At 36.3% G+C, this 121,534-nt stretch overlaps 4 protein-coding genes and 2 long non-coding RNA genes across 9 annotated transcripts; 4 read left to right on the forward strand and 2 right to left on the reverse strand.

Moving 5' to 3' along the window:
* The first annotated feature begins 20,937 nt into the window (after positions 1-20,937).
* LOC126970652 (N-acetylglucosamine-6-phosphate deacetylase) lies at positions 20,938-25,564 on the forward strand. 2 transcript variants are annotated; one of them, XM_050816734.1, is made up of 6 exons: positions 20,938-21,402; positions 21,479-21,753; positions 22,625-22,843; positions 23,590-23,725; positions 24,156-24,332; positions 25,232-25,564. In XM_050816734.1, the coding sequence occupies exons 1-6, from the start codon at positions 21,198-21,200 to the stop codon at positions 25,411-25,413; spliced, it is 1,194 nt and encodes a 397-aa protein (XP_050672691.1). In that variant the 5' UTR covers positions 20,938-21,197; the 3' UTR covers positions 25,414-25,564. The 2 variants fall into 2 exon arrangements, with proteins under 2 accessions (XP_050672691.1, XP_050672692.1); XM_050816735.1 differs by having other exon boundaries at positions 20,958-21,402; positions 24,186-24,332.
* A 2,701-nt stretch (positions 25,565-28,265) lies between these two features.
* On the reverse strand, positions 28,266-33,093 carry LOC126970679 (signal recognition particle 9 kDa protein). Of its 2 annotated transcripts, none has more exons than XM_050816770.1 (2): positions 32,788-33,080; positions 28,266-28,371 (listed from the first exon to the last, which is right to left on the reverse strand). In XM_050816770.1, exons 1-2 carry the CDS (start codon positions 32,926-32,928, stop codon positions 28,276-28,278), a joined length of 237 nt encoding a protein of 78 aa, XP_050672727.1. In that variant the 5' UTR covers positions 32,929-33,080; the 3' UTR covers positions 28,266-28,275. The 2 variants fall into 2 exon arrangements, with proteins under 2 accessions (XP_050672727.1, XP_050672728.1); XM_050816771.1 differs by lacking the exon at positions 28,266-28,371 and adding an exon at positions 28,390-30,240 and having other exon boundaries at positions 32,788-33,093.
* Positions 33,094-44,408: 11,315 nt separating this feature from the next.
* Positions 44,409-46,276, forward strand: LOC126970684 (uncharacterized). The gene is made up of 3 exons (XR_007730680.1): positions 44,409-45,393; positions 45,508-46,066; positions 46,179-46,276. It is a non-coding gene; the product is annotated as an uncharacterized LOC126970684 (long non-coding RNA).
* Positions 46,277-48,003: 1,727 nt separating this feature from the next.
* LOC126970620 (brain tumor protein) lies at positions 48,004-67,078 on the forward strand. The gene is made up of 9 exons (XM_050816666.1): positions 48,004-48,274; positions 51,975-52,140; positions 52,231-52,375; positions 52,451-53,825; positions 54,562-54,842; positions 56,650-56,838; positions 59,153-59,321; positions 60,394-60,626; positions 61,035-67,078. The coding sequence occupies exons 2-9, from the start codon at positions 52,028-52,030 to the stop codon at positions 61,137-61,139; spliced, it is 2,610 nt and encodes an 869-aa protein (XP_050672623.1). The 5' UTR covers positions 48,004-48,274; positions 51,975-52,027; the 3' UTR covers positions 61,140-67,078.
* A 13,643-nt stretch (positions 67,079-80,721) lies between these two features.
* Positions 80,722-83,650, reverse strand: LOC126970685 (uncharacterized). Of its 2 annotated transcripts, none has more exons than XR_007730681.1 (5): positions 83,282-83,650; positions 82,657-82,862; positions 82,311-82,394; positions 81,724-81,820; positions 80,722-80,936 (listed from the first exon to the last, which is right to left on the reverse strand). It is a non-coding gene; the product is annotated as an uncharacterized LOC126970685 (long non-coding RNA). The 2 variants fall into 2 exon arrangements; XR_007730682.1 differs by having other exon boundaries at positions 82,546-82,862.
* A 12,002-nt stretch (positions 83,651-95,652) lies between these two features.
* Positions 95,653-120,799, forward strand: LOC126970729 (transcription factor SPT20 homolog). Its single transcript, XM_050816823.1, has 18 exons — positions 95,653-95,901; positions 96,001-96,249; positions 97,701-97,856; positions 100,183-100,422; positions 101,081-101,302; positions 103,802-103,954; positions 105,181-105,490; positions 107,367-107,506; positions 109,156-109,235; positions 110,004-110,064; positions 111,223-111,489; positions 113,636-113,785; positions 114,341-114,473; positions 115,735-115,955; positions 116,354-116,506; positions 117,482-117,707; positions 119,622-119,720; positions 120,714-120,799. Exons 1-18 carry the CDS (start codon positions 95,866-95,868, stop codon positions 120,797-120,799), a joined length of 2,982 nt encoding a protein of 993 aa, XP_050672780.1. The 5' UTR covers positions 95,653-95,865.
* The last annotated feature ends 735 nt before the right edge of the window (positions 120,800-121,534 follow it).

Here is a 121,534-nt window from a genome sequence, read left to right on the forward strand (position 1 = left end):
GGGCTCTAGAAAAAAACATATTCTCAATGTGGGCGGTGAGCAAAATAAGGTTGAGAAACTATGATTATTAGACAGACAGTCGCCTATTATTTGACTTACATTATAACAAAATTAGGAAGAAAGCATATAGAATGTTAGGGTTCATTTTAAGCCAAACTGTTGATTTCAAAAATCCTGAGACCATTGTACTATTATGTATAACGCTTTTGTTATATCTAATCTTGAGTATGCTTCGACTGCTTGGAATCCACAATATGCCATTCACGTGGATGTGTTAGAAAACATTCAGCAGAAGTTTTTAAAAATTTTAAATAAGCGATTTAGTTCCTTTAATGCCCGTAAATTAGTTTCTCTGGAGCTGCAAAGGGAACAAAAAGATCAAATATTTCTGTAAAAAATTGTAAATAATGATTCACCGTTCATGTCAAGCAAAATTACATACTACACTGGCCTGCAAAAGTAAGTATCACACTTTTCAAATTATTTTTTTTTCTTGACTATAGAAGGTAGAGATTTAAGATTAAAAACGTTTTGTTGCAAATTTTATAGGCTTTAATTCTTACAAACTAAAATTATAGATAAGTAACATTTTTAACTTAAAAAAGATAAAACAATGAAAATAGACATATTAATAGTATTACATGTTATTTAATTTTTAATAACTGGTATTGCCTCCTCGAGCTCTGATTACAGCTTCGAGCCGGTTTGGCATACTGAACACTAGGTTTCGGAGCCGATGTTGGGGAATATTCTCCCATTCTTCTACCAGGGCCTGCTTTAGTGTCCTGAGGGTAGTAGGTGGTGGTCTGCGATTTCTGACTAGCCTCCCAAGCTCATCCCAGGCGTGTTCAATCGGGTTGAGATCAGGACTTCTTGATGGCCAAGCCATCACGCTGATACCGACCTCCTGAATATACTCTTGTACGATATGAGCCGTGTGTGGCCGGGCATTATCATGCATCAGCATCGATCCATCACCCATATTTGCTAAAGACGGCCCTGCATACTCATTGAGAATCTCTTGAGCATATCTTTGTCCAGTGAGGGTGCCATTTTATATGGCTACTAGCTCTGTGCGACCTTCTGAAGATATGCCAGCCCATACATGTACACTGCCTCCACCGTATTGGACTCTTTCTGAGATGCAGGCTTGAAGGTATCGCTCACCAGGTCGCCTGTAAACACTTCGCCTTCCATCAGAAGTGTAAAGGGAGAATCGAGACTCATCTGCAAACAAAATTCTTGACTATTCTTCTTCATCCCACTGCATGTGTTCACGGGCGTATCGCAGTCTCGCTGCTCGATGCTGTCTCTCGAGTTTTGGGCCACTCGCTGGTCTTCAGGGTTTCAAATTTGCTTCATCAAGTCTTCTTCTCACTGTACTGTCACTAATGTAGTCCCTCCGGGTCTGAAGTAGCTGTTGCTGGACTTCAACTGCATTTTGGTGGCGATTTCTTAACACAGTGGAAATAATATAACGATCTTCTCGGGCACTGGTACACCTGGGTCTGCCATTACAAGGTCTCCTCAGATGGTGTCCAGTCTCTTCGTATCTTCACTTTACCTTCTGGACCGTTCGTACCGTCACACCCACCATTCTTGCAGTGCGACGCATACTGATGCCTAGTTCCAGAAAAGCCATGATCCTAGTACATTCTTCAACTGAAAGAGGCATGATAAATAAATGTTATGTGCTTTTTAGCTTAAATTTTTAAAACAAGACCCATCGATCTTGAAAAAAATTTAAAACAGAAAGAAAAATGTTGTATGCTGTTTGTTTTCCTAATAAATAAATAAAATAAAAATAAAATGTCTCTGTATGCTATTACCTACTGGTATTATACTCGTATATGCAAATGTAAATATGTGTGAACTTGATATTTCTATACCAATTGCTGTATTAACTAAAGTGTAAAATAAAAAACATTTCTACAAAAAATGCCAAATGGAAACATGTACATACTGTAAAAACAAGATAAATTTAAAGTGCAAATAAATTCGTACAATGACTTTTTCATTTCATTTTCATCAGAAGCTCCAATGTCAGTGCGTAAATAATATCTAGACTTTATTATTTGATGTTAGTACACGTTACTGAAATTATTGGTATTGCGTTGAAATCTATTGTATTTATCATTTATCATATGAGTCTGGGATTGTGTGTACCTATATTGTCATCTTACTACTTGAACCTTATCTCTCAAGGTGAAGAGGATTATTGGGTTTTTCAAGAATCCTCATCGGCACTGTATTGTAATGGACAGGGCTTATTAATCAGCCGAATATCCTGCTCGGCTCATCCCTTAATTTCATAAAAAAACTTTCTGTTACTTTAATGTTGTAATTCATATAATTTAAAAGCAGGAATTTTAACGTTTTTCCATGTAAAGTCAAATAATATTCCCAATGATAATTAAATGTATTATTTTTGAAGACTTTAATATATTTTGGAACCTTGAATTTCGTGTATAATTTTATGTCCAAAATTATCGGCTTTCGATTGAAACGCAAGAGGAACAGAGGTTTCGACAGCTTGCAGTAGGTACAGTACATATTTTTCTTATGTTACATCAGTCTGTCATTTTGTCAGGGGGTTTTTTGCCAGACGCTTGACAGGCGGGTTGGCGATCGCAGTAGACGGTGCGCTCTTAACGAAAGATGCTGCTGCCCATCCTCCGTTGTTTGTATCCAGTAGTCGCCTCTTACGACACCCACGGGACTAGATGGGTTTGTGCTGTTCTAGTGCGACAGCACACACACAATTCCACCGGAAAACGTTGGATGAGGGCAGCGCAGGACCGATCGTCGTGGAAATCTTTGGGGGAGGCCTTTGTCCAGCAGTGGACGTTTTCCGGATGATGATGATGATGATAATGTTACATCATATACATTTTAGAAGGAAAATAGGAGGTTGTGATATAATAGCAAAACTGTGTAACATAAACAATATCTTCAAACATGAACATTTTTGATTCCCAAGCTTTTTTATATAAAGTAATTATGTGTTAAACATAATTATAACATGGGTACTTATTGTATTTATATAAGAGGGTGCAAACGACCAAGGGGCTCACGTGATGAGGAGTGGTGGCTTAAAGGCCGGCAACATTCAAGAATAGAGCAGACGGGAGTATGCTAGGCCCCTAAGTGGTATCGATTTAGTAAAACAGGTTTAACAACCGGTAATTGATTCCACGAAGAGGCTGTGCGAGGTAAGGAATTTCTTGGAGTTGCAGAATACCAGACGTCAATGTGATGTGGGTGGGTAATTTTTAGCTTTTTAGCCAGTATGCGGATACAGGCTGCGGCAGTTAGAGGAATAATCTAGAATCGAGGGTATATGACAAAGGGAGACTTTTCAGCGGTGATCGCACAAACTTGTATTTTTTTAGGGTTGAATTGAAGTCAATTTTATCGAACCCATTCCGAGAATTTGGAAAGCGTAGTCCCGGTATCAGATACATATTTGCTCCGGTTCTAAGCGTAACCTATGCTGCATAGTTTTTTTAGCATATAATTGATATGCAGAAGAAACTGTATAGGGGATCAGCTTTGCATTTCCACATCATCCACCTCCGTGCTCCGATCGGCCAAAAAGCTCGCGACCCATGTGGACAACCTTTCGGAAAGACTTTAGGATGCCAGTATCGCTATAAGGGCATTGTGCCACACGCGATCGAAAGCCTTCGCTATGTCAAAACCCACCGCCAACGCCTCTCTCTTCGAGTCAACTGCTTGCACCCATTATATGCTGATTTATAATGCTGTTTTGAATAAAAATATATTAATTTTATATAAATATATTTTTATATATATAAATATAATAGTACCAACATTTGGTTAAGTCCAGCTTAGTTTAGTTTTATTTAAGTTTACTACTATACTACTTTTATTCTAAACTTAATGAATAGACGAAGCCTTAAAATCGACGTGAACTTTATTACAAAGTTGAAACACTATGAACTTCGCTTACGAGTTTGAACGTTTTGAAGCCTTGTAATACCTACCTACGGACCTGTTTTTCCTTGTTAACTATATTGCAACATTACCATTTTAACCAGCCTCGTGAAACTCTCTAAGAAAAAAAACGATTATATGAAACGTGCACTCATTGATAGATTGATAGATGACGGCTATAATCTTGTAAAAAAAGAAGATTGCCGAAATCCACTACGTTTTAAGTAACTGTTCGCTTTCAAACTTAGGAGGTTATACTTCGAGTTATGTATCGGGCGTCCGGAATTAAGTTTTTAAAAAGCACTTTATTTAACAATATTTAATGTTAATATAAATATTATTATAATGTTAATAATTCTTGATTCCAAATTGCAGTGGGGCCCCCATATTGAAGTATTGGCGAATAGGCTTAGTTCTGCAGCATATGCGGTTAAGAAAATTAGACGGTTAACTGACATAGATACGGCGAGATTAGTATACTTTAGTTATTTTCATAGTATTATGTCCTATGGTATATTGTTATGGGGCAGTGCGGCCGATATTAATACTATCTTTGTGCTGCAGAAGAGCGCTATTCGCGCGATTTATAACCTAGGTCCTAAAGTATCATTAAGATAAAAATTTAAAGAAATAAACATTTTGACTGTTGCTTCACAATACATTTTCGATAATGTTTTGTATGTTCATAAGCACATTGAGGAATTTTCTAGAAAGTGTGACATTCATAATGTTAACACGAGGAACAAACATGAACTTCTTATGCCTACTACTCGGTTGGATCGAGTTAGTAAGTCTTTTGTTGGGCGATGTATATGCTTCTACAATATAATCCCAGAAAATGTACAAAACAAATGTGTTACAAAATTTAAAAGAATTGTAAAAAAACATTTGTGTGGGAAAGGTTATTATAGCATAAACGATTTTCTTAATGATACCACGGACTGGGAATAAAGCGAACACCCTCATGCTCTTTAATTATAAATGTTTATTGTACGATATTACATTGTAATCCATATATTATATTTAAAAAAAAGCCCGCTGAGTTTCTTGCGCACATTCTTCTCAGGTCTGAGGCAGTCTCTTTTGAATGGGTGGTAGATTTTGACGTTCAATAAGTGATTTTAAATCCTATTTTGAATAAAAATATTTGAATTTGAATTTGAATTCGAATTTGTTACTCACAGATAAATTGGAACAAGACTGATTAAACAATATTATAATTAAACTAAACAAATTAAGAAAGTTCCTCCGTGACAGATATGTCTTGGGCTGTCTCCAGAAGGTGTTGCAGGTTGTCCAGATCTATATTTTCCAATTTTATATGATACTGTGCTACGTACATACATACAAACACACATACATGCAATCATAAACACATACATACACACTTACATACATTACACAAAACATCACCACACTCGCCGGCGAGTGTGCTCTTATCACCTTTTCATCTTTCATCTTCATTTTCATTCTCTCTCCTTCCCACAAGCACACAGCCGGTCTGAGGTTCGAGTCTCCTTAGGAGACGCCCCGCGACTGTTGTTGCGTAGTCTTTGCGGCCTCCACGGCCCACGTCCTACTTCGCTGTGAAAGCCAGGGCTGCTAACAGCACAGAGGAGGTTTTAGTCGGTATGGGGTGTCCGCTGACGCGGACACTCGAGTCCGACATACAATACGTAACAGTATCGTATTTAAAAAAAAAAAAAAAAAAACAAGTGCTACGTATTTGGATTTTGGAATAATAGTTAGGTTTGACGAGTTAGGGATGGAGTACATGTGGATGAGGTCATATATATTAGAATCCATGGAGCGGATTTCTAAGATAAAAGTCAAAGAATGTTCCGTACTATATGATTTTACTTTTATAGATTTTTCCAACTCATGAATCTTATTTAAACTTATATCTGCTACTGGCAAAAACTTATATTTTTTATGAATTATTGAATTTTCATTTAAAAGGTTATAATATGAACTTATAATACTAGGGTGCATTACTCCTAATTGCGCAAACGTCATTGCGTCTTCTAAAATTTCTAATCTATATAAAATAATTTGTAAGCTAAAATCTATATCTATGTAAGGTTAGTCATCCCTGACCAACAAGTTTATTTTCACTAGGTCTGGTCTGGCATCTTCTGGGTTTGAGGAAAATGCTGGTACTCCTCTTCAGTTTCCTGTACTACATGATATGGGTACTCACCTCACATTTATTACCATATAATACTGGTTGACCTTGAGTATAGAAAACGTTCTGAGCAGCATACTGGAGCGTATCCGGTTTATTCACGGACCGCATAGTAACATCGGAACTTATTTTAGGTGTTACCTGTCTTTGAGGTACATTAAATTGCCTAAAGTTCGCGCTGTTACTCTTCCTAAAATTACCTGAGTTTCTCTTAAAATTAGGTGTAGGGGGTACAGTCATATTTTGACCATTTACGAAATTTGAAGGCTGGTGGTGCAGAGGTTGCGTCCCTATAAAATTCCTTGATGGAATATCCCGCTGTTGCGAGACTCTAGGGGCATCCTTTTGCTTAAAATGGGAAGTAGGTGACCCGTTATAAAAAAGTTTACTGTGAGCGAGCCTAGCCTCTTCCTGCCTTGCTGCCATAATTGCTGACTCTAATGTTAACGGTTTACTTAGTCTAACTCCTAACAAAACATTGATGTCTAATTGATTGGTATATTGCTCTATTACACTCAGACGTCTACACTCAGACGACTAGGTGGAGGCCATGTATGAGGACATCTCAACAGCCATTCACACTCCGAAGAATTCCCACTTCAACGTTGTCATGGGAGACTTCAATGCAATACTGGGCAAACATAGCGGCGATGAGATGAGAGTGGGGAAATTTGGTTATGGAAATCGGAACGCCCGAGACCAGATGTTGGCTGACTTCATGGAGAAGGAGGATCTCTTTATGATGAACTTCTTCTTCATGAAGCTAGAACAACGCAAATAGACTTGGATCAGCCCCGATGGTGCCACTAAAAATGAGATCGACTTCATTATGTCGACCAAAAGACAAATATTCAATGATGTCTCCGTGATCAACTCAGTGAAAACTGGGAGGGATCACTGCATAGTAAGAGGCACATTGAATATCAGAATATCAAAACTGGAGTGGTCTCGACTGGTGAAGTCTACGCTCCGACCCGCACCCATCCAGATCCAAAACCCCGAAAACTTTCAACTCGAATTGCAAAACAGCTTCGAATGCCTCGGTGACTGCGTAGACAACAGGTTCATGGCAACTGTTTAAACGGCTGGGTCTAGTTCTTAAAGGCCATCCGTTCAATAAGAACCGGAAATATCCATTAACTCGCGATATACGCCGCCACAATACCCATTGTGTGAAAGCGGCCATAGAGCGTAACAAAGGCTCAAAAGAATTCGCACGAGATTTGTCTATCGGGCAGAGCCAACTGACAAAGCTGCCGGTGACGGCAGGGTCGTTTCGTCTAAACCCGAACTTTTGAGGGAGGTCGAGAAGTTTTATGGACAGTTATACACGACCGCACGGGCACCTGTTACCATCAAGGCTGAAGACCCAAGAGCCAAATTAACCCGACACTATACCGAAGATATCCCAGACGTCAGCCTGTACGAGATTAGTATGGCCCTAAGACAGCTTAAAAACAACAAGACGCGATGGAAATACAACTGAGCTGCTGAGAGCTGGTGGTACCCCTGTACTTAAGACCCTCCAAAAACTATTCGATTCCGTCATCCTCGAGGGCAAAACGCCGCAAGCATGACACAGAAGTATAGTGGTGATGATCTGCTTTTGAAGAACTATAGGCCTATATCACTTCTGAGCCATGTATATAAGCTTTTTTCTAGGGTTATCACGAATCGTCTCGTGCGCAGGCTCGACGACTTCCAGCCTCACGAACAAGCTGGATTCCGGAAAGGCTTTAGCACCATAGACCATATACATACGCTGCGGCAGGTTATACAGAAGACAGAGGAGTATAACCAGCCACTATGCTTGGCGTTCGTGGACTATGAGAAAGCCTTTGATTGGATCGAGACCTGGCCGGTGCTTCAGTCTCTCCAGAGGTGCCACATTGATTACCGATATATCCAAGCGTTGAAGTGTTTCTATAGAAACGCCACCATGTCAGTCCGTCTCCAGGATCAGATCTCGAAGCCTATCCGACTGCAGCGGGGAGTCAGACAAGGCGATTTTATATCGCCCAAGCTGTTCACCGCTGCGTTGGAAGATGTCTTTAAGCTTTTGAACTGGAACGGACTGGGCATCAACATCAACGGCGAATACATCACTCACCTTCGATTCGCAGACGATGTCGTAATCATTGCAGAGACCATGGAAGACTTAAGCCATATGCTCGATGGCCTCAATACAGCTTCCCAAGGAGTAGGGCTCAAAATGCATGTTCATTTTGAGCCCTACTCCTTGGGAAGCCCTACAAGACGAAGATCATGTCAAATGTCCATGTCGCACCTACTCCCATAACAATTGGGAACTGCACTCTCGAAATTTATGACGAGTACGCCTACCTCGGACAAACAATCCGGTTAGGCAGGTCAAATTTCGAGGAGGAGGTCAACTCGGATGGGCAGCGTTCGGGAAGCTCCGTAAAATCTTCTCGCCCCAAATACCGCAGTGTCTAAAGACGAAGGTTTTCAACCAGTGTGTGTTGCCAGTGATGACTTACGGTACACAGACGTGGTCGCTAACTATGGGCCTTATGAGTAAGCTCATGGTCGCTCAGAGGGCAATGGAGAGGGCTATGCTCGGAGTTTCCCTGCGAGATAGAATTAGAAATGAGGAGATCCGTAGGAGAACCAAAGTAACCGACATAGTCCAAACGATTGCGAAACTGAAGTGGCAGTGGGCAGGGCACATAGTTCGACGGACAGATGGCCATAGGGGCAGTAAAGTCCTCGAATGGCGACCACGTACCGGAAGACGCAGTGTTGGCAGGCCCCCCACAAGATGGATCGACGATCTGGTCAAGATCGCTGGAATACGTTGTGTGGTTGGTGTGGTGGTGCCAGCAGTGGACGTTTTCCGGCTGATGATGATGATGATGATGTAAGTGTGAAATTACAAAAATAAAAGTAAGAATTAATAAGTGGTTAACAATATAATACAAACTAAATAAATTCAGCTGATGGTAATTGATAAACCCTACCTGCCGCTCAGGATTCTTGAAAAACCAAAAATTCTGAGCGGCACTACAATTTCGCTCGTCACCTTGAGACATAAGATGTTAAGTCTCATTTGCCTCGTAATTTCACTAGCTACGGCACCCTTCAGACCATGTTTACACATTACTGCTTCACGGCAGAAATAGGCGCCGTTGTGGTACCCATAATCTAGCTGGCTTCCTGTGCAAAGGAGCCTCCCACTGGTGATCTATCAATCGTGGTCGTATTTTTTCTAAAAAAATTTTTTCTACATAACCTAATGTGTGTAATATATGACATATTTGAGGGACAAGGAGACAAGAGGCTGAGGCGGTACTATTTATAATATATATATATTTATATTTTTTATGGAAGAGGAGGACAAACAGTTACCTGATGATAAAGGATCGTCACAGCCTATGTTCTCGTGTAACACCATATAAAAAGTTACGATTTTGCAAATGTGAAATACTTTATTAATTTCATACTTTTCTTGTCCAACGGTCATGCGATCAGTGAGAAGTTGATTGATGACAATGTCATTATGACAAAACATACAGATATAGACAAAACCTGTCATAATGACATTTCAACCAGTGTTTCTACTTACGATTTAGGTTTACCCTAGTTTCAACGATGGCGACGGGTAACCTAGGAGAATCGTGTCAATGATTATTAGTGTTATAGAGTCCACGGTTTAATGGAAATTATAGTATTAAAATAATGTTAAATGAATAGGTTTTAAGCCACGTAGGATTTTCCATGTCCATCCTGTTTCTATGAATATACTGCTATTATTTTTAATCATTGTGCAGTTTTTTTTAATATTCGGTCAACAGAACATATTAATATGATTTTATCAAATAATATTTAGCCAGTGGTGTGGAAAAAGTTGGGGTTTTTTTGGTTTTCAGTCGATTTATTTCCTAGAATATGTAGTTATCCTTGCTTTTCCCTTTAAAAAGGGGGTTCAATTTACTGGTATCATTCGGTGAGTGTTTTAGTGACAGTGACGTTTCCGGGCTAATATGGCAGTTCCGCTTGTTTCGAAAAGATACATTACTTTCTATTCATATAACTTTTAAACCCCTGTTCGCATCTAATTTAAAATAAATATATGCGAAAAGAAACTATAATTTAAAAGAAAATCTTGCATGTATACCTGGTTCAGACGCATGATAGTGAGCAATATAGCCCATTTTCGGCATTGTCCTTTGCAATCTACAATTAAAAAAGTTTAAAATATTTGTTAAACAGAAGCTTTTAAAAAAAGCTTATTATACAATTAATAATTATATAACAGATATAAAAGTGCATGGGATTAAAGCAATGTAAATAATATTAAGGGCTGCATATTTTAATTTATAAGCAGTAAGTATGTATTATTCTATTATTTCTATATATTTCCTCCTAACTTCAAAGAGTGATCCGGTTATCCTATTTTGAGAAAAAACTACTTGAATTTGAATTTAGTAATATTTTAATAAACTTGTAATAACTTAAAAAGTACCTATGTACTTTTTGCAATAATATAAGTAATTATTTTGTCTTAGACATATAGACATAGACCTAGGACATATTTTTATTTCACATCACACAAATTAAATTACAAATACACCTAAAAGTAAAACATAACAATATCGCTTAAAGTAAAATAATATTTGTGAAAATAATTATATATTCAACAATACAATCAAGAATGATAGGAAAATATACACCGCTCAGCGTATGCTGTAGCGTTTGCTACAGCGCTGGTTTTCACCGTAGCCCATTACGAGACAAACTCACGCTGTGGTTTAGAAATGTTTGAAAAATTTTTATATACTTACAGCATAACACATACTTAAAACTGAAAACCTACCCTAATAACATATACGTAGAAAAACCAACATTGAAGAATAAAGAAAGAAAAAATTACCAATATAAAAGATACAAAATGTGCAAAAGTTGAAAACAAAATATGATACACAACAAAAAATACAAACGCTGCCATTACAATATAAATTTAAAATAAAATAAAGCCAGTTCAGAAAAAAAATATGTATCTATATATATATATATATATATATATATATATATATATATATATATATATAGTTATATCAATCCGTCAATTGTTGATCATGCGTGCTATATCCGGCCGGATCAACGATTTACTCCGTTGAAGTTTAGGAAACGCAACCGAAATGTTGATCCAATATACAAATCCACTCCGATAGTTGTTGATCCGATTCAAATGGGCCAATCAGAAGGCAGCAGGTCCTCCTACTGGACATACCTAAGGTATTGCAATACCACCTAATCATTAACTTTTCTTAATTTATAAAGTTTTTTGTTTATAGGTATTATATACAGGCTGTCCCAAAGTTATGGGACATGAAGGGAAAGTACCTTAAATATCGAAGATAGGCTATTTTACTGAAAAACACCCCTACTTTTATAATACCAATCGAAAGAATGGCCAAAAACTAATAACTCTTCTTGAGCATTTAATTAATTAATTTACAAATAATACCCACTTAATTGACTACTTTCTTTTAAAATACTATGTTACTTAAGAAGAGTTATTAGTTTTTGGCCATTCTTTCGATTGGCATGAGTGTGTTTTTTTTACATTTAAGTCGGTTCGAGAGTTCGTTCCCAGACGAGGCAAGTAATTTTTAGAAAATCTTTGAATGCAGAAGTACTAACTTTTAAAAATAACATAAAGTCTTCTTTCAGTAAATAGCCTATCTTCGATATTTAAGGTACTTTCCCTTCATGTCCCATAACTTTGGGACATCCTGTATATATGGTAAGGAAATTTGTTGACGACACGAGCTTGTCGCTTACCCCATGTTAAGCTTCGTGACACAGCTGCATGCATGCCAGCAGCTCAATATCATACAGAGTATGTGATATTGTATCTCACTCAGTACCCTGAGATATAAGATCTCAAGTCTTGAAGCCCCGTTATATGACTCCGCAAACAATGCCCTTCAACCCGGAACACCGTAGCGTTGATTAGCTACTGCTTGGCCGTTGATTAACTGACAAAGGTCTGGCCATTCCTCAGACTGGCCCTCGCAAGAGTCCTACCAATACCAGATATAGTTGTATATAAGGACAATTTCTAATTGTTATTATAAAGTTTAAGTAGTATGGATACATATATTAATTAAAGTGATAATTGAAAGGCAAAAAATGATCTTATCGCATTATATCGAAGTTGAGTTTGGATGACATGTAGAAAAAAACATTTGTTATCAATCATATGAGCTCAATACAATTACTATTAATATTAAGAGGAACTTGTTGTATCACACAGAATCTTCATTAAAATATATTTACTTTTTCTTATAAATATTGTTAACATACGTGTTAAGTTGCATCCAAGTCCTATTTTGAAGAATAGGTTCTTTATTTAAAACTTCCATACATTTGTTTTTGCCTGGATTGATCTTTTTATTTATGTATGATTGGAAATATTTTTTGACTAATTTTATCTCTTCATCCGACCACTTTCTATGACTGATTATTTTTCGTTTCTTAATTGGATTATCACTATCACTATCGCTTGAACTTTTGTTCGTCTAGTTTTACTTCGTTTCTGAATCTGTTTATCATATATCAATATCGCTTTCACTTGTACTACATGACTATTTTGTTTCCGTCATGCTTCCGTTTGGATTAATTTTAGGGTCTTTATTTTTAAGGATCTTGGTTGTACTGATTGTCTTGTTTTTTATCGTTTACTTCATTATAGTCTCCAATTTCTATTTCTTCCATGTTATTATTGACTGTAGTTTCTGGTGTTTTGATAGATATTTTGGGGTTTGTAAGTAAGGTGTTAGATTGATCGCTTTCTATTGCCGGATTTTTTGAAGATGGCGTCTCTTCCTCAAAGTTTTTAGTTTCTTGGTATGATTGAGATGTAATCGTTCCTATCCTGTGACCCTTCTTTTCCATTAATGTATTTTCATATTCTAAGAATTGAGATCCTACAACAGCTTTTTGGAGTACCTGCATAGGCAATCTATAATTTTGTGCATGAACTGATATATTATACCCTAGAAATTCTGCCAATATAACGATCTGCTCAGTATAACGATCATTTTGCAAAGAATGAAGTCTAATTCTTTAATACAATTCCTCTGCTCTACTGTTAAACTTTCCAAAACCTTTTCGGGCACTTCTTCATTCTTTCTATTGATGTAAAACGTAAGTTCAGCTTTAGCTACGTCATCTGATCGTTTTCGGTCCAACATTTTAATATGAGCTATTGTTACCATGCACAATAATGGATTTTTTGTCTAACGGTATTAATGTCACTGTCCAGCGGCATGACTTTTTCTTTGGTTAAGTGATTTCGTTTTCTACTTTTCTCAGCGTTTAACGAAATCTCCCACTCCCAATTCATTTCAATGAAATATTTGAAGTCATCTAGTTTTTTTTTTTATATGCTTCCTTATAAGCTGTGGATTCATTGTGCATAATAGACTGTGTGTATAGTATTTCAACACATCCCAAGACAGCGGGACGCATACGTGCGGGTATGCTTATAATTTTGACCATGCCTGTTTGTTCATTAAAGCCACACATTTCTTTTATGGCACTTACAAATGTTACATATTTTTCAGAATCAATCGCGTCAGTGAGATTTTCAATAGTTGTGTCTTTTTTCCGCAATAAAATTAAAACCGCGCGGGCGTCGACGGGTTCAAGGTCAAATGCCCTCGGATCAACGGTTAATTATATATATATATATAATTAACCGTATATATATATAAAAAAAATGTATATATATATACATTTTTTTTTAATATATAAATATATATATATTCAGTTTACCTAAGATAAATGAATTTAAAAAAATTGAACAGTGAACTGACATTATTAGTATTAGCCCGGTGAAATGTATTTTACCTCACTTATTATCCTGTGCGATGGAACAGCGACGGAACCTTTTTAAAATAATATCTGCATGATATCGACGAGCAGCAATCAGTTTGCAAATGGTACTAATTTAGATTTTGGTATTTTAGTATTTTGGATTGTAATAAATAGATGGGACTGTATTCACTGTTTATTAGGAAAAGAAAAACAGTCACTTAGAATTAAAACATATGTGTGGTGAAAAGTGGCTAGATAAAGGTTATTACGTAAAGATAACGAATGTGAGCATGAGATGGGAACCAGCTAGTAGCAGGGATGACAAAGGTGATATTAATAATATGCATAAAAACAAATCACTTGGCAGCGATCTCCTGCGTATGTTCGATTTATAGCTAGTCAGTGATAAAGTTATTCCTATTTTAGCTAAGTTACATCTGTAAATATTCATAAGTTCCCTGACAGACTTAAAGAATCTGAACGACCAATCAATAAAGGTGGCGACCGTAAAGTTATTTGTAATTACAGACCTACAGCTATTTTATCCAGTATTGATAAAATAATGGAAAACTAAACTGTAAATGAGTTTGCTAGCTACTCAATAAAAAATAATATTGTTAACTAATATCAATAGGGTTTTCAAAAAGGCAAAAGCACAAATAAATTACTGTCTAAATTTACGGCTGAGATAAATACAATGATAGATACAAACATAAATAGAGAGAAAAATTATAGTTGCAGTATTTTAAGATTTCAAGAAAACTTTTGATACTTTAGAAAGGGAAACGCTCTTGAATTTATTGGACGAGTGTGGTGTGCCACAGCCACTATACAACTGGTTCAGTGACGCTCCCACATCTCGGACATATCGTGTGATTCGCTCAGTGAGGAAATGAAGGTACAGCATGGAGTACTTCAGGGCTCGGGATGTGGGCCAGTATGCTATCTTATGTATGGTAATAGTTTATGTGGTGTACTACGCCATAACTGTTCTGCATACATGTTCGCGGATGTTCTATGTACACTTCGTGCTGGCACCGACCTCGCTGAGACGTCTCACTTGGTTAATCAGTTATCAAATGGTCAAGTTATCAACACGACGATGATATTATATCAAATGCAGATAAAACAAAACTTCTAGTTATTGTGTCGCCTTATCTTCGTTCTACCAGTTTACCGCCTTCCTAGTATGCACACAGTTTTACCTGATTTCATATTAATTTAAATAATTGCCTATGTAATCCTATAGAAAAAGTCAAATATGTAATTAGGTGTAAAAGTAGATACTAATTTCTACTGGTTCCATCATATTGACTATTTGTAGCAAATTAAGAATTCTACTTGGAAAATGTTACCATCATAGTTTTAGAATACCAGTTAGTACGCTAAAGAGCTAGTTTCCGTGGGTCGAATCCTTGATTATGCTCTTGATAGCTATGGGCTTATTTTTAAAACAAATATAGATATACTCGAATCACTTAAAATACGATTATTAAAATATATCGTCACTAAACAGGTTAAAAATAATTGGTAAAAAGAGGAAAAAAAATATTTAAAATATGTTAAGTATAATTGCTAGTAAGCTTAAAACATAAGTACTTATTCATGATCATCTTTTTAATCATCTCCATAATATATAAGTAAAGTTTTATTTTTTTTTATATTTCATTATTAAGCTTATTTACACTTACATTTTAATTTCTTTATTAATTAATCGGCAATTCATTCAATTTTCTGAAAAAAGAGACAAAGTAATATGTCGCACCGCTTCAACAAAATTATCGGTTTCTGATTGAAAGTCTTTATCAATGGTTTCTGTCCTAGCAGTGGATATAATTATTCTATCAATAGCAGATGAACAATTTTAAATCGAAATACTTTCCAGAGGCAATAGCCATCTGCGTCTGAAAAATCCGTATTTCCGTATGTATCAAGTTTATCTTATAGGTACTTGTTTAGCATCAAACTGTCTTGGCTTGGGGTTATAATATTAACCACAACTCGATCTTATATTACCAATAAGTGATTGTATTATGTGGTCCTGACTGATGTTTTCATGTAGGTAAGTTTTATGTTGGGTAATTACCGATTTCCACTATCCAGGCACCCAGACATCATTTTCGTTACCTATAAATACTCTGTGGATTTTCTTCTACTAAAACCAAATTGATGATCACAGAGTAGATCCTTTATTTCAAGATAAGTAGTGAGTCGGGAATTGACTACCTTTTCTAAGACTTTTGATACCATACTGAGTGACATTGGTGTATAGTTTGCACGCACTTATATGTTCGAATTACCATTGTTCGCTTGCATACTCAATTCAGAAAAGACTCTTGCTTCAGTGACGCAATATGATCCGAGTTTTTCTGAAGTACTACTGCTCCTATTTGGTTTATTCTTGATGCACTGTCAACTCGTAGATCGGTTAACCAGTATTTTATTTCAGTCTAGTCAGCTGCTGTCATGAAAAATTACATTTTTGTTGAGTTCCCCACTAAGTATTCAAAATAAATCCATTAATGTGTTGTGTATGTGGAAAAAATAATGATAAATTGACTTTTAGACTAAGAAAAAGAAAATCATTTATGTCTTTTTAGTTTTTCTAATATACTGATATACCGCAGGCTTAGGATTGGTTCTTACAAGCGCTATGGACTTGGCTTAAGTACCTACCCATCTTTTGTCACTGAAGTAACAATATATTTCTGTTTTATCATTGTTATTAAGCTTCATGAAATTATTTAACAAAATGTTTCTGTAGAAAATGTTATGCACTATTTTATATGAGTGGTATTGCCACGTTATGGGTAGCAATTTACCAGGCCTGTATCATTCCCCGTGTAGGTATCGAAATCGTAAGTACTTGCGGCGGCTACTACAGACTATGTAGGGACTCACGAGCGAGCAGTGAAGCACGCGCGAGTTTTGTTGTCACCTACTTCACAGATCCGACCGATATTTTAAAAATGGATAAACATAAATAAAGCAAAGCATATTAAAGGTCATTGCGATTTAAATTTAATTTTTTGGAAGCTTCCTAAAGACGTTGAAACAGTTAAATGTGATTATTATTATAATGAAATTACCATTCATAGGTACCTATTTATTCCCTATATACTCAGTAGGTTTGACTATGCCGTGGTCTTCCAACGCATACTTTACTATCTGCAACTAATGTAGGATTCACAACGAAAGAATATTGATCTAAAATTACGATTACATTCCTATTTTATAAGATGACCTTATTATCAGTAGGTACAGTTTTAGGTAATGAAGTCAACCCTAAGGACGTCAGAAGATGTAAGAGTCACGCGACAGAAAGAGACGCAACTTCTAGGTGAATAAAAATCTAGGTTAGTAGCGCTGTGCAATCTGAATTTCCCTTATTGTATGACTGCAAGAGTTCCCTGTTGCTTTAATTGATTTTGCGCTGTGAGACTTCCGTACTTGTACTATTATATATATTTTGGTTTTACGCCTATCTATCACTACAAAAAGGTATGAATCCGAGGATATACAACTACATACTGAAACTGTGTAAACGACATGGCATGGCATTTTATAATCTTGACTTACTTTATCTCAGCTATTGGCCTCTTTTAAAGGCCCATTTGTTCATTGGCGTTACACAGAGAATGTGGGATCTCTCTGTATCATGTACCGCAATTAGCAAGAGATTGCTCACGCTCAGAGAAGTTAGTTATCAGGTTAACACCATGAGCCCTTTTTTTCTAGAGGAGGAAAATACGTTCACGTATTAAGGCCCCGGAACGGGGCGTAATGTGTCGGACTCGAATGTCCGCGCAAGCGGACACCCCATACCGACTAAAAACCTCCTCTATGCTGTTGGCCCTGAAGGCTTTTACAGTGACATAGGACGTGGAGGCCGCAAAGACTACGCAACAACAGTCGCGGGGCGTCTCCTAAGTGTCATGTATGTGTTTAGGTTGTCTATGCGCCACGAATTAAAAAGTAATTATAGAAATATCAATCGTCCATGACAGTTGGAGAATAGACTTGTTTTTTGATTGTGCGTTGTTTGTTTTATTGTGGCTCCTGATCTAGAAATCCTGAAGGTGTACCTGAGGTCTACATACACAACAAACTGGCGATGAGTCGCGATTGAATCTAAAGTGGTTATCTTGTGCGAACAGAATTGGTGACAATGTCGGTTGGCAACATGGACGCGTTCGATCGGCACAAGGACAATTGGTCGACCTATATAGATAGACTGGAGCAGTACTTCGTGGTAAACGACGTGAAAGACGAACGAAAAGTACCGTTACTGATCACGGTGATGGGAGCTGAAAGCTATGATCTACTGGTGACACTATGTACCCCGACTAAACCATCACAGAAAACGTACTCAGAGTTAGTGACGCTCATGCGGGATCATCTGCAGCCTCGGCCGAGCGTGTTAGCAGAAAGATATAAGTTTCGGCAACGTAAACAATCGAAAGTCGAAAGTATAGCCGATTTCATAGCGGATTTGCAGAAATAAACTAGTTAATGCTTAATAAATGGTCCACTCGTACTAAGTAGATGATGATCATATGTGATCTTACCGAGGTAACTTTAGAGCTCGGCGAAACAGTACTTAAATTAATATTATACATAAGTATTAGTTAAGAAAGGGGTGTCATGTATGTGTTTAGGTTGTCTATGCGCCACGAATTAAAAAGTAATTATAGAAATGTCAATCGACCATGACAGTTGGAGAATAGACTTGTTTTTTGATTGTGCGTTGTTTGTTTTATTGTGGCTCCTGATCTAGAAATCCTGAAGGTGTACCTGAGGTCTACATACACAACACTAAGGAGACTCGAACCTCGGACCGGCTGTGTGCTTGTGGGAAGGAGAGAGAATGAAAATGAAGATGAAAAGATGAGAACACACACGCCGGCGAGTGTGGTGATGTTTTGTGGAATGTATGTGAGTGTGTATGTATGTGTTTATGAATGTATGTATGTATGTATGTATGTTTGTATGTACGTAAGTAGTGTAAATGTTTGTGTGCATGTATGTTTGTGGAGTGTGTTTGTGATTGTGTAAGCGGTGTATGTCAGTCCGTCAGTCAGTCCGTGTGTGAGTGTAAGTGGAGTGAAACGATTACAGGACGAGGACTAACGTCTCGTCGAGTATCAAAGAATGTGTGGTGTATCTAGATTGCGGGCCGCTGGCCATCGTCAGAGTGACGAGTGCCAGTGGTTTGCGGCGGTTGACCGCGCCTACGCCTGCGAATGCGGTGTGTGCGCGTCTGTGTCGGTGTTTGTTTGGGTGTCGCGTTCGCGATGGTTATGTGGTCGTCAGGGTCTACCGTGACGTGCCGGGGACGTCTTAGTGGGTTGAGACTATGGTGAAGCAGGGTGTACCCACATGCCTTCCTAACCAAGATGATGGTTAGGCACCTTGTCAAAGAAGCGTCGCGAGATCTCTTTAAAGTAATGAGCTATCGTCTGAAGCTCAAGATCGCGGTGAAGGTCCACGTTGGTCTGGGTGAGGATAGGATGCCCTCTACTCGATATCGAGCGATAAGGAGCGATCATTAAGATAGGCTCGTATGATACGCACGAGCCTGTCTGGCACTCCCAGTTGATACAGCTTGAATAATAAGCCGTTGTGCCATACCTTGTCGAAGGCCGTCGCGACATCGGAAAACACGGCTGCTGTGGTAGCGTGGAATTGACGCCGTATGAGAATGTACTCCGTGCATTGGTGAGCCTGCTAGGGACACGAGTGAATGGTTCTGAATCCGAACTGTATGTCGGGTATCAGGTTAAGCTCCGCGATGTAATGATTAAGACGCGCGAGAATTAATCTTTCGAAAAGCTTTCCGATCGACTTAATAAAACTAATAGGCCTATAGCTACTCGGATTAGCTTTAGGTTTATTGGGTTTTGGGATACCGATAACAATGGACTCCTTCCATTGTTCGGGGAACGCGCTATTAGACAATATAATATTAAAAATGGTAACCAATAAAGTAATAAGAGTCGGGAGCAGGACTTTAAGAACCCTATTGTTTATAGTATCGGGCCCCGGGGCCTTCTTGGAGTGAAGCTCCTTTATAATTAGGTTCACCTTTTCATAAGAGGTGGGTTTAATTACATCGCCTGAAGGGCTCAGAGCGGAGCGACGATCAACTTCGTCAACGTGTGTCGGGTCGGCTGATGCATTTGGAGAGCACTGACTCTCGAGACTGTCGGCGAGGCATTCCGCCTTCTCATCGTCATCGAGCGCCGGCTGCAGTCCCGGTCTATCCAAAGGAGGCATGACAGTGGGCGGCTCCTGTTTGAACGCGCGAGGCAGCTTCCAGAAGGCCACATGTGATGGCTTAAGGTTGCCGAGCAAGCGGTCCCAACGTTCGCCTCGGAGTTCCGCGATACGTTCCCGTACCCCCCCGCTGTAGGTAGCGGACTGCGGAGGTAGCGGTTATTCTCGACCGACGGATACCTTGTTTTCGTGGGCCTAGATTTAGGACGACGGGCCGGTGGTCTGATTCTAATTCGTGAAAAACTTCGATTGAATTTACATTGAGCGTTACGTTTTTAAGTAACGCAACACCGAGTATGTCGGGTCGATGCGCGACGATATCCGGATATCGTGTTGGTTCGTAGGGTGCTACTGAGGGACGGGGTATTACTGAAAAGTTCAGCGTGTCTGTGAGATAATCTAATAAAATTCCACCCGGTACTAATCATGTACGGGCCAACGCACGTACATTTGTTATTTCAGCACTTTTACGCCACATGCATTAACTTAGGTCATTAAGACAATCAGTTCGTCATCGGCAATCAATCACGCCGCGCGTAACTCATAAACATATCATTTAAGAATCTATCAGTTTATTTTATCTTTTTATCAATATATCATTTATCAACTATCAATATATCATTTTACAACTATCAAAGACTTTTACTTCTCTCGGACTTATCATTAATTAAAGGTGTAACTCAAACAAATCATATCTACGTAGTGTGGGTGCAGACACTTGACAGTTGACATTGAAAAAAATGATAAGTGTTAACAGCTGACTGTCAGATAGAGCTTTCATAATACATTCACAACAATATTTATAACAAGATCCATTCACCACTTATCAGTTATCACTATTTATATTTTATACATATTTCAGAAGCTTGTTAGTTGCTGCCAACAGTGGTTGTTTATACGTGTATCTTGTTGACTTGTTACAATTATTGAAATGAAATCTAAATCAGGGTTGACAAGATTCCATAACTGTTACATTCTTCGTAATAGTCAAATTATAAAAGAAGATTTATGGATAAGAGATGGGGTTATAATAGATCCAGAGGAAATATTTTATGAAGAACAAGTTGGTGCTGATGTGACTGTCAGATGTGATGACGTGATTATAGCCCCTGGTTTCATAGATATACAAATAAATGGTGTGTACCCAAACATTCTTAACTTAACTTTTATTAATTGTCAATATTCTGTGATAATATGATATTTATTTATCAGGTGGTTGGGGTGTTGATTTCTCGTATGACCAAGAAAATGTAAAGGGTGGTATTCAAAAAGTTGCAAAAGCATTGCTAGCTCATGGAGTTACTTCATTTTGCCCTACCATGGTAACATCAGACAAAGAAAAGTACAAAAAAATCTTACCTCAAATAATAAAAACTCAGGGAAACAAAGAAGGTGCAACAATCCTTGGTGTACACCTAGAAGGGCCCTTTATAAGTCTGGCAAAGAAAGGTGCACACACAGAGGAGCTTATAAGAAATCCAGATAAGGTGAGCTATATTCAATTTCAAATATTATTTAAAGAAGAATATACCCTTTTCTAATCATCAACAAATGTTAAACTTTGTTATAAGTTACCATGTTTAAGATATAATAAATGTCCTTTTATAAATAAAATAATAAAACTGTGTTATAGTAAATGTAATGTTAATTCTGTAATAGGTTAATATTAATATTTTTGTAAAGTGATCATCATAATCAACAACACCAATTTAGTATATTTGCGTTTTGACAACAAATAAACAAGCCAAATATTAATTATGAGTATAGTAAATCTATACATATTATTTCATTATTACTTTATTTTGAGAAATAGGCTAAGATATTATATTTTTAAATGTTATGAGTCCTGAGTGTTGGTGTTCAGAGCCTGGTAATGGTTATCAGAATTTATTATATATTTTGACACAGTTCATATCTGCCATTGACTATGCAGACATAATCTGATTTTCATTTTCACATGGAACAAGTTTATTATAAAGCAAATAGCTTTTGTTTCATATCAGCTACTTATCATTGACCCAATTCAATATAAGTAGGCAGTTTAATGACCTCTTATCAAAGAGAAGCTAATATATAAATAATATGCCTTGCATCAACATGGTTGACAATCATAAAAATATATATCTAGTCTTATATAAATATCTAGTCAGTGTTTTTTCTTCTTGTCCTTTTTGATTGAGGAAGTTTATACCTAATTTAAAATCTTATTTCAACTGTTTAATCCTGGACATCTTGTGTAATGTCATTTACCTAAAAGGAAGGGGAATAAACATGAATGTGTAGAATTACCACTTACATTTTAGCACTATTTCAAAAATAATTTCACATTGATCTCATAAGTGTTTTTAAATGTTGCAGGGCCTTGATACAATTGAAGAAATGTATGGATCTCTAGACAATACCATTATTGTGACTCTTGCCCCCGAATTACCGGGAGCCTTAAGTGCTATAAAAAGTCTATCAAATATGGGGATAAAAGTAGCACTTGGTCATACCTCAGCAAGCCTTGCTCAGAGTGAAGAAGGAGTTAAAAATGGTGCAAACCTAATAACTCATTTATTCAATGCTATGTTGCCAGTAAGTATATTGCAATGGGGCAATGCTGCCAACATAAATACAATATTTGTGCTGCCGAAAACGACTTTTCACATTATTTATAACCTAGGTGCTAAAGAATCATTAAGAACAAAATTTAAAGAAATATACATTTTAACTGTTGCATCTCAATATATTCTTCATAATAAGTGAATTTGCTTGAAACTGTCATATCCATATTGTTAACACCAGGAAAAGTACATAAACTTATTATGCCAGTAGGCATGAAAAGACTTACTAACTTGATTAGTAAGTCTTTTGTGGGGTGATGTATATGCTTTCCAACAAGATCCCAGAAAATGTTCAAAACAAATGTACCTATTACAAAATTCAAAAGAATTGTTAAAAACAGTTTGTGCGGCTTTCTTAATGATACCACAGATTGGGAATGGAGAGACCTCCCTCCCTCTACCCTCAGACTATTTTATAATATATTTATTGTATGATATGACACTGTAATTATATTTTTATGAAAAAGCCTACTGAGCTTCTTGCGCCCGTTCTTCTCTGGTCTGAGGCATACTTTATGGAATGGGTGGTAGTTTTTGACTTTCAATAAGTGATTTCATATCCTATTTTGAATAAAATGATTTAAATTTGAATTTTTCAAATCTGTAATAGGAAATTGGTCATTTTTAAAACCAATTGTTTTAATCAATATTATTGTTATAGTTATTTAACTTAAAAAATGAAGACAAGATATATTATTTTTAAAAAAAATATTTTAGTTTCATCATCGGGATCCTGGCCTAGTTGGATTGTTAACTTCAACTACCGAGAAACAAATTTACTATGGAATAATTTCAGATGGTATTCACACACATCCTGCTGCACTTAGAATAGCATGTAGAACAAACAGAGAAGGTATATTATTTTGTCCTATTTGAGTTCATACATAGATGGTAAAAAACATCTTTTAAACAGTGATTGAGATAGCACACAGCTATGGGAAACTCCAACATTCACTTTGACTACGACCTTTATGCTGCACCCAGTGAGAAAGTTGGAGGTCCACTTGCATACTCTCTAGAAGCCCAAATAATGGAAGTTTTGAGAGGAGAGCCTTGTGCCATATGCAATTGAAAGCCTTTGCTATATGCAGACTAACTGACCAATTATATGGCTGGACTTACTCCTTATAGAGTGCTAGAATTTGGGCCAACTTGAAACACTTACTCTATTGATGACCCCCTTCGAAGCTTATTTCCAGATACCCGAAATGGAAAAAAACTTAGGGACCCTATTTTTCGATACTACTAGACAAGTAATAAATGTATAAATTACATGTTATCAGGATTAATACTAGTCAGCGACGCATTTGCAGCAATGGGACTTCAAGATGGAAGTTACCGCATCGGGCCTCAACACGTCACTGTTGAAAACGGGCGCGCCTTCATTACGGGTACTAAGACCTTATGCGGCAGTACCTCTGCACTTGATGAATGTGTCAAAATATTCAAGGAAGCTACTGGTATGTTATTAGAGATTATGGGTAATATGAGTTTCATTGTGTGATTAAGGTGTTATTTTGACTATACTGGTATGCGCCAGAACCAGTATCAGTACCAGAGATATCTACACTAATATTATATTGATATTTTGTTATGTAAGTATATTGTAGGAACTTTTCGAAATTACCAGTTCTCAAAAACATTTTCACAAATTTTAGAATGGATCCAACAGAGCAGTTTGTGGTGAGAACTTTTGTATAGAAAAATGTCCGCCAATATTTCAACTTAATATGCTTGAAGTGATAGCCATATGGACGCTATTTTCCGCAACTCGACGTCTACTGTGCGCCTATTTTGCATAAAACACCCTGGCTTCAAGACCTTTTAAGTCCGATGCGAGTTCGTCACCTTCACACAGAACCTTTATATTACTGGGCTGTAGGTTCCCTCACATTATGAGCATCAACTAAACGTACTTATGAAAATTAAAATTAAAAACACATTGATACGTGGCGTGAATACAACCGGTGCTTTCCGGGCGAGAGGCAACGACACCAAACAAGATGTAAATACTACGTAATACGAGGCGGGACTGCCTCCGTGAAAATTGAATTAGTTTAATATGAAACTTGCAGTCATTTGACATAAGTTTGAAATAGTAGTAATTACAGTATGGCGATTAGCGACGAAGTATCATCCGGCTAAGTTTGAAAGCGAACAGTTGCATAAAAACGTGGCAGTATCGGCTATCTGATAGTCATCTGTCAATCTATCAATGACTGCACTTTTCATACAATGGAGTGAATCGCTTTTTTCTTAGAGAGTTTCGCTAGGCTAAACTACACTAGAATACTAAGTAGCATTTGCACCAACGAAGTTTTAGTAAAACATGAAATAATATGAAATACTGTTTTTGCAGATTGTTCTCTTGAATATGCATTGGAAGCAGCGTCGTTACATCCAGCAAAGGCATTGGGAATTGATTACAAGAAAGGGAAGCTCAATTTTGGTTATGATGCCGATTTCGTATTGCTTCACGCAAAATCTCTGGACGTTAAGTCCACTTGGATTGCTGGGGAATGCGTCTATCAAAGTTCTTAGGTTCCTAGACTTACCAGTTATACATTTTGTGATATATTCGAATTTTATACAAATCCTATTTTAAAGTTTAGGTTATACTTTGTTTTTACTTTCTTATTTTATATAGCACAAAGTGCACTTATATCTTTTTATTAAATATTTTTTATAGACAGTTTGGTTATTTTAAAGCGATGTCCCTTACTTCTGGGGTGGGATACCAATATTAATGGATAATGTTATAGGACGATTAGTTTATCGGTAAAAAGTGTTGGATCGTAATCTCCAGACACGCGAATTTGAATCCAGCATTGTTCATAAATTATAGCACAAATTATTTTTTATGAACATCAGCAACTCGCCGCGTTTGGCACTACAAGTTAGTAGATTGGGATTTGATGAATTACCTTTTCGCATATTGCCGTGCGCATACAAAGTTCTGTCCTATTTAGTATTGAAGCGACTGGAACCATAAGCTGATCGAATCATGACTATCAGTGTGGGTTCCGAAGAAACCGGAGAACAGTCGACCAGATATTCCTCCGCAACTATTGGAGTAGAAATGGGAATAGGAAGGTACGCGTGGAGCATCCACGCTCTTTGTGTTGATTTGCTAAATGCATACGATAGCATGGACAGCGGGCCCCTGTATACGATTTTAAGGGTTTAACATCCCGGTTAAACTTGTCGATATGATTCGTGGTGGCCACTGGCGAACTGACATGACAAGTCGTCAGTCAGTGATGTGACTGAAGCTGATAATGGTGTTGGTGTCTTGTCACCGACGCTGTTCAATCAAGTACTGGAACATGTTTTAAAAAAAGTGATAGCACTGGATTCAGGAATAGAGCTTGGTTGAAAGTAAAAGGTGGAAACAAAGAAGTCGTTCAAGCCGCTAGGACCTTTGAGAAGAAAGCAGCGCTCTGAGAGAAAAAAAGCAACGCAAGAATCTCACTCAGATTTTTTTTTTTGCGCTCTTTTTAATAAAATATACAATATTGTATTGTCATTGCTATTGCTGTAAAATAATCATATCCTAGTCCCAGGCTGTCGGATCACTTGGATAATCAGCTGTGGAGTAGTAGGATTTAAGTACGACAGAGCAATTTTTTAACAAAACATTTAAATGTATTTAAAGATATAATGCCTGAATAGTGGCCGAGACTTTATTATAAAAGTGTATACATTGTATTTGTTCCTACCAGTCTGTAACAAGGAAATTCTGGGCGTTGTCGAAAGATGCTCTTGAGAATTTCAGCCAGCGAATTCTTCAGCCGGGGAATGACTTAGGAAGCAATGGTGACAGTCACTAACCATCAATAATTCCTTTCACATAAAATATATATAACCCGGTGTGTTACTATTCTTGTTTGAAAATATTGTCTTGTCAACGATTATACTAATTATTAGTCATAAACCGAGTGTTATACAGAGTAAACATCTTAATATCTACCAGATTGGGGCTAACTTTTTCACAATAAATAAGACGATTTACGTAGGCCTCTGTGATGACTGTAACTACTACATCCTGGGTGCCGGCATGATGCTTGTCGGAATGTATTGTGGGTAGCAAATTCGCATATAAAATAACTACAAGGGCCACACTAAAAGTTTGCACTTCTATCTAACCTGAACTATTTGAATTTCGAATGTTATATTATTTGAAACGTTGCAACCTTCTTAGTAATAAAAAAAACAATTGGCGGGAAATCATTTGTCAATTGTTTTTTAGCACACATCAAAGTTCTAAGCACGCAACGAAAATGGAATTAAGTCAAAAATATTTTAGAGCGATCATTTTTTATGATTTTAAAAGTTCTCTCTCTCCGCAAGATTGTGCCGCTCGTCTTCAAAATGCTTTTGGGAGAGAAGGATCTTGCTTGAGCACCTTGAGGCGATGGTTTGCTGAATTTGAAAGAGGTCGGGTTTCTTTACATGACGAGTTTCGTGAAGGGCGGCCTTCAACTGCCGTCATAGAAAATAATGTGGCTACTGTTAAGCGGCTAACTGAAAAAAATCCCGCGGATTAACAATGAGACAATCCGAGGACTATTGGGGATTGGTATGAGGCAAATTCTGAAAATTTTACACGAAGAATTGAAATTTCTGAGATGCTAACGAAGTACGAACACGGACATTCTAATGCTGTTTATGACATTGTCACGGGAGACGAAACGTGGATTTATTGTTTTCAACCCGAAAAAAACAGCAATCTTGTGAATGGGTGTTTGATAATGAGAACAGGCTAACAAAAGTGAGGCAGGCAAGATACGTTGGTAAAAAAATTATCGAATTTATTTTCTCAGCTACGGGTCTGCTCTGATATGCACAATTCCACTTGAAGATCAAAATAGTGTGAATGCCATGCCAATGCCGTGATATTTTACCATTTGTTTATCCAGGTCATTAAAAAATGTTCGCGAAAGACGACCAAAAAGCCGCGTTCTCCTACATCATGACAACGCTTCTTCACACACGGCCAACAAAACTAAGTCATTTTTAGCTTCCGAAAAAGTACTTACAACTTGTCACCCATCCTGCGCATAGCCCCGACCTAGCACCCTGTGCTTTCTGTATTTTCCCCAAAATCAAAGATTTGATGAGAGGTTTCACTTTTACCAATTCCGAAGAGGTAGTGATAGCGTTCAATCAGCACGTAGAAAAAATGCCTTCAGATCTGTGGTCCTCCTGTTTTAAAAAATGGTTCGATCGCATGAAAAAATGTATAAAATGTAAAAGAGAGTATTTTGAAAAGCAATAAACATATTATTTTGGTTATAACATGTTTTTTTTTTAAGTTACGCGAAACTTTTAGTGTGACCTACGTATCATGTAGGTAAGTATGGGTTTTAATAAATTAAAATAAAACACGAAAATTTAGAAAATTTATGATTCATTAGAAGCCATGTGTCTCAGTAGATTTGATATAAATTTGTCTATTTTTCTAACATCTTGTTGAACTTCTGTTTTGTATTGAAGACACTGAAATAGTAAAATTAAGTTAGATATCCATTACTAATATAGTCACATTTCTGGTGCTACATTGTTGGGTCCAATACATTTTATTTACGTGTCTGGTGTGCGTGTTTGAAGTCAGATATGCGAGAAAATATGGCACCACAAATACTCAATACCTTTTAGCGTGCTCAATACTTTTGAAATAGATTTTATATTTACATACAATGATATTGTTGTTATCTATTTTTCTTATAAAAGTAGATTGTAATATTTTTCATGATAACAAGTGTCATGCAGTGAACGCATATAAAACATGGAAGCAGTCCTGTCATATTATCTATCATTGATTATTAGCGCAAAATGTCACACAATAAAGTCACAATACAGTAAATACCAATGCAGAAAGTGCAACGTGATTAACTGCGCACTGACTGAGCGCAGCTTCGCGACTCGCGAGGCAAATCTTCGGTGGGTCAAGCCGGACGAGCGATCACCGAAAGTTGTCGTTTTTTGTCCATACTCAAAAGCGCCTCTGTAATCTGTATTCTCAAGACGGTTGTGTTATGCCTCGCTTGTTCGACGAACAATGGAATCTTTATCTGGTTTTAGTAGTAAGGATTTCCACAATATTCTGAACACAGAACTTAAAATGCCAATGGCGTTCTCGACAACTCTTCTTGCTCTGGACAGCCTATAAATTTGTTTTCGTTTTCTTTTTGCACAAGTCGAACAATTAATATAAAATGAAGCGAATCTTATTGTAACGATACTGAATATTGGGTACTTATATAACTTTATGTTTGAAATATATATATGACACACATTATAACGAGCATAATATAATATAATATACTTATGATCAGCGAAAATTCGTAGGTAAGTATGTATATTTAGTTTTTGGCGAGATGAGTAAAAAAAAGAGTCTCTTTTTGCAATTTGGATGGCATTTCACCCATCGTGCTCAGAAGGTGTGCCCTTTAATTGGCGTCCGCGCTAACGCGTTTATTCCAGAACTCCCATTCAAAACACGTAGTCCCGATTCTATTGAAAGTCACCTTACCCATCCGGCCCAAAAAAACAGTTCGGATTCGTTCGACAGGTCTCCCTGCTCTCTAAAATCATGAAAGGGAGAATTTACCGCCAGCTCTTGGTATACAAAGAGGGTCAAAAGTTGGTCAACAACCAACAGAACGACATTCGCCATGGTCAGTCGGCGGGCGATTTTTGGTATAACTAACATGGGCGGCGGCTATCGGAAGCAAAAGGCCTTGCAGTTAGCCTGGATATAGATAGCAGAAAAATACATACACGATCAAAGGTGATCGCGTATGAGTATGTGTAAAAGAAATCAAAAAGGATTGTTAAGGAATCAATTTTGAGAAAATAAATGCCTTTTATGGCACAAGGCGCTACTCATAAAACTTCCATCCTTTGGTATGGGCCCGTGGGTTTATGCAAGTGGACAACCAGCTTCCTTCTTCAGTGAGCGCAGCATACAGGTTGTATACGGTTATTGCCTGAAGCGCGTGAACACCGGAGTTCCCAAAGGCTGTAGGCTGTGTAAGAGATACCTGCACTGTTTCTTCTGCATATCAATGATTATGTTGGACGCCTCGAATATACATTGCTATGCAGACGAAAGTACTGGAGATGTCATATGCACTGGCCATGCAGATCTCTCTCTGGCAATCTACGACCAGTGCAGGAAGAAACTTGTGTCTTCTATCGTGTCCTCTCTTGAGACGGTCGCGGAATGGGTTAAAATAAACCTTGTCCAATTTAACTCCAAAAAGACTGAAGTTCTCACACTCTCTCTCTCTCTTTACCACAAAAGAAATACATTTCGTAATACTTGGTCTCAAAATTTCGAGCGTTTGGCAATTCTGCGGTCATCTGGAAGGCAAAGCAAAATGGCTCAGAAGATGCTGGACGTCATAAATAGAGTAGAACGGCAATACTTCACGCCAGCCCACATTCTAGGGCTCTACAAAGTGCAGGACCGGCCACATGGAGTATTGCTATCATCTCTGGTCTGGCACACTGGAGTGTATCAGCTGTGCGCAATGCAGAGCTGCTAAAATTGTGGGGGACCCAGTGCTCTTCATCATCTATATATCAGGGGAAGTATTCGGAAGAGCTGTTTTACCTTATTCCTGCTACATAATTCCACCTTCGCATGACACCCCACAAATTATCACATCATAAATCGTCACAACTCCTGTCTTGTGGGAATCTTAATTAAAAATAATGTGAAAAAATTATGGCAACATACATATTTTCCTTTATACCAAAAAAAACACCACAGAATACCACATGCCTAACTGAACTGATCCACGAGCTGGTACAGTTGGTACGACCTGCCCACTATGGTAAACTCTTAGTATTTTAAGACACCAGTAATGCTTGCATGTTTTATATGAGTGTGATGACATAGAAAGTAGCTACTTGCAACTACACCATTGCAATGGACTTTAGCATAATTATGACACACTTGCAAAAGCTGTGTGACACTTCCACTTGTATTTTCTATTTGGTGGCAATAGAAAATAAAAACTAAATTTATTAAATAATAATAATACTTGGTATAAATTACACAATTAATGATAATATATAATATAATGCTAACAGAAAAAAAAGATATCTTACAGAAACTAAGCCAAAAAAGAAATAAATAGTAAATAAAAAATAATAAATAAATAGTCACAGCATGGAATTTTAAATACTAAATATATAAAACTCATAGAACATATTTGATCTATCATATACACTGCTATCCAAAAAAACTTATAATACAGGATGTTCAAGCTAAATGTGTGTCAAGCAATTAACACACTTTCATATCCAATAGATAAGGAATAACATATATATTTTGATTTGACAATATATGGTGGAATTATTTAATTATGTATGGTGTATTTATTATCTCTTATAGATTACAGAGTTTTAATTTCCCTATTCATGGAATCTGGAAGCATTTAAATTTATATAGATCCTGTTACCATCAAAAACATTATAAATACAATTTGATATTGTAGAACTGTGATCTTTTATATAATACAAAAAAAGTTAGGACATAGAAAACTGCAAATCCATGAATTAAATCAAATAAAATAGTATAGAAATAATAAGATACAGTAAAAAATTTCCAAATTATGAATATATCAGTAAGCCAATTTACCTGGATTTTACAACAAAGATGGTAAAAGAATGATCAAAAATAATTTTAAAGGACATTAAGCAGATTTGAACCTTGGGCAACATCATAATGTGTTTTAATTACCTACTTATACTGACATATTTAAAATTGGAACCTAAATATATTCTTTAAATAATCAACTAGATACCATTATCACTTACACACTCAATTTAACCTTTCCACATCGGTGCTCTCCTCCACAAAATGTTCGCCAAAGTTTGGCATGTGTTCGGTGCTCCCACAGTGTTCTCCCCGTGCGTATTATTTTACGTGTAGTAATAAAATGCTTATAACTAGGGTGATTTGAGTGACTGTCACTGAAAGCTATTGAAAAAAGCTATAAGACCATGTATAAATTATTCATATTGTGTTTTTATTTTATTTCACACAGACTTTTCATTCTGCAATAAGTGTAGAAATAGGTATATTTTAGAATAAATTATTATTTTCAATGATTACTTGTTTTATTTACTAAGTTTAATGTTTTTGTAATAAACATTATATGTTCTTTATAAAATAAAACCGAAATCTCCACATAGAACAATTTTCGTGCACAGTCTTGATAACGACCGCTCGCTGCACCAACCGGGAAAAAGTGAACACAAAAATGCTATGTCCATAAGTTATGACGTCAAATATTGGTGGCTTTGAATCGTAATAGATCGAAATGTGTATCGGACTTCACTCGTTCATAATTGCATAGGTTAATAAACCATCTTGTAATAACATAATAATGGCGAAAACTGGGTGAGGTAAAAAGAGTGCCTTGCAGCACTGCCGCACTCTGTGTGTTTGTAATTTCCGTCCGATGTGAAAAGGTTAAAGTAATATTGGTATTCTGATGAGCTTAAAAATTATTAAGTTTTGTGATCATTATTGTGTATCATTATAATATAATAGATGAAAAAAGCAAAACACTAGGTGGAGAAGATATAATTTTTTATTTTATTTTAATGTTATAGATAGCATTGGCAATGAGTCAACCCAAAATACAATAATAAAAGGATATTTGAATCATTTTTCAATATATACTGGACTACAAGAAATATGTTTGTGAGAAAAATCAGGTAGGTATATAGAATATTAATAATCTTGACTATAAGCATATTACTACTTTAACAAAGAAATGCCGAAAGTTCGGCCTAGCGCACCTCAGGACACCATTTTTACAATTATGATGATGCTGGCAAAAATGATTTTCATGACAATCTAGTTTATAAAGGTAAAGAAAAAAAATTGGGTACCTTCTTGTTATCCGTAATTTTTACACAGAATAATCCCTTTGAATGTGAATATTTAAGGACATATCGTGTGTTTACAGGATCTTGTAAATATAACATCTCAGCAGATTTTTCGAATTCTTCCCAACTTGGTATGAATGTCATGTTAATACGATAAATTATTTGACAATTTTAGTCTCGCCAAAGTCGCTAACAGCAGACAGAAATCCGAATAAATATAAATAACAAGTAAATAAGACAGAACCTCAAATTTAGTCAACTTTATAACATAAATTTAGTCAAATTCGTAATAGTATTCTCAAATGTCAATTCTGTGAGTGTGACAGATGACTTAGATGTTCATACTTCATTGTTCAAGTCAGAACTCAGAAGGACAGTCGGGGTTTTTTTTGGACAACAACGGGTAGCTATCACGCGTGAGTCGAGTTTTAGTTACCACTTTTTTTAAAAAGGCTTTACCTACTGCAGCCTATTGTAAAATTGATTGCAGCAGTTTTCTTTTCTGTTATTATACATTTATTTTGGTGAGTGGTCTTAACATTTTAATATAGATATTAGTTCATAATACATCTAACCTAACTAACAGCAACTAACTCCTACACTATGGAGATCTCTCCTCCGGAACCTCCGGATCCACCGGATATTCCTGCTCTAACCGGCTCGAAACGACGGCTAGAAGATAGTTCTTCAGGAAACGCAGCGCCTAAAAAAACAAGTATCGATACGGACATGGCTTCTGCCTCTATCCAAAATGTATATAGTGATCCATCGTTAATAATTGGTATCAAACAGTATACAACATTTGATAAAGGACCTTTTTTGATCCACATCTCCCGCACGGAAGAAGACCCTGCCTCAGGTCTCACTATAAAGCCAATTAAATTCGGCCAGCTTCTCCACAGGCACAAAATTGCTAATATTTGCCCTGACGGAATAAAAAAAGTAGGTAGAAATAAAATTTCAGTAGTATTTAAAACAGCCAAAGATGCCAACAGCTTTCTTGATAACCCACTTTTAGCTGCTAATAAATATACCGCAACAATTCCCAACTATAACATCACTAAGATGGGTATAGTTCGTCAAGTCCCAGTGGACCTGTCTATGAATGAGTTTGTGGAGTCGGTTGATCTTCCCACTGGTTGTGGAAAGATCTTAAAGGCTCGCAGACTCAATAGGAAAGTAATTGAGGAGGGTAGAGTGACTTGGGTACCAACCCAAACCATTGTATTAACATTTCAAGGCCAATTGCTTCCGGGAAAAATCTTCCTCTTCCACAATTCCCTCCCCATAGAAACATACCTGTTCCCTACTATCCAATGCCAGAACTGTTGCCGCTTTGGCCATATAAAAACAGTATGTAGATCTAAGCCAAGGTGCTTCAAATGTGCCCAATCCCATGCTGGTGATACGTGTGAGGTTACTGATAAAGATGCTTCTTGTATAAATTGCTCAGGTCAACATTTTGCCACCAACAAAGCTTGTCCTGAACATGGTAGACAAAAATCCATTAAAGCAATCATGTCTCAGGAAAACTTATCTTATGAGGAGGCAGCAAACCGTTGCCCGAAATCAGTAAAGCCTTACTCTGAAATTCTCCTTAATCCCTCATTACCCCATAATGAATTACCCCCCTCTTCCTCTCAACCAGCTCATACCACTCAGCCATCCATTTCTCCTACTGTCAGTTACAGGAAAACTGTAACACTCCCTTCACGCTCCAGACCCATTTTAAGTAAGTCCTATGATCGTGCTGCTCATCAGGCCATCATTGCCGATGTTCCTTCATCCTTCCCGAATGGTTCTGCACTATCCCATCAATCCAATTTTTCATCATCAGCGCAGGATGATAACCTCTTGGAGGCTCTCCTGTCCATCATTCTATCCCTGATAACTAAAAACAGTCTAAGCTTACCGTCCAACGTTGCCCATCAACTTTCACAAATTCTGTCCTTAGTTAATAACCATGGCCCCAGTGCCCATTCTGCAATGGAACACCAGAAGCCTACGTCCTAAAAAACCCAGTCTTACACATCTCATAAATAAATACCTTCCTTCTGCCATCGCCATCTCTGAGACATGGCTGGTCCCTGGTTCACACTTCAGGGTCCCCGGCTATGTATGCCTTAGAGATGACCGAGCAGAAAGTGTTGGTGCGGGTTGCGCCTTATTAATAAGACGCACCCTTCCCTTCTCCTCGATTACCCTTCCTAGTCCTCATCCAGGTATAAATATTGTTGCAGCAAAGGTTATGAACATCTCTCTTGTCTCAATCTATGTACCTCAACCTCAGTCAACCATGATTGCTGATATCCTCTTTTTAATTTCATCTATTCCCCCTCCTATTATAATTATGGGAGACTTTAATGCTCATCACACTTCATGGGGCTCAAGCCACAGTGATTATTTTGCCCTCTCTCTGTTAGACATATTTGACGAGTGTGATCTGTGTATTATCAATGATGGCTCTCCTACCCGCAGGGTTTCACCTTCTCAAAATCCCAAAAGTGCAGTTGACCTCACCTTGTGTTCTCCATGTCTGGCTCCTCTCCTTTCTTGGAACATTTTACAAAATTCCTATGGCAGTGACCATTTCCCTATAACCATATCTATCCCTGACAAAGTAATCCCCCCCGAAAACCCTTCCTCATCCTTTAAATATAAATTAGTAGATGCAAATTGGCCTTATTACTCTTCTTGTCTAGATAAAAAAATTGCAGAGTTGCCAGTCACTAACCATCTTAATGTAGTAGATAACTATATGAAATTTACAACCGCTATGATTACTTGTGCTGACAATAACTTCCCTTTGAAGAAACCTATTTTTAATAAAATTTCAACTCCTTGGTGGGATGCTGAGTGCACTGCTGCTGCCAAAGAAAGGAAGTTAGCGGAAAAAAATTATAACAGAAACATGTCACTTTCTAACTTTATTCACTATAAAAAAGTTGCAGCTAAAGCTACATATTTATTTAAAAAAAAGAAAAAGCAAGGATGGATTAACTTTTGCCAAAATTTGTCTCCAAGCACTTCATCCTCAATGGTTTGGAAAAAATTCACGAAAAAATTTAGAGGCTCATTTTGTGCTCAAGAGCATGATTTAAGTGTGGATTCATCTTTGTGGCTTGAATACTTTTCAGATAGAATGTCCCCCCCTTCAGCTCCAAACATGGACTATTTTCCATCCCCTCCAGGCCCTCTTGCCTCTACTCATAGTTTAGAGTCTCCTTTCTCTTTTTCTGAACTCCTTCTCGCTTTAGACGGTCTAGCTGATTCTGCTCCTGGCGCAGATGGAATCCCCTATTCTATCATCAAAAACTCATCAACTACATCCAAGAAATATTACCTAGATATTATAAATAACCTTTTTGATTTTGGGGTCATCCCTCCACCCTGGAAAAATCAGGTAATAATACCAATTCTTAAACCTGGTCAGAATCCATCTGAAGCCACAAGTTATAGACCAATTGCCCTCTCTTCTAGTCTTGCAAAAGTTTCTGAAATCATGATAAAACACAGACTTGAGTGGTTTGTTGAAAACAATAATCTCCTTTCCAACTCTCAATATGGTTTCAGAAAGGGCAAGAGTTGCCTAGATAGCTTAGGCATCCTTACAACTGACATAAGAATAGCACTCCTCAGTAAAGAACACCTTTTAGGAGTTTTCCTTGACATAGAATCTGCATATGATAACGTATCACTTCCTCTACTCAGGAGTAAACTCAACCAGCTGAGTATCCCCGTGAAGCTATCTCGTTTCATATGTAATATGTTAATGGAAAGAACAATCACTATCAAAGGTCCATCCTCTTACCTCCCTCCTAAGTCAGTTTGGAAAGGCTTACCTCAAGGCTCAGTCCTTAGTCCCCTTCTCTACAATCTGTATACATATGACCTCAATAGCTCTGTATCCCCCTTCTGCCAAATACTGCAATATGCAGATGATATTGTTCTGTATACTTCCAACAAGTCCATACAGGATTCATCCAATCAGTTAAATTGTGCACTTGAATATCTTGCTGATTATTTAATGCAACATGGGTTGTCACTATCAACTGCTAAAAGCAAAGTAGTTTTATTTACAAATAAAAGACTTTTTCCTCATATTAAAATTAAAATTTATAATGTTGAGTTACCTGTTGTTACCAATGTTAAATTTCTAGGGATTTGGTTAGATCAAAAATTATCAAGCATAAAGCACTTTGATTATGTCTCACAGAAATGTGAGAAAAACATTAATATCCTGCGCTCTGTATCTGGTGTCTGGTGGGGAGCTCAAACCTTCACCCAAAAATTATTGTACAATGCAATCATTCGCAGCCACATGGATTACGGCACTATGTTTTTGATCCCAGGAAATAAAGCAGGTCTGAACAAACTGGACAAAATTCAGGCTAAATGCTTGCGCATAATATTAGGAGCCATGAAATCTAGCCCGATTAATGCCATGCAAGTAGAGTGCCTGGAACCCCCCCTTTCACTTCGCCGTCAATTTCTTGCCAATAAATTTTTTCTCAAATTAGCTGAATGTTGTGGACATCCCTTGCTTCCAAAATTAGACCAACTATTTGCTTTATACAATAATAATAATATTCCTGAAGACAAAAGACCCTGCATTCTCCACAGTTACTTATTATTCTCTCACCTCTCTTACCCCCTCTTCCAATATTCTAAATTGCCTCTATTTACTATGCCTTTTAGTGCACTCACTTTCCAACCATCTGTAATTTTAAACTTAGGTATAGATAAGTTTTCCATAGAAGCCAATAAAACTTTTTCTCAGATAATGTACTCTGATTTTCAAAATTGGCATAAAATCTACACTGATGCTTCAAAAACAGACATGAGCCCTGTTGGTGCTGCAGCATGGATTCCTTCAACAAGAATTATACTCAGTTACAGCTGCCCATCTATCACTTCTGTTTTCACTGGGGAATCAATTGCCATTCTTGAAGCAATTTTATTTGTTAAGACTCATGGCATGAACAACTCTATTATTCTTTCAGACTCCAAAAGTTGCCTTCAATCAATACTGTCAAATCCATTTAGGTCTAAAAGTCATTTTCCAATTATATTTAAAATAAGGGAATCTTTGAAAGAATGCTATGACCTCAATATTAACATCGTTTTAGCATGGATGCCAGGTCATTCAGGCATTCTTGGTAACGAAAATGCAGATGCCTGTGCGAAGACAGCTATTGCAACAGGTTCCCTCCAATACTCAAAAATTTTCTCCCATGACTTGCGCACCATCCTGAAACCCACATTGCATGAGAGTTGGTCCAGCATTTGGCAAGTTTCCAAAAACTCTAAAGGCAAATTTTATGGAGATCTACAACCCGTAATTCCTCAGAAACCTTGGTTCTCGAAATTTAAAATTCCCAACAAGTCAGTGATTTCAACTATTTGTCGTCTACGTTTTAATCATGCTTGTACCCCAGTATTTTTGGCTAAAATAAGAATTAGGGACAATTCCTTGTGTGAATGTGGTCTAGATGAGGGAAATGTGGATCATTTATTCTTCAATTGCCCTTTAACACAACCTTCTTTATACAATTTTATACCTCCTGAAATTCCCCGCCCAACTTCCTTTAAATGTCTCCTCTCCCTAGTTTTCACTCCTTTTGTATATATTTTGTGTAAATATATTAAAATAAATAAGATTAAGTTGTAAATAGCACTAAGTACTTATATCAAATAATTTAAGTAATTATATTTGTGTTTGTCCATAGCCCTAACAGCATGTATATTTGTTTCAGGTATAAGAAAATAAAACTTGTTTCAATCTTAAGCACCGATCAATACCATTAAAATTAGTAAAAAAATACTCTAAGCTTGGTGGTCTACCTTAACGTGACATTGGCAAACTTGTGGTATACCTTCCACAGGAGCCATAGTAGGAAGAATAGAATAGAATAGAAGGACAGTCACAGATGTCAGATAGTACCTAATTTGCGTTTATGAGATTAATTGGACTTACTGCAAACAGGAACCAATCCACACACATACCAAAATCGAGATAAGTATACAGAAAGCTTTCAAAATGCACCTTCTATCTATCCTGTAAAGATCAAAACGATCTGACAATTTTGACAGAATAAAACATATTTATGACAAGGTTATCAACCCACATTACAGGAGTTGTGCAATAAACTAAAAAGAATAAAAGGATATCGTCTTTTACAAGAGGCAACTCTGTGTATATAATTTAGGTATACATATTGGCAGTAACGACGAAGCTCACTGCAATGTATGGGTAGAAGGAGAAGCTGGCAGAGGTGCTCAAGAGGTAGGGTCTTGTCTCATTACACATATTACAGAAAGGCTTGATGAAAACGTCAAACATTTGATTTTATGGAGCGATTCCTGTGGTGGCCAGAACCGCAATATTAAATTAATATTAATGCTTAAAGCCACTTTGAATGAAAATCCAACTTTAAAGCAAATCAATATAAGATTTCTTGAATCGGGGCATAGCTTCCTCCCAAATGATACTGACTTTGGGAAGATAGAATGTGCGTTAAAACGTCAACAGAGACTATATAGTCTCACCGGATGATTACATTCAGGTTATGAAAACTTGAAAAACAAAACTAATGCATGTACATAGAATGAAAAAGGAAGATTTCTTGCCTTCGTTAAAGTTAGAAAAGAACATAATTAATAGAAAGAAAGCGATAGATGGAGAGAAAATTTCATGGCTCAATACTAAAGAAATAATGATTAAAAAGGATGAAATGTTCAAAATTTACATGAAAACTAATTTAAATGACGATTTTAAGTTAATAGACATAAAAAAAAATGTTCGCGGAAGACAATTCCTAATAACAAAAGATATAATGGAGCCGCTTTGGTCAACAGGAAAGCCTGTCCCTGACGCGAAGCATGATGAATGATTTGAAAAGCATGCTACACCTGATTCCGCAAGACTCACACGATTTCTATGTGAAGCTTACTGGAAATCCTAATATAGAAGACGATCTCGAAGGTTTTTCGGGTCAACCTGATTTTGAAGTTTAATTAAGGATTTAAATTAAGTAATTTTAATAATTAATCAAATATTTTTATAATCATTAATATTTTCATATTATTTTAGGAATTATTTTTATTTTAATAAAAGGGTTAAAAGAATTATAAGATTTTTAACTATAAATTTATGGCTTGGCAATAAAATAACAAAGATCCAATCCACACACAGATAGTTTTGCTAAAAGGAACCAATGAGTTTTTTTTTTAATTTATTAAAAATATTAATGATTTTTATCAATACTGTAATTGTACGCATGGAAAAATATATTTTTTTAAATATTAAAAATAAAATTTATCGAAAATAGCAAATAGTTTTACTCTGCATAAAATAAGGACAATAACGGCTTTTTATCAAAACTGTCATTGTGTGGGTTGATTCCGTTTTGCGTATGTAGGTCCAATTTAAAAGTAGTCTCCGCGTGCCCCTTTTAGATCGCAATAGTTTTGACAGTAGTCTTAGGTGCTATCATAATATTATTATGATTTAGATTACCCCTAACGGAATTATTAATCCTAATTTAAATAGTTCTTTTGTGTGTCTGTTGTAACTGAACTCCTCCTAAACGGCTGGACCGATTTTAATACAAGTTTTTGTGTGTTCCAGTGAATTTGAGATAGGTTTAGATTCTCAATTCCGTCCATATAATATCATTCTCCTGTTTATGTGTATGTTAGTGAACTCCTCCTAACGGCTGGACCGTTTTTTCAATTTTAATTTCAATTTTTTTTCAAACGTGTGTACAGGACAACGTCTGTCAGGTCCACTAGTATTACATAATATTCAACAGATTATTGGGAACGTAAATGAATTAAACACAATAACGGAAAGCATGTACTGATAATTATATATTTATTAAAGGACCACAACATAACAAAAGATTATTAATATTACAAAATTAATTTCATATAAATGACGTAATTTCAATAATAATAAAACTCAATTAATGATCAGAATATATACTTATACTGTCTGATTTTTTATTTCTAATCACATGTATTTATTTTCTTAAATCTAAGCTTTTTAAAATATGTATTATAAACTAGATATTATATTATTTATCTAATACTTATTATATGTTTATAAGAAAAAAATGCATTGACGCACTAGGTATAAACAACTAGCCTCACAATCGCCTAATAAAAGGTCGTCAAAAATGTTCGAGTGGCGTTGTATAATATACTAATTATGTAGTTCACATAAATAGATATATTAAAACATTCATTCAAATTAACACGCATTGTAAACGCTTATGAAAAGCTCATTGATACGGTGAGAAATGTTTCACATTTCGTCGGCGATGTATTTAGTTTTAGCAAATGATGTATTATTTCGTAGCAATATGGTTAAATTGAAATTGATTTTGGTAATTTTTTTTTTATTATTTTGTTAATTTAAAGGGGCTGAAATACGACACTCAATCCTCTTTAAATTTGGATATGCTGATATATGGACAGTTTTTCAGTGAAAACTTTGTCATTGAGTGGCGTTGTAATTCAATCGCTCTCAGAACACAACTGAACAAAAACTCTTTCTAATATGTTAAGCAAAACAACTGGTGCTGGTTATTCGATATAAATTATAACTTTAGCGGTCATTTCTATCCACCACCGTCACTTGCACATTGATTGAACAGACTCGTAGGTAGGCAGAGTTATGCTTCAGACAATTTAGCGTGATTGTAAATGCAACAGCAGCCACCGGTAGCAGGGCAGCGGAGCCATGCCTAAGCCTCCGGTGGCTGGGCTGCAGATAGCGTAAGGACTGTTCGGACTGTGATCTTCGACTCAACGTCTCGTAATATGTCAGTTATCATGTTAGTCAATTCATTCTAGGTGTCGTTTGGTTGGTACATATCATTGAAGGCTGATTTATGCCTTTTGATTTTGATGGAAGTATCTACAAATAAAAAATGTAGTGCTGGAACAGGAACGTATAAAATGTAAATGAATAATTCCACCAAAAAAACTAACTTGTAAAACAAAGAAATCTTGCAACTCAGCTCTTCTATCGTAAAAAGTTGTGAGATCCATGTAATGTCAACTTAATCAATTTTTTCAGTCCCTACAGTCCTTCTGTTCTAAGGCTCCATTGGTCTTAAGTTATTAAGTAATAAGCTAAACTAACAACATATTATAGTGACAATATCCATATTAAAAATCTTTAATTTATAAAATAAACAGATTAAATTGGCAATCGCATGAAAACACAATTTATTCTTTTTTATTAAGACAATGTACTTCAAAAGTAATACTTACATATTAAAATTGGATTACATTAGATTACTTAGTGCGCTTGCCAAGTCAATCTATTTACTTAAAACATTGCAAGATTTTTATTATTGCCAACACACATGTTGGCACTGATGTGCTCCCAGATAACTAGGCACTACCACTGGATATATTCCAGTAAAATATAGTTCCAAATAAAGATATATACTTACTATATATAGTAGTACAAGTACGGAAGTCTCACTCTGCAAAATCAATTACACTTAACTTTGATTTTTTCTCCTAAAACTGTACGTACCTAGTGGTAATCTTATAAAAGTAGCTCTGTTTTTACTATATTATAAATAGGTATATAATCGTAATTTTAAATCAATATTATTTCGTTGTCAAACCTACATTAGTTGCCAATAGTACCTAATGTATGCGTTGGAAGACCATAGTCAAACCTACTTAGTATATTATAGGAAATAAATAGGTAGCTATCATGAATGATAATATCATTATAATAATAATCACTTTTAATTAGATTGTTTCGACATCTTTCGAAAGCTTAAGAAATTTAAATTTGGATTGCAGTGACCCTTAATATGCTTTGCTTTATTTATTTTTCTCCATTTTTATAATATCGGTCGGATCTGTGAAGTAGGCGACAACAAAGCTCGCGCCTGTATCACTGCTCACTGCGTGAGTCCCTACTGGCTGACCCACTCGGCACTCTGTAATCTGTATAGGTCGCCGCACGTACTTACAATAATTTCGACCTACACATGGAATGCAACAGGCCTACTCACTACGAATTGTTTGTTTGAAATTTTAAGTGTCTTGAAAATTATCATCATCCACCTCCATAGTACATGCCTACCCACTTTGTGTAAGACAATAAGCTCCCTCAATTCTGTTTTCTTTAAATACACCTTTTCATCTTTTCTCGAAAAAAATTATGAAGCCGCGGGAATTGACTGAAATTTCTAACCTAAGAAACGCATTTTATGTTTGATTGTAACAATATTTTTGGCCACATTAGTTTTTTTTTTTTTTTTTTTTTCTTCTTTTGGCAATAGCGTTTACTTTTTGCCAATAACGTAAATTAAAAGATTGGGAAACTAAGTTAAAAAAGGATACGGAACACGGGAAAGGATCAGATAAGTAGAAAAAGGATTGAAACGGATATTAAAAATTTCATAAATATACATATATACTTGCTACTTACACAACATTACAAATATTTAAACTTTAATATGATTCTGAAGAATGAAAGATGACAATATTTTATAAAATTTACATGGATACATAATTAGACAGGATATACAGGTAGGAAAAGGAACATTAAGAGATATTAGATCATTCAGGAATGAGGAGCGGTCGTATAGAGAACATGAAAAGAAAATGTGATCTAGATCACATTTATCGGATTCACATTCACACATGTCAGTAGATACAATGCCTAATCAATTAAGATGAACAGGAGTGCAAACATGACCCAAACGCATTCTTATGATAGAAGAACATACTAACTTATTGCATTTGGCACGGAAAAACCATGGTTTAAATGAAATAAGTGGCTGAAGGTTAAAATATTTCCTGCCTTTTGATTGACCAGTTTCAGTCTAAAGTCTATTCCAACAATCCTGAAGGTGAACTATAGGAAGAGCACCTAGATCCTGGCAAAAAACTTTATAAGGGAAAATGTCGCCATCGACCACGGCTTCATTAGCTAGTTGGTCTGCTTTTATATTACCAGGAATGTCGCTATGGCTGGGGATCCATACAAACAACACATGCAATTTCATGCAAAAAGGGTGCGCACCGCACCAAACACCTGACAGACATCTTAAAATATTAAGAGTACGCTCACATTTAGCATTTAGGTAATCACAATGTGGGATACCAGTTAGTTTCGAATCTAAGACAATTCCCAAAAACTTAACATTATCTTTAACTGGAATCTGATAACCCTCATAAAATATAGAAATAGGAGGAGGAGTTCTTGATCTCGTGAATAAAACTATTGTACTTTTTTCAGGTGATAGATCAAGGCCATTTAAGTCCAACCAAGTTTTTAAATTTATCAGCGGTTGTGTTATAGAAGAACTAGCTTTTTCAATAGAAATATCACGACAGTAAATTAATAGATCATCAGCATACTGAAGAACATTTACACAATTAAGTGACGATTTTAAATCGTGTGTATAAATATTATACAATATTGGGCTAAGTACTGATCCCTGGGGGAGGCCCTTTGAAACAAGTCGAGTAATTGACTTCCTGTCATCTAGTTTCAGGATTATGTATCTTTCGGAAAGCATGTTTATGATAAAATTTGTTAATAGCAGAGGTATATTAAGTTGTAAAAGCTTACTCTTTAAAATACTTATAACGACATTATCATAGGCACAATTTATATCTAAGAACGCAGCTATTACTGATTTATTATTTGAAAATGATAATTGAATATCAGAAATGAATATACTTAAGCTATCAATAGTACTTTTCCCACGTCTGAAACCGAATTGGGATTCACATAATAGACCGTTATGCTCAACAAACCATTCAAAACGATTTTTTATAAGATGTTCTGTAATTTTCATCAAAACAGAAGAAAGTGCGATTGGGCGATAGGCAGAATGGTCTGAAGAACACCTATTAGGTTTCAGTACGGGAATTATTTCTTGACGTTTCCACGTGGAGGGGATGTTACCAGATGTCACTATGGAATTTATAAGAGATAAATAATAAAATAAAGCATCATCATCTAAATGAGAGATAAAGGAATACGGAATACCATCCAGTCCAGGAGCAGAATCCTTAACATGAGACAATACACCTTTTAGTTCAGTGAGAGAAAATATACTGTTTAAACCAAAACAATTATCATTATTTATATTTATTACAGGGTAACCAATTATTAAGTCTTCAGGAACGAAAGGTGGAGCCAATTTATCTAAAAAGCTATTAACTAAATGAAAAGGGATTGATTTTGGAGATGAATCTTTGTATGCAGATCTAAACCTTCTTATATTTTGCCATACAAGAGATGGTTTGACATCAGGTGATATTGAATAGCAGAAATTTTTCCAGCCATCAAATTTCTTTTTCTTTAGAAATTTTGAAGTTTCTGACATACTCTTTGTAAGAATTTCAAAATTCTCATCAGTGGAGCATTGACAGTATGTAATTTCAGCATATTTTCTTCTCTTTACTGCCTCTGTACATTCGTTATCCCACCAAGGAGGAGAAGGAATAAAACCCAAAGAGCTATTTTTACTTGGAAATATCTCATTGGCAACCTCAATAAAGATTCTTGCTAAAGAATCTGCGCACTGAGATTCTGTACCTGGATAAATTTTTGGAAGTGTAATAATTTTGTTTTTTATTAGATCTTTATATAAATCCCAATCAACATCATTAAGCTTATATTTTAAACGAGGAGAATAAGTTTTATGTAATACTTTATTGTTATTATTGCAGGTTGGAAATGATAATAATAGTGGGAAGTGATCACTACCAAAAGTAGATTGTAACGGATCCCAGGACAAAGAAGAAGCAAGATTAGGTGTAGTGACTGTTAAATCTGGAGCACTTGGGCCCTCGTCAGGATGAGAACGTCGTGTAGGACGACCATCATTTAATATACACAAATTCACTGAATCAAATATATCTATTAATGTGTTACCATAACTATTAGAAGATAAGTAACCCCAGGATTCATGGCGACAGTTAAAATCACCAAGGATCATAAAAGGCTTCGGAAGAATGGAAATAATATCTTTAATTTCATTTAAGATTGCAGAAGAAGGATGAGGTATATAAATAGATACATAACAGATATTTTCAACTAAAGCAGCAATAATAGAAAAATCATTACTGTGAGAAGGAATAGAGAAGAGAGAAAAGGAAAGAGGGTGTTTCACAAGCATGGCTACTCCGCCATGCCCATCCACACGATCTTCTCTGAGACATGAATAACCTCGAATCTTAAATAAAGATCCTGGTTTCAACCATGTCTCTTGAAGAGCACAGATATAAGGTTTATATTTATTTAATAAATAAATAAGATCACTTTTTTTAGGAGTGATGATTTGACAATTCCATTGAAGAACTTTGTCCATTATTTGGTTTATAAATTTGAGTAATTGCAGAAACTAATAAGGCAGCGTTGGACGGTGAAAATTCATTCGATTGACTAAGAGATTTTATAAGAGAAATAATTAAATCAATTACTGAGGATTCCAAAGGATTTTCATTTTCTTTGTTAATTAATGCACATCCATTAGAGGGGGTATATTAAAATCCCTTAAAATTTCTTGGTGAGCAGATTTGTCATATCCTTTGCTAAGTGTAGGTGGAGGCTTTGGTTTAACAAAAACAGTTTTTTTATATGAAGTATTGTTTATAGCTTTAGGTGTTGAATGTTGATGCTGGGTTGGAAAAGTATTAGGAGTGATGTTAGGTGATGAGAGTAATGTATCTGCATATGAAATTCGAGAGACAGATGGATGTATCTTTGAAGCTTCTGAATAGGAAATACAGTTTTTAGCCATTGATTCCTTTATAGCTCTTTGTCTTTCATACTCTAAACATTTTTTATCAGTTGCAATATGGGAACCTTTACATAAACAACAAGATATAAAATCATCTTGAACAGAGCAGTTATCACCACTATGTCCTTGACCACATCTAAAACATCTTGGTTTAGATCTGCATTGAGATTTCACATGACCAAACCGACAACAATTGTAGCATTGAATAGTAGGATATATATACAAGTCTACAGTAAGAGAAGTGTAGCACATATATACTCGTTTAGGCAAAAACTGTCCATCAAAAGTAAATACCACAGACTCAGTACATTTAAGATGGTTTTGTCCATCAATCATCATCTTTCGTTTTATTCTCCTAATTTTTATGATTGGACCACAGCCAATAGGAACAGAAACACTATCTTTTATTTCCTCTTCAGACCACTCAGCTGGTACTCCTCTGACTATTCCTATTCTACTCACAGAAAATGATGGAATAAAAGCCTTATATTTTTCATTTTCTAAATTTTTGTTTTCAACAAAGTCATTTGCATCTTGGTACTTAGAAAAAGAAATAGATAACCTATTCCGGCCTATCCTTTTTAAACTTCCATTCACAATATTTTTAATAGAATTTCTTTTGAGAAAACGACCAAATGTAACTGGATGTAAAGTAACATTATCATCGGGAGATGAATACTGTTTCTGAATGTGTACAACAAAAGGAGCAGCATCTAATGAGTTATATAACAGCCTTGCAACAGGGGGCTGTGGCTGTTGTGGAGTGTCTGTGTTATTTTTTTGTATTGTCTCTACTACTATAGAAGAATTATTGCAGGAATCGACTTTGGAAAGAATTTGTTTGTCAGTAATGTCTACACATTTGCAATCACTTTCCTTAATATCTTTCTTATCACCACGGTGTTTTCGTCGTCTTTTATTACAGTGTCTGCATATTCTGGGTCGAGCTGACACTCTTTTACGGCCACTAGATGTCTGAGACACAGAACCATCTGTATCCATAGTGCTACCTTCGTCATTATTAGAGATTGTCACTACATGACCTATATCAGGGGCTGTCCCCCCAGGATCATCCGTGGGGTCCATCATATTATAGAAAAGTGAAGAAAAGAAGACTTACCAATAGGATGAAATTTACACAAATTAACACTTTAATAAAAACTAACTACTAAAATATATACAAACTACAACTTATCTGATCAAAATATCTAAATATTTACATGAAATTTAAAAATAAAATGAAAAATTATTAAAATTACGTGCGACCGATCTTAAGTTTCCCGCCCTTTTTCCCCACATTAGTTTACTGTGGTCTTTTATCTCTGTCTACAGAGAACATTTGAATAAACCGAAACTGCCTGTCTCTGGACTATGACCAACGATGAACGAATAAGAGCGAGCGCCGACGGTAGGAACTTGAAGGAATTGATAAAATCAATACCTACAAACCTATGCAGTGAAGTGAAGTTTTTAGTTTTCATTGGCCTTTTTTAAAATGAGAACGTAACAAAACTTTAGTTTTTAATTTTTATTAGAGTCAAAATAAGTACTATAATATTTCAAATTTTGTCAAACAGCTCGATGCTCATTTTTTATTTATTTACCTAAATAGTGATGAATATTTTCATAGTTACGGCGTGGTAGAATATTCTACGCTGAAAAATCTTTATTTAAAGAATAATTGTCGCTAAAAGGTTAGTAAATCCTTTAAATTGCAAGTTTCCCGTTGCTTGATTTATTTTTATAATTCTATGTGACATTTAACTGATTTAGAAACAACCCCATCCATTTATCGACTTTTCGCCATTGTCTGCTGCATGCATGGTGCATTGCGTTTTTACAGGTTTCTTATATTATACATAATGGCATCTTTTTAATGAATTAAATAACTGAATTACTTTTGTCGTTTTTCTTGAATGTGTCATTTTTGTATTGGTATTTTATAAAACTTATTAAGTATTAAAGTCCTAAAAATTTGGTTAAAATGTAAGCTAACAACCTGCATTATTATTCTAAAGGGGTTGTTCTATGTTAGTTGCAATCTTTTTTACACATCTTAATGTGTAAAAAAGTATATTTTTTAGTAATATTTATACCCTGTCATAAAGGCAACTATAAAAACCAGTAACTATGAATAGGTAAGTATGTTGTTAACATTAACAAAATGATAAGATGCTAGATTTTATCATATTGTCTTGTTATTGGGCACTATTCTTACAGAATTGATTATGCCTTTTATATAACCAGGTAAACTCCCAAAGAAAGGCTTTTTGCTTTGCTACTAGAGTGGCCCAGCTGACCCGTAGTCTTAGTAATGGCATGAATGTGTTTCTCAAATGTGACTAGATTACTTTAATAATGGGTGTATTCTAATCTTTAAATAACATGATTGCATAAAAAAAAAGTTGAAAATTGTTTGGCAGAAGGATGAGTATCTTTAGAAAGATAAGTAATCTTTTATTACCTTGATGTACTTTTATTATATATATATATATATATATATATATATATATCAAATTAATCTTCAAAATATTTTATTTATGAATTTATATACACACAATATATAGTGTGTGGTAATATATTATATTCTTAATATATAATTGCTTGTAATGTAATTTTATTTATAATTATAACCTGGTGGTGTTAGTATATTAGTTCTATATTATAGAGGTGTAATAATTAGTTTAAAAATTGTAAAATGGTCTATTTTATTCATAAATGTCACAATATGTTACATAAAATAATGTAACATTAATATAATATTCTTCAGGAACATTAAGCATACTTCAAGAGTTTATTACAATTCAATATATTTTCTTAAGCTTTAATCCTTTTATTTCAATAACGTAAGTTGAAAAATGTGATTTAATTATCACATAATTATACTGACTTTCTTTAGTCTTTAACTCTATGGACCTTTTTTTATTCAGGCATATAATATAATATAGTATTTATCAAACTAGTCTAATCTTCCCACTTTAGTATCTATCTGACTCTCTTTCTTTTTGCATCTCTGGGGTACCAATGGGTTAGTTCTGTGACCATTTGTTTGGACCTCTGATCTTATGACCCGTCCATCTCCACTTAAGTTTTTGGACAATTTTTGTTATTGGGATCACCTTTGTTTTTTGTCTTATGTCCGTTAGTCTTTCTCTGTGCATTAATTTTTTGTCCAATAGGCACTTTTTATATATATATGGTCCAATAGGGTTTTTGCTGTTTTAGCATACTTCTAGTTTTCTCATATTTTATCTTGTAAGGGCCCAGGTTTGGCATCATCCATAGGACATGGTGTTAGGCTGGTGTTTAAATTCTTACCTTTTTCTTGTGCTGGAGTCTCCTTAATATTCATGATCACCTTCAATGACCAGTCAGTAGCGTTTCCAGGAGTTACCAATCCCTTTAATTGGACTCTATGCTTGTATCTCTTAAATAAATTTTTGCCTTTAGTTCATTTGTTAGGACTTTTGTTTTAGATGTATTCATTGTCAACCCAAGTTTTGTGCTTTCCTCATCTAATTGATTGATCATTTCGTGGTATTGCTGTGGTATTCTCACTCAATAGTACTGTCACTTGCAAATCGTACATGATGTAGATATTCTTCATTTATGATAAGACCTTTTCTTTCCCAGTTAAGAATTCTGAAGATCTGCTCTAATACTGCTGTAAATAACTTGGGTTGACAAAAGGTCCCCCTGTCTAAGTCCTTTCTGAATCTTAAATTCTTCTAGGTGTAATATATTTTATCATAAATAATAATTTTAGTCAGTCCTAAGTGTGTAAAAACTACGAAAGTTTAATTTTTCAAATTAAGTAATTAACAATTAAAATGGTTAGGTGCAAAGCAATAACGTTTAGGATAAGATTTAACAGCACACGATACAGCTTCATTCTGCAACAATAGTCAAAACGCGTCATTCTACGAACCCAAATAATATATTATTATAGCTTAAAAAATTATAGACATTTTAAAAATAGTGTATCGCTATAAAGCGATTTTAATATATAGCCATTATGAACACCTCTTGTTTTTAAGTGAATGAACATTTTATTTTATTTATTTTTTAAGGTCATATATATTTTGTTTTGAATTAATTGATTGTGACCTTGTGTGACTGATGGACATTGTAAAGAACTTATTGTTTAAAATATGTTATGGAAATGGTTTTTATCTATTATATACATGGATCTGGACATCATTATTATGAATTCAATGTTGTAGAAGTAAAATCATCTTTTAGTTTTGAGTTTTAAAAATATGGTAATTATAATACTATTAAACTATCTTATTTCCTTATTAATCTTCAATAAATATATTGTGTGAGCAATATATAAATTGAAGTTGAATTCTTTAGTTTAATTTTATTAGTGAAAGAAACAAGTAAATTCAAAAGTAAAATTTATATTTGTTACTTCAAATTGTGTATCTTTAGGAGTGCACAATTTGCTTTATGAACCAATGAATTCTCAATGAAAACTCATTACTTACAGTTTTGTTTTTTATCATAGATGAGCCAAACTTTTTTTAATTTACAGTTTGATTCTACCCTCATGGAGAATTCCGCCACTTTTATTCCACTATGTATTTGCACTGACAATGATTTTTTTATTCATCAGTTGTTGTCATTATGTCACAGGTTATTCCAATTGTCTGCAAACCTAAATTATAGTTAACATTTCCATCCAAAGAAAATATTAGAGATTTAATTTTCATGTTTTAAAAACTTATTGAAACAATAGATGAGTAATATTGTTGTTTTGTTGTTGTGAATTTTGAATGGAAGTATTCATTCAATTTAAAACATTATAATTTTAGTATCAACAATAAAATAGTTACAGACAGTGTGTCATCTATTAATTATGTGAGGCTTGTTTGAGGATCACATTTCTGCAGGTATTAATTTATTAACAGGAGATGAAACAACTTACGGACACTAAAAATTACCTATATGTATTTTTTAATTTTTCTCTTTAATTTAGTTAGTGAAACATTAAATTGTAGTTAGTAAACTTTGATTACTATAACATAAGATGTTCATTTTTCTTGCCAATTACTAAACTGGCAACATTCACTTCAATTAGAATGTCTGCGCCTATGAAATCAAATAGTTTTTAAAAGTAATTATCAAGATAATATGTTGATTGGATTGCTATGTTATCAAGTGAAATATTTAAGGAATATGTGCTATTTGTCCTTCTTCAATGTGAATAAAAGTGGAGAAAACATGAATTTTATTTTTACCAATGCCTAGCCATGGCAAATTTAATCTGTTAGGTCCATCACATATTATCATGTGGTCATGGTTCTGCCTGTCTCATCTTGAATTTTTAAGTACTAACACTAACTAGCAAATAATAAAGATTCTAAAATAAATTATGGATGAATTTTTCAGGTTTTTGTTGTTGAAGAGTCAGTTATCAGTGTAAGAGTGGTTGTGAAGTCACAATGGAGGAGATGAATGGGGAGCTGTACGGAGACAGCCTTGTTAGCCTTGCAGATGAGGGTTCTTTGGAACCTTCTGATAATGGCAAACAAGAACAAAATTGCAAGCTTTGCGAGTATGTGTTTAATTAGTTCAATTACATCAATCAGTTTTCATTACATTGGGTGTTCTAATTAGTGCATAATTGTTTGTAATTTCATTGTAGGAATAAATTATACAGCCCTCGGGTATTATCATGCCTTCATGTTTTCTGTGAAGCATGCATAGACAAACTAATGGTTAATGAGGCTGGAGATTCTCTCAAATATGATATAGTCATTGAGTGTCCTCTTTGCAAGCAGGAAACTAAGGTATTCTTTGATACATAATTGAAATACATTTATTTTAGTGATTAATTTATTATTATCTCAAAACTTTAATTTTAGATACCTGTTGGTGGAGCTTCCTGCCTTCCCTCGGATTATGTCATCACTAATATTCTGGATGTTTCATCAATGGACCAATCAGTGGTGTGCACCTGTTGTAAGAGTAAGGAGCCTGCAGTTGCCAGATGTACTGATTGCTCTCATTTCTTGTGTTCTAATTGCAATTCTGCTCATGAGTTTATGAGATGTTTTGAGAACCATCATGTTGTACCATTTGATGCTTTAAGATCATCTAAGGAAAAGTCTGCAGTGCACAAGCCCATCTTTTGCAACCGTCATGTAGGAGAGAGCTTAAAATTTTACTGTTGCGAATGTGAAGTAGGTGCGTGCTCTGAATGTCTAACAGTTGACCACAAAATTGGAGAGCACCATTGTGAGCGCATAGTCGATGCTGAACCTAATTTACGTGCGGAGTTGCAAAGCTTTATAGTGGAAGCAAATGCTCGAGCTATGGCTGCTGGGAGTGCATCCGCAAGACTTGATGATGCTTTGGGTGACCTGCAGCGTCAGCGAGATGATGCTGAAAATGTCATTAATGATGCATTTCATGCTTATAAAGCAGCTTTGGAGAGGCGCCGTGAAATTGCGTTGGAAGAACTGGAGCGCTTACATAAGGAAAGGGAATTGAAAGTAATGGATCTCTTTGATCGTGTAGACAAAACAGTTCAGCGCATAGATTGTGCTTGCCAATTCACATCCCGATTATTAAGACGTGGTGATGGCACAGAAATCGTAATGTTAAAGAAAACTGTCGCAACACAATTTGCTCGCCTGTTGGAAGGAGCCCCTGAGTTCGACGTAGATTACTCCATAGAATTTGTCACGAACATGGATAAATTCGATGCTATTACCGAGGATACGTTTGGTGCGTTCAGCACAGAAACTACTAAAGCCGAAGAGAGGAAACGCATGAGTGAATCATCAGCAATAATGCCTTTAGCTTCTAACTCTCATTCCCCTGCGGTATCTGTGACGAATGCACCTGTGTTTGATGATTTTCCTATGGGCAACGTACGTCGTGTTACTGGTGTGTCAGGAGTTGGGATGGTTGGTCTACAAGGTGTTGGTGGTGGAATAGGTGTTCCAGCAATTGGGCCTGTGCCGGGTGTTGGTCCCGTGACGAATGCTGGTGTACTTCCAGGAGTAGTGGGGGTAAACAATGTCTCTGGGGTTGGAGGTGTTCCCGCATTGTCATCAATGGTTGAATACAATTTACAACAACTGGCTAGTATTGCAGAGAAGGATGGGGTCCCTCCGACACCTCATGCATCCCCGGCTCCATCATTCACTCTGGCTGAGCTACTTGCTGGTGATCTGAATTCTCCACAAGCTTATAACAACTTGCAAGCCCTTGCTAAACTGGGATTAAACACAGGTATGTAGGTTTTCAAATACTGATTTAGTATAGTAATGGAAGTAAAACTAGCCTTTGTGTCACCTGATGTTGTGACTAATGCTTTTCCTGCTTTTTTTGGAATACCGAAATAATTGCAACAGCCTTTGATTTTTTTTTAATGAAAATAAGGGACGAGATGAGCAGGACGTTCAGCTGATGGTAATTGAGACGCCAAACCCATTACAATGCAGTGCCGCTCCGGATTCTTGAAAAACCCAAAAATTCTGAGTGGCACTACAATTGCGCTCGTCACGTTGAAACAATATGTTAAGTCTCATTTGCCCATTAATTTCACTAGCTACGATGATGATGACGGCTTAGTCTTTTTTAGTTATAATAATCCCGCAACACTGCGGATAGTAGTTTGATCCACAAATAGGTTGTATGTGGAAGAAAGTTCTTTGAGAATTGCCCTATGACAAATAAAGACATGCATCCAGGTGGCGAGAATGGATTGAACTTTGTAACTTGTAGTGCGATGGTGAAATTCGGCGGCAAGAGTCTGGTAAAATAGCTTTTCGGAAGACTTAATGATCATATTGTGGAAAACGCTCAACGCATACCTAAGTACAAACAGCTCATATTATAGTCCACTTTATAGTCTGGATTCATACATGTTTAAAATATATAGGTTTATGATGTAAGATAACAAGTTTTTTGAAAAGAAAATAGGTACACCGATTTGTTCAACACGGTTCTGATCTTCAAATTTCAGAAGTGAATGGATATGGTGGAGTTGGCAGTGTGAGCAATATTAGCAGTGTTGGTCCCCGTGGCGTATCTCCAGGAAGGCCCTTGCTGACTGCTGCTGAGGAAGCGGCCCTGGTGGCTCCACCTGCGCCCCTTGTTCGCGCCACTAAAGCGACTGCAATGCACATTAGATTTAAATTCGGCCAACTAGGAGGTGGAAAGGGTCAATTCAATTCCCCCCATGGCTTTTGCCTGGGAAATGATGAAGATATAATTGTAGCCGATACCAACAATCATCGTATAACGGTATGTTCTAAAATTTACTTTATAATCTCCTGTCACAATTTATGTGTATTTATCAGATATCCCATCCAATTGTCAGAAAGTATATAAGTCCATAACATAGACCGAAGTAGTCACACAATGTTTTTTAGATATCTTATATAAAAATATCAAAACTACAAGATTCGATTGATAACTCCATGATATCCATAACTTTATTCAAATCTGACCCTAATTTAATTTCCTTGCATCTGATCGACAGTTTAAATGATCTCGGATCAAATAGTTGATGCTTTTAACCACCATATTATTAACGCTATTCTAGTTTCATGCTCCAATCAGAAGGTCTAAAATAAGTGGCCCACCTATACTGCGCATCTTCAAACTTACGATAGACCTAAGAGATAAAGCTTTAAAGAAAGCGAATTTTACTAAAATAAATGTTGTTTCATGTTATCAATAAGGGAAGAGAAAACAAGGCATTTTTTTTAAACTATCAATACTACTTAACATTAACAAACCTGCTTTCCTGTGGAAAAATACTAATTATATTTAAATAGACTTTGTTCCAGTAGCTTATATTTAAAATTTAAGGAAATAGCTAAAACCCACCCCGCATATAGTAACACGGGCCTCCGATCCGGTGGTCCATGCAAAGAATTGTCAGGTGATAAATAGATGTAAATCCAATATAAGTCTCATTAACCTCATAAATTCCATACCGAAAAATAAATGCAAGACATAAAACTATCATAGGTATAATGTTTGCTAATAACACGCATAACGTTAGAAATAAGGACCTTATTAAAAATGTAGACAAACTAATTAATAATTGCAATAACACCAAATCCAAAGTGATGATGTGTACATTCCCATACTCCTTGGATTTGTCACAGGAGCAAAATAGAAAAATATTTCAATTAAATACAACTTTGTATAATGCGACATTCCACAATAGTGAAATTTTAATTTTATTTGATACAAATAAATTCATTAATTATAAGCTGAAATTAACTAATGGTAGCCTATACCTACCATTTAGATATAAGCGACAGCTGGCTACTTTAGTAGTTTACAGTTATAGTCAACACACTACTTCCTCTGTAGTGATATTTAATAAACATGCCTGGGCAAAATTGTAAAATAACTGACAAAGTGTCATCGAGGTTATAAGGATCAATAGAGGGGAGAGTAGGGCATTCGGCTAAGGGTTGTTACTTGAGTTCATGTTTTGATTCAAACCTTTAGACAACATCTTCACCCTGAAAAACATTATTTTCAATTGATATTTTAAAATGTGTTACATAATATTATGTTAATCGACAAATACCTATAATTTTTTTTTTTGGTTTCTCATAAGCCTGTTCGATTCAGAGACAGTTTCCTATACTTAGTACTTTTGCTATTAAATCAAAGTTAAAACATAGGTGACTTATGGCGCTTGACTTTTGATAGAGTTTTTTTTTTGTGATGTGGATACTTAGTGCTGCTAGCGCATAGAACAGAATATTACCAAAACTATTATAAATTAAATTGTGCGTGAGTCCATCGCCGTAAATTCTTTCTAGAAAGGTTTGAATTAAATCCGTATTTATGTCTCTTGTCATTTCGCAATACCTTAACCCTATTCTATAGTATCAACGAAGTTGGAGCTAGCGATCGTATTAATTTAAATTCATCATCGTCAACCGGAAGACGTCCACTGCTGGACAAAGGCCTGAAGTAAATTATTTAAAAATAATTCCATATCTGATCTGAAAATTAACTGAATAACATTGTTATTTAATTTCAGTTATTTTGCTGGAAATGCTTTAAATTAATGCTTTTTCAGGTGTTCGATAAATCTGGGAACCACAAGTTTAACTTTGGAATAGCGGGTAAGGAAGAAGGCCAGTTGTGGTATCCAAGAAAGGTGGCCGTGGTTCGAGCAACGGGAAAATTTGTCGTTTGTGATCGCGGTAACGAGCGCTCACGAATGCAGATATTCACAAAGAATGGCCACTTCCTTAAAAAAATCGCTGTAAGTTATTATATATTTATCTGAAGTATTTCATAGCTAGGACAATAATGTCATAAGCCAGGACTTATTTCTTTATTATATTTGAGTATAACTGATGAATGCTGTCATATACAGCCTATCTATGGAATGAGCTTTCTTGTGCGATGTTTTGCGGACAATACGACATGGGTACCTTCAAAAGAAGCGCGTACACCTTTCTACCGTCGCTCTTTACAGTTGAATGTCGCGTGTAGTACTGCGAGATTGACAAACGCGTGCCTTCGACATCACATATCGACCTACGAGTATTATTGTACCTGTATCAAAAGATTTCTTATATTTTGCTTATTTTTTGTATTGTGTTGTTATTTTATTTTACACTGACATTTCTTTCGACAAAAAGTTGAAAAATAGTTATACTTTAGATAAATGAGTCAACATTTTATTTATATATTGAACGATAGGAAATTCTATTTAGTTTTTATTAAATAATAATACTTTAGGTTATTTATAAAAACGTGTACATTATACCTTACAAAACGAAACGATGAAAAGTTCAAAAGTAGGAAAATCATCTAAATAAATGCAAAAATTCTTATGTTTTATGTCGTGATTACCTAGTATGTTTTCTGTTCAAAAATAACTTCCTTAAGAATGACAATGAAATAAAAAAAAGAGCTTCTTATTTATGTATAATATATTGTATATCATAGACCAAAAAGATATAAAAAAAGTATTTTAAGACTATTTGCACCCGACTGAAACCCGCGAAAGGGCGAGTTCGTGTGTGTATACATACTATAAAATGTAACTATTAGCTAAATGTATATTAGGTATATATATAACTATTAGGTATATTATGTATATGTGTATCGAATAGCCGAATATCCGGCCGCCGGATATCCGGCCGCCGGATATCCGGCGGAACTTAGCCGTTTGATGTATATCGCACACACAAGCACAGACTTGCGTAGGCGGCGCGCGAACGATCGAGTAGACTCGGTTAGATTCGGTTGAGAGAAGCGAAACCGCTTGCCTACCTCTCAATGCAGAGAAATTAATATTTATCCAACATAATTTGCCTTTAGTGCAGTATGAGTACTAATTAATTAATTTTTTTCTATTACATTCATTTACTATGGTGTGATTAAAAATTTACAACTAAAACCAAATAAAGAAAATAATTACTTAAAAATATACTTTTTTATAAAGATATTTTTTAATTCGGCCTGATGCCTATCCGGCCGAATAGTAGGTAGTTATCTGGTATTCGGCCGAGTAGTATTAAGGCCGCCGGATAGGCCGGATACCGGATAGTTCCCGTATATCCGTTTCATCTCTAATTATAAGTTCAATGCCAAATAGCACTTCCTAATAACAAAATAAGGCTAGAAATCGAATGAAGTCGTCCATTTTGTTCTGAAGTTCTCCTCGGCAAAACGTGTTTGTTCAAAACTAGACTCAATCGATTTCATTGCATTATAAGTTCATTGGCAAATAGCACTTCCTAATAACAAAATAAGGCTAGAAATCGAATGAAGTCGTCCATTTTGTTCTGAAGTTCTCCTCGGCAAAACGTGTTTGTTCAAAACTAGACTCAATCGATTTCATTGCATTATAAGTTCAACGCCAAATAGCACTTCCTAATAACAAAATAAGGCTAGAAATCGAATGAAGTCGTCCATTTTGTTTTGAAGTTCTCCTCGGCAAAACGTGTTTGTTCAAAACTAGACTCAATCGATTTCATTGCATTATAAGTTCAATGGCAAATAGCACTTCCTAATAACAAAATAAGGCTAGAAATCGAATGAAGTCCATTTTGTTCTGAAGTTCTACTCGGCAAAACGTGTTTGTTCAAAACTAGACTCAATCGATTTCATTGCATTATAAGTTCAATGGCAAATAGCACTTCCTAATAACAAAATAAGGCTAGAAATCGAATGAAGTCGTCGATTTTGTTCTGGAGTTTTCCTCGGCAAAACGTGTTTGTTCAAAACTAGACTCAATCGACTTCACTGGCAAACCAAGGGTAAAAGGCCGGCAACGCTCCTGTGATTTCTATGGTGTTGCAAGATATGTGAGCGGCGGTGAACACTTTACAACAGGTGAACCGTACGCTCGTTTGTTCTCTTCTTCGCTAAAAAAATACTCACTAGATCTTTTGTTCATTTTTTTTTTATATTATTATAAAAAAAAATCTTATTTGACCTCAAGAATTCTGCTCCAACATTAAAATGTTTTTTTTTTTTAAGTTAAATGAAATAATAGGATATTTAGTACCTACATTTTTGTGTCAATAACAAAAAAGAAGTACTTACTGTATCTGTCTTTTAAGGTTCGCTTCATCGACATCGTAGCTGGTCTGGCTGTGACTGCAGAGGGTCTTATTGTGGCAGTCGACAGTGTCACACCTACCGTGTTTATTTTGTCTGAAGAAGGAGACCTCATGAGCTGGTTTGATTGCAGTGAGTGCATGCGGGAGCCATCCGACATTGCCATCAATGGTAAGTAACAAATCAGTGATGGATTGGCCTTTGCTTTTCTGTAGCCCTGACAATATGATGTTTGCTTGATAATAGGTTAAGATGTGTGAAAGAGTAAAAACAACAATCAAATTGATAATATTATATACAGGGCATATTAACGGACTATAATCTCATTATAAATGGAATCCTTGGACAAAGATTTAGAGCGGGCTGAAAGGCATTTCTTTTATCTTGCTTAGAATGTGTGCCCCCTGACTTTCCCCCGCTTTTTCCGCTCTCATACCCAAAAGATGTAATCCCGATTAATGATATCTAGATATGTCAAGTGGGGGGCGGTTCATGATGCTTCCACGACTTTCGAGACTAACACAGAAAATTGGTTACGACTATACGCTAATATATTCTAAGTATATTAGATATATATATAAGGGTGTACCATTTCTCTCTCTAGTCGTTACCTCATAACTGAGGATCGTGGTCAACAAGTGGTCTACACTTGGAGTGACCTATTTGTTTCCATAAACTTCTGTCCATCGCAGCACTGACGACGGAGCTAAACCTCGGGGATCTGGAGTCTTTTATTTGGTCATTCCACCTGGTAGGTGATCGGCCTCGGGCTCGCTTGCCATTTGTTTTCCCAACTACGATCAAATTCTCCAGGCTCTCATTACCCCTTTGCACTATGTGGCCAAATACGAAAGAATTCGTTGGTGGCATATCGTGGACAGACGGGTTTTTGTCTTAAGCTGTGAGTGGATCGACACATTTGTTCGCTTAGCCCTCCGTTTACTCTGTTCTTCTCTATGACTTGCCGAACATTTCAGCAATTCCGCGGGAATGACCATTGACCATTGACCAATTAATAATAATAACAATATTATAATAAAATATTTTATTTTTGTGAATCAAATAAACAATGTTAAAACAATACCCACGAAAAAACCAGGAATTGACAAAGTTCAATGACAATGTGCGCTTATGGTGATGTAAACCTACACACAAAAAAAAAACAAGTAATAGTAATAATTCAGAATGTTATTAATAAATATGCATATTTATGATGTTAGTGTATAATGAAATGATGTCTCAGGCAAAGAGTTCTACGTGTGCGACTTCAAGGGTCACTGCGTGGTGGTATTTGACGTTGAGGGCAGGTTCCTGCGTCGCATCGGCTGCGAGAACGTGACCAACTTCCCGAATGGCATCGACGTGTCGGACGCCGGCGACGTGCTCATCGGCGACTCGCATGGCAACAAGTTTCACGTCGCGGTGTTTTCCCGCGACGGCGTGCTCGTCACGGAGTTTGAGTGTCCGTACGTCAAGGTTAGTGCGGAGTCTGCTGGTGGTGTGCTTAAAACACAACGCCGCATACACGCATGCATAACGCAGACCGGGACGGGATGGCAAGGGATTTTGCTGTCAGTCAGCGCACACTAGCCGCTAAGATTACGCGGCATTCCCGCGTCTTCACGGCACGACAAATTATGCCTTGGCAGACCCTGCTCCCCGATACACATTTTGTCTTCAGTAGCGTTTGATCGAGTGTTGATGTGTCTCAGTTGTAAAATGTTAAAATTTAAATCCCTTGCTATGCCATCCCAGTCTGCGTAGGGGTTTATATGTGTATCATATATTATTTTGTTTGACGTTGGAGAAACAACAGTTAACGATCATAATACATCTTGTGTCGGTAACGTAAAACTAGTTAGTAATAAATGTTTGTCCACCCAGGTATCCCGTTGCTGTGGCCTGAAGATCACTTCGGAAGGCTACATCGTCACCCTGGCTAAGAATAATCACCACGTTCTAGTCCTCAACACCCTTTACATTGTCTGAGGAACAAGTGGATGGCTGTAAGTCTACATACTACACAAGATCTCACATTTATTCCCTATTTGTTTTATTTTTAATTGCTGATTTTACAAAGCTTAACAATTTCGCTTAACAGTATTTGACTACTTATTTGTTATTTTTATTTATTTTGTAAATTCAGGTTAGTCTTGTTTATTTCCATACGCAGTGTACCACATTCGTAGATCATTTCCTATTATTTCTTGTTGAACATATTATTAACTTTAATTATTATATCACATAGTCTGTTGGATCGAGTCACTGCTATTGGATAAGTTTGTTATTAATCCCAAAGTACTGAGAAACTTGCGTATTTTTATCATTGCATTTAGTTATAGTAACAGGAAATCCAAAGTTTAGGCTAATATCATTTATATATTTTATACAAATATCCAGTCCAAGTATATTACGTGCAAGTATTAAAATATTGGTAAGCTTTTGCATACTTGGTAGTGTTTGGACTATACGTAAAACTGTTTAGTAGTTGTTATTATTGTTATTCTCAAGAGGTGCAACGAATTTTACAAATGTTTATTCAAAATTCCATTTTAAAGGCATGTATTTATAATTGAACCAAACTACCGAGTATGATGTTACTGCACATTGAATAATGTATCTGGCTGTTGACTGGATCTATTATAATTTAATTTCTAAATTAGCAGCTGGTATGGTTCCTAGTTCGAGTGAAGTAAATAGTAACATGTCAATTAGGAGTCTGCGTGAAGGTGTCGCCTCATCCAGACGAGTGTAGAGTAGACTGTCCCACCATGTTGGTTGCCATTTTTTTACTTTTCGGGCTACAACCATTGAGGCATCGTCTAGTGTTCAACGCACAATTGAGTTTATTGTTAAAATTGTTTTAGTCTTTGACCAAAGGAGGCGACACTAAAATATAACGTGCCATCTAGTTTAGGTTAATTGCTTATACAATATTATATATTGTCCGTTAAAAATATATTTACCTTTTACAGAAATTCTTGTGTCTATACAAAATGTTTTTTCATGTACTCTTGTTTTGAGAGCCTATATTTGAATGTTTTCCATGGTTTAGGCCGTTGAGGCTACATAGAGTTTGCTTGTCTTGAAATTGGTAAATTGGAACATAAGATGCCTCTAAAATAATCAAAATTTATCGTATATACTATATTGAGTGGTGTACAATGAAAAAGGTTTATTGTGGCATCTTCACACGGCATGTCACTCGACCGCTTCGGTGTTTGTTAATCTTTATAGTCGTTAGAAAAATGTTATAATGTCACAAACTTGAGTAGCGGGTTTGTACAATGCTTAACACTTATAATATAATAAGATAATGTTGAACAAATAAGTAGGTTATCGTGGACGGTCGATGTGATTGTCTTACAAAAACATGAATATGCCACCATAAACAAGTTTATTTCTACAAATTATAACTCAATAGTTCGATCAGTTTGCCAAATATTATATATTTTTATAGATATCCACGTTTGAAATTTTGGAATTAAATGTTCGTAAAAGTAATGTTAGGCTGTAGATGATGTGGATTTAACAATATTATATTCTATCCCCGTTTGTTCACTGTCACATACGCATTATAAATGAATATAATGGTTATGGAACTCCATTTGTCGTCTAGTCTTCCAAATACTTTGGCGTTTCATAGTGACAATTATTACAGATAGCGATTTAAAAACGTAACTATCATAAAGAGGAAAAAAAAGCAAAAAAAAAAATTAAGAGAAAAAAAAAGATAGCCATTATTCTCATGTAGCAATATATTATGTTGCTTTTCTCTGAGTACTTATAAGGTCACTAAAATTGAGTGTGATATTTTCCGCTACGTTTTCTTTGAACAATGCTCTCTAACTCCCGTTTGTTCGAAGTTAGAACATTGAAGAAAAACCTCTTCAAGAAAATAACAAGTATTTTTTATGTTCCTGATTGTCTCGCAGGTGATATATTTTGTTTCACATTTCTACCAAATTTACATTTTAAGATGCTTATATCCGTATTGTCATTAAGCATATTTACAACACGAATACCGTAGCCATTCACTATTTAAATATATTGTAATCTTATCTTTATGTACTTAATTAGTAATATTTGTTTACTTGTTGTGTATTAACAGGTTTAAAAATAATCAATACATTAGAAATGTTTAATGTGATATAAGCAATAACAGAAGGAAGTAATATAGCAAGTAGCAACTCGGTGCGAGGTCGTTGTTGGGTCAGTTGGGTGCGGGCGGGATGCGGGGGTTGTGTGTCGGCCGCTCGGACTCGCAAGTTGCGATAACTCTTGAATCCTTTATTTATTAGTGAGTAACTTTTGGGTTTTTTTTCTTATTGTTTTTAAGTTATTTGTTTCAGGATTTTTGTCCCGATAGTATTAGGGAATTTTATTTTCTTTATTTTAATTGTAATAAGTAAACGGTTGGGTCTGCGAGCTTTGCGGATTTTTAATGTGTGATTAATACTCTCTTTATTTCGCATTTTGTTGTATTGTTTTTAACTATACGTCCCAGGCCTATATTTGAATAGTATTTATGGCCAGTGCGGTTGGCCTTTAGAATTACGAATTTTTACTGCCAAATTATTTTCTTACGATATTTGTGCCTGCACATAGTAATTATTATTTTAAAGAATATTTGTAAAAATAATTATTGTTGCAAATTTATTTTAATAATATTCAGGGTTTTAAAATTATTAAAAATTCATTATTATTCGTTGTCTATTGATCAAAATGATTGTGTGTTGATTGGTTTCGTTAAATTAACCGAAATACAAGCAATAGGAGCCCCAACGGGAGCGTTTGACGCTATTAATGATATTGCTTAGGGTTGCATTATATTATTAATTATTAAAGAGTGGTGTGATAAGTTTTGGATAATTTTACAAGTTATACTATTTTGCATGTGAACTTCAATATCACTTACTAAATTAGAAGTTAACATTGTTCGTGTCACCTTGTCGACATCGGAACCGGCTCGCGGTGACTGCGGGTTCGCGGTAGTATTATCATTTTATTATCTTACATTTAAACTCGTTTAGTCGATTACATTGAAAGTATTTCCTTTTATTCTTGCCATACATTATCTTACGTAGGTGTCGATTTAGACGTTTTAGTAGGTGATAGCATTTTTCAATTATTGATGTATACAAAGAACAATATGGCAAGTTTGTCAAGGGTGTCATTGTTTTAGCGTTGTTAATTAGATAGTAAGACGGTTGATATTGTCCGTCTCACGCGGCTGTACATTGTTGCTGTAAAGAGTGAGCACTTAGTCATGAGGTTATGGCTGGTCGAATGGTATCTATTGTCCATTGACGTTACACGATAATAATTATCATTAGAGTACAGTACAGTAGACTTTCTTGGAAATCTTAAAGTTACCTATATAATATACACTTAAAGCAATTTTTGGTAAATATATTTGTCTCGAATCTATATTCCCTTATGTATCCAGCAATAAATTACTTGAGTAGATGTAGTTGTCGTCGTGTGGCACGCGAGTCGCGACGCTAACGTATCGGTAGGGTTCGCAGCGCACAAGGGAGCTCCCGTGGTACCTCCCTATTGGAGGTGGGCGTATTGCCCATGTATGGTATGGTACTCCAGCACAGCTCATGTCGGCGGATTGTATCTCGGATCACGTGGGACCGTGCTAATTGACCGTGGGAGGGGGTGCGGTGCGGGTGACGGACAGCTGATCACCGGCTCGACTTATGTATCATCCCTACTCATGTTAACGACTGTATCATTAGAGTAGCTATAGACATCGTTCGTGCTTTGTGTTCGTCCCACCTTACCACCGCCATATTAGTTTGGTCTCTCCCCTGTTCAAATAACCAATATATTTATTAAGGTTGTGAGCTCTATTCCCGTCGGAATTGTAAGCCACATGAGTGCTTGTGCAATAAATATCACAGTTTGGGTCTAGGCTTTTAAATTATTATAGATTATATACATTGTTGAGCTGATTATAAAAATTTAATATATTATTATACCTTTTAATATTGTTAAAGAATTCTAATTGCATTCCACATAGAGTGAACGAATTTGAGATGACCATTTTCAATCTACATTATACAAGTTATTTTTTTTACAATTGTAGGATTATTAGCAGTTGCCAATGTTTTTCCTTTAGTCAGTAAAAGTACAAATATTTTAATATACAATTCTTGGTATGTATGTACGTGTTGTAGTGTCTTATTTTTAGTAAATTGTTTTAACTGTAAGCATAATGTTTCACGAGCGGCCATTTGGATCTGTTTGCAAATTGTTCAGTATAACAAACATATCATACCGGATCTGAGCTTGCATTACGCGTGTGTCCTATTGATGTCGAGGTGTACAACAAACTGGACTCTCGTGCCCACGTTTGTCGTAATGCGACTCAGTAGGTACACTTGCTTCTTATTTATCTATTTCGTATATTTCTTACTTTCAATTGAATGGCTTTTGTTTTCAGTCTTAATTTAGTTTTAAGTGTATTCAGTAAGTTTCAATTTTAAGTTCCCTGTGGTTTTTATGTTTTTATTACAATTGAAATTTTTAAGTAATTTGTGTGATTGGTGCATGTTTCAAGTGCATTTTTTGTTTTTGATCCAAAGATTTCATTATTCTTAATTTAATTATACTATTATTAATTATTAACAAAGACATTTGTGGAGTGTGCATTCACATTGATATTATTAGGGTTTCACGTTTTTTCGTAGAGTTGGTGCAGCCGAGCAAATGTCTATTATATTCTCATAGGAATATATTGCTCAATGGTTTTTTTCTGTTAAAAGTATTTTAAACTTAAGTAGTGGTCCACTTTGAGTGTTTGTATCCAACGTGGACTTGAAAATGATAGTAATAATAACATTTAATATATCTAACCGACAATACCCTCCGCAAATATTTGAAATATAAATATAATTTTTATTAGAGGTAGTTGTTTGTCTTCACTGCAGCTGCGTGAAGTGCTAGCAGTACGGGGTACCGTCAGCATACACACGGCACACTGGCTCTGGAGTCATTATTGTAACTGCTAGATTGAACCTGCTCTTAAATTAAAAAAGACAATTGGCAAAAATCTTGGTGTCCAGTTATTCTGTTCGTATAGGTGTTGGGATCACTTGGATTTGGCCTCATACTTGGCAGTTTATATTATGTCTTCAGTGTTTTGGTGTCGAGTTACTATAACACTTTGCCCCCACTATCAACGAAGATATTGTTATTACTTACAGAATTTTCTGCAGCATTGTGCCTAGATCTTAGAAGTAAACGGTAATGAGGTAGTGTTAATCTCAAATATTTTGGCTCTTTGAATATTCCATGATATTATTTATGTTTTTTTTTTCATGAAAATGTATTTACATTATTATACATTCATACACTTAGTAATATTGTATACATGACTATATATTGCGTAGTTTGTAAATTCATTTTAATGTGGAAGTGAGGATCCCAATTGGCGTATCGAGTAGTGAGCCAACTAGGGCTTTGCCCTACAGTACGAACAAGGGTGTAACTAAATAAGGGTGAACTAGTTGGGGTACTGACTTGCATAATTTTTTTTTCACCGCTGATGTTACTTGGGAATTTGGATATTGTTTAAACTCTTTTACCGAGTGCAAATTTTCACGTGACTTGCGGTTTTTATTAATTAAGTTTATTATCGTGAACTGTGGCCAGGATGACAACAGCACAGAGCAGTGTAATTCAGAGCCTGCCTAAAATATATTTTTGTCATGATTTTATTTAGGTATATACATGTTATTATTCACATATTACAGTTTTCTCAATATTAGCTTGTATTTTAATTAAGAAATAATCATATTTAACATTGCCAGGTGATCAGCAACCTGCACTTTAATATTTTTGGAAACTATTGAACTTAAATTGTACTGACTTTATAAATATATTTACTTCAATAAAGATTTTCCATGCCACTAAAACGATTGTTTTATTTGGAATTATTCCTAAGGCTACGAATCTTTAGCAAGCGCTTAGTCACTTTATTATCTCCAACCTAGCCTCCCTCCCCCATCCTTCCACCATACTATGACAGAGGTATTTAAAGATATCTTACACCAGGAGAGTAGCGTTTCCTAGAGACTCTCCCGTTTAGAATCCAGCCCGCTGGCTGCCTGTGGTATTTTGGGGAGCAGCAGCGTTCATGGGTTTGCTTTCAAGCAATTTCCATCGATAACGACCTGTATGATGCGTCCTGTGAAGAAGCTGCTGCTTCGACAGGAGCTCCTTGCGCCATACATGATCGAAGGCCTTCCATATATCCAGACTAACCTAACTGCCAGGCCTTCTCCTGTTCTTTTGTTAGCGGCCATCCAGCTGTGTTAGGTATACCAGTAGACAGCCAGCTGATGGGCCATGGCGAAAGTCTTACTGGCGACCGTTGTTCAGTTTTTGGGAACGCATGGAACAAGGGTTCACTTCCATGAGTCTCAGACTATGCATTCGGAATAAACATGTTAGAGCCGGCTTCAACTCAACTGCAGACGTTCCGAACATGATGGGATGTATGCCATTCGGCTTGCTTCCTTACGTCTTAGGAAAACAGCTAGCTGAACAGTTTTGTGTGAGAACTGATCTTCCGGCATAGCAGTGTTTCCATCGTCGTTAATAATGTCATGGGACACTCGATCAAAAGCTTTTGACATGTCAAAGTACAAAACAGGTAACTAATGTAATGTCAATGTTTTGAACAATTGAGTCTGATAAAGAATAGATTGCATCATAAGAAATATCCTTCTGCAGACCCCTATTGGACATAATTTGTGTATATACTTCCGGTTCAGACAGGTCTCAGTTATGTAGGGGAGAGCAGGTACTAAATATATAATATTATAGTTATTTGAGAATTTATTTATTACTGCTATATTACTAGCATATCTGGCAATAATAAAACATAGTTGTATATTGATACGAAGTATCATATCCAAGTTATGGTGTTTTTTCCAAAAAATGTAAATTATACTAATGCAAAAAACAAAAGCTATATTTTGATCAAAATAAATTTTGAATTGGTCTTAATGGCAGTAATACAAATAAAAATATTTTATTTTATCACAAAAGAAAACGTATTATACAAAAAACGAGGTACTCATAATACCTACTACGGGGGCACACTGAAATGATCGGGAATAGAATATTTCTGATTGAGTTACATAAAACCTTTTTTAGAATTTGAATACTGGCCTCTTAGAAACTTAATGACATTCATACAAGTAAAAAAAAGATCAAAAACAAAAACTATGTTGGTTTAAAGTTGACATGTCGTTGACAGAAATGGAGTTCACGCGTGAACATTTTCGTGCCATAATTTATCACAATTTTCGTCGCGGCTTATCTCAAGATAATGTCTCAGTGAACTTGTTGCGATTTATGATGTTGAAGCACCGAGTCAAACGACAATATACCGCTGGTATGCCGAGTTCCGACGCGGTCGTGTGTCGCTCAGCACTGTTTCTTCTACAGGTCGACCAAGAACATCGGTCACGCCTGAAAACATCGCAGCTGTGCGAACTATTGTATTAGTTGACCGTCATGTCACATACGAGCAGATTCAAGCTGTTATCAGTATCAGAATGAGTGCAATTCAGTCGATATTACATAATGAACTTTGTGTAAGAAAGCTAGTTTCCCGATGGGTACCCCACAATTTGTCCGAAGAGCAAAAGGCGGCTCGTGTAGATTGGTGCCGGAATACTCTGCAACGCTTCAACGGATGGAAGTCAAATGCCGTTTATAATATCGTCTCAAGTGACGAATCATGGATTTATTCATACGAACCTGAAACTAAACATCAGTCAGAAGTTTGGGTCTTCGAAGACGAGGTCTAACAACGAGGTCAACGAAATTGGTTCGCTCCCGCAGCGTGTCAAAGAAAATGGTTGCTACGTAGGTGTCGAAAAAGGGGCATGTTGCTACAATTCCTTTACAGGATCCCAAAACGGTTACCGCTGAGTGGTATATCACGGTTTGTTTGCCAGTAATGATAGCCGAACTCCGAAAAAATAACCCGAAACGTCGCATCATCTTACATCACGAAAATGCGAGCTCGAAAAATACGGCTCGGAATACAAATGATTTTTTGAAGCAGGAAAACGTTGAGCTGTTGGCCATCCTCCGTACAGTCCTGACCTGAGCCCAAACGATTTCTTTACATTCGCTAGAATGAAAGATTTATTACGCGGTCAACGGTTTGAAGACCCCGAAGCAGCTGTGGAAGTGTACAAATCAGCCACCTTGTCAACGTCAACTTCAGACTGGAATTACTGTTTTAATTATTGGTTTGCACGAATGGAAAAGTGCATTAAGTTGAACGGAGAATACTATAAAAAATAATAAAATACAATTTACCTATACTGTGCATGTGGTTTTCTTATTCCTGATCATTTTAGTGTGCCCCTCGTACACAACATTATACATCACAACCTTTAGATACAAACATTAAGAAGAAGCCTACATACTTCGTAAGTGAATCTAGACAAGTAGGTACGAAGTTTTTATTGCTAGGACTTAAAGAAACTAGGCACATACATACAGTAGGTTTATGTGAAACAGACATAAAAGCTGGTGCCTTTCCAGAAAATTGATATTTTGCTGGAGTGTAGGTAAGTATGTAGTCTACATTATGACAACAAGCTACTAGTACATGGTTGAGCTCTAACTCCTTAGTTTCCCTGTGTTTAGGATATTAGTACTCACCGTGCATAATAATAATAAAACCTATTTATTTCCAATCTACTATTAAATTATTATACGTTCATTACAATTCTTACAGTTATGTCTATGATTACATCTACGAGTATTATAATAAATATTACTTATTGTTACTTACCATTATTTACATAGATAAGAAAAAAAATATATATAATTTTTATTTGTATAAATGACTGTTGTTATGTATTGTCTTCATCATTATTGATTGGAACCCCTTCTTGGGTATAGGCCTCCTCCAGCGTGTTCCATGCCTCTCTGTCCATTGCTATCTTTTTCCATAAGTATTCTGCTGTCGCTTGAATGTCTTCTATCCACCTTTTCCTAGGACGTCCTCTTCTCCTTTTTCCTATTGGCCCTTCCCAAAAAGTTGCCCCTGAGGTCCATTTATTGTCTCTACATCTTGCTATATGTCCAGCTCACTTCCACTTCTGTTTCAGAGCGTAATGTAAGGCATCTACAACCTGTGTTTTTCGTCGTATCCCTTCACTTTTTACTTTATGTACTCTTTTTATTTTTAGTACGCTCCTTTCCATTGCTTTCTGGCATGAGACAAGTTGTGAGAGTTGGTAAAACACAGGTGTCTAAGACGGTTTTCTTTAGGTGGACGGGAAATTCTCCTTTTAGGATTTCCTTCATGGACCAGAACTTTTTCCAGCTCATGTTAATACGGCGCTCGACCTCTTGTTCTTCGTTTTTGCCTTCGAATGTATATTGTAAGTATATGTAGTTTTTTACATATTCAAGCGGCTTTCCGTTCAAGTTGATTATGTTTGTGTGGCTGTTTGTCAATACTTTGGTTTTAGTTTCATTCATTTTAAGACCTACTTCTTCGCTTTTTTTGTTCAAAGTATTTAACATTTTTTCTAAGCCCTTACTTGTTTCTGCAAATAAAACAATATCATCCGCGAACTTACGACGTCGAAAGCGACTTACTCACCTCAGAGGTGAGTAAGTCGATTTCGATTGATTTTGATCCCTTCCCACTGCCAGTTGAGATTATCAAAGATGTGTTGCATTACCATTATGAATAACTTGGGTGATAGGGGGTCTCCTTGTCGCCCTCCTCTGCAAATCGGTATATCTGGGCCTCGTGTTTCTAGTTTGACTTGGTTTACGCTTCCCTTATAGATGCTCCTTAGCACTCGTATATACTTTTCGTCTATGTGACATTTATACAGAGCTTCCCAAATAGAGTCATCGGAAATCGTGTCAAATGCTTTGGCGTAATCGACAAAAGCGATATTTAGTGGCCTGTTGAACTCCTTGTATTTCTCTAACACTTGTTGCATTACTTGTATGTGGTCCGTTGTTGACTCTCACTCCCCGTGTATCGGTCTGTTATTCCATAGTTCAAGAATGTGTATGTCTGACTATTATAATGTAGTATATGAGTAGTAGTTTAATAATTTTGAGAGGAAAAATAACTAAGTAATATAATACTTATAGTATTCTATTTAAGTAGGTAAAATATAATTTAAAGGTATGAGTAGTAATGAGTAAATATGTGGGTAGGTATAATACCACCAGATAATTATCTACATACTAGTGAAGGTATATTATTGTATATTTCATTATATGTATGAAATATACATAGATATAATACTTTCTAAAGGAATATGTGATTATTTGCTAATTAGGAACGGAAGGTATCTAAATTATTACCTTGATTTAAATTAAACAAGTTTAAATGTATCCTAAGCCTATTAAAATATAAGTATTAATAAATAATATCGTATTTTCATTATTTAGGTCAACTGAAATAATGTAAATAGTACGTGTAATGTGATATTTAAGTAAAGTAGAATTACTTTTGGTATATACCCAGACCATTTCGCCAGTTGGGTAGTTAGGTAGCTAACCTGATTCACATCTTTGGTTTGTTACACTTAATTAAATAACGGGATGTGTACCAATTATAATCAAACACACTACATTATTACCACAGTTTCTAATAAAAATGGTATACATTGCACAAAATAATCTGTACTTCGTTGTTGTATCAAAATTACATGTACCCTCAATAAAACAATAAGTGAGTTGATACCGACATGAATCAACACTGTATTAGCAGCTACTAGAAGCGACAACATGCAGTTATAAGCTGTAAATTATAATAATATTTTTTTTTATTCTTTTTTTTTCTCATTAATTTTTTAAGTGGATTTTAATTGATCACAAAGTAGATTTACTTACTAAGAAGAGTCATGTAATGTTTTAAATGTATTACGTTATAATTTCTAGCAATTCTTCAGTAATTTCTCTATAGTCTGTGTTAGAAACCAGTTTTGAACTTCATGTTTAAGTTTCTTTGTAGTTCTTTCAAAAATATTTAGATCTTTATTTATTTTATTGTATAGAGAACTTGATAAGAAAGGGATTTGTTTATTAGTAAAGTTTGTTCTGTTTGATGGGATTTGACAGAGATTATGTCGGAGCCTTTTATGCTTTATTTGTTCGCGTATTGTGTTATATGGGAGTTCATTGTGTTTATATACAGGTGTCCGAGAAAGAATGGATAATCCTTGAACCCCGCACGGAACAGCTCTCCAGCGCTCAGAAAAAAATATCTAAAAAAAATAATTCTAAGTGATACCCAAAATATGATTTATTTTAGAAAATCACGTTTTTTTTTTACTACACATTCATGTGCACAACGCCCACAAAGTAATGAAATTTATGGCGTTTTTGGTGTCATCTTATTCCTGATAGACTATAATACTAGAAATACATTAAATAATATGAGTATCTATGATACTTTTTCAAAAACAAAATAAGAATTTTAGTTTTCAACATGAAATTTGATACCAAAATAATTTTGGCATAGTTTGAGAGTGTTTCATGTAAAAAAAAAGTGTGAAAACGTAAGTGGTGCTATTTTAAAAAAATGCGCAGTTTATACAGTTTACAAAATGGTATAATACATCATTTTATTTAATACCACTACGTAGTTATTGCTATTGAGATGCAAAAAGAGTAAATACGAGTACGACTAAAGACAGAAAATTTTAAATATTGTAAAAATTGCGTACTTCGTTTTATTTACATTTAGAGTCAATATGTTGAGTTTCAGCCAATTAGATACTTTGCATAACCCTCTTTCTGCTATTTCTTTAACGTCTGCCCATGTACTTCCTGAAAATATTAATGCAGTGTCGTCTGTATATTATGTTGAGATGACAGTGTTAGATAATTGCATGTTACAGTGTTCGTTAATATATATAGTGAAGAGGGATGGCCTGAGTATGCTTCCTTGCGGAACTCCACAATCAATATAGACCTTGTCACTTAGATATTGGTCAATTTTAACCGCTTGTTTGCGTTTTGTAAGGTAGCTCTCCGACCCCTTATACCGAGTTGATCTAGTTTATGTTAAAGGTTGGGAACAGAGACAGTGTTGAACGCCATCGTGAAATCTAGGAAAACGCCCAAACACTTTTGACCTGCATCCAGGTTATTAACTAAATCATAGGTTATTTTTGTTACTGCGGTAAAAGTTGATTTTTTGGGCCGGGAACCAAACTGATTATTCGATAGCAGGTTTTACTCTCTAGATATTATATCACCAATTTTTTGTTTATGATCTTTTCTATAATCTTATAGACATAGATCAGGTAAGTAGTTATAGTGCAGGAAGCAAAAAAATTGGGCGATAGTTCGAAGCACTATCTCTATCTCCACCTTTATAAATGGGACTTAAAATAGATTTTTTCAATCCAGTGGGGGAAAACTCCTGTCATGAAACAAGTATTGCAAATGTATGTAATGGGATTGCAAATAGCAAATTTAGTATTTTTATAAAAGTCGTTTGGTATTCCGTCCCATCCTGGAGCGCTTTGAGATTTGAGTGAATTAATTGTGCTGATAATTTCGGATTCATATACAAGAAAGAGAGCAAACGATGATTCAGGAGTTTGAGTAGGTTTTTCATTGTCTTGACCATTAGTTCTGCTGAGAGACTAGAAGATATATCTGCTGCAAGTAAGGATCCTACTGTGGCGAAGTATTTGTTTACAATATTTACAGAATCGATAGGAGAAGAGGATAAGCTTAATAGTTCCTTAAATCTTTAGTTTTATGTACGGAATTATTTAGTAATTGCCTTTCATATTTTCGTTTGGCTGCTTTGAGGATGGAGTTACACATGTTTCGGTATAGTCTGTAAGTTTTTGCAATTCACTATTATTAGGAGGTTTACGAAACTTTTTATGCAGATTATCTCGCTTCCTGATTGATCTAATTAGCCCTGGAGTTATCCAGGGCTTTATTTTTCTTTTAGCGCTTGCAACTCTCTTTAGCACAGTATGTTGTTTGATTACATTTGTTAAATAGCTGAGAAACATATTCGTTGCTATATTAGCATCTGCAGAATCAGTAATGAAATTCCAGTCTTTGGTTAGTAGCTCTGCTAGAGCAGCTTCATAGTTAATTCTTTTAACAGTTTCATATTCAATATTATGTCGCATAATAGTTTTTGAGATATTAAGTAGGACTGACGCATGATCCGTAATGTCTGTCTTAATCACAGGCGCAATATTGTCACATCGAGTTTTAAGCAAAATGCAAACATCTAAGCAGCTGTTGTTTCTGGTTGAAAATGTATGTCCAGGTAGAATACCATGGCTAACAACTAGGGATATAAATTCTTCCGATTGTACTTTGATAGTGATATTATCAGGACTGATATTTATATTGATGTCACCTACAATAATTATATTTTTATACATTTTATGCTATATCATTAATGCATCCAGTGATGAAATGAAATTGCTTGTATCTCTGAAAGCTGGCGGCCTATAGATATAGATTATGCATGGATCATGTATCATGGGTGACCTTAACTTAAATAGCGCCTCAACCATAGTTAAAAATTACTATTGTTATTTTCTATCTTTTTGCTCACTCAAAGACGTAAACAAAATAGTAAATTGTCACGGTGGAATATTAGATGTTGTTTTGATGCGGGAGGGCTCCTGTGAGGTGATTGTGAACAGCACGGATGGAATAGTTCCACCCGACGCGTACGGGTCCGCTAGACCTACAAGTAAGTGTCGAATCAGCTCATTGTTCAGAGGTCATTGAGGCTAGTAATATAAACCCTTCAAAAGACTGGAACTTAAGTAAATGTGATTTTCAATTGCTTTATTCAATGTTATCAAATATAGACTGGAAACCGGTTTTACAATCTCATAATGTTAATCACGCAGTAGATGTGTGTGATGTGAAATCATGTCATAAAGATTTACAGTCTTTGATACCTGTATGCCTAGAAAATCTCGCCAGAAATCTACTTGTAAACGATACCCTGTTTGGTTCACGGTTGATATTATAAAAGACACTAAACTTAAACTACATAGAAATTGGAGGAAAACCCAGCGGCCAGATGACTTCCGAGCCTTTTCGGATATGAGAAATTCATTAAAACGTCGAGCTGCTGAGGCTTACAAAGCATATCTAATACGCGTAGAAAATAATATTAAATCTAATCCGCTTGAATTCTGGAAGCACATAGCAAGTCTTCGTTCCAAAGGAGGCTTTGAGCTTTACGGGAGCTGCAGCTGCTGAAGCATTTGCCAGGTTCTTTGCAAGTGTGTATTCTACCGATATTCCCCAACTAAATATAGCACAAGCCAATAATTATGACACTTCTCATAATAGCAAATATGTAAATATACTTAAATTCACATCTCAGGATATATATATGGTATTAATAAATTAAAATCTTCCAGTTCAGTAGGACCTGACAGATTACCATCTTTTCTCTTCAAGGATTTAAAGACATGTATTGCCTCATCTTTATGTCATATATTTAATTTATCTTTGCAAACAAGTTGCTATCCCCTCCAATGGAAAACAACACGTGTAACGCCTATACCGAAGAGTTCTGATAAATCCGATGTTGAAAGTTATCGACCCATAGCAAATCTATCTTCACCAGCTAAAATATTTGAAAATGTTCTCCACAGACTAATTTATTTACAGGTAGCTAAACTTCTTAGTAATGCTCAGCATGGTTTTAGATGCAGAAGATCAGTAAATTCAAACTTGTTAACATTAACAGAATTTATATCAACACAATTAGATATGCGATTACAAGTAGATGTCCTTTACTTTGATTTTCGTAAGGCCTTCGACAGGGTTAATAATGACATCCTACTTGCAAAACTTTGTGCTATAGGCTTCTGTCCAAAGCTTCTTAATCTCTTGTCTGACTATCTCCGTGATCGGCAGCAGTTTATTAGACATGCAATTTATGAATCGAACCCTTATTATACCCGCTCTGGAGTGAATCAAGGCTCAATCCTAGGACATTTTTTATTAATGGTAAATAACTTACCCGAGATTCCCAAGTATGCGCAGTGTCTCCTTTACGCGGATGACCTAAAATTATATGCGAGCATCCAAAATGAGGCGCAATGTGAGGCTATTCAGGCTGACGTAGATGCTGTTTATAATTGGGGTGTGCATAATAAAATGGAATTTAATCTCACTAAATGCTATACTGTCACTTTTTGTCGAATGCGACAACCAATCCCTTTTCAGTACCGCATTAATGGTAAGCTCATAAGTAGACGGAATTCAATGAAAGATCTGGGTGTGACATTTGACCAAAAGCTTACCTTTCACGACCATATAATAACAGTAACTGAAGAGTCCTTTATGAGACTAGGTTTCGTATAAAGGAATGCGCGCGACTTCCACAGCGTCAATATTATACAACTGCTTTACAGTACCCTTGTGCGTAGTAAGCTTGAAGCGAGCTCGTGCGTATGGAATCCTTACGAAGTAACCTACTCCCTTATGCTGGAGAAAGTACAAAAAGCATTTTTGCGTTTCCTGTATAAGCGGAAACTAGGTTACTACCCGTACTTGTACCCGACAGCGTATCTCATCGGTTGCCTCGGATACAACACTCTGGAAACCAGACGGGCTCTCGACCAGGCAACTACCTAGCTGAAAGTTAGCCGGGGCTTAATAGATGCCCCTGATATTCATAATGAGCTGATTCGATTGTATACACCTAACAATTATATTCGTTGTAGAAATCACCGTCTGCTGGCGGTACCCGCGTGTCGCACGGTAGCACGGTAGCGCCCGTGCCGCGAGTCTTGAAATTGTTTAATCACCTCGTAGAAGCCCGCTCTGATTGTGATCTATTTATCAACTTTATGAGTCCTCGCATAATAGCATCTAACAATTATAGTTTAACGTACTTGATTATTGTAATTGGTGTTGTAACCGTTTTAATCAAAATAAATAAATAGATAAATAAATAAATAAATAAATGAATAAATAAATAAATAAATAAAATCATCAGATGTAAGAGTCAGACAGTTCGCCTCAATGAGATGGGGCTCGCTTACTGAAACAGACAATTCAGTCTTAACGTACGTCACTAGTCCGTCATTTTGGTTTAGTAGTCGTGAAGTCTTGTACGATTTATATCAAGAAAGCACTGGGTGTGTCCTATCACTACAACGCCAGCACTCTGTAAGTATGATGATATCAATACTTAACTTCATTCTTGTTGACAAAACATTTAGTTCATCAATATTCCTATATACGCTTCTAATATATTGTGTCATTAGAGTCAGTGAGTCTTTCTTGCCTTGTGTGAAATACCGATTACACTCCTATGCATTCTTAATAATAGCGGCCGTGGATATTGACAAATCGTCAATATCCAGGGCCAAGGCAACGTCTGAAGATATAATTAGTTACATCAGCTAGCATTAAGACCTCTGCTATTGTGATACAGAGGATGCTGAGGAGACCGTACTCGGCGCCATCTAAATGGCTGAACTTCTTATCATTATTGTATCTGACCTTGAGTTGTACATAGCATAGATACATATTTTTTTATAATATTGGAAATACTTATATTAATACTAAAACGTGTAATATTAAAAAATATACAGACTGCTATACATTTTTATATCTTTTGTAGATCTTCTACTTTAGTGGCAAGTTCTTGAAATTTAATTTCAATTACTGCATCCCGCGACACCATCTCTATCTTAAGTTCATCGAACTTGGAAGTAAATTGTTCTCGCATTTTTTTAAATTGAGAATTCATATCTGCTGTAAGGGTCTCTATTGCTTCTAGGACGGGTTCAGCTTTCCTATTGCGTGTAACGTGTATAGGTTTATCTTTAGTTAAGACTGTCTCAGTGAGGTCACTTAATGATGACGATCTTACCGGAAAACGAAGCATTATAATTGGTTTAATTTCACTTCTAGATTTCAGTATATCAACGTTATATCTTTGGTCGGTTTAAGTAAAGCGGCGGAACGCGTGCGCACAACTTAAAACACGTCTTCAGCAAACGAGAACGGTAGAGAATCGAGAGAGTAATAATTAACAATATTGTTTTTCTACACTTTAATAGTTACAAAAAATTTAACAATTGAAGACTTGTCGTAAAATTAAAATAGTAAAACAATTTTTATAAAGTTTTCTTATTTCTTTAAAGAATCAAATAACATTTCTTACTATTTATTATTCCAAAATACGAATTGGTACTAGATAATGGATCTTTTATTGCACACACGGGTTCCAGGTGCTTTGCTTTTCTCTTAGTAATTAAACTTTGTATTCAGAGGGATTTATTTTCTTACCACCTTTCCAATATAATGTAGAACCGTTTTTTTCTTTCCGAATTTGACCGGTAGCAAGCATTCTATTATCTTTTCCGTCGTAACAGGATTTCATCGCATATTGTACGGAAGAATTTATTTTTACTTAAATGAGCCTCGTCCTCACTATCAGTCTCTACGCCTTTCTTTTGTCTCTTTGGTTTAGTTTTGATATTTGTCTCTGCCAGCAGTGCGCCTATCATCTCCATTGTTCTTTGTTTCTTCATATGCTCGTGCTTCTTCAGCTCTTTCTTCCAATCTGTTCTTTTCAGGAGTATCAGTATATATTTTTGATTCTCCTGGCAATATTCCTTTCTTCGATGTTTTCCAAGCATTTCTGTCTAATTTATGGTCAGATAATTGCTGGCGTTTCTAACAGTAAATGGCTCTAACAGCAAAGAGGGTGATACAGCCGCTGTGATTTTTAGGATCCAATTCTTTAAGTATGATTTGTTGTTGTTGCTCATATACATTCTGGCCTCAGCTTCAACTATCTCTCCCGTGTTAGTCCCCTTCACATATTTCAAATTCGATTCGATTCGATTCGATTCGATCATGTCGCGATTTGATTCTGTAATAAAATAATGTCTTTGTAACCACATTATCTGACCTCAATTCACCTGACGCATTCGTACTGTATGAATCCACCCCATTCATAACTGTACGAAGGTGCCCCAACCCAAATATTCGACAATCTTATTTAAAATAAAAATAACAGTCAAAGTTATCCCAAAATGAATACTGACATAGTAAACTAATGCAAACAATTCATGAGCCATAAGAAATTACATCACAATTTGAGTAAAAAAAATTGATATTAAACACGTTCAAAGGGTCATTGAAAAATTACCTACCAAGCGTGAAAACACAATACGGCTCGTTCCAACGACGACCGTCGCTCGCAGTCGTACTCAAGTTGTACTACCACGCAGTGTTTAAATTCTCTTTGCTGCAACGCCACTCCCGCGGTTTGACTAAACCCATAAACGAGAGTCTCGCACATAAATACAAACGCATCATTGTGTTGGATAGTAATAATATTATGACCACTGTACGAATGCTCCCTCTGTACGAATCCTACCTGCTCTCCCCTACGTAAAAGAGGGGTTCTTACTAATGTTGATTGGATTTTGATTTCCATTGAGTATATCAATATTAAAGAAGTATTCATTGAAAGATGTAGCTATTTGGGTAGGGTCTGTTGTTCGAGTACCTAGTGTATGTAAATCAATTTGGGTACGAGAGAATTTGACTGGTTTTTATTTATTTTTACCTTTATTCAAATAATGAATATTACAATTTTTCTGTGACTTGTGTATACAATCACGAAAAATTTTAATTAGTATAAATAATAAATATAAATAAATATTTATATCCGATTTCATTTGGTAATAACTATAGTAGTAGTACTGCAACTTACTCTTAATCCCGTTGTTATCCACCTAATTGCTAGGTACATAATGTAGGAGTAATCTAAGAAAATGTGGGAAACGATGTTAATTTTATAGTCAATGTAGTTATGTCAATTCGTACTAACTATTTTATATTTTTATACGAGTCTGTTACCTAATTAAAAAATATAAAAAAACACATTAATTCTTCTATTGTAACAATTTTATTAATATATAATTTGTCTCATAATCCTACAACACAAAGAGTTTCTACTGTTATCAAAAAATATTTGTTTAATCAAAAGATATTCAATTATTTTAAACCTTCTGACATAATAAAATCAACATCGTTTAGAATAACCTTAAAATTAACTTTAGACCTCCATAATTTAATCAGTCTCATGATAATAATTATTATAAAAAATAGTGAAATTACTAACGCAAGTTTTACATCGGTGACATATTATGAACAGGAAAAACATATAACTTCTGTTAAAATCAAAGAGTATAATAATATATAGGGAAAAGAGAGCCCTCTCTACGCATTATGAGCTGTCTATTTGAAAACTAGCGCCATCTGAATACTGGCCCCGTAAATAACTATATATTAGCTCGAAATTATGAAATTCATTTTTAATGTTGTGACGTAATTAAATAACTAACTCTACTTTTTAATGTAGGTATTGCAATTTTTTACCATGTTGAAATTGCGCGTAGAGTTAGTTATTTAATTTTGCCACAACATAGAACATAAAGGATAGGATTTAGTAGTGTTGGTATGAGTAATTGAATTGATTGGATGGGAGAAATAAAAAGCAATGTTTGCATATTATTTTTTATTTTTATAATGTTTATGTTTATCATTATATTGTTGGCAGCTGTTTTTGTTTCGCCTTCACCCACATATGTTAATTTTCCTGACAAAATTCGATTGATCGATCTGCACCACCTTTTAACCTTGCTTTGAAAGATTGTACCTTTTTTCGCAAGCGCAATATTTCTACTTGAAGATGCTTGATCTTTGTACGCTGTGGAGCCATTAGATCTGTGAAAGAATGTTTAATTTACAAATTGTATAGTATTATATATGTATTATATGGTATTAAATAAATGGACAATATGAAAAGGGATTCAGTCTTAAAGTCTATATATATAAAAATGAATTGCTGTTTGTTAGTCTTGCTAAAACTTGAGAATGGCTGGATCGATTTGGCTAATTTCGGTCTTGAATTTTTTGTGGAAGTCCAGTAAAGGTTTTGATAAGAAGGAGAATTTAATATGTACAGTACGACGTTTGTCGGGTCAGCTAGTAATGAATAAAAATATATTCAAAATTTCATTCCCACACGGACATTAGCTGTTCTCAATCCTATCAGGTACCAATGCAGCCTTCATCAAAAAAGACATTTGGCTAAATAGTCTTATGTCATGTCTTATGCATTAATCTGCTGTTATAAAATTACTGTCACATTTATGGTTAATGTTTGTTAAATAAAGACCTTTCGAATTTCTTATTATGTTTAATTTCTTATGAGTGTTGTAATATTACATCAAACCCCGCCATTGTCAGGTGTGCTACTCCCTAACTTTGCTGACTCACATACTACAAAATAAATGATGGGCCATTACAAGAATCTTGCTGATTTTTGTCCCCAGCTCCGGGACTATGAGGGAACTACTTTGCCCTCCTAGACAAAAGATCATAAACTATGAGATCACAAATTTCATACAAATTTATTCAGCACTTTTTGGATAAAAAAGTATAAAAACTATATTTTCAAAAGAAATCAGAATCTTTCCCATTTGTAATATTAGTATATTAATATTAATACCTTTTCCAGCCTAAAGGAACACCTTTAGGCTTACTAATAAAACTATAATTATGTTCCAGCATCAAGCACCTTGCTGAAGTAAATTGTCGAGATGCATCTGAAATTGGAAATAATACTTATGTAGTTTGTTGCCTACTTTGTCAGAGTGAATTTTAACTATACTTTTCAAGTCATTTCAATTGTCAATTTCAATCAGACGATAATGGAGAAAAATAAAAATAAAACCAAAAATCAAATCATAATGAAGTAGCACTCAGAAAATGTAGAACCAGGGCAGCATTTCTTAAGAGTCTAGAGCTCAAATTAAATCACAAGTTGAAATAAGCTGTCAAACAAAACCATTATAGAAAAAAAGACATGGACAGGAAAAAGTATACCTCAGACCTGAGAAGTAAGGGCGTAAGATACTCAGTGGGCTTCTTTTTTTTACTTAAAAATATGGTGACAATGTTAAATCATACAATAAAATTTATTATTTAATACCCTGAGGGTGGCCGCTCCATGCCATTTCTGTGGTATCATTAAGAATATCACTTATGTTATAGTAACCTTTATGACATTGTAAATAAGTTTTAAAAATTATTTACCTGAACAGTCTTGCTGTATTATTGTAGGCAGTAAATGTTGTGTGGATGAAGCTTGTCCTAAGATTACTTGACTCTGTAGTTGTCCTGAAAATTAATGTGAATATGTAAAGATTATGTTTGATTATTTAATGATTATCATAGATAATGAACCAGTTTCAACTAGAAATGCAACCATTGAATTTTGTAATCACAACTGTGTAAGAAAATCAGGTGTTTCCAGAATGATACAATATACCTCCAAAAAAACCATCAACTCAACAAAGATTCTTAGTGGTGTGACTAAATCTGACAGAGTAAGGAATAGAATCGAATAGCAACTCAATATGTGTTAAATTAGGGGACTTACCAAGCAGATGAAGCATCGGAACTGCCAATGTGCTTACCCATTGATTATGATTTCTGTGTCTGTCAGAAAAGTGTATATCACAAATTCTCTTCTTCTTTCTTCTTCATTCAAGATCAGATGTTTAAGGGTTTCCACCAACAAGACTGACCCAAGTTTTAAACTGCTCAGGAATTTGACAGCATCTGGGAAACCATGCATTGGAATCTCTGAAAATAATAAATAACATTATTAAATAAATTGAGTGACTATTAAAGCCATCAGACAAATTGTGATAACCTAGTGTTATGACCATTGGGCTAGTATTAGATTTTGGACTCATATATTGACTTTTCTCTTGATAAAAATGGTGTCAGAAGCCAGCACAGCTGTCAATTATTATTAAACCATATAAGTCAGGGGGAGTCTGAAGTCTGACATAAGATGATTTGAGGGATTGGATTTTAATGTTTGGGGCAAGATACAGAAAACCGGTATGTTTATAATAGTTTTAACCATGATTGCAAATTCAATCTACGGACCGGTAGTAGAGAACCTGAGAGTAGAACAAACCTTATATGATACTTTATTTATCACAAGATTAGTCAATAAACTATACTATTAAGATTTAAGAGAATAATTTACTTACCACGGAGCGCACAACCGAAAGCACAACGTCTCGGCATTACACCAAAATTCATAAATTCCACAAACCAATGGGTCTCTATCACAAAAAGTAGAAATACACAGAATAAGGAGATTTTTGGAGTGAATTCGCAACAGCAAGGCGGAGGAGCACAAGGCTCGACTCGACGCATTTACACTTCGATTTCAATACCAAAAATATGCAAAATGGAACACGAGAGCTACATACATGTGCAAACTGCAAACGCTAGAAGTAGCCGCCATTTTATGACCAGTGGGCAGGTTTCAAAGCGAGTGACAGCTGACAAAGCTTTAATTTTGGGGCCAACTATCAGATGGCACTACAGTTTTCTGAAAACGTCTCTATAAGGCGACTGTCTCACCCCTGGTTAAAATACTGCAGCTTATCACACTATAAAATATATTTTTTTAATTTTAAAACTTTATCTGTGTAATGTAATAAAAAATAGTCACTCAATACGACAAGCCGTCAAAATGCGATCAGCCGTAAAAATTATCTGTAGCAGTTTAAAAATTATTTTTTGTATTATCTATGATGTTTTAGTAACCATTCTATTACTAATTAGTAACTTTGAAGAATGTTTTAGTTATAAAAAATTACTACATTCATTAGTAATAATCGAAATGTAATCTGTAGGTAAATCTAAAAAAAATCATAAAAATGCATGACAGCCCTACTTTGTACGAAATTTGTGCAAATTATGCAGTATCGATTTGTCTTGTTTATGTTATCTAACAAAGCGCTAGCTTGTTAAAAACAAAAGCATCGACGTTCGTCTTTATAAACAAACCCAAACACTTCAAAAGCAATAAATTATTTTGTCCGTTGCGTCATGCTGTGACCTTGGTGTCGGTAGACACGAATGGCTCGTGCGCCACGCGCAGTGTGGTAGCTGGGGTGCCACCCAAGGGATAATAGCCTTTTATCTTTTTTGTACTGAAACATACCTATTTAGAGACTGAGCGTTTGACGATTAAATAAAACAACTGCTTGACTGTGAGGAATATGTGGAAGATATATGGACGATATGATTTATTAAAAAGTTACACGATATATATACAAAGTCCTTAAAACTAGTTACCCAATTACAATCGTTACTTAAAAAATATTTACAAGTTCAGAAAATACACACCAATACTAGAGCTTACATTTTAACCAATAGTAAAACGTTTCATTCAATAAGATTTGATAATAATATTATGTGTTCTATCACGCTCTAAAACTAATGCTATCGCAGTTTGTGTAAACTCGCGTCGAACCTCGATCATACGATGTCAATGAGCATTCCGCACCTACGGCTGTTGCTCATTGATTAAAATTGCATGAATAGCGATCGACCCCCGAGTCGCAGCGACAGTTCGATTCGCGAGCACACGTGCCGCGTTATCTGTCCTCCTTCGAATATTTTTATTACCTGCGTTATCGCACTATCTGCTCAGGCCACCTGGGCTAGCTATTGTTATCGCGCGCTATTGTTCGGGACTCTTTGAGTCTCGCACCTGTTACGTTCCTTCGCGGAACGTAGCTTAGTTATTATAAGTGTTAATAACCCGGTTTTACGATCGTGTTAGTTAGCACCTGTGCTGTTTTTCGCGATTCTGCACGCTAATCGTGTGTGTTTGTGAGTTGCAGTTCGTGCCGTGTGTGTCTTCTCCGTGGGGGCCTGCACAGCGTTCCGGGGTTCCGGCCCAGCCAGTCTATAACCAGCAAAGCTAAGTCTTAGGCTTAATTATTATTATTAGTTTCTTTTAATTTTTGCATATTTTATTATTATTAATATTATTTATTAATGTGCAAGTGTACAACTTAATTATAGTTGTCCACTTAATTATTATATTCCCCCTCTGCCTGACTCGGGCAGCGGGGGTTGTCACCCGCTCAACTTAGCCAAATATTACAACCATGGCTTCACCAATGGTTGCCAACGAGGGCTTTTTCAGCGCTCTACTTGATAGGTTCCTTACGGAGAAGATCGCTCCGCTAATGAAAGAAACAATCAACGAGACAGTGGATGCCGCTATTAAAGCGAAATTCAACAAATATAACTCATCGTCTGACGTTTCGGGTTCCGACGGGGAATCCGAAATGGAACTAGGTAATGACTCCGACGCAAGCTCCGTAGCCTCGGTCAAACCAAGGAAAGTGATCACCCGATCAGCCCGTCCGCCTGTCCTTCAGGCGTACTTTGACGCGCAGGCGACCCCTAAGGTCCCCGCGGTCAGTCCTGACCGCACGGAAGCCCCTCAGGCTTCCAGTGCTTCACCGGCCCAGCCGGAAACCGCTCTACCGTCGAGAGCGGAGAGTGTCGCGTCGGATGCCTACGGCTTCATCACCGTCAGTCGCAAGAAGAAGCGCGGTCGCGAATCGCGTTCTCTTGATGGCACACCTGCCAAGAAAGCCGCGGCCACGACTGGCTCCACTCGCGCGTCCGCGCCCGCGCCCTCTAAAGCCCACGTACCGCCTCCGACCAAGCGCCCGCCTCCTAATTTTATAGGAGACCGAGGCCGCTGGTTGGTTATCAAAAATAGGATCCCGAAGACGCTCTCCTTCCAGGCGATGGCGTACCAATCTCTCATCAAATTAGAGACCAAAGAGGTAGCAACCACCGCGCCTTGACATCTCTTCTTAGAGAGCTGAGTGTGGGTTTCCACACGTACGCCCTGCCTGAGGAGAAGCGTCTGAGGGTCGTTATTACGAACGTCCCCAGAGAGTTCGACGAGGCCGACATTCTTTCGGACCTCAAAGAGCAGGGTTACCCTGCACACGAGGTGCACCGTATGCGCGGAACCACCAACAAACAACCATTTAACATGGTTCTCGTCGTCCTCGACCTCACGCAAGTGGGAAAGGAAATTTTTAATATAAAATCGGTTTGCTCCCTTCAGGGCATCCGGGCCGAAGCTCCTCGCAACCGCGGGGGGCCTGGTCAGTGTCACAGATGCCAGTTATACGGCAAACACGGCACGCCGGAGTGCACTCGACCAGCGCAATGCGCGGAGCCCCCGGCCTGCGTCTTGTGCGGGGAGAAGGGGCACCCCGCGAGCTATCGCGGGTGTCCCAAGGCACCCAAACACAAGCGTCACAAAGGGTGCCGCCAGCCGCAAGGCAGGGCAGAGAAGGCCCGGCGGCGTCGGTCCCGCGACCGAGGCCACCGGCGCCCATGTCCGCGGCAACAGGTAACCAAGGCGGCAGCGCCTTTGCCTTCATGTTCGAGCTGTCAGAGCTGTTCGACATAGATGAAATCACAGCCCTGGCCAGCAGGCTCGAGGCAGTCCGGGACGACCCGCCGTCGCTCCTGCAAGTTATGGCAGACAACGCCAAAATTTTCCGAGCCCTCACCGATATAGGGCGAAAGTATAAAAGCATTCGCGATGCCTAATCACGTAAGCGGACGGGTTAAACCACATACGCTCCGTATAGCGTATTTTAACGCCCAAGGCCTTAAGCCTCAACTAGACTTGGTGAAGGAGTTCGCTCACGAACATCAATTAGACCTATTCTTAGTGCAAGAGACATTTCTAAAACCACGTCTACGCGATCCGCGTATCGCTAATTACAACTTAGTCAGAAATGATCGCACCACCCGTATGGGCGGTACCCTCATTTATTTTAAAAGGTCTCTACACTGTATACCTATAGATCCTCCGGTCCTCACTAACATCGAGGCCTCTGCCATCCGAGTCAGTATGGCGAATCACCAGCCGATCACTGTTATTTCAGCTTATCTTCCGCCCAACAAACAAGTATTAGACACAGATATAGAAGCATTACTCGGCCACGGGGCCGCAGTTATAGTGGGCGGCGATCTTAACGCCAAACACTCCAGCTGGAACAGTAGAGTCACAAATAGAAACGGAATCTTATTAGATTCGCTGACAGACACGCTGAACTTTTCAGTAATAGCACCCGACGAACCAACACGTTATCCGGATAACGTCGCGCACCGACCCGACATTCTAGACGTTGCGTTACTTAAGAACGTAACGCTCAATGTAAATTCAATCGAGGTTTTTCACGAATTAGAGTCAGACCTCCGGCCCGTCGTCCTAAATCTAGGCCCACCGGTTAACTTTCAACCACCGACGAAAACAGTGATCGACTGGCAACGGCTGGAAAAGGATCTCGAGTCTATCAAGTCCGACGACCTTGACCTTATACCGGACGTCATCGACTCGGTCGACACGGCTCACAGTGCTATCTCTCATGTGACGTCACATATACAGAATAGGATCAAGGCCTGCTCCAGGCAGGTTCCGACGATGCAACCGCATCGCCTAAACCTGCCTCCAGAGGTCAGGAACTTACTCACACAGAAGCACAGAGCCACTAGACTTTACGATAGGTATCCGTCGGTCGAGAATAGGCGCCACCTCCGCTACCTACAGCGGGTGGTACGGGAACGTATCGCGGAACTCCGCGGCGAACGTTGGGACCGCTTGCTCGGCAACCTTAAGCCATCAGATGTGGCTTTCTGGAAGCTGCCTCGTCCGTTCAATCAGGAGCCGCCCACTGTCATGCCTCCTTTGGACAGACCGGGACTGCAGCCGGCGCTCGATGACGATGAGAAGGCTGAATGCCTCGCCGATAGTCTCGAGAGTCAGTGCTCTCCAAATGCAGCAGCCGACCCGACACACGTTGACGAAGTTGATCGTGAAGTTGAACGTCGCTCCGCTCTGAGCCCTTCAGGCGATGTAATAAAACCCACCTCTTACGAAGAGGTGAAGCTAATCATTAAGGAGCTTCACTCCAAGAAGGCCCCGGGGCCCGACACTATAAACAATAGGGTTCTTAAAATCCTACCTTCGACTCTTATTACTTTATTGGTTACCATTTTTAATATTCTATTGTCTAATAGCGCGTTCCCCGAACAATGGAAGGATTCCACTGTTATCGGTATCCCAAAACACAATAAACCTAAAGCTAATCCGAGGAGCTATAGGCCTATTAGCTTAATTAACTCGATCGGGAAACTTTACGAAAGATTAATTCTCGCGCGTCTTAATCATTACATCGCGGAGCTTAACCTGATACCCGACATACAGTTCGGATTCAGAACCGCTCACTCGTGTCCCCAGCAGGCTCACCGACTCACCGAGTACATTCTCATACGTCGTCAATTTCACACTACCACGGCAGCCGTGTTTTTCGATGTCGCGAAGGCCTTCGACAAGCTATGGCACAACGGCTTAGTATTCAAGCTGTATCAACTGGGAGTGCCAGACAGGCTCGTGCGCATCATACGAGCCTACCTTACTGATCGCTCTTTCCGATATCGAGTAGAGGGCACCCTATCCTCACCCAGACCCATCAGGTCTGGCGTGCCACAGGGTTCGGTTCTCTCTCCCACTCTTTTCTCGCTCTTCACGAGCGACATTCCCAAGTTTCCGAGTGTCCAGCTCGCTCAGTACGCTGACGACACGGCACTCTACTTTGGCTCCAACCGCTCAACCTTGAGCAAGAACATTAAAGTGCTTTAAGCCGCCGTCGATGAACTAGGCAACTGGTTCAGAAAATGGCGGATTGAAGTGAACCCCACCAAGAGTGCAGCGGTACGCTTCGGTAACGCGAATAGCATCCGCGCTAAAAAACAACCGACCGACGTTATTAAACTGTATGAAACACCCATTCCGTGGGTGAAGGATTACAAATACTTAGGAGTCACGTACAACAGCAATATGAACTTCAAGAAACATATTGATACGATATGCAACAGAGCCCGATTTGTCCTCAGTCGCCTTTATCCACTTGTGTGTGGGCGAAGCAAACTTCCGCTCAAACACAAAGTGACGCTGTACAAAACCATCGTACGGCCCATACTGTCATACGCAAGCTTCGTTTTCGCGCACCCGACCGAGCTACTTACGTCGTTTGCAAGTAGTTCAAAATAAATTCACGCGCATGGCAACCGGAGCCCCGTGGTTCATCCGAAACGTTGACCTTCACCGCGACCTAGAGCTTCCGACGATAGCTCAACACTTTAAAGAGATCTCGCGACACTTCTTTGACAAGGCGCCTAACCATCCCAACATCTTGGTTAGGAAAGCATGCCGGTACACCCCCCTTCACCATAGTCTCAACCCAATAAGACGTCCCAGACACGTAACGGTAGACCCGGATGACGACATCACCATCGCGAACGCGACACCCACACAAACACCGACACAGACACGCACACACCGCCTTGGCAGGCGTAGGCGCGGTCAACCATCACAAACCACTGGCACTCGTCACTCTGACGATGGTCAGCGGCCCGCACCCTAGATACGCCACACATTGTTTTGATACCCGACGAGATGCTAGTCCTCGTCCTGTAATCGTTTCACTACACTGACTCACACACGGACTGACTGACGGACTGACATACACCAGTTACACAATCACAAACATGCTCCACAAACAGACACAAACATACATGCACACTAACATTTACACTACTTACATACATACAAACAAACATACACACAATCATAAACACATACATACACACTTAGATACATTACACAAAACACCACCACACTCGCCGGCGAGTGTGTTCTTATCACCTTTTCATCTTTCATCTTCATGTCATCGTCATTTTCATTCTCTCTCCTTCCCACAAGCACACAGCCGGTCTGAGGTTCGAGTCTCCTTAGGAGACGCCCCGTGACTGTTGTTGCGTAGTCTTTGTGGCCTCCACGGCCCACGTCCTACTTCGCTGTGAAAGCCAGGGCTGCTAACAGCACAGAGGAGGTTTTAGTCCGCGGACACTCGAGTCCGACATATTAAGTCCGTAAATACGTAACAGTATTTCCTCCTCTCAAAAAAAAAAAAAAACCCCGAGGCCCGACCTTTCATTCGAGGACGCTTGGCCTTGCTGTGCGGTTGTGTAACGCGGAGCATATGACTGATCACGTGAGTATATCTGCGATCGTCGAGAGAAAGTACGATGCTTGAAACTTCACTGAGATGACTAAACTGGTGATCTGTATGATTCTATGAGTTGATGTACAGCATTATGAAATGGTTCTTATCAGAGCTAATAGTACGTTATACAAAATAAAATGTTCTTATCAGAGAATACTACGTTATATAAAATAAAATGTTCTTGTCAGAACGAATCTTTCGGCATACGCTTATTACAGTTATTATGCACGATTACTATTTCTACGATCTATAATGCTACGTTACAAGTTAGATATTAGACATTTGTGTTAATTGATATTATTGGTTGTAGGTACAGCTACACCTACAAAAAGTCATCATATTTAGGCATTCGTTCCAAAGACGGACAGAGAATTAAAGATAAATCATCATCAACGAGCTCTTCGTCTTTGTCATCTCTTTCATTGGTGATATTAGTATCAGAATCACTCAAATCTCTGACATCAAAATATTCCTCATCACTTGTGTCACAGTTGGATAGAATCATATTTTTTTAACTTTCTTCGGCTCTATTGGCACTTTAATATTTCGGCTTCGGTGCAAATGACTAATACGTAGTTTATATACATTTAGAAATAATAAGGTAGTGAGATATTTTTGTAGTACCTACATATGTTCGCAAGAGCTTAGAACAAATAGTTCACAATGAAACATGTCTCATAATAGAGCAAGAGCCTGTGGACCCCAAACCTATGTCATTTTATAAAAGCTGAAAGTTTGTCAGTGCATGCTTCCAACACAGGTAAGAACGATGATCCCTTATGGAGTTTGAGTTTCAGTGGCTTTGGCAGGTAAACGGAACTAAAGGTGTGTAAATACCGATCTAAATACATCAAAGAATAAAGTATGATTTTTCGGTATTACCTTGCGAATAGTATTAAAAATCACGTTATTCATTGCCTGGCACTTACCATCGTGGCAACCTCTTGCAGACACCCTTAATGGTCACGAAATTATAATTTTACTTACGTCATAGTATAAAAGCTGATTTTCATATATAATACATAGGTAATAAATGGATGATGTTTCCCCACTAGCCAGACACTTTTAATAGTTCCAACCCCTTGCAAGACGTGGCTTTGGCAGGTAAACGGTACTAAAGGTGTGTAAAATACCGATCTAAATACATCAAAGAATAAAGTGCGATTTTTGGGTATTATCTTCAACATATTATTAAAAATCACGTTATTCTTTGCCAGACATTTACCATCGTGGCAACCCCTTGCCAGACACCCTTAATGGTTACGAAATTATAATTTTACTTACGTCATAGTATAAAAGCTGATTTTTATATATAATACTTAGGTAATAAGTAGATGATGTTTCCTCACTAGCCAGACACTTTTGATACTTCCAACCCCTTGTCAGACACCCTTAATGTTCATGAAATTATAATTTTCTTACGTCATAATATAAAAGCTGATTTTTAAATTATATAACACTTGGGTAATAAGTAGATGATGATTTGATAGTTCCAACCCCTTGCCAGACATGCATGTAGGATAGCTGTAGGAGAGCGCGAGGCAGTATGCAAATGGGTGAGAACGAGTGAGATGGCTTGTAAAGTCTACCGCGGTCCCTCAGTTCAGTGCGAAGCTGCTATTTCTACTGCGCATGTATTGTTTAGTACTCAGTACTTGTTTACGTCAGCTAAAATACTCTCATATATGTATACTATCTTCAAGTAATATTAATTAAATATTCATTATTAATTAACAATATAAAATATTTCGAATATTTAAAGATAAAGTAAATTCTATATGATTGGTGCGATATACGTAGTGATATACGTAAATTATATGTTTACAATTTGTTTATGTGACTTTGTAAAAAAAAGTAAGTTTGTTTTAAAAAAACACGTCATGGATGATACATTAATTTGTATTATTTGCAACAAAAGTAGTGATAAAATAACAATATTATTTTCTGACGACACATTGAAAAAATGTGAATTAATTTTAAAAGCATATTTAATGTCATCAATCTATTTTTATATCCTTTATAATGACTTGTAGCTATTAAATTTTTGAGGAATAAGTTATTTTCCTTTTTTTAAGATGTTATTGACAGAATAAATTAAAAATTTAAGGTTGTTGTAAAATCGAATGTCTTTTCTTAGAATGTTTTCAAAATTTACATAGACTATCAGTTAAACAAGTCGGCGCCAAAAAGTTTATTTGTGTAAGTCATTCTAGTCACGAATCTCTTCTTACGATTTACAATGTTTGTCTGGCAAGGGGTTGGAACTGTCAAAAGGGTCTGGCTAATGAGGAAACATCATCATCTTATTACATATAATAGTGAAGAATTTAAAATTTATGTAAAAAAATACTCCAAGCTCTTTAAAGTAGTTTGTCATGAAGCGAAAACACGTTTCATTGCAGATAAAATTAAAAACATTAATAATAAAGTAAAAGCGCCTTGGAGTGTAATTAATAATGAAACTGGTAGATCGAATTGCCGTAACACCTCTATCTGTTTAAATATTAATAATCGCGTTATAAATTCGGAAATAGAAATTGCAAATGAATTTGATAAATACTTCTCCGAAGTCCCGATTGTCACGACCAAAGACCTTAACTCTTCGCCAAAAGCAGCATATGATATGCTTAAATTACACGTACCAGTATCTTCCACTGATTTGAAATTTAAGTATGTTACAGGTAGCGATATAATAAAAATCTTCAAATTAATTAACCTAAAAAATACAAAAGACCTATGGGGCCATTCGACTAATATTGTAAAATACATACTTGACATTATAGCACCTAAATTAGCAATAATATTTAATGAATGCATAGATGAGGGTGTGTTCCCTAACCTCATGAAATACAGCAAAGTTATACCTTTGTTTAAATCAGGCAGGTCTTTTGACCCTGCTAATTTCAGACCTATTTCAGTGCTGCCTGTTTTTAGTAAAATTTTTGAAAAACTTTTGCTTCAACAGCTACAAATGCATTTTTGTAAATTAATGAACAAAAATCAGTTTGGTTTCACTAGGGGCTTATCAACAATTAATGCGGGTACTAGACTCATTGAGCACATCTTTGACGTCTGGGAAGAGTCACAGGATGCATTGGGCATTTTTTGTGATTTGTCAAAAGCATTTGACTGCGTCCACCATGAAACTTTACTCCTAAAACTAAAACATTATGGAGTGAAAAATAGAGCCCTAAATCTGTTACAATCATATTTAAGCGAAAGAGTTCAGATAGTCGATGTAAATGGCAAACGGTCTTCGAGTAAACCTGTGGGAATAGGTGTTCCACAGGGTTCTATTCTCGGTCCTTTCTTGTTTCTTATATATATTAACGATCTACCGTTTGTGGTAGATGGTATGATGAGATTGTATTCTTTGCTGATGATACTTCATTTATTTTTAAAGTGAAGCAACATGCGGACATTGATGACGAGGTAAGCTATGCACTCTCAAAGATAGTGCGTTGGTTTGAGACGAATAATCTGCACTTACACAGTAAAAAAACAAATTGTTTACGGTTCATTACACACACAGCGGAGGTACAAACCAACGTACTTATAAATGACCAGAGATTGGAACTTGTGGACACTACGGTCTTCTTGGGTATCGTAACGTTAGATAAAAAGCTTCAGTGGGGTCCACATATTACCCATCTAGCAGATAGACTCAGCTCTGCGGCATATGCAGTTAAAAAGATTAGAGAGTACACGAATGTTGCGACTGCTAGATTAGTGTACTTTAGTTATTTTCACAGCATCATGACGTACGGTATATTACTATGGGGTCATGCTGCTGACATTGATATAGAGTTTGCAAAAGAGAGCTGTTCGTGCTTGGTTATAGACAGTCTCTCAAAGAAAAATTTATGAAATAAATATTATAATATAATAAAAATAATATAATATTGACACACTTTTTACACAAATTATCTTGCCCCAAGTTAAGCATATATAGCCTGTATTATGGGTTACAAGACAACGATATATTTAATACAATATACTTACTTAAACATACATAAATTCATATAAACATACATAAATACATTTAAACATCCATGACTCGGAAACAAACATCCATATTCATCATATAAATGCTTGCACCTACCGGGATTCGAACCCGGGACTATGACTGTTCATTGTCAGTACATTTATGAAAATTTAATATATGTTCACAAAAATCGTCACCTTTTTGCTCTTAATAGTGATTTTCATTATTATAACTCTAGAAATAAGGGATTGCTTGTAACTAATTCTAGTAGACTTCATAAGATACATAATAGCTTTAAGGGTAAATGTATACACTTCTACAATAAAGTCCCAGACACTGTTCAGGCATTATCTATAAATAAATTTAAATGTTTTATAAAAAAATGGCTCTGTCGTAAATCCTATTACTCCACTGCTGAATATCTAAATGATCGGACAGCCTGGGACTAGATTGTGATTATTTTATAGCGATAGAAATGACTGTACAATATTGTATATTTTTATTGAAAAGAGCGCAAAAAAAAGAATGCTGGGAGAGTTTCTTGCGCCACTTCTTCTCTCTCAGAGCGCGGTGTCTGGCAAGGGGCTACCACGATGTTAAGTGTCTGGCAATGAATAACGTGATTTTTAATAATATTCTGAAGGTAATACCGAAAAATCGCAATTTATTCTTTGATGTATTTAGATCGGTATTTTACACACCTTTAGTACCGTTTACCTGCCAAAGCCACGTCTGGCAAAAGGTTGGAACTATCAAAAGTGTCTGGCTTATCGGGAAACATCATCTACTTATTACCTAAGTATTATATATAAAAATCAGCTTTTATACTATGACGTAAGTAAATTATAATTTCGTAACCATTAAGGGTGTCTGGCAAAGGGCTGCCACGATGGTGTCTGGCAATGAATAACGTGATTTTTAATAATATTCTTAAGGTAATACCGAAAAATCGCAATTTATCCTTTGATGTATTTAAATCGGTATTTTACACACCTTTAGTATCATTTACCTGCCAAAGCCACTGGCAACTCAAACTCCATAATGGACTATCGTTCTTACCTGTGTTGGGAGCATGTGCTGACAAACTTTCAGCTTTTATAAAATGTCGTAGGTCTGGGGTCCACGGGCTCTTAGACCATATTATGTACCACGTGCTTTTGTATCACTGTGTACTACATGTTACTTATTTCTACAAGCTTGAAATTACAACGTAAATTTAATATGGTCTAAGTGCGCTTTTATGAAACTGGAAAGTGTAATATACATGTTCAATATCATGTAATTTCACTGTGTACTACTGGCTCAATGTTAGACGGTTGAATCTACCTGAAATATGCCAAAAATGTTCGATACTGACTGTCGAGGCTGAAATGAAGTTGTTAGTTGAATGAGATTTGTGACACTATTCTTAATGTTTCACAATATTCTGTGGTCACAATGTATATTGCTTATATATAGTCTGTGGATAATTTCAGAAAAAAAAATAATGTAAATTGTAAGTGTTGGTAATGAAATGAAGTATGAACACTGCTGTCTGTCATTGTGTGAAACATAAATAAAGCGTATTTTAATTATTATTTAAATCATGACTTAATACTCAAGTATATTTATTTACAATGAAATAAATTAATCAAAACAATAGCTAAAACTTGAATATTCTATCATTATTAATGAAATTATGGATGGTTTAATTCACGCGGCATTAGAAGCAGAGGTAACATGATTTTTCAGTTTATAGAATTTTATTAAAATATTACGTTTTCTTTATTCTATTATGTTTACCTTAATAATTGTATAATTACCATGTTTTCAGGTTATACTTAATCGTGCCAAACATGCTCATTCAAATTTAAGTCATTTTGATGGTGCTGTTCAAGAACATAAAATGATCTGGACCCATGAGAAGATAAATCTTTCAGAATCTGTCGATGACACCAGGATGAAATTCCACCGCAGTGTCACCGGCTCCTCGACAAAAGCTAATGAAAAGTTTGATTTGTTTAAGAAATTACATGAACTATACAATGACTTAAGTAGAGATGAACTATCTCATACCAGTTATGTGAGTTTGTAGGTTTAGATTATATATGTAATAAATTCATAGTGGCATTAAGGTTTATTAGTATATCTAACTGATGATGATCGGGATGAACCATATGACTAAAGCACAGCACAAATCATAAAGCCCATAAGTTTAAATTTTAAGAAGAACTATTAATATGGAGAGCCCTAAAATTACTTTTTATTATTTAGTACCATAAACATATTGTGATATGGTATATATACCATTTAAATAGTCTTGTTATTTGATGGGGTTCATTTAAAAGTTCGGGTATTATGCTTTGTACACACAGAGGCAAAATACTATGCCCTTTTTCTTCAGTATTTATTGAAAAAAGCACAATATTGAAAATGCTCCAACTGTAGGAATACTGCATGTGGTAAAAATATTCTTATTTTTATTGTGTAGTAATTAAATATTTTGTGAAGTTAAGTCTCATAAAGAGTAAACTCTGAATAGATTTGTTTTTAAAACACTGTTTCTTTTCATGTCAAGTCACTCTTATAAGTTTCAATATTTTTTTATTATACTGTACAATGGGTTTGTCTTTCTGCAAAATGACAGTGGAATACTCAGTATTCAGTCCTCAAAGGAATATGTCTTTTGTAAATATATAAATGTAGACATTTCAATTTTGTAAAAGTAGGGTATGCTGGGTACGGTTGAAACATTTTAGCATTAAATATTGTCCATTGCACCTGGATTAGTTAAGTCAGGTCCCAGTTGTGCAAAAGCCAGTTGCAGAGTAGAGACACAATATGTGAATGTCATGCACAAGTAAGAGTTTATGTGAAGGAGAAGCATTTGAATGTTTTTTGAAGTGTGCCAAAAATTGAACAAATGTTTAATCCTACATCTAGCCAGAAGGATTTGCACCTCCAGCCGATATTATTGGTCCATCCCTGATAAAGTCATCTAGGTATATCACTAGCGAAAAGATGAAGAATGGAGGAATATAATTTCTGTTAATGTAGAACCCATTGGCAACTGTGATTAAAGTAACCCTCTCGGCTGAGGTCACTGAACCTAATTGACAAGTACCACACCTAGATATAATTATTTCAGATTTTTGTACAGCAATTATGCCAGTTTCATCAGCATTTGTATATATTTTGTGGTTCAAATTTACAATATCCAAATTGTCATAGAAAGCATCTACATTATATCTATTAAAGCTTATTCTATAAGCTCTAAAATAATTTATAGCCTGTGCTGTACATACTGGCAGTTCAGGATTTCTTCTCATAAATATTTAAAACCATTATTCGCGAGTCATTTAGTTGTCAGTAAATATCACCAAATAGCATGTACCAACACATTTGTGAAATAGCATTCACAGTTTGGCTTCAACATTCTTGTACACTCTATATTTATCTGTAGTCTGATTCTGACTTATCAACAAGTCCTTTTATTTACTGTGTGATTATAATGATTGTAAATTTTTCTTTTAGCAAGGCTTGAAGACAACATCATACTTATTAGAAAAATTGTTAGCAACTTATAATCTTAATACATTAATAATAAATTTATATCCTGGCAATAAAGGATATTCTCTCTCTCTCAAAGTAAATGGAAATACACAATATTTACAAACATCTGATGGAAATGTAAGTACTACTAGATTATATCTGTCTATAAATTATAAATAAAGAGCAGGGATAAAACAGCCTGGCAGGTGTTTTGGCAGCACACAGAAAGAGTTTATAAGGAAAAGAACTCCAGAAAACTGAAAATGTATATTTTCTTTGCATTACAAATGTGTTAAATTGAGTAATTCATTAATTGTTTACACTCTTAATATCACTGTCAATTTAGAGAACAGAGAGTAGAACTTTCAGAAGACAAAATTTTGGTGTTTAACTAATCTTATTAATATATATTAAGTATAATAACCTCATATACTAGGGCTGCACTATAAGTATCGGGAATGGAATATTTCCACTGTTCCTGTCATATTAAAATCTTTTTAATTGAAAGCTCCTTGGTTTTAAAAATCAAATACCATTTATTTATTAAAAAAAAGAATCTCGGTCTTGTCACAAGCTCTTTTCAAACTTGTTTAGTCGTTGAGAAAATGGAACTGACTTGAGAAAATTCTAGAGCGATGATTTATTATGACTTTCGAAGTGGTTTAACACAAAAACAGTGTGTTGACCGGATGATTTCTGCATTTGGTGATGAAGCCCCATCCAAAACCACAACTTATCGCTGGTTTCCTGAATTTCAACGTGGATTTGTCAAGCTCAGTGATGATCCCCGTCAAGGTCGTCCAAAAATTGCAGTCACCAAAGAAAACGTTGATGCTGTGCGTAAGCTGATTGAGGAAGATCGACATGTGACATACCGCGAAATTCAGGCAACTTTAAATATTGGCATGAGTCAAATACAAATAATCTAGCATGAACAATTAGGTGTAAAAAGTTGTTTTCCCGATGGATACTGCATTTGCTCTGTGAAGAGCAAAAAGCGGCTCGCGTTACTTGGTGCATCAGAACTCTCGAAAGATTGCACGCAGGATCCTCGAATGCTGTATACAACATCGTATCAGGTGACGAATCCTGGATATATGCGTACGAACCCAAAACAAAAAACCAGTCACGAGTTTGGGTGTTCGAAAATGAGTTAAAGCCAACAAAAATTGTTCACGGAGTGTTGCAAAAAAAATGGTGGCCACGTTTGTCTCCAAAACCGGCCATGTTGCGATTATCCTCTTGAGGGACAAAGAACGGTTAGTGCGTACTCCGTAAAGAGAACTGCAACCGCCGCATCATCCTCCATCACGACAATGCGAGTTCTCACACCGCGCACTGAACAAAAGAGTTTTTAGACCTAGAAAACATAGAATTATTAGACCATCCGCCATACAACCCCGACCTAAGCCCTAATGATTTCTATACTTTTCCTAAAATAAAGAATAAATTGCGTGGTCAGAGATTTTCATCACCTGAAGAAGCTGTGGACGCCTACAAAACGGCCATTTTGGAGACCCCAACTTCCGAATGGAATGGTTGCTTCAATGATTGGTTCTATCGTATGGAAAAATGTGTCAATTTTCGCGGAGAATACTTCGAAAAGCAATATATACATTTTTAAAGAGTAATGTTGTGTCACTTCCTTGATTCCCGAAATTTTCAGTGCCGCCCTAGTAACACAAGAGCTGCTCGGATTTTTGGGGATCAAGTGCTGCACAAATGATCTGTTGGGTGGAGATGTTTTTTATAAAAATAAGGGACGCGACGAGCAGGACGTTGAGCTGATGGTAATTGATACGCCCTGCCCATTACAATGCAGTGCCAATCAAGATTATTGAAAAATTGTCGCCTTGAGACATAAGATGTAAAGTCTCATTTGCCCAGTAATTTTATTAGCTACGGCGCCCTTCAGACCGAAACACAGTAATGATAAAATAACAATAGGCGCCATTCATTGTGTGTCTTTTCACACATTTATCATAGGGTGTGGGCTGAAGAGCTGTTTAACGTGATTCCTTCCGCCGAATTAAACCATCGCACGCCACGAAACAAGCTCTCATATAATTCCCACCATCTGTATGTTTCATGTTCCTCTACAGTGTGATTTCAAGGAACTTTCTTCCACATACAACCGAACTATGAAATGAACTTCCTTCTGCCATATTTCCAGGACCCTTACAACAGAGCAGGACGTTCAACAACTGCGCTCGTCACTTTGAGACATAAGATGTTAAGTCTCATTTGCCCAGTAATTTCACTAGCTACGGCGCCCTTCAGACCGAAACACATTAATGCTCTGCTTCACGGCAGAAATAGGCGCTGTTGTGGTACCCATAATCTAGCCGTCATCCTGTGCAAAGGAGCCTCCCACTGGTTGACCAATGTGCTTGTGTATCCTCCTCTTTTTACTACTTTCCATTGTAATATTATGATGGCTATACCTTGTTATGTTATCTTTTAGACATCAGCAAGTGAAGAAGAGACATTAATCGAAACTCCGAGATGGCCATATGAAGAAGAGGAACTGTTAAGTTATATAGACAATGAGGAATTGCCTGTGGTGCTCTTGGACTTGTTGGAGTCAGAACACTCAAACTTATTTTATTCTGGGTGTATAATAGCACAAGTGAGAGATTATAGACAAGCCTATCCGAGCTCAATGTGTGATACACATCATGTTTTATTGAGGCCCACTAATCAGGTATGCATACTTACTGCTATGAATTGAAATATTTTATGGAAGTACAACATTTTTAAGGAGACCATATAGCAAAAAAACATAACACAAAAACCATTAAGTGCTTTATTATTATGAGTAGGGGATTTAGATGCACTTAAGTCCTAGGATCTATTGTGCCTCCTGCTTGCGCAAGCGCGACTTCCTATGTCTAAAAAAAAAACAAATGAGCTGTGGAAAAATCGAGGCTATTGACTAGGAAATGTGTGCTGGAATTTAAATTATATTCTCAAGACCTATTACTTTTATGAAGGATAGGATCCTTAGAGGGTCCAGGCAGGGCATGTCCTCTGCTTTGCTCTGTGTCCGCTGCTAGCCTGATTCGGGCAATAGCCTCGCATTTCAGAAGGGTATGGGGTCTAAAGTGGCTTCGCAGCAGAATCTGCACAGGTTTGATTCACCTATTCTGACTATGTGCCCATTCAGCTTGCAGTGCCCTGAGAGGAACCCCGCGAGAGCTCTCAGTTGTCTCCTGTTGTTGATAGTTGCCTAGGAACTGCTTAAAATATTACTAAACTCTGAAGAGTACTCTTTTAATGTTACCCCATCAAATCCATGATGTGTTTCCTAAGGCAGACTAAATTTTATTAATGGACTTAAATTTTATTTTATGATGTTTCAGAGTTTAATAACAGATGCTATGTGCATAGGCACGAAATGTGGATTGGCAGGTGAAGAGCGTAGTGCCTTAGAAGCTGTAGAAGCGGCCCTAGTCAACGCAGTCGCGCCACCGCTGTGCTTAGAACCGACACCTGCAATTGGATTACTAGCTGCCAGATTACATGCTGCACCTAGATTATTCAATACACCTCGGATAAGGCGACAAGCAAAACGTTTTTCACAGGTATATTGTTTTTAGTGAGAAGTAATTTTAAAAAAATGTTCAATATATTTTCTACGCCTCTACTTTTATCCGTCATTTAAACAGCCACTACCACTGATATAAGTATAAACTTTATTGAGTCTTTGAAATTGTCTATGATCTATGGCCTAAAAAAGCATTGTTTATCATACTTAAATGTCGCCAAAAAGCGTATTTATTTTGGTGCCACAGACAACTAAATCTAGGTTAGGTATGGTAGGTTCATAGAAATATTAGGTACCTAGTACATACTATATTACATACATAATATCTCCATGTTTAAATTATTAGACTAAACATTAAAAAAAACTTGTTAATATAATTTGCCAAGATGCCCTAAGGTATAATCTGTAGTTTTCACATTTCGCGCGTTGGCTGTATTGCTTTGCCATTCCTTGAAGTAAAAATAAAACCGGTCACAAGTGCTATGTATGCATACAATACATTTCCCGCCCATTTAAGCGACAATTCGAAAATTTGTGGTGTTTGTGTGTTTAATTTTTGTGTTATTTAAAATAACCAAGTCGTAGAAAAATTATTGTAAGCGACACGTATAACTAGGTCGAAAAACGATCGTAGCGTCATTCATTATGATGTGAGCCGCACCACTCAACATATATATATATATATATACTAGCTGACCCGACAGACGTCGTTCTGTACATAATAAATAATAAACTGTTTTTATGAATTCGTCAATAATATTTAGAAACATCAAGAATTATTTCCTAAAATATGGTTGCTGTTGTTGAATCGAATTTTTATCACATCACAACTGCCAAACCGTGCGTCAAAAACTTCTCTTATAGAAAATATGTCCATACAAAACAAATATTGCAAATAAAAATGATTATGGGTCCCAAATCGAAATAAAAACTATCCTATCTCTCAAGTCGGACTAAACTGCACTACGTGCAGTAATCCCAATTAAAATCAGTTCATTAGTTTAGGAGTCCATCGCGGACAAACAACGTGTCACGTAATTTATATATATTAAGAAGATATTATAAGATAAGGTATATGTTTCAACTTACTCGTGCAACTCATGACGCTTAGCTATATTTGTTGCATTACTTTATATAGATTGTTATTAAAATAAATTGTAAAACGATAAAGCCTTAAATGTTTAAAATAGTGGCAGCGAGTTTCTTGCCACTTCTTTTCATTGAGCTCAACTTTTTCAAAGTGGTCATTATAACTTTTGACTCGCCTCTCGGGTTACTTTCCAGCGCTCTACCAACTAAGCCAACCGTCCGCATCCCGCATTACCCTAAAATCTTGATATGTTTCTGTTCAATTCAAAATTCGTGTGGACGACCCTTAATATTTAGCGGGATGAAAAATAGATGTTGTCCGATTCTCAGGCCTACCCAATATGCACTCAAAATTTCATGAGAATCGGTCTAGCCGTTTCGGAGGAGTTCGGTCCCGCACACCGTGACACGAGAATTTTATATATTAGCTGATATACGTTTATTATCAGTTTTCCATTACAATGTGAAGTAAATTTTAGATGTAGATGTATATCTGGCCTTGCGGATCGATGCATCTACTGCACTCATTTTTGAGTTTTCTTCTTTTTCTTTTTTTAACTTTTACCAGAAAGTCAAAAGTTTAAGTAAAAATTTAATTATATTTGGTGCATCACTTTATATTGTATAAAAAAAATTAACAAAAATGCAACCGACTTCAAAAACACTTCCAAAACAATAAATAAATGCACTAATTAACTAATATGAACTAAAAAGTATAAAAATAATTATTGCGTGTTTTTTCAATCTAATTAATTAATCTAATTCTAGTTACGGTTATTGTTATTTAAAATATATATTATAACATAGACTTATAGCAAATTTAAGACTTTTGTGGTTTTCTCACGGATTCCACTGTCAGATCTGAACCAAATTGCAATGGGAATTATCAAAATCGGTTTACGCATTCAAAAGTTCTGTGGTAACAATCATAAAAAAAACATACCGACAAATAGACCGAGAACCTCCTCCTTTTTTGGAGTCGGTTGAAATATACGTACAATATACTTTCCTTTAAGGCCGGCAACGCTCTTGTGATTCCTCTGGTGTTGCAAGAGAATGTGGGCGGCGGTGATCACTTAACACCAGGTGACCCGTACGCTCGTTTGTATTCCATAAAAAAAAATGTAAAATGCTGAAACTGTAAAATAATTGACATTCACAAGTGTCATTTTGACCCAATTGAATAAATGATTTTACTTTCTTTTACAGTCAATTTGTTTTTCCTTACAGAGTGATTATTGCTGGGAATGTGTTAGGACAATCACTAAAATTTCTCTGCTTGGAGGTGAGAGTAATTGGGCCAAGGGTCGTGATATTTGCGAGGGCGTGGTCCACGATTCCATTTCCAATTCCGGGCGCCCGAGCCGGATAACATAAAATGCTTGCACATTTGGGTTCCTTAATACCTATCTCAGACTTTAAATATTTATATTATTTTGGTTTTCAGGTTTTTGTCAATCGAAAAAGAAAATTGGACCAATTCACACACTATCATGGCTTAGAGCTGTTAGAACTTATACATAGACAGCGAGCGAAGAACAGTCGACAGTCAGTGCCACATACAAGATTGACTTCTAAATTTCCGAAAAAACCACCAGAGGTATTCAATAATTTATATCCACATTTAGGTATATTCTATCGCATGAGCAACTTAACTTGACAACAACTGAGAGTAGAACAAGTTATTATGAATTTAATTAATTACGCCTTTTATTTTTAGTTATAATATATTATTTGGGTTCGTAGAACGACGCGTTTTGTGTATCGTTGCAGAATGAAGCTGTATCGTGCGCTGTTAAAAAAAATATTATTGTAAACGTTATTGATTTTAATCGTAATTGTAAGTACTTACTCAATTTGAAAAATTGAACTTTATTTCATACCTTCATTTTACACGTTTAGGATTGACTAAAATTATTATTTCTGTTAATATATATTTAACGTTTAGATTTTATTTATGCAATATAAATAAATAATATATTTTTCCAGTTTATGTACTTTTTTAAACTTAAATTCATTTCACTAAACTATTATAAAAATAACTTTTATTTACAAAAAAACAATTACCAACTACTACTAATACCAAATCATTAATCAAAATACGTCATACGAACTCAAGCGAGCCGCAAGCGGCAACCAAATACAAATATATTCTTTGGTTAAAACCGCACTGATATATTCGAACAATAATAATCTAACGCGTTGCATAGCGGAACAAAATATATTCGATGCCTATTATATTTCCTATTACAACTGGACTTTCATTTGAATTTAGTTCTTATGCACTCCTTTTAAAAGATAATTTGGCATGTGACAAAAATCGCGTTACAAATAAATATTAAATGACTTTCATTTGAATTTAGTTCTTATGCAGTCCTCTTAGAGCATAATTTGGCAGGCAGCAAAAATCGCGTATCGAATAAATATTAAATCGTTATTTAACGCTTGCCAGAGGGCCTACTATCAACTTTTAATGAGCGATGCGATTCCGATGCAGTTCAGTTTAGGTATCTAAACTGAATCGCTTAAATTCGTACCATGAAGTTCATTTTACTGTATGGCGTTCAAAATTCAAAAAAGATTAAGGAAGCTCATAAAGACAGTGTTCAGAGTGTAATTCCTAATGTATGCTGAGAACTTTCCTTATTATGAAACACACTTATGTCCTCTTTCTTGTGGTTATATTTTATAGTTATATTTCCATGCCTTGTATAGATTAGGTTTCCTATTATATTATACTGTTTTAATTTCTTTTATTCATATTATGTTTATTATTCATTTACAACACAACATTATATTTTTAACTTAATCTTTGTTCGTTTCTAGGTCTTCCACCCCATTGAACCACCGAAAATGGAGCCGTTACCACTCGCATTACCATCAGAGCCGAGCGGGCCGTTGCGACTGGCGCGCTCTTACGAACGTCCGCGACCAACGCCAGACTGTCAGCCTCAGTTAGTCGAAGAGTATGTTCTGGAAACCGAGAAGACCTCCCCACATGCAAGCGCTGGGTTCTTCCACATAAAGCTCTCGATATTACAGAGGCCATCTGATCAGGAGTTCTTGGGGGAGCTGTATGTAGATAGGGATCACGTGGAAGGAGAGCGGAATGGTGCGGCGTGTCGATTTTCACTAGGTAATTATATACAGGGTGTTTAAATAAGTAATTAACTTACGATTTTTTATTAACATGCTATAAACCTACTTTATTGCTTTAAGTAACGGAGGGCGTGCGATATGTCTTATTATATGCATAGGCTTTTATGAATGAATGAATGAAAACATTGCACTAAAAATATAGTAATTTTTTTTGTACATAAAAATCATGGTAGGTCAATTAGGCGACCTTATCGCTATTCATTTACCTACAGGTGTAGGAGATTTATTTATATAATTTGACATTTACATTCTTAATTAATTATTAAAACAGCTACAAAATGAATCGCGTCTACTCACGCTTTGATCACGCATATCGGTACCTACCTAGGTTACTGTAACAAGTAATTTTCTTATTGATACCACAAACTGGGAACGAAACTCAGGCTGTTTAATTATAAATTATATTGTAACATATTACATATATTGTAACTAAATAACAAAAGCCCGCTGAGTTTCTTGCGCCCATGTTTTTCTACCATTTGTCTACCATTTCGAATCGGTAGTAGTTTTTGACATTCAAAAAGTGATTTTAAATTCTGTTTTGAATTAATATTTGAATTTGTTAATCCGTGACCAATTTTGATTTGTTAATGTACGCGTTATCTACTTTAATAGTATAATGAATATCAAACTAGGTACTTCCAAGCGTGGCTGACTGGTTACGACTTGTCAAACAAAATCGGTGTGAGTGTTTCAGATATGGAGGGTCACGACTTTAACTATTGAATCTCAATAATGTTAAAATACGAAATATCACCCGCGTTGATCTCCGTCATTCCACTATCTCGAGTTTCGTTTTGCCTCGCACAGCCACTTTGTGAAATCATAAGCTATGGACCCATACAAATTAGAGACCTCAGTGCTCAGAACTTTTACAAATTAAATTTGTAAACAAAACTTACGAACGATGGGGTACTCGTACTCGCGACCTCTCGGATTCCTTCCGAGCGATCTTCTACTGAGCCAACAATTATCGACCAAAAAGTAGATATTGTAGATGGAGCCACAGCCTGAGAGTTGAAAAAGACAAACCAAGATTTATGAACGATACGTCACTCGAATGGTTGGAAAGTGGAAAAGCGCTCCGACGGAACCCGAAAAGTCGCGTATTCGAGTCCCGCAACGTTGATAAATCCTGTTTACTATTTTAATTTGTTATTAAACCCAGAAATGAGGTTTATCACTTTTAAACCACGTACGAGTTGCTATTAATATGGCTACATTTCTCTGTCCTATAAATTTGCTGGAACCGTCCAAAGCCAACATCAACTTCCTGTATTCTTACGTGTATGTTACGGTATAATACTTAAACATTATGTTTACAACATAATAGTAATATAATTACAACCTTATAGTTTATAGCAGAGAGTTGAAAGTGTCCTGCAATTTTTTAATCATAGATCCAGTCTTTTAATGCGTTTTATAATTTGCCATTTCAAAGACTGGAAGTATGAATGAGACTGGGATTGTCTTGAAGATGGAATGGATGAAAACAAATGAGTAGATTATTTTCTTTATTATGGACTGTAAATGGACATAGTTCCTGAGGCAGAAAACGTTCCAAGCCACAAACATTACATTTAAAGGAATTCGTGTTTAAAGCTTAATACTTCTTAGTGTATTCCATACATGTGGGTTGGGCTACTAAGTCATGATGTCATTTAAAGAGTGACAGTGGAGCTGCCATTTTTTCTCAGTCCGTTAATATGAATAACGTGACCAGTTTTGTGTTCTTAACTCAATTTCGACATGATTGTGGTTTAGAATGTTTTTCTGGAATTACGTCCAAATGATCTCCTGAATTATCAATGTTTGTATCCATTTTAAAATGTTCTTTAATATTTGTCTTAAAGGTTCAAGACTGCAAGCAAATAAGTATATTCAACAGTTCACTGAAATATTCACTGAAGAAGGACGGAAGTCAGTTAGGATAAAGCACATAGTACCTGGACAGTTGCCTAGAGTTTCATTTACTGGAGGCATGAGAGAATTGGTATGTTTTATCGTACATTATAACATGCTTGCTATGTCACAATGCACATACTGCCACTATATAAATTACTTCACAATCAATATATACTATATTTATTCACAATATTGTATTTTTTCTTAAAAAGAGCGCAAAAAAAGAATGCTGTGAGGGTTACGCCGCTTCTTCTCTCTCAGAGCGCAGAGTGTTTCCGTAGTAGTATCTAGTATATTAGAAATGACATCAAAAAGAATTCTAAAGGAATCAATTTTGAAAAAATAAGTGCCTTTTTTGCTTTTATATGATATTCTCCAAAAGTGTATGTTTGGTTCATAAATGCCAGTTATTTGTAATTTCATATTTAAAGAGAGTATGTATATAAATAAAAATGAGTAATCTGGAGTTTTCTTAGAAATATTTATAAAATATTCACCTCCATCACTTTATAATACATTGGTAAAATATGTTTCTTATTTTATATCAATAAATCTTAGATCATTTATACGTCTAGATAGAATATGACAGCTGTGAAAACGTCAAAAAAATAAACTTGAGAACTAACCTCTATTTTGAGCAATTCACGCACACTAACAGAAATTGTCATAAAAATCGCGACTATAAGACGTGGCCTGTTTTTATCGATTGTCTAACAACAAAAGCCTCTATCTAGACGTATTAATTATCTAAGCAATAAATATGTGAGATATGATTGTATGGACAGAAAAACTAGTAGAAGTGGCATCATATCATTTTACTATGGCAACCGGTGTCGCTAAACTCACATTAATCTATTAAATATGTCATACACACACTTAATTCCTGCTCTATGATAGGCCTAAATTAACAATCATGAACAGACATAACTACGAATTTATTTACATCAATTTCGAACTTAATACAATTACGCTAATCACATATTCTTAAAGTAATTATGACAACTCCAGAACTTTTTCTTAAGTAATAGGAACTCTGTAACCATAGATTTGACTTCTTTCAAAATACAATATGTCAAAAATGGCACAGTATTAGTCCTTCCTTGTACGGTGTTTCCGGGACGATACGACATGGGTACCTTCAAAAAAAGCGCGTACACTTTCTTTAAAGGCCGGCAACGCTCTTGTGATTCCTCTGGTGTTGCAAGAGAATGTGGGCGGCGGTGATCACTTAACACCAGGTGACCAGGTACGCTCGTTTGTCCTCCTATTCCATAAAAAAAAGTATGGCATATTTGTATTTTTTTAGAAGATAATTATGCTTCACTCGACATCATGACTGGTCTCACTTGAGCCTGGAGTAGGTACATTTGTACACAATAGTGGCGACAGGGTAACGCCCTCATGCCACTTCCACTAGAATTTTCTGTTCCGTGGTCTTTTCATTGGTTTTATAACGTAACTAGTTGACCCAGCAAACGTTGTATTGCCATAGTATCATCATTAACTGTAGTTAACCTATGAACTATAGGTAGCTAAAATTTAGTTTGTTTTTTTAACTCCTGAGAAAGTTAGACAGATACAAAGATTTTTCATATTTATTCACCTTTTAAACCTTCTCTGGACTTCCACAAATAATTCAAGACCAAAATTAGCCTAATCAGTCCAGCCGTTCTCGAGTTTTAGCGAGACTAACGAACAGCAATTCATTTTTATATATATAGATACATTTTGTTATAGCAAGGGCAACAATTACTTGTACAGCAAAGAACAGCCGCTGCCACCACTGCACAAACACACGCCACTTCAGTTCCTGTTGTGTATGTATTTATTTTTCTTACTTCTTTTTAAATTATGCAAGCTTTTATTTATCAAGATTTAGATGTAATTAAAATACGATCTCGGTTTTAATATTGTTAATCGACTTTGTTTATGTTCAAAACTGACACCTTACCTTTAGAGTCTTGATGCCCCCAAGGACGATATTATTTTTGACTTCCATATACTTTTTTATGACAATAAGGGACGATATGAGCAAGACATTTAGCTGTTGGTAATTGATACGCCCTGCCCATTACAATGCAGTGCCACCCAGGATTCTTGAAAAACCCAAAAATTCTGAGCGGTACTACAATTATTGCGCTCGTCACCTTAAGATGTTAAGTCTCATTTGCCCAGTTTCACTAGCTACGGCGCCCTTCAGACCGAAATACAATAATGTTTACACATTACTTATTTACAGCAGAAATAGGCGCCGTTGTGGTACCCATAATCTAGCCAGCATCCTGTGCAAAGGAGCCTCCCACTGTTGTATAACTGTCCGTAGAACTTCTCGACTTCCCTTAAAACTTCGGATTTAGACGAAACGACCCTGCGGTCACCGGTCTTCACGCTCTTCGGACCGAAACACAGTAATGCTTATACATTTTCAGGTTACCCGTTTGTTAGTATATTACAAGCTACGTAAGGAAGCAGTAAGAAAGCTTACGAGCTACGTATGGAAGTACTTCAAATCTCGCTCAAGGCTCGCATCTCGCAATCAATTTTCCACCTAAATATCTTTTAAGTGGTGTTTTTCTATATTACAGAACAACTGCAACAGTCACTGGACCAACAGTTCACACAACAACTAGGCAATTACCCATTTTAGTGAGTATAGTGTAATTTATTATTTATTTTATAGTAGCACAGATACCCGAACAAGTTAATTAAGAAATGTAAGGAAAGGACTACATTGCTTTATTGAAAAACTCATGATGAAAATTTTTGGAGTTGTATATTCTGATATCAACAGATAACACTAGTAAAGTTCTTCTGACATTTTCATTTTGTCAGGAAATTTGCAAAAACTCAATCAACATTTTCATTAAGTTTCATTATTATCAGTACGCGTTATTATCATACACTAACAATTATTGTGATGCCGTTTTGTAGATAACATGGCTGTAGAAAAACTACAAAATAATAACAAGTAAACTTATTTCTTTTCCAATGACTTGATGAAATGTGCAAAAAGTAAACAATTTCCCCATAATTTTTCTATTTTTGAATGTAATTCGAATAATTTCTTAATTTTATCAGCATATTATAAATGTATGTAATAAAGTAGAGTAGAGTTATACTTTATCGTTTGAATAGCGTAATTTTTTTACTTTGAGTAGGTTCTTAATTATCGTATTAACTTTTGTTTAAAAATTAAATAAAGTTCCCTTTTGTAATTTACGCCCTATGCGAGTATGTTTTGTGCGAACACAATGCATATATTACAGTACAAGAATAGCTCGTTTTAATTAATTATAAGTTTGATCAATATTGTAGCAAGCGTACGAAGTTGCTCCGCGTACAGTTTTGCTCCGGTAGATTCCGCATTCGCCCACCCGAGACCCTATTTTTCATTACAGCGCAATCATTCGTAGCAAGGTCGCTGTCGGAGCGAAACAGAAGTCTGGCGAGAAGTAAAATAAAAAAGCCTATACTTCTACAACTTTTCACAGTTCTTACAAAAACATTAACTATACAGTAAGATTAATATGTAGTAGTTGACTCTTCGGCTAACCTCCGGCCTCCCTTTAACCTTTCAAATATGCTCTGTCTCTGGGTCTTCTCATCCAGTCCGGTCCAACTCTTTGAGTAAAAATATCACGCCATCTCCTCTTTTGTCTCCCCCTTTGAATACAGCCTCCCTTCCCGTATATGCTCCATTCCCTTTTTCTTTGGCTGACGGCAATATTTCTTTCATCCTCCTTCCTTAGCTCCCAAAACTGGCCAGGGGTAAACAAAGTGTTTAATTGATATTGACTCCAGCAGGCACAGCTGCAACAAGTGGGCACTGTCGGTGGTGTGGCGACAGTGGGCACGGTCGTCGGCAACGTGGGCAACGTGGGTACCGTCGTGGGCAGTGTTGGGACTGTCGTGGGCAATGTTGGGACTGTCGTGGGCAACGTCGGCCCTAATGTGACCAACTTGACCAACGTGTCCGCTGTCCCGAGCGTCGCTGCTGTTCCGGCCGTCGCGGGTGTTGTAGAAACTGCTCTTAAACAACAACCCTCACCTACGCCTAGGCTCTCACCACAAGTAAGTTTTTGAATACTGCATAACTTTGAAATTCTTATAAGCTTAGATCACTAATACGTCTAGATAGATTATGACAGCTGTGAAAATGTCGAAAAAATAGACTTTAGAACTAACCTTTATTTTGAGTAATGCACACACACTAACATAAAGCGTCATACAAATTACGAATGTAAGACGTAGCTTTTCACACACACTAGACTAATAGTGGTGGCCTGTTTTTATCGGTTGTCTAACAGTTAGAAACTATCTAGACGTATAAATGATCTAAGTTTTTAAGAATTGTATTTAGTAAAAAAATGCCATAAATAGTAATAATTTGAAGGGACCACGTAGTTTTTTCAAATTTGTTTATCAGTTGCCACGGCAACCCGTTTTTTACGTACAGGGTCGTGCATGTGCCTAGCGACATCAAGGTCACTGCATGATGCAACGGCTCGGGTTACAATATAATTTATTGCTCTTCAAGCGTTTGAAGTGTGTCAGTTTCAAGAGCTTGTTTTACAAGGAGGGTCTCTTTGTAAAACAAACTAGCTCTTTGTTAAATAACATAAACTATAGATAACAAATTTCGTCTAAAGTAGGGCAGTCACCATTTTGTATGATTGTTTTACCTACAGATTACATTTCGATTATTACTAATGAATGCACTCATTTATAACATATTAAAAAGTAACTAATTAGTAATAGAATAGTTACTAAAACACCATAGATAATACGAAAAAGAATTTTTAAATCGACTGCTACAGACAATTTTTACGGCTGACCGCATTTTGACGGCATGTCGTATTTTACACAGATAAAGGTTTATAACAAAATATTCTTATTTTTATAGTCTGTAGAATTACCTTTCGTTTGGTATATTGTGTAGCTTGTCTTGCTCAGTGTATTTTTAACGAAAAAAATCTATTAAGGGGAAGTTACTTTGCTCAAGTGTCTTTTATAATATCACTATTTTTATATTGTATTACATTAATTCACTAGCACTACACTAACTCAAATGGTTTTGTTCGCTTCAGTCTTCTTACTATATTAGTGTTTGCCAATGAACTGGATTTGCTCGACGTTCACGTGATGGTGAAGTCTATGTTGATGGGCTTCAGCGTATTTTTGTAAACTTTGTCAACGAACTCGATGTTAAGGTCCCGATGGAGATCGTTGTTTCGAATGTGCTAAGGTGCGTTCAGAATTTCCCTTAATACTTTATTCTGAAAACGAAGTATGATTTGAATATTTCTTTGCTTAGTGCAGCCCAACAGCTGGATCCCATAAATCCAAACAGGTATAAGGACTTGCTTGCACAATAAAACTTTATTTTGTACTGACATCTTAGAGTGTCTTCCTAGAAGCCAGTACATATTTTTAAAATGAAGTTTTTCTCTTTTTTTCTTGACGTGAGCCTTCCAGCGGAGCTTTGTGTCAAGAGTCATGCTCAGATATTTAGCTGTATTTTTGTATGGTACTGTTCATTAAGTTTAAGTCTCCATTTTTTGTCCACTTAACTACTGGGTTTACCGCTATTTGAACTTTCTCTGCTGCCTTTTTATGGTTACTACCCACGCCCATTAGACCAATATCATCAGCAAAGGTCGCAACGGCGTTATTTTCTATATCGGGAATGTCATTCACTTCCCCCCTGACGTAGTCCAGCTTTTATCTCCTTAATTTCTGAACAGATATCCTCTTGTCGAATCCTAAAATATCTATTGGTAATATAAGATTTAAGAATATCTGCAAATGATTTTGGTAAAGCCATTTTTAGCTTGTAAATAAGCCCTTCATGCCAAACTTTATCAAAACCCTGTGCCGCATCCAGAAATATTGTCTTGGAATATAATAGCGTTTAGACCAACTCACAGGCCGATAATTCGTGACCAATTTTGAAAAGTTAGCCCACCATCTCTGACTGTTTACGACTTGTCAATCAAAATCGTTAATAGTTTTCGCTTCCCTTTCCTGATTTATCTTGCTGTATCTCCGTTACAGATGTTCGTCTCTCACGCACGCTTTATTTGTCTATAGGCTAGTATATTTTAAGCTTATGATTATAAGGACTACACCAACCTTCACGTCCAAAGGAAGTAATGCAAAAAATTAAATCTCATATTATTTTTCGTGATCACTTATTTAGTCACAATATTATTTTCAGGTGCACGACATTCATTCGACGCAGGCGTCGACAAATCAGCTTCTGGCACAGCAGTTAACGAACCCTCCACAGCCGTTGAATCCACAGAAAATGCAATCTGCTATTATACACATACAACATCCATTGATGTCGTCGGGCGGGACTTCTCAGGTATGTCTTTCTAAAGCAAGAGAAACTGTGTGGGTGCGGCAGTTTGTTACGCTCTTGATTTTGATGAAATTGACTGGAGTTTGGGAAAGGATTTGTGAAAAACTGAAATTCACTTCGATGACTTATAACTATACCAATAGTAGGTTTAATTTGCCATAGCAATACGATATGGGTACCTTAAAAAAAAGTGCATAGATACACCTTCCTTTAAGGTCGGCAAAACCGGGTTGAGCAGGTTAACAACTGTAAAGTAGGTCCTGCAGATGAAGCCACAACTTGAAAGTTGAACAAAGCATACAAGATTTTATAAACGATGCGTCACTCAAACTGTTGACTCAGTTGGAAAGAGCGCTCGCACGGAACTCGAGAGGTCGCGGGTTCGAGTCCCGCATTGTTCGTAAAATTTTGTGTCCACTTTACGCATTACTTCATGGTGTTAAAATAATATTATTTAAAGTTCTTAATTATTATATATTCACTCTCGTCATTTTTCCCTAACGCGCCATAAAAATAAATTCTAAAGTTTAGACTGACCATGAATAATAAATGTTTCAGGTTCAAACAATACAATACACGAGTACTCCGACAACGCAGCAGAAGGCAGCGGTACCAAAGCCGAGATCAACCAACCCGGCGATCAACGCTCTGGTGACCAGTTTGATGAACTCAGCACAACAGTTTCAACAAGGTATTTGTCAACCAGTTTATTAGACAAACTCGCAATTTTATCAGACTCACCCTTGCCATATCAGTAAGTAGAATTAACTGTAGGTATATGCAGTGTTTATTTTAATTATTCATAAAGGCTTACCAACTTAATACTATTTATTAAGTTATGCACTCAGAATGAAACAAATGTAATAAAATAGTTTATGTACACCATGCTTTAAATCCTCTATTAAAGAATCCTAGTAACCATTACATCATCCAAACGAGTGTTGTAATGTTGTAATTTCATTACAACACTCGTTTGGAAGATGCAATGGTTATATGGAGATTGGGTGTTTTAATGTTGGTAATAAGTAACTGTTTCAGAATCTCTTATAGAGGATTCATATTATGGGTGTAGATAAAGTCTTGTACGAAACTGTTGATAATTAGGTTTTTCACACTATGCTATTATAACCCACATTCGTGTTTTAATACCCCTTATTATACAAATGATTTGAGTTTTCTTTAGTGTTATTTTCGCCAATGTTATCGCGCCAAAATCTGGCACGAAAATATTTTTGGCGAGACAACACGTCCTGAGGATGCCTCGTGTAGAGGTGAAACACGTGTCGAATTGTTTAAAGACAAATATTGGCGGAATTAACACTAAAGAAAACTCAAATCATTTGTATAATTATGGATTTGCGCAAAGTAACGCCTACTTCAATAAATTTACCCCTTATTACACAACAGTTGCATAGATATTATGTTTGATGCTGGTGATCCACGGCCAAAGATGCATGGGGGACGATTTTAGAGGTTTAAAACCTTACACCAAATGATCCACGCCAGAGACAAGGTGTTATGAAACACCGAACTATGCCATACTCGACTTTAGAAAGACCCGCCATAAGGTCGAGATACCCTTAACCACCAGTGGGAGGCTCCTTTACACAGAATGCCGGCTAGATTATGGGTACCACAACGACGCCTTTTTCTGCCGTGAAGCAGAAATGTGTTAGCATTATTGTGTTTCGGTCTGAAGTGCGTAGCTAGTCAAGTTTCTCGGCAATTGAGACTTAACGTCTATATGCCTCAAGGTGACCAGCGCAACTGTGGTGCCCGCTCAGAATTTTTGGGTTTTTCAAGAATCCTGAGCGATACTTGTTATGGGCAAGGTGTATCAAAAACCATCAGCTGAACGTCCTGCTCGTCTCGTCCCTTATTGTCATAAAAAAAACCCTTAAGCTACATATGCCTATTTTTTTTAAATTTTAATGTGCAATTTCAAATTTCAGCTGCGAGTCAAAACGCCGCGAAATCAGTGGCAAGTACGGCGAGTAGCAACGCTACGATCCTGAACCTATTGAATAGCGCGCCGGCGGCCATGACACATGTGACGTCATCAGCTGACACCTCGATAGAACACAAGTTGTTGACGCGAACGGTGTCCATAGCGGGCGCGAGGCTCATAGCTGCTACCACGGCGCCGCACACGATACCGACCTACACGCAGCAGGTCAGTTAATGTGTCAACACAGACTTGGTAATGTCGATTATTAATTGCCTTAATTTAAAAATATAAAGTAACATTTTTTTACGCCAATAAGGGACGAGATGAGCAGGACGTTCAGCTGATGGTAATTGATACGCCTTGCCCATAACAATGCAGTGCGCTCAGGATTCTTGAAAAACCCAAAAATTCTGAGCGGCACTACAATTGCGCTCTTCACCTTGAGACATAAGATGTTAAGTCTCATTTGCCCAGTAATTTCACTAGCTACGGCGCCCTTGCAGTAATGCTTAAACATTACTGCTTCACCGAAGAAATAGGCGCCGTTGTGCTACCCATAATCTAGCCGGCATCCTGTGCAAAAGAGCTTCCCACTGGTAAATCTTATGTAAGGTATTGTGCAGGTAATGACCGGTTATAATCGTGACACTGAATCAACGAATGTATCGAGCAGTGAGAGTGCGCTCCTGGAGCGACTCATGGGCAATGAAGACAACACGGGCAACTCACAACCACAACCAGTCCAGAGCCAAGCCCAGCCTGTGTGTCACTTGCAGGTACATCTTGTTTCCTCGTTAAACAATTACCAGGTTTATCCTTCATGTCAATGTAAAGTGCACGATTCTGGGTGGTTATTATGTTACAGCCATTTGGTCGAATCAGCCGGTCTATTAGACAACAACTACCGAACGTTTAATTTTCTAAATTATTTAAATTTAAAACTTCTTCGTAAATCTCAGCCAATTAAAAAATTAATTTGGCGTTATTTTGCAGAAATCCATATGTCCATCAAACTTTTAGGTTGGGTTGTGTATTGGATATTAGCTGTTATAGTTAAGGCTTAAGTCAAATTTGACGTTAACTGTAATTCGCCTTCGCACGACACGCCACAAGTTAGGATAGGATATGTGTGGCGGTCCTCCACAGTGCGGTTTTCAAGGAGCTTCCTCGTGCTACAAAAATGTGGAATGAACTTCCTTGTGCGGTGTTTCCGGGACGATAAGATATGTGTACCTTCAAAAAAGCGCCCACTATTTCCTTAAAGGCTGGCAACGCTCCTGTGACTCCTCTAGTGTCGCAAGAGTATGTGGGCGGCGGTGATCACTTAACAGCAGGTGACCAGTACGCTTGTTTCTGTCAAATTATTTATAATTTACAACATTTTTTATATAATATATGCATTTTATCACTAAAATTATAATTTTAAAGTAGGCTGTATGTAATCAATCACCTTACATATGGCGCCTGCAACTAGCGCGCTATTTCCCATGATTTTCTTTTATATTTGTTTTGTTTGGGCATGTTTGTCTTTTTCTCGCAAGTGTGTTAAAAACTAATGAGCAACTTGCTCACTAGACTCTCGGCTGATTTATGCACTCGCCTACGTCTCGGGCTGCAACCAACACCCTCGGGTATGATGTGCAACTTAGGTCGCTTGTATCATAATATACTATTACTTTATACCACAAGGACAATCTTGTTATAATATGCGATCTGTGTAATCAAAAATGAATCCTACGATTTGTTGACAGGGTGTAAGTTTAGCTTCGCTACAGACACTGCAAGGTCTTCAGTCGATACCCGGTCTGGCCGGCCTGCAGGGTGTTCAGAACGTGCAGGTCCAGATCCCGGGGCTAGCGGCTCCTATATCGTTGTCTCTGAACGTGTCGGGCGCGCCCAGTGGCCTGCTAGTCTCCGTACCTCCGACCACGTCTGTGGTCCTCGCCAACCAGCCCTCGGTGCTAAGTTTACCCATCGGTGAGTTACATTTATTTAAACATAAAATGTCTTGAACTGTTAAAAGAAACTTAAAGCCTAAAGGTGACTTGGGGAAGTCGGAATGGATTTTTGATCAGATGAACAGTGTTGATTTGAAACTGTTGTGCAATAAAGGGATTCAAGTCAAATGTATAAAATCATGTTTTGGGTAGAAAAGTATAGTCAACTTGTTTCTTTAATGGTGACAGAAATCTTTTTGAAATAATATTTTATGAAAAAAACGTTAATAAAATTTGTCTTAAAAAATATGTAGGGGAAAGATGAAATGCCGAAGGGATAAGATTGAAATAGTGACTAAAATCGTTTTCAAGGTCATTATGTATATGTGGTGATCAATAAACCTTCTGCTCTAATAACCTAAATAGTTTGAAAATCAGTTACATTCAAAAATCGCATTCTAAATGCAAGAAAAAATAATTTATCAAATAAAATATATCGATCTTACCACGTTGAAACGGTTGGCAGTCTCAACATGTTATGATAAGATACTAAAAAAAATTAATAATCATGGTCATGACTGTCAACAAGCCTTAGTCGGGTCGATAAATAAAACAAACGTTTTCATTTAGAACCTCGTAGCGCGTATTTTATTTTATAAAATAAACCATTAATATTATTACTTCATTATTCTGTTATTACTTCAGCCCCTATTTCCCGATTATTGTAATTTTTGGAGTCGGTGTCATCATAGATAGGTTTGTTACTACATACATAGTTAAAGGTGAGATGTGCTTGAGTCAAGAGGAGGCGAGAAACGATAGTGGGTCGCGGCGGAAGGACACTAATTCCAAAAATAACAGTAATCGAAACTCGAATTAGATTAATTAATGAGATTGTATAAAAATACGAAATTATTTTTATACTTTTTAGTGCACATTATATCTATTGTTTACGATACAATCATATATAGAGAATTGTTGTCAAGCTGTTGTCTTAGGTGGTTGTACATCGCGTTATAAATCTATTCCTTCTGGATTTCCACAAGGGTCCCATTTGGGACCATTACTAATTATATTATATTATATTAACGATATTAGTAACTATATAAAACATTTTAACTTTTATATGCTGACGACACAAAAATTTTTAGAGTTGAATTTTTTGTTTTAGCAACCATCTTTTTTTTAACTCTTATAAGTGTTTTGTCATGTCTTTTAGTAGAAAGCGAATACCAGTAATGTTTAATAACAAATTGTGTACTAAAAAATTTACTAGAGTTACTCAAATTTGTGACTTAGGAGTTATCATGGATTCAAAGCTACGTTGTTCGTCTCACAAAGATAAAATGTTAAATAAAGCATATAAACAGTCAGGTTTTATTTTGCGAGTTGGAAAGCCATTTAAAAGGCTTTCCACGTATAAAATCTTGTATAATAATTTTGTTCGGAGTCACTTTTTCATTTTTTAACGTTTGAAATCTTTTTTATTTCATCCATGCCAACCGAATCGAAAGACAAAAAAAAATTGGAAAGTCACTAGATTGTAATAGTTATTTTTAGGTGCTCCAGCTACACTGAATCATCTAATAATCACAATGTTGTCAAATTAAGTGATCGTCGAAACACTTTTAATGCAATGGTACTTTATATAATCGTAAGCAACCACATTGATGCTCCTTCATTACTACATGCACTTCGTTTTCAAGTTCCCAAAAGAAACATACGTACATGTCGAAGTAAACCCTTCTTCGTAATTAAAAAAAAAGTAGGACATGCTATGCAGAAAATATTTTTATAAGGCGGACATGTCGACTTGTTATTGGAAAACTTGCTGATTTAGATATTTTTAAAGAAACTTTGTCCAGTTTTAAAAATAATGTTCTAACTGTAGGAAGGAAAAGTGAGATTTGAACGATTATAACTAGTTAACAATAACACAAATTATGTATGTCAGCACAACTGATGTCGGCGGGCGTGAAGGGCGGCGTGCAGGTGGTGCGGCCCGCACGCCTGGCGCGTCCGACCGCCGCGCGCTCCGCCTCGCAGCCGCCAGGTACACCGCGTACTTAACTTTATTATTTATTTGATTATCAACTAAAGGTTCATTCAACAAGAAGGTGTGAGATATTAACGAAATATTTTCTTTATTTGAAAGGCCCATTTATGCCATTATGAATGTGGTAAGTTACCCGGATGAGTCTGGCTCGATTGTGCTGACGCCATAAAACGGTAGCGTGACTCTCCCACTTTTAAAAGCCCGTCGCCTATTCCGACACCCTTGGGCCTGGGACTCCCCTATTCTTTTAACGCCCCGGGGAAGCACAGGGCACTCTGAGCAATAACCTGCGTTATGTTGGCTTTCAAGGCAGCGGTCGATTGTGGCCTATTGGCATAGACCTGCGACTTTAGAAAACCCTCCAAGATAAAGTCAAAAAAAGCGGAGTCAAATCACACGGCCTTGGCGGCCAATTCGCGTCACCTCTGCAAGAGATAACCCCACATTCTCTCTACTTCGGCGAACATACGGCGTTGTCTGTAGTCATTAATTATGAGCTGTCAGTTGAATCTTGTACGAATGAAAACCCAAGTCCCTACGCAAAATTCTCCAAGTTGAAGTCTGCGAAAGGCCGAGTTCTTGTGCACGGTTTTCGGTCGGTCAGGCGTTCCTTTGACGTAAAGGTGTTGGTTGGTTGTTCACCAAACCAGTCGTCTATTATATACATCAGCAAATTTGGTCACCAATCGTTGAAGAGTGGACTTTGAAGGGTCACCGCGTCTGCCGTAAAATGGCCGCAATACACGCCACGATTACACTAACGAATACTCATTTTGATAATAAAGCTTTATCATTTGCACATGCTGCTGAACCGTGAAATTTACCATGGTTTCACAGATACCGCCAAAACAAAATGGCTGCCACAAATTATTAACATCGCTCTATTTGAAAGACCCTTTAGTTAAATTTAATTGTTTATATTCTTAGCTATTTATTATTTGATCATGGTTAACGCGAGTGTTACACAAATAAATAAATCGAATATTTCAGGTACCGCTCAATTCATCACACAACCACAAACGCAGACGCTAAATGTACACCAAGTGAGGCGGAAATCGAACACGGACAATTCATAGTAAAACTAAATTAATGCCCTTAGGATAATTGTACATATTCATATTAGATGAAATTATATTTAAGTTTAAATGAATGGTGTCTCTGTGTGCAATAATATGTGAACTCAAATAATTTGGCCATTTAATTTAAATTAAAATCGAATTTTTTAGGGGCTACATGAAACAGATACTTATTTAATTTATAACTCATAGTACAAGACTTAATAGCAAATATTTTAGTTTAATAGTTATTATGATATTGTCTGAAATCCAGTTCCGGGTCTACATTGTTAAACAATATTTTTTATAAACATTTAAAGCGTGAAGCTTTATGACCGGGAAATTAAGGACCCTTAAATTAATTTGTATTCTTTACTACCTATTAGCAAATAACATATTAATATAAAATTAAATAAAGTCAAGTAGCAACATATAACCAGGAGAGACAGACGGTCAAGATATTTCATCATTAATTAGTTTCCAGCATATTTTTTTTAAATCTTGCTGCAGCTTTACATGGCATTCATTATTTTTTTGCAAAATAATATCATCTTATCAGAGTCCGACTCAAAGTCAGTTTTATTTTAAATTTATAATCTACTAACATATACACCATTTAAAAAACTATCCTTTTAATACCTGTTCGGCAAGGTCCTGGCAAAAATTGATTGTTTTTGAGACTTTCGAATATGTTTAGAATGGCTTCATCTTCTGCAGATTGCAGTTGACATGTTTGAAAACTCGTAAGGAGAGCGA

This window comes from Leptidea sinapis, chromosome 21 (assembly GCF_905404315.1).
Source record: "Leptidea sinapis chromosome 21, ilLepSina1.1, whole genome shotgun sequence".
Classification (NCBI taxonomy): domain Eukaryota; kingdom Metazoa; phylum Arthropoda; class Insecta; order Lepidoptera; family Pieridae; genus Leptidea; species Leptidea sinapis.

Coding starts and splice junctions, on each gene's coding strand:
- LOC126970652 (XM_050816734.1), top strand. CDS start 21,198: ATGAAATCTAAATCAGGGTTGACAAGATTCCATAACTGTTACATTCTT. Junction 22,844..23,589: donor TATTCAATGCTATGTTGCCA/GTAAGTATATTG, acceptor AAAATATTTTAG/TTTCATCATCGGGATCCTGG. Junction 24,333..25,231: donor AATATTCAAGGAAGCTACTG/GTATGTTATTAG, acceptor CTGTTTTTGCAG/ATTGTTCTCTTGAATATGCA.
- LOC126970679 (XM_050816770.1), bottom strand. CDS start 32,928: ATGACATTCATACCAAGTTGGGAAGAATTCGAAAAATCTGCTGAGATG. Junction 28,372..32,787: donor AAATTACGGATAACAAGAAG/GTACCCAATTTT, acceptor TTACTATTTCAG/TGTCTTCAATACAAAACAGA.
- LOC126970620 (XM_050816666.1), top strand. CDS start 52,028: ATGGAGGAGATGAATGGGGAGCTGTACGGAGACAGCCTTGTTAGCCTT. Junction 52,141..52,230: donor CAAAATTGCAAGCTTTGCGA/GTATGTGTTTAA, acceptor ATTTCATTGTAG/GAATAAATTATACAGCCCTC. Junction 53,826..54,561: donor TAAACTGGGATTAAACACAG/GTATGTAGGTTT, acceptor TTCAAATTTCAG/AAGTGAATGGATATGGTGGA.
- LOC126970729 (XM_050816823.1), top strand. CDS start 95,866: ATGGATGGTTTAATTCACGCGGCATTAGAAGCAGAG. Junction 100,423..101,080: donor TATTGAGGCCCACTAATCAG/GTATGCATACTT, acceptor ATGATGTTTCAG/AGTTTAATAACAGATGCTAT. Junction 107,507..109,155: donor CTGGAGGCATGAGAGAATTG/GTATGTTTTATC, acceptor ATTTTGTTATAG/CAAGGGCAACAATTACTTGT.